At 41.0% G+C, this 106,544-nt stretch overlaps 2 protein-coding genes across 5 annotated transcripts; both read left to right on the forward strand.

Moving 5' to 3' along the window:
• Positions 1-438: 438 nt before the first annotated feature.
• On the forward strand, positions 439-73,319 carry PHACTR2 (phosphatase and actin regulator 2). 4 transcript variants are annotated; one of them, XM_059467578.1, is made up of 13 exons: positions 439-672; positions 27,842-28,009; positions 34,991-35,071; positions 37,914-38,072; positions 47,562-47,795; positions 51,144-51,690; positions 53,410-53,615; positions 56,098-56,254; positions 58,340-58,395; positions 64,625-64,686; positions 65,666-65,803; positions 68,101-68,177; positions 71,739-73,319. In XM_059467578.1, the coding sequence occupies exons 1-13, from the start codon at positions 630-632 to the stop codon at positions 71,752-71,754; spliced, it is 1,944 nt and encodes a 647-aa protein (XP_059323561.1). In that variant the 5' UTR covers positions 439-629; the 3' UTR covers positions 71,755-73,319. The 4 variants fall into 4 exon arrangements, with proteins under 4 accessions (XP_059323561.1, XP_059323564.1, XP_059323562.1 ...); XM_059467581.1 differs by lacking the exon at positions 47,562-47,795; XM_059467579.1 differs by lacking the exon at positions 34,991-35,071.
• An 8,504-nt stretch (positions 73,320-81,823) lies between these two features.
• Positions 81,824-90,417, forward strand: LTV1 (LTV1 ribosome biogenesis factor). Its single transcript, XM_059469485.1, has 11 exons — positions 81,824-81,913; positions 82,575-82,706; positions 83,186-83,374; positions 84,422-84,509; positions 85,411-85,531; positions 86,206-86,455; positions 87,137-87,264; positions 87,752-87,891; positions 88,098-88,150; positions 88,851-89,051; positions 89,658-90,417. Exons 1-11 carry the CDS (start codon positions 81,911-81,913, stop codon positions 89,769-89,771), a joined length of 1,419 nt encoding a protein of 472 aa, XP_059325468.1. The 5' UTR covers positions 81,824-81,910; the 3' UTR covers positions 89,772-90,417.
• The last annotated feature ends 16,127 nt before the right edge of the window (positions 90,418-106,544 follow it).

The following is a 106,544-nucleotide window of genomic DNA, read 5'->3' on the forward strand; positions in this document are numbered from 1 at the left end:
GCCCGGCCGCTCCTTTTCCACTCGTGGCGGCAGCGCAGCCTGGAAACTGCTCCCGACAGCGAAGCACCTCCAGCCAGGGCGATGGGATCGCTCCCTGAGGCTGTCTCAAGTTTCCCCTGTACCTTCAGAGGGGATGAGAAGGGGTGGGAATAACTCCGTGTCTGGACTAAGGCTTTGGAGCAGGGCGGGGGGAGGCAGGGACCGGGACGCCAGCGGCGCGGGAAGCCCCGCCGGTAGCGCTCCGTCCTTCCCAAACTCCGAGTGGCTAAAGGGGAAACTCCGTGTAGCTAAAGGGGGGTTTTCTGCCTTTGATATTTTTTATTTTTAATTTTTAAATATTTTTAATTTCTTTCTTAAAGACCCCCGCGACCGCGGCGCTGCTGCGGGCCGGGCGGGGCCGGGGCGGTGCCGGGGCGGTGCCGGGGCGGAGCGGGGCGGGTTTGAGGGCCCGGGGCGCGGCGGTGTCCGGGCGGCTCGGCGGGATGACAGGCGGCAGCCGCGGGCCCGCAGCCGGAGCAGCCGCCCCCCGCCAGCCGGCGGGGAGCGCGGGCCCGGCCAGCTCCGGGATGTGCCCTCGGCAGCAGCCGCGGCGGAGGCTGCGGGCGGCGTGAGCGCCTCCCGGCCGAGCCATGGGCCAGACCTCGGTCTCCACGCTGCCCGAGCCGGCCGGCGGTGAGTACCGGGGCGGCGGGGCGGGGGCTCCCGCCGGGGGTCCCTGCCGGTGGCGGCGGGGGAGCCGCGGTGGCGGGGCGGGCGGAGCGGTGCCCGCGGTCCCGGGCGGGCGGAGCGGTGCCCGTACCTTCGGAGCGCAGCGGAACGCGAGGCGCGGCCGCTCCCGGCGCTGCACTGCCCGGCTCCCCGGCGGGCCAGAGGCTCCGCCGTGCCTCGCAGCTTCCCCGGGGCTCGGGGCTCCTTCTTTTCCCGTTATTAAATAAATAAGAACGAAGGCTTCCCTTTCGTAGGGAAAGGGAAGGAGCTCTGGCACCTCGCCCAGGAGCGCGGCTAGTAACCCGCCCAGCTGGTTGCTTTTAGCTCCAGGACATTTTATGTGTAAGCAGACTGTTGAAAATAAATAAATAGCGTGTGAGTGGGACTGTTTCGGGTCCTTTTCCCCGCTACCTCCATCCCCCCACTCCCATCCTCCCAGTAAAGCAGTCCCGGCTGTTGGCAACTTTTTGAAGGTAGTTCGAGCTTCTTGGGAATGTTGTTAAAATAATCCGGTGTGTTTTAGTTACTGAAGAGTGGGTCTCTTCCCACAATAATAGGATGTAGAATCTGAATTAACTTGAGCGAGATTTGAAGTTTGCTGCGAAATTCCTGCATGCCTGTTTTTCCTCAACGCCTGTTTCCTTTAAATCCTCAAAACAAAACAAACAAACTGAAAACCAAGCAAAAAAACCCCCAACCAACAAAAATCCTGTTGGGGACTTTAATGCTGAAGACTGAACTTTATCCTTAATTTGCTTATTACTGTTAATGTGGGAATGTTTTGTCAAATGGGAGACAGTGCAACAAACTTTCTCTTTTCCTCTTTTATTTTTCCTTCATTGCTGTTCCAGAGAATAGTTTTAGTATTAGCACATAATTTTCAGACAAACTTGGTTATATTCCTAGTCACACCATCCCAGTCAAAATCTTGGATGGTTTTCTCACCTGTCAAACATTGCATGAAAGAAAAATTGGACCATTTCCAAGAAATGTTACCATCCTGTTGAAGGTTTCACCCGGCAGCTAGTGTGTTAGAATTGTTTCAAGGTAGTCATTGGAAAGCAGATGTAAGGAAACAGATGGACTGGTTAAAAATTTTTGTTAAACTTCCTGTACAAAAACAGTGACCAAACTCGAGTTCAGAAGTCTATTGTGAGAGCATTTTGCCTTGAGGGGGCCTGTACCTTGACCAAGGATAACTATGGTGCCTGTGTTTGCTTGGCTGGCTGATAATGGACAATAATTGCGCTGAATTTCTAGCTTTGCCTCAAAGAAAAAATAATCACTGTTGAATTCTTTCCTGATTGAAAAGAACATTTTCTATCAGGAGCAGTGAGAGACAGGTATCTGAAGATTAAAGTTCCAATGATGCTGCCTCAATATTGCCAAGTAAATTTTAGTTATCTTCATTTTAAGAGCATTGCAGTTTGTGATGAGACAGTGGCAGTGCCCCCAGGAGGTTTCTGGCAGAGTAACCCCACTGCACTTTTATTGCTGTTGAAATTGTTGGTAGGGTGTATCCTCAACAAGGAATGATAGGGGCAAGTGGGTTTCTGGGTGTCATGGATGGGGTGCACTCATTTGTTTTCTCTAGTCTTTTTTACTGACATGATCTGGATGCTTAATCCATTGTGAAGTTTGGGAGGCCCTATCCATGTGTAATCAGGGCAGGAGAATGACTTTCACTGGTTCCTGTTCCATGGGTTGCCCTTTAGGCAAGCAGGCCTAAAATCTTTGTTGATTTTGGTGTTCCAGGCAGCTCCAAGCCATTTAAGTCATTGACAGCTGCTAGAGATTAGAGTTGAAGGAGATATCTGTCCTGCACACGCAGGGGCTACAAATCTGTTTTAGTGCTAGGGAATCAATAGTGCATTCAGATCCCCAGTGAGCCACACAACAGCAGCTGTGAGGAGCTGCTTGCCTGTTTGCTCCCTTTTCCTCCTGCCATGCCAGCCTGCAGGGCTCAGACCCTGCCCCACGAGCCCTGCTGTGGCTCTGTGCAGGGGAGGCACCACTGATAAATCACCACGGGGCCTTCGGGTAGACTGCTCGAGTGAACATGGTTTGATGTAGCAAACTAAAGTAAAAGATTTTTCCTGAAAGTCACAGAGTGACTTAGAAGAGATAAAATAAATACATAACGCAGTGCTCAGGATGGACGTCAGCCAGTGTCCTGAAGGGCTGGGTTTTTAAGATTTGCTTTAAGTTAAAGGTTTTACTCTTGGAAATGTAAATATATGTTGAAGTATTTCAACAGATCAAGGTCCCAGTGTCACTTTCCTGATGGGTTAAGGGCAGGACTGAGGTCTAATCATAAAATTCAAAGTCCTTCTCTACTGGGCAGATGTAGACTCATACCAGATGGATTAGCATGCCTATAAAGAGAGGAAGAACTTTAGATTTTCATACTCCATTGGAACTTTCTTTAGCCATACTGTCGGGCTAGAGTTTGCCATCAGCTGCATGTGAGTGGGTGTTGAAGTGTTTTGGACAGGAGGATCTGGGCTTTAATCATCTCTCATAACTATGAGTGGTAGATGGGCAGTAAAGCAGGCCTTGGATTGCCTAGTTGGTGTCCATAAGCAGCTTTTGCTTCTTCTCCCAGATTACACCTTTCCAGCCACTTAGAAATTTTTTTAAAGCTTGTTTGTTATGTGCTTTTGGGGGTTATCAGCCATTGTGTGCAAAAGCTATGTCTTCTACTTTCTGATCTACAGCTTATCAAAGGGCAGTAGAGCTGTGCGCTTTTTTCTGTTTGGGTTTTTTTTTTTTCTCTTTTCTCTTTTAGATTTCTTCTTTGGTAGTTCAGTACCAACCATAGCACAGAGAAACAAACAGTGGAGACATGATCAGCATATTGGGAAGGTAGCAATTCAAAGCTGAACTAGTTAGGTGGGAAAAGATTTTTGTTGTTCCTTGAGTTGCGATGCCTTTTCAAGAATGAAATTTCCAGTAAAAACAGACCTTGTTAGTGTTCCTAGGAATAGGTCAGGCAGCTCAGCCTGGAATGTGGAGCACAAGCAGAGGGTAGGACAAGTTGCAAAGGGAAGGTCCCGGGAAACTCTTGCCCCCCTGGTCAGGGTGCTCACTGGGGTCAGAGCCCTGTGCTGACCTGCTGTGCCAAGGATGAGATCTGCAGGGCTGCTACTCAGCGCTGGGGGAGTTCCTCTCCTCGCATGCGTTTTGCAGAAACAGAGCACAAACTGTCTGGCTTGCATTTCGTCCTTTTACAGACACACAGTTTTGTTTTTTTCAAGGGCATGAAAATGTACTTCAACAGCACAGGAAAACCATTTCCCACCCAGCTCCCCCCATGAGATGAAAGCAGTCCCTGGTAGGATCCTGTTGTTTGTTGACCTTGGCACTCGGTGAAATGATTCTCATAGGTCAGCAGTGAACATGTTTCTCAGACTGCTGCTTTTCATCTCTCTTGGCTTTATGGGATTTCCTGTTCATGGACGAGGAAACAGCAACTTCACCTGTGTCTGTGCAGAGGAACTGTAATTGTGTAAACTGGGTGAGCTTGTCATAATCCTGAAATGAAATGGAAAATTAATATTTGCTTCAGCACTTCTAGGTGCTGCTAAAGAAACTAATTGGTTATCCATAGAGAAATTCCAAGACTTGTCTAGTGGAAGTTGTTACTCCAGTGGTGCTCTGCATTAGTAGCTGCTTGTGAGCCTTACTGAGGGCACGGTTGTGGAGCCAGCGCTCCTGTTCCTGAGGAGCTGGACATGGAGATGCTCAGCCAGAGACCTAAATTCTCATCCTGACTCAGTCCACTATGACTCTGAATGTGCAGAAAAGCCCTTAGAGTAATAATTCTTAAAGGGTTTAAAAAGGAAATTGTTTTTTCTCCTCTGGCTGTTTTTCCTTTCTAAAGTGGAAGAACTTTGAAACTCCTTGCACTTTACAGGAAGGCATTTCAAAGCACTTACAGGTGAAGTGAGCTACTCCCAGCACACCTGTCAGCTGGTCATTTCAGGATTTGCTGCACTTGAAAGAGTGGAAAGCAGAGCTATTGAGATGAAATGGTAAGTTTCATTTGATGTGAAGCCCTAAATGACTTGTCCACAGCCACAAAGGATGTTCTTAGCAAAGAGCCTCATATTCCTTATTTTTTTCCCTGAGATTTAAATTGCTTTGGGACTTCGAGGCTGAACTCTCGTAAGACTACTTTGGGAATCCTATTCATTTCTCCCTGTTTTTTAATGCTTTTGTAAGTTATGCAAGAGTTTTAAGTACAATGTAAAGGTGTACTGTTTTCATTTGGTGCTAAATTTCTATCCAAAGCTATTCAGCTATTTTTGGGAAACACGTCACCCTGCCAGTGTTGTCAGATGGGACTACAGTTGTGACAGCTTCAGAATTTGGGTTAATTAAGTATGTAATCTGCCTTAGACTTCAGGCTGATTGACCAGGCATCCAAAATACCCACTCAAAGGTACAAAAAGGCCAGGTTTTTGGACAGAATGGGTAGCCATGAAGTTGCCTGCTACTAATGAGAACTGCAAGAGCTCTTTTTAAAAGTTGATGCTTGTGTTTATTGAGCCGAAATATGAAAAGCAATGACAACTGCTGAAAGCGTGGGTCTCATCATGCTCCCAACACCATGATTCTGATTTGAGCTCTTGGTGAGGGTCTGAATGTAAGCGTGTGGAATGGATCACTATTTATAGAGAAAAAGTTGTGCACCCTTTGAGTGCAGCATGTGTATGGAATACAGAGTGCCCGTGCTGCCGCTCCCGCTGTGATCCGCCGGAGCAGGCGGAGCCCCCGCGGCCCCTCAGCTGCAGCAATCCCCCTCTGCAGAGGAGGCCGCAACCTGAGCCTGCACCCTGGGGCACAGCCAGAACACGGGTCTCATAGGGACACAGGGCACCAGCCACGCCACGGGGACCATGTGTGTGTGAAAGCAAAGGTGTAGTGCTCAACAGGTTGGCGTCTCACCTCCTCTCCCTCTGAGGCTGCCTCAGGCATGACCAGAATGTCTCCTCGTTTGGCTGCCATGGTACGTGACCTTTCACGTCAGGCATGCTGGCTGACATATCTTCATGTGCTGATGTTTGGTAGCCACTAATCACCTGTTCACAGCGTTAATCATCAGCTTCCTCCTCTGCCATGAGGAGAGCAGGGGCTCCCGGGCAGGGCAGAGCCTTTGCTGGCTGCCTGTGTTTGTGTGGGGGTTGTCTTCTCAGATGACCACCCCGACACTTCCCCCAGATGAAAAGATCTTGTTTCCTGCTGAGCCCCCTGTGCTAAGCCCCGCTGACAACTGATCCCATGCCGCTGGATCCCAGCCACTCCTTGGATCAGTTGTCCTTCCTTCCTAGATCCTCCTCCTTGGCTTTCTTACTCCTGAGGAATTTCTCCTGAGTCATATGGCCTCATCCTTAGCTGGTGTTTTCTGTTACAGATTTCAAAATGCTTTCCAGTCCTTTTTATTTAATTCCTTAGTTTAAATTAAAGGACACAGTCCTTTAAATGTATCCTTTAAAGAGAGGACAGTCTCAGGCTATGTCAGGGAAGGTATAGGTTGGATATTAGGAAGAAATTTTTCACCAAAAGAATGATAAAGTACTGGAATGATCTTCCCAGGGAGGTGATAGAATCACCATCTCTGGATGTGTTTAAAAAGAGACTGGACATGGCACTTGGTGCTATAGTCTAGTTGAGGTGTTAGGGCATAGGTTGGACTCAATGATCTTAGAGGTCTCTTCCAACCTCATTATTCTGTGATTCTGTGAATTATCAGAAGTAAGCAGGATAGCACCTAAGGTAGCCAGGATGAAACCAAAGAGCTTTCAAATCCTCATCAGTGTTTGCATCATATCAAATAGTCCAGCCTATTAAAAACAGAAAGGACTTACACATTTATATCTTTGTATGTTTTTTCCTTAAAGTTGTCCTTTATTCATTTTGGACACTGATGCTTTTTGCAGTTTAAAAAATGTAACATTGCAGAAAAATACTTCTGAATCGATGCTGGTAATTATTTGTTTTTCACTGAATTAATTGTTTTAAAACACAATGCTGAGTGCTCTTAGTGCCTTGGGTCAATCACTGATGGATTTTTAAAAATACTTCAGCAAGCAGCCTCCTCCCAGAACTTATTTCTACCTATTGTATTAAAATTGTAACAGTGGCTAGAAGTTTTTTTCTGATATGCAGAAATACTCCAGTTAGCTGCCATTAAGTCCCATGTGGAGAAGTAATTTCTGAGCTGTCCATGTGTTGTCTTCTCTAGCTGGCACAAGGCAGGTTCCTGATCCTGTTCTTTTTCTGATATGTAAGGATTGACTTTTGAGTCAGGTCAGTGCTAGGCTTAGGAAAATAGAAAGCAGGTAGTTAGCTGGTGATGACAAAATCACTCTAATAACAGGCACTGGTAGCTCTGGTCTGTTTTGCCCCCAGCAGATCCCAGAGAGTGAGGCTGGTTGCTGGTGCCCCTTCTGAGCCAGGAGAAACTGTGACTATGAGCCATGGGCGGGGAAAGAAGCCAGATAACAAGGAGTGCTTTTTGTTAGTTTTTCATGTCCCAAAGCCAAATCAAAGAGTGACACTGGAGTAATTTGTATCCCCCCCTGTACATGAACTCTACAAGCCCTGCACTGTCAAGTGTATTTTTGGGCAAGTATAAAATTACGGTGAGGTCTGGAGCATGCCATTTCCTGTAGTGTCTTATGAAATGGTTCAGTAGGAACTAGGTAGGAAGATCACCATGGACATCCAGGTGATGCAGGGTATGAAGATGGACTGTTTTTTCTTCTCACTCTGTTTGACCAGAATCACATGGGTAACAGGGATGAGATGTCCTCTCTTCTGGGTTTGGAGTTTTTTTCTGAGTTTAAATATTACAATACGTGAATCAATTTAACCTTGCCTCTTTGTAGTCCACATAGTGGTTTGGGCTAGCAATCAGCAGGGACCTTGAAATCACCTCTGTTAATCTTATCAAAGCTCATTATTGGGAAATTTGATTTAAGACTTTAGTTTCTTGCAAGGCATGATACAAGGTCACTGCAAAGGAACATGAATTTCTTCTGTCCCTGACTTGGTTTATGGACACTTGGAAATAAAGTCTCTGTCCAGAAGGAAAGTTTTATTTACCTTTTTGTTCTATTTCTGCTTTGTACAACTGTGATAATCAGTGTAAGTGGGAAAAAGGGAGAAATGAGGATCTATGGCTGCTCCATCATTCTGTGGAAATACAGGGTATGCTGTCAGGTTGCATGTCAGTAGAATGAGAATGACAGATCATCAGAGGGTTAATACCAAATCTGTGTCAATGATAGCTTTGTGAAAATGAAGTTTCATATGAAAAGATAAGGACTGTCTTGCCTTTTCCTTCTCTGATTTCTGCATTGATTTAATATGTATTAGAATGATGTTTTGCCTAGCAGAGTTAGGCTGTGATGCAGCTGTCCTAACATTTGAAACTGTATGAGCAAAGCCGGTTCTATCCCAAAGATCAGCCTCCATTCCTCACCCCTGAGAATGTCCTTTTTTTTATTAGTGTTTTAAGATGTCTTCACTCTGACCATCTGCCCAAACTGTTAGCAAATCCTCATCAGGTAGATGCATCATAGTCATTTCAGTGTTATTTAATCCTTTTTGTATTTTCTGAATCTGAATGTTTTAATGTGTTGTCCAGTAAAAGCCCAAGAATGGTGCAGAGGCCTTGGATGCTGGTTGGGCTTTAGAGCCTGGGCTACTGCATGATCTATGCAAACAGATCATGTAGTTTATGATCTAATTTGCAAAAAATACAGAAAATCTCTACTATTATTGATTTTAGCCAACTTAGTGATTTGCACAGTTAGAATAACTGTGATATATGATGAAACTTGGTGTTTTCATTGCTATTGTAATTTACACTTTCACCTTAAAACATTGCTGACAAGACTCAGAGACACACAGGGACTCTTTTTCAAGCCTAAGAGCTTTTCTTTATTCCTGGAAGCTTCAGCTCAGAAAGTGAACTCTTGACTGGGGATTTGTCACTGCTGGTTCTATTTCTGAGGCTTGCAACACTGTTGATGCATGCTTAAATGCTTGTTGTTGTTTCACTTGACCCTTTCTGCTGAGGAGGAAGACAGGGCTGGCTCTTTGTGCCCTCTGCCTGCATGGCTGTAGAGCAAGGCAACAGAAGGAAAGCAATTTGGATTCCAATTTCTCTTTGGTAGTCAGATCATCTAAATAAAATAACATTTGTTATGAGTGAAGTTTGGTTTGAATGCCCAGGAAAACTCAGCCTGACAGGGAAGAGGATGGTGTGTTGAAGAAACAAACTACCTCAATGGGAGCCTGGAAGCCAGGATGTGCAAGGTTCCCTGCCTGTGGCAGAGGGGTTTGGACTATATAATCTCTCAGGTCCCTTCCAGCCCCAAACATTCTTTTGATTCCAAGAGCCAGGCTTTGCATTCAGCTCAGCCTACTGCAGTCGGGTGCAGCAGTGATCTTCCCTCTCAAACCAAGGGCTGCGAAGCCAGCACGATGTGCCAGTGTCCATTTCTGCCTCCTCAGCCAGCTGCAGCCTCTGCTGGTGTACCCCAGTGTAAATACTGTTGGGAGGATGTCTGGAGCAACAGGAGCTCCTGGAAGAGCCCCAGCTGCAGTTCCTGCAGGGAGTGAGATGCCCAGGATACATGTTCCTAGGCAGTGTTTGCCCCTGAGCCCGTGGAAAGCCTCAGTGTGGCTTGTACATCTTTCACCTCTACTGTTGGGCACCAAACAAGTGAATTTCTCTCAGTAGCAGCATCCTGAGTTAAAAACTTGGTGGGAACTGGGCGGTAGGAGAGGATCCAGTTTGTGACTCCTCCCCCAATTGCTCGCCTTGCTTATAAACCCCAGAAATCAACTCACCTGAAGCATTTATGTCATAACAAGCAACATAAAGTCACCCAGGCTGAAAGCCAATCTCTGTGGGCTTCTTTTCCCTCCCTTTTTCCCCCCAAGATCCTGGATGAATCAGCAAAGAAATGACACTTCCATTGCATGCTTATGGAAGAGATTTAGTGGGATACAATCAAGTAATTTGAGTCACATTACAACCTAAAGTCCCCCTAAGCTGCTGGGAAATGATTCTTAGATGTTATCTGTCTTCATGAGAAGAAAAAAACCCAAACAGTTCATTGCCAAGAAATTAGATGTATTTAAATTATGCATTTATAATGTGTTATAATTTATTTCATTGTTAATAATTCAGAACCGGCTGTACATTTCCTACCCTGTAAATTCATTCAATGTGTCTGAAGATTACTGGTTTGTTTCTTGGAGTTTTATAGATTTATTGCATTTCTGAGGGGAAGGAAATGTTGGTTTTGGCACAGATGCTAAGAATATTCTTCTGAAAATGTGAAGCAGTGTTCTAGTGCACTGCAAATCTGGCCTCCTTTTTGTTGATACAGAGAAGGGTGTAGTGGTTTTCCTGCCTTACATGTTTCACCACCATGCACAACTCTCCTATTCTCATGAATTTTTGAAGTGATTGATAAAAAAAGGAGAATATTAATTAGAGCTAAAAATCCATACAAGGCTTAAAACAATTGCAGTAATTGCAGAGTAGTTCCTGTGCTTAAATTCCTGACGGAAAGTTTTGGAAGGCTGATCTGACTCTTATAAGAGTACACTAGATTTGATTTCTTTGAAAAACAATGTTGTTGTTTATTCCTCCTTGAATAGTGCTGCTTTTGACACACAGAAGTAGTGTATGGAAGAAATAAGTGAGATGTAGAAGAGGCTGTGTCTGTGCAAGGGAATGAACAGTTAAGTAGACAACTAAGACTGGGGATAAAGCCAGTTTCTGGAGAGCTGGACAAAGACCAAGCAGAAATAGTATATACTTTAGCTGGAGGAGAAAGTAATAAGAGAGTAGCAAAACATGAGCCAGCAAGAAAAAGAAAGAGATATTAACTACAAAGCATTGCAGAAATTACCTGACTGTCACTCTGCTTTAAAATCTTTTTGTTGGGCAGAATTGTCATGTAACTGTGTCATGTTACAGAGAAAACATGATTCTGAAAAGAGGAAGAAAGTTTGTGTTGGAAAAGCCTAGGGGAATTCTCAGAAACCTGAAACTGAAAAAAAAAAATCTTGGACACTTACAGCAACACCTCTCTCTTAACTCCCCCTGCACTTCTCCTCCAGCTGATTTAATTTTCCCGTTGCTACCGGAGGCAAGGGGATAGAAAAGGAGGCGAACATCTTTTAGCCAGATCCAGCAAGATGAACAGGGTGTTTCTGAAACGTTTAATGCACCTGGAAAGTGTAGCTTAGTTTGAAGTGCATAGCAAAAAATGTGTTGAAGGAAAAAAAGCATTTAATGTCACAATTGGATATCAAGGATGATGTATTTTTAAAGAGAAAAAGAGGAAGAAGAATGTACCTTTCTAGCTGAGACCCATGAATGATGAAAACACTTGAGAATACAAGTTCAGGCCACTAGAAAGTATACAAAAGCATTATTTTCAATACATTTTAAACCATTAACTAAAGGTAGGGACTATGCAGGTTTCTCTAGTTAGTAGGAGAAGCTGGACACAACATTTGATGTGTGTCATTGCACACTGTCTCTGTTGCACAGACCAGTTTTCACTTTGGCAATGGCTGCAGCTCAGCCCTGTTAAGGTACAAGCCTTTCCCGGCTGCCTCAGTGCAAAATCAGCAAGATCTGATAGCATGTGAGAATAAAGGCCACAGAAAATCACCCTGGCATCATCTGGAAGGGTTCATGTCACCCAGCTCTGAAATCTTCCATGAGTATTAATCAGTCCTGAAGATGGGTTTTGTGTGATAATTAAATGTTGTTTCCCCCTCCTCCCCACTTAGCTGCAGATGGATGATGTCAGACCTGACAGTCACAGACCATGGATGTAAGTGATTCAACAAATGGTTGAAGTCATGCCATGGATCTTGGTGGTTTTACCTTTCCACCAGCTGTCCTTAGGGATCTGCTCGTAGAGAAAACATGTCTCTCTCTTTCTGTAGCTCATCCTACATTGCACTCAGGGTTTCCTCAACCACAGAAGAGAAACACTGCAGGAGACACCAGCAGAAGGTGAGATGAACAAAACACCATTGCTATATGAAATCCTTTGTTAGGTGAGTTCACTGTGATGAAGGAATCAGCTGAAGACAGCTAGTGAATTATCCCACTGCTGTGGTTAATTCTTTATTCAGCTTTTGCAGGGGAGCACGCTCCTCAGCCCCTGCCTGCCTGTGGTTTAGCAGATAACATCATTACACCCTGACAGTCCCTGGGTGGGAATGCTACTGGTTAGCATATTTGGCAACCTGGTTTTTCCCCCGAGGGCCTGTATATATCAGCAGGGCAGAAGTGAGACCAGTGCCCTCACGTCAGCAGGGAGGTGTCTGGTGGCACAGACGAGTTTTTCTTAACCCCCTCAGAATTGATACATCCTCTGTCTATACAGGCCCAGAGGTTTCTTGCTTTCAGTTTAGATTTTTTCTTGTTTGTGCAGAAAATTCCACATAAGACTGAGTGAAGAGTAAAGGAAGAACAGATGCTGCTAATTAAATTAACCATTTCCTAAAAACAAATAGCAGGCACTTCAGTCGCATTAAAAAAAATATCAGCGTGAAGCCCATTCTTTCTGGTTTAAGTGATTACTTACATGGCAGATGCCAATTCAGGGAAAACTTGCAAATGTAGAGGTTTATTTTTTCTTACTGTGTGTATTTCCTTATAATTCAGTCTTTGCACCTACCATGTTTGGTGCCTTTTTTTAAAAATTTTTTAATGCATGGAGTGGTTGCAAAAGTTTTGAGACAAAAAATGTCCTTCTTGTGGGGTAAGAAAAGCAAGGACTGTGTTTGAGGTGAGAGAGAAGGGAGGGAAACTGGGATGATGCTGAGGTGGTGCAAGAGATGACACTTCAAGGAGATGGGTAGTGAAGTAGGAAGTCTTTTATGAGGGCTTCCAGTAGCCCTCTTTAGTCTGGCAGCAATTAGATGAGAAAGACAACCATTAGGTTATTTCAATGATATTGTTGGTACCATATTGATGGCTCTTCTTCTGACACATTGGCAGGAACATTTTTCTTCTAACCCAGGAATTATGAGTGAAGTCTCACTGAGTGGTGCACAGGTGTGGAGTCACATATACTCACTGAAGTTCTTAGCATCAGACTAAAAATATAACATCAGGATTGATGTTATATTTTGCTGTTAATGTCCATAGCACAGTTTTCAAGAGAACTGACAATTTTTCAAAATATTTGTCGTGTCCGTGAAAATAGAGAAGCCGGAGGTCTGGTGCTAGCAATTGTTTGTGGCTGTAGGAAGGGAACATGAGAGAACGTGAGAGATAGAGCAGTGCTCCCCAGAGCTCCCCAGTAGTAGAATAAGGCAGATTTAGGACATGTGGTAGGTTAGGAGTCCTTTTAATAGCAGGGATTTGCTCTGGGCCTCCCCAGTTCTGAGTAGGTGCCGCAAGAAGTAAATTGGATCCTTCAATTTTGTGGATCTAGCTCTGCATTTCCTTCACTGTGTCTGTATTTGCCTGGAAAAAGAGCACCTTGCATTAAACTGCATGTCAGTGAAATTAGTAATGAGAACTTTTCCTTGCACAAAAACCTACATGTTTTTTAGTTATAGTACTTGCAGTATTTTCATCAATTACTCAGCTCTTCCTACCAGCAGAGTTTTGTACTTATAAAAACAACATCCAGATGCAGCCCGGACAAGTACTATGACTTCATATAAAATTGAGATTACATTCAACAGCTTGACCAAAGCACATCAAGGGCAGTATTCTAGCACATTTAGCCCTGGCTTTACACTCTGGCTTGTTTTAGTTGTGAAATTGGTGGCTTTATTAAAATATTATATAAAGATACACAGTCAAAGGTCCTTTCTAAAAGCCAGCATGCAGGGCCATGGATTCCAGAGTATTTAGAAAAGAGGCACTTCCCTCTGTATGACTAACAAGAGTCACTTCAGATTTTGTGTTTGTGCTTTTCTGTGCTCAGTTGCCTCCCTGGGGAGCAGGTGCTGAGCCTGGAGTGCTGCCCCTGCTGGGCAAGGGAACTGTGCATCCCTGTGAGCGCCACACTCCAGCCAGGGGGCATTCCCAGCCTGTATGCTGCCCCTTTTATTGCATAAAAGTGTGCAGTATTTGTAGCACATGAGCAAATTGGGCAAATACAGTGTTTTGTCTTGCTGTGAGTGTGAAGAAAATGTGTGTGCTGTAGTAATCTTTCTAATTTTTTTTCTTGTCATTAATTTCTTTTTCCTCCTTAACTTTTCTCAAAGCTAAACTTCCCACAAAATTCAATTATTCTCTAAAAGTCTGTGTTGGCATGAAAGATAATTAAAAGTCCACTCAAACCTTTGATTCCCATGTGGTCTAGAAGACAGAAGTTTAAAGTTAGCAGAGAGGCTGACTGAAGTGGGAAGGCAATGTTGGTGATGGAGCTGTTTGGATTGGAAGCTTTGAGGACACATCTGAAGGTTTTTCATCCTCCTCAGAGCAGGTGTTACCTGAAAGAGGATCATGTTTTCCCTGGTATCTTGACACAATCCATGGACCTTGCCTTTAGCTGGCTGCTCCAGCGTTGCTGAGCTGATTTGGCGAGGGCTGATTTACATCCAGCACCAGCTGGATGCTTGGCCAGGCTGCTCCTCCTGTGCTGACATCTGGCCAAAAACTAAAGGCAGCCTTTGAAATGCAAGGCTGTGTGCAGCCCTGTTGTATGGGCCATGTACGTGTTCACAAACATGAAACTAAATTCTTCTGGTTTAAGTGAAACTTAAATATACTTTATTTATTTATGCACTGAATACTTATGGAACTGATTCTCAGTTACCACTATTCACAAATGCATGAAATGTCATAAAGTTTGTCAAAAAGCTTCTGAGTGGGACACTTCTTGCATTTCTGTGTTTTCCAGTTTAGCATGTTATTCATGATCCTATACAGGAATTTTAAAAAAATAGAAAAAAAGAGCCAGTTAACACTTGATTTAATTTAATTTCATTCCTTCTACAACAAGAAAATATTCAGTGACGGTCAGTGGTGCTTCTCTAGCACTTTTCTTCAACCTGATTGTGCTGCTGTGCTTACCTATGTTCCTTGTATTCTTCATTTGTATTGATATACAGAAAATTTCCTACTAGATAGAGAAAATTTCCTACTAGATACAGAAATCTTATGGTTTGCTTATCGTGGCTTATGTATGTTTCATCACAATTCCAGGTTTTTCTCTGATCTACCATAGCTCTTGTGAGCACAGCATGTGAAAGAAACGCTTGCCCACAGCAAGGAGTTGCATGGTGTAATGCACCAGTCACTTTTTGGGTCTCTCCTGGTGTTAAAATTACCACTCTCTCCCAAAGTTCAGCATCCAGCTAGGGTGAAAAGTGAGTACAGGTTCTAAAAATGTTGAATATGTGTGTGAATGTGTGCCAAGTACTTGAATGTTAGCAAGAGTGGGAGGGAGGTTTAAGGGAAATTGTAAACCTTTTTCAAGGCAAGCAAAATGACTGAACTCTTTATCATTTCTTTTCATTTCCAAAATGTCACAGCTTCTTGCTAAGCTCAATAGAGTTGCCATCATTTATTTGTAAGCTACTTGAAGGTGCTCTTTTAAAGAATAGTTATTAACCTTTCTATTTCAAAACCTGTTCTTATACAAAGCATTTTTCACTGGAGATGGAATTACAAGGCACTTTTTTTCAGTATGGCATAGAATTTTTCACGAGTTATTTCCTGAGGGAGGTAAATTTCCAGGGATTGCAGGAAGGCCCTCTGCTCCTTCAGTTGAGGCTGGAGCTCAACAGGTTCCAAATCACACAGTGCAAGTAACACTGGGGAGTGGCTGTGAAGACATTGTGCCTTGCAGAGGGGCTCAGGGACTGGATTTGACTCCTGCTTGCCATTCCAGTGTTCCCTCTGTGCTCCCTGGGCATGGGGAATAGATCATCCGTCACCTGTGGGATCTCTGCTTTCTTTTCCCTCCTTGGATCCCCACAGTGATGTTATTTTGGGTCTGGGAAGAGCAGAAACCCAAGCAAGCCCTGCCTGCCAGGATGGGCTGCTCACCTCTGGGCAATGCCTTAGAGAGAGACCCTGTGGAAGTGGAAGTACCACCGGTGGAAACAGTGATTGCTCCTTCCTTTGTGGGACACTTTGGCCATGTGTTGATTCATTGTTAACCAAGCTGATAATTAGCTCTTTCTCTTCCTTGCTGGGTGCATCAGTTGCTGGGTGAGTTGCAGAAAGCCCAGGATGAGAAACAGTAGGGTCAGGCAGAAACTGCAAGCAGGGATTTCTGAAGTATTCCTGTGGGCTTTCCTAAGAAACAGCTTGCTTTCCCAGGGACCGATGGAAACAGGCGAGCACTCTGGCACACGCTGTTCCCTCTCTAGGAAAACATTTGGTAGTAGTTTAAAAAATAAAGCTTTATAGAGCTCAAATAATGCCAAAGATGCATTTGGTGAAGACTGATGCTGTACATACTTTATTTGCAAGGATTTGGAATTTCCAGTGCTGCTTGGAGTTGCTGGCAATAGGTCCAGGGCTTGCCAGTCATATTCGGGTTTTTTTGCACGACCTCTTTTGTTTTAATCAAGTTCTTATTATGACACTCTTAAGCACATGGGTAAATAATAAAGCTTTTGTGCTCAATTCATCTGTATCAACAAGGTCATGGCACTCGTAATCATAAAACTAAAGAAACTTGATAATTGTGAGAACAGCTTCTGTTTCATTTGGGTTTTTAAGTAATTCATGTCAGTGTTTTGTATTCTGGCTTGTAAGTACTCAAGGGTAATGTAGCCTGGTTTACCTCTAAATAAATAAGGAATAATAAAAATATTTTTTAATGAAAGTTAAATTGTTTAAAGGTTTAAAGACAGTCTTAAAGAAAATACAAAATACAGTGAAGTGTGTCATTCTGTACAGTTTGGAGTGACCTTTGTCCACATTAATCTCACTAAAATAGGCTAAATTATTCTTCTTGTTTTTACTGAGTTTTGTACAAAGTAAAAAATTAATATATTATCTGATTCACAATCAGCCTGAATGCATCATAATGATAATTGGAAGGCTTAAAATGTTTCATTGGGCTACGATGACTGCTAATTCCTAATTCCACTTAGAAAAATGAAAGGTTTTCCTGCATGGCAATGTATTGATGCATGGTGGAGTAGCTGGGTGGGCTCAGGTGCCCCTGACAGACAAACAGGCATTTGCTCTGGTGCCCTTTGAAGCTCTGTATGCTGAAGCAAAGTACTGAATGAATATATTAGGCCATGGGGGAGTGTAGTGCTGGAAAGCACTGCTGGGGAGGAGGTGGGGTCTGGCATTTTTTCTGTTGGTGCTTGCTTTCTGGCTCAAGGGATGCTCATCCAACTCCAGCTCAAGCAGTTCAGTTCAAGCTGGCATATAAAAGTTGAAGTTGGCATTTTGTTTTAGTCTGCAGACAGCAAAGATGTATTTTATGATAGCTTAAAATGCCAGTGTCTGAATGAGAAAGTTAGAGAGGGACATGCTGGCAAACAAACTCATAGGGGCTTGTGGATAGCTAATTTTTTTGTCAAATGCAACAGCTGAGCAGGTGTCAATGAAAATCAGAAATCTGTTGTTCAAGCTATTGTCTCTCATTTTATACTTGGAGCTGAAACAAGAATGGTCTTTATGGTGTTTGTCCATACTGCTCTTTAAACAAAGAGGTTCTGATCTATGGCCAGCCCTCTTTAAGCACTGTGATAATGCAGTCATTCATTATTAACAGAGAGCAGAGAAGTGGAAGGCCCCAAATACATCAGGAAGAGCCAAGTGGGGAAATGAAGGTATCAATTATGTATCTGCCATGTTAACGATGCTCTTACAGAGCAGTTGTTTTCTCCTAAGGGAAGAATCCGCTGGGAAAGCAAAGCATGTTCTCAGTGCCTTCCCTGACAACAAGATGACACCTCCCCACCTGAAGCTTCAACAAGCCCCTTTCTTTAGCCCCTTTCCCTCCCAGGAGTGCTTGATGCTCTGCTTTGTCCTGGGCTGGTGCCTGGATCTAAAAGGAGAGCACTGCTGGCTCTCCCACAGGGAAGAGGGATCCTGTTTTCCAGCCCTGCCTCCACAAGTGAGAGGCACATGTACCCCAGGGTGAGCTGTGAGCAGGGCAGGCTCCAGCCCAGCATCCCAGTGCAATGAGCTGCAGGGCAGCAGCTTGCTCATTTGTAATTTGTTCCAGCTAAAGGTCTTTTTATTGCCAGCACCTCACTTCCATAAACACTGATTCCATGGAAAGACTGAAGTAAAAAAAATATGCATGAATACAGCCCCAAACCTTCATGAAGATGATACTACAATTCCACTGGGTTTTACTGCAGTGATTTACAGTGCCATCATCTTGCTTGATGGAATTACTGTTTCTTGATTGTGTAGGAAAGGGACCATAATGGTTTTTAAAGTAAAACTGAATCCCATCACAGTTGCACAGACTCATCCTGTGACAAGGACGTGAACATGCCCTGCTGAGAAGGGCAGCTGAGCTGACAAATATATCAGCTTGTGCCTGATTTTTCCCACCTTGGCCCTAGTAAAGAACAAGTTACAGGGAGTAAAACAGCTGTTTGCTGTGTGGCTGGGGATGAAGAGGGTAATGAAACATGATGCAGAATAAAAGTCAGCTGCAACTTGGCAACTCCCTTTTCCTCCTAGCAATGAAGATAACTTAGACTGTATTAAGATTTATGATATTATAGGTACCGAATGATTTTTATAGGCTGTGGTTTTAGAGTTGTCAAATTAGTATTTTGATTAAGAAGACTGTATTTAATCATTAACAGGTTGTTCTGAGTATTTTGGAGCTTCACTATTATTGTTTATTCAAGCTGGTGTCTAGCAACAAAGACGAGCATTTTAAAGGCAGCTAAAAACTGAACTTAAAAATAAACACAGTTCTACAAAGACAGCAGAGCTAAAAGCCTGTACAAATATTTGCAATGACAGCAACAATCAGAAATTTGTTGGTTGGGTTTAAAAGTGTTCTTGACCTCCCTGGCAGGTTCTGAGGCCAGCAAGGTCACATAAAGAGTCTATTTGCTTTGAGGTTGACTTGCACACATGTGGACAAATGCAGTATGCTGTTTCCTGTACTAGAAAAAAGGTGTTGAAATGGTGCCAGTATAGAAGAAAATTGTTCTCTTGAAAGGCAGCACAATGAGCTCTGGGCTGTCCTGTCCCAGGCATTTAATTACATGACTGATCAAATTGCTCCTAAGGTTTTGGGTGTGTTCATGTGCTGTTATTTGTAGATCAGGAACTCCTTGTCATAGGAGTGGGGAAGCATTGGGATGGGAGCCCACAGAACCAAACCTACTTTCAGATACATAAACATGTTAATTGTGAAAGATTTGATTAAAAGTAGTAATAATAGAGGGAAAACCACATGTAATATTTGTAGATAATTGTGCTTGGCAAGGGCACTGGCTGGTCTGGAACGAGTTGGAGTGGGTTCCTCACCTTTTTCATGCTGAAGAGGAAAACAGCTGATGATGTTATCTCTTCAGGTGGTCATTGCTTCAGCACTGGATGTGTTGAAGGCATTAGAGTATCTCTCACACCTGTTGGCAGTGAGCTCAGGTGATCACCTCCTGGCAGAAATCTTCCCTCTCTTCACAAACTTCTCTCTACTCCCATTCTGTTCCTGTCCCAGCTCAGTGGTACATTCTCTAGCTCAGAAGTAGGAGCTGACTCACTTTTAGAAGCCCAGACAAAAGGCTGTTTTGTCTCGGTGCAGTGGTAACATGTTGTCATCTTATTGCAGGGGTTCAATACTGATGTCTCCTTATCCAAGCACTGACTCTTTCTTCTTCACAGAGCAGCCAAGTGACTCCAGTTCCTTCTCAACCAGCCACCCCCCTCTTTTATAGCACTTTTCTTCTCTCTGGTTACAGCTGTGGCCTCTTAAAGTCAGGCCTGTTCCTACTCTTTGATAATCAGCTGCAACTCCTTAGGGGTGAGATTACTCTCTACACTATCTTTATTTTCTTATATTCTATCCCCCTACAATAACGTGCAGCCTTACAAATGGTCACCAGCGTAGCTGGTGGTTCATCCAGGGTTTCTGTTGTGCTGGTGCAGAAACACAGGCTGAGATGACTGGAAGGCCACTTGTGTGGGCAGCATCTCTGTGAAGCTGTACCTGCGTGCTGCCTCTGCCTGCAGGGGTGATGCTTCTGGGGACACAGCCAGAGGTCTGCAGGGAAATGCCTCTGAGTTTCCAAGTGCATCTGGCATGGCTGAAAGGCATCGAAGAGAGTTCAGCAGTGAGTCCTTTAGCCAGTGATGCAGAGTAGGGGGTTAGCAGAATAATCTCCTAACATCCTGCAGCTTCTCCTTTGGGATGGTGTATATCTGCAGAGGAGCCAGCCAGCTGAGGCCTGTGACAGTCTCAGGCTTGCTTAGGGAGAGGAGAGGAGGGATAAACAGCCCAGAGTAACTTTGGCTATGCTTTTACTCTTTTCCTAGGTTTTTGACCTGGCCTGTTTGGGGCAGATGGAGAGTAAATTGCTGCCATCTGGGGTGGTGGAAACCAGGGCCAAAGGCTTCTCTGTGACTCTCCTCACCCAGTTTTATCTCAGCATTGGTATAACACACCTATTAACTACTGCAAAGGTGGTTGCTTTTAATTCTTCTTTGTCACCACACTGAAGAGGGGCCACAGGTGTTTCGGTTTATTTTCACACTTCTAGCCAATATCTGCTGGGGAGATTTACCACTTGCCTGCAGCTAAAAAGATTCATTGTGAATTTATTGCAGCTATATTTCTCCCCCATAATAAGGCTATGCCAAGAAAAGTCAGTAAAGAGGTATTTCCAGTTTTGCAGTTCTGGTTTTCAGATGTGATGTTTTAAAATATCAATACAGAATTTAATAAGATGAGTACCTGCACCTTACTTTTAGGTGAAATTACAAAATCTTCCAAAAAATATTTGAACTGTAAATAGAAATATATACCATTGTAGTCCAAGGAGATTTATCCCTTAATGTTCAGACACAAGAAGCATTAATTTTCAATTAGCAGTTCCGTTGGTCAAAGTAGTTAGGTTGCTCTTTTATGTACAATGCTTTTAGCTGTTGTTTTTTCTTCCCCCCCCCCCCCCCCATCTCTGTTATTGTGCCTGGATTTTTTTCCCCCCTGTTTTTGTGGAGGAGTTGCTTTGACCTTTGATATGATGTTTCGTATATCTGGAAAATGTAACTGTCTGGAAACTTTCTATTTGCTGATTTTTTCCTCAAGTATTGGGGTTGAAAAAAAAAAAAAAAGAATAAGCAGCCTGCATTAAACCTATGACCCCTTTCCTTCTGGTTGGAGCCAGCTGTGTCCAGGGTGAGAGAGGAGGTAGCAAGAAGATTTTTGGCCAGATTGCTTTCAAACCTGTATAACAGGATGGCTGAGCATTTGCTTGTTCCTTCTTCAGGAAGCTGGAAGTGTGGAAGTTAAGCATTTTATTGAAGAGGAGGAAGAAGTTGTGTAGCTGTTCCAATAAGGACTGCATGTTGCCAAAATGTCAATAATTATTTCACAAACACATGTTTGTGGGCATATTGCAAACATAGGTCAGATTTTTTTTTTCCCCCAGACCTTAAGAGAATCCCTGATGTGTTTTGACATAAGAAACAATTGGGAAGAGAGGTGATGTGATTGTAGAGGTCTGACTGCAGTGCTCAAAGTGCTGTAGAGCACACCCAGCTCAGATGCCAGTGTAGATAGAGCAGATGAGCTCTGAACCATGAAGTTCCTGCATGGGAAGTGTAATTCAGTGAGGCTGGGCAGCCCTGACTGGCTGTGTTGCCTTTGATATTTTTTACAGAGTGTCCTACAATCATAACTTAGCTTTTTTTCTCTGTAGAATTAACCCCGTGGGAGTGAAAGCTATATTGCAAAGTAGTGCTGAAGCTGGAGGTTACAAGTGTGTTATCTGCATTTGGGATGCACTAGCAAGAGACAATTTGTGGTAATGACAGCCTGGAACCTGACAAACCAACCACCAGCACTTAAGCTGAGGTGGTTATTGTGACCAGGAAAAAGAAAAAGCAACATTTTTTGCACTTTACCCCAATGATGCAGCAGGCACATGTCAAACCCTAAAGCTAACCCTGTTTTAGGTCCTGTTTCCTGTGTAATTAGTGGGAAACCCAGGTCAGGTCTCCTGCTTGCTTGCTGGGATCATTGTCTCTTAGGACTAGGGCCTTCTACCTAAGAGAGAGATAACTAAATAAGCTTTTCAGCCAGTCAATCCCAGGTGTAGAGCTAAGAAAGTGAGAACTAAATAAATACATCATTGTTTGGAACTCTGGTCAAATTTCTTCTCTGCACACTGCAGAAGAGAACAAGTGTGGCTGAGCATCCCTCTGAGCCACATGGCTCTTTGAAACGTGGAGCCCTGAGTATCCATGCTATGAATTTCAGGGAAGCACAGGCTTCCCTCTTTTCCTTTGAAGTACCTGTGTAGCTGTACCTGTGCTTTTTGCAGAGCTTAGGTAGGGGCTCATCACAGGCAGAACAGATTGTGGTCTTTTGAGCTGAGCTTTCCACTCTTGCCAGGTTTGACTTTCTGCAGCAAGGTAACATTTTGCCCGTGGAAGCAGTGGGAGTTGCAAGGTTCAGACTTGAAACCCTTTCTGGGCTTTGGCACTGCTGATCCAAGTGTGATTCCAGCAACCCCAGAGGCATTTGTGTGTATTCAGGCCATCATCCCTGCTGTGGTTATCCTAGGAGGATTCCCTCTGGCTCTTCCAGGGCAGCAGCCAGCCTCCCTATCGAGTAGCCGCTACCCAGCCTGTTCAGCTGATTGCCAGCAGGAGGTCCAGTTAACATTTGGCAACATTGGCAGCTCCATATGGAAACTACCACTCTGCCGCCCACATTTGAACTTCAGCTTTTTCCTTTCATTTAATTAAAACACAATCAAGGCAATTAGCTCATGACAGAGTTTCTCCAAAGTTAAACTCCAGATGTATGGCAAGGCAAAAGCATGGAGATGCCAATTCATTGTGCTGCCTGGAGGTAGATTATATCTCTTCCATTTAGCAGTTTATCCACCATGGATTAGCTGTATTTTTCCCTTTCAAGTAGGTTAAGAAAAACCAACAACAACAAAAAACAAAACAAAACCACCCACAAAACAAAAATGTGAGAAAGAAAAAAAAATTCCATCTGGTTCAGGTCAGGAAAAATAATAATTTGAGATACTTATGGAAAATGACATTTATTGTGTCAGAATGACTTCTGATTTTCAATGACTACATCAAACCTTTTATCATGCAGTGTCTTGAAGTTTGCCAGTAAGCTTGAGGAATAAGCAGCTTATATTCTATAGTAAGTTGATGACTTACTGCTAATTGGGGATAATAGGCAGCTGCAAAAACATGTTGATTTTGCTGGCATAAAAACCATTATTTCCAACTCTCTGCCCTCTGGCAAGGTGGTATGGAAAATCATATTGTTGTCAGAAGAGGTTTTGAGGTCTCAATAAACCAAGAGGACTTTTGCAGCACATCCCTGCAAGGCAGCAGGGTGCAGTGGGAGGAAGAGAAAAAAAACTGTACTAGCTAACTGGTAGTTAATAAGCACAGAAATTGTATCCAAATCCACACGTAAGGTAAATCTGAACTGGGACCAAGGCACCTTCTGCTGCATTTCTCAATTCATTCATGGTTAGATGAGGCAATGCCCTGAGTCACCTGTGTTCTGACAGGATGAAAAGGTTTTCCTCACATGCTTCAAGAGTGATGTGGTGATCCCACAGCAGTACTGAAAGAGAGCTATTGCTAGTGAAAGTATTATGCTACCTCAGTGCCTTGGTATCAGTGGGGCACTTGATTCTGTGCCTTTTTCCCTCTTGGTTATGTTGTCCAGCTGTAGGAGGAGGACTTTTCCTTCATCTTGCCACTTTTAACGTTGCTGTATGACAGGGATCCAGAGCAGAGTTGCAGTGCAGGTGGATAAGCCTTGGTTGATGTGGGTGAGAGAAGGGATAGCAGCATGGTGGGGAAAGGAGAGAACTTGACATTCTGCTGGCACCTTCTTGTACTTAACAGCCCTGATGTGAGAAAGAATCCCTTAAATATATACCAGTACTGCAGCAGGATTGGGTTAGATCAGTTGTGTAGAAAGGTGCTGGTGAGGGGAGCGAAGGTTAGGTTCTTCTGCTGGCTTTTCATTTTCACTGCCAAGAGAAAAAATATACAGAAGCAAAAAATACAGAACATCCAAAGTCATAAATATAGTCCTCTTTTCTTTTGATAATAAATTTCTTTAATTCAAAGTTTTTAAAAAATAGTCTTGCTGCATTTTGATCACAAGGCCTGGAACCAGCAGAAACACACTGTTTAGTTTACAATAATTGATATTAGACTTGCTTGAAGTTATCTGGTGGGTCATTCTTCTGTTGCATTTTGCTCTTATAAAGTTAGCCGTAAGTTCTTATCTGAAAAAAGTGTTAGTGTGTGTCAGTGCTGACGTCTTAGTTTTGAAGTGTACCATGCCCTGGGAAAACTGTGATGGTTTCACACACCTGCCTCAGCCCCACAGCATCTCTGAAGATCATTCACAGCCCTGAAATGTTTCCTCAGCAGCTACAGAGATCAGCGCTGCTTATTGCAAGTAGCCTTCCTGGGATGAGACGTGTTCAGTCATCTCTAAGCATTTGTAGGAAAGTCAGGCTCATCCACAGGCTGATCTAATCTTCTCTGGCTGCCCACAAGCTTGAGGAGAGGCTGTCCTTTTTGTACATTTCATCTGATAACAGCCCATGTGGCAAGATTCAGCTTTGTAGTGTCCCTGCAAGCCTTGTTGGCCTTTGAGCAAGATCTCCTTGTTGTGAGACATTGATGTGCAGGGTTCATATCCTCACTTCTTGTCCTTCTTGCGCACCCAGCTGATCCTGCAGCTGGAAAATCTTCACCTAGGGCAAAGGACTGGAATATGGTCATGTAAACTATGCAGGTACTATAGCCAGAACTCCTAGTGTCAAACTTAATGTTTATTGAAGACAACAAAGTGACTCACTGGGTTTTTGAAGAAGGCAGGACTTCAAGAACTATATATGCAAATAATGGAGTAGTACAAGTCAGCAAGCTCCTCTAAACCTCAGAGAGCTAAGATGTTTCTTTTCCCCTCAGTGAATATGTATGTTTATAATGATTAATAAAAGGTAGATAAGTTCTCTGAGGTGAAAAACACACCACCTTATTCTTAAGTAGTACATGGCCTATAAAGCAAATAACGTGCATCTGAAGCATCAGTTTCCTGTGGAATGTTTCAAGCAAGAGGAGTAATAACTTTTGCAAAGATCTTTCTATAAATGTTCTGAAATATCTTTGCTGAAATTGTGGGGTTTTTTCTAAATAGCTTATTAATTGATAAAATGTGCTAGCTTGTGAATATATATGTATACACATAATATATGCAGTTTTGAATATAAATAAGTTTCTTTTTCTAAAGTTAGTCTGTGATATCGGCTATGCTTATTCCTTCTTTTCAAATACATATTTCAAATGAGGGAATTGGTGCAAGGTCCATGGATTAGTAAATTCCCAATTTTGAACACTTGTTGAACTCACTAGATAAATCAGCTCCTTGCCTTTTATTGTCTGAAGGAATTAATGTTGACATCTGTTTTCAAAAGTTTCAGTCTTCCTGAATAGAATTATTTTCCATGAATTTCATGTATTTGCTCAGTTTGAAGCAGACAGATTTCTGTAGCTAGGATGAATATGATTATTTTGTAGTTACCAGTTTTTCAGCAGAGGGCAGAACAGGGACCACTGCAAATCTATTTCTCTGTGAGGAGCTATTGGAGCCCTAATTCTCCTCCATTTCTGCTGCTGGGCAGAGGGTGAAAAAATCTGGATGAGGTTTTTGTGAAAGTGGTCTCCTGCAATGGGCTGTACTCCATGACTCAGGAGCAGTTGAAAAAGTCAGTGTTCCAGTGCTTACAAGCCCATGCTGTCTGTCAGCAGGATGCAGGCTCTTCACACCAGCAGCACAGCCTTTCTGAGCCACTGGAGAGAAGAGCATGGCTTTTGTCCTGCTGCCTCAAGGGTGAGTGTCCTCTCACTCCCCTGAGCTGATATCTCACTGCTTCTGCCAGTGAGATATTGCCTGGCTCCTGCCCCAGGACAGGACTCTGCAGCCAACAGATCCTGGTCTCTTTTCTTCATGGCTTCACTTCTGAGTATTTGGATTTACTGGTGCTGATTTCACAGAGAAACTGTATGTTTCTGCATCCCATAGCACCATGGGAATATTGACTGGGAGGGACTCAGGAGGTTACTTGGAGCAGGACTGTTCCTGACAGTGGGTGAGGTCAGCCCCAGAAGGAGCTTTGGTTCACATCCTCCTAGGACCTGATCCAGTGCTGCACTACCCAACTCCTGCTGGTGTTTTCCTTACCTCTTTTACCTGGCTTTTCCTGGCTGCAAACTGTGGCACTCATCCCTTCTTATGTCAGCTGGAATTGTAGAGATAAATTTTGCTCTCTTGTCTTTGTACATACACTCCAAATAACTGTAATTCTCCCTTAGATCCACAGTTTCCTGCAGAGGCTTCTGCATTCCACAGGGGATTGCAATCCCTGATTTCAGGCAAGGCACCTGTGCAGGGCTCCTTGTGCTGCCCTGTGCCTCTCTGCAAAACTGCCCACAGCCTTTGGTGATCTTGCCATCTCTCACCTGGCTTCTCAGGTGTGCTGGGTGAGCTGCTTTATTTTAAGGCAGTCTCATTTTAAATCTCTCTAAAGTTCACCTTGTTCTCCAGGGCACACAGGTGAGGAAGTTTATCACTACTTTTCATAGACTTCAATGAAATTATATAATGAATCTTTCTTGTCAGTACTTTATTTCAAAATATTGGAAATAAAGTTTTTTGGACTCTCTTTGCATTACATCTGCTTTCTCACAGAATTTTTTTTTTTAACATCCTGGATCAATCTTAAGCCTAGGACAAATATAGGATTCATTACATGTCATTTGTCTGAGAAACAGAATAATAAGATTGCACCATGATATTATGTGGCTGAATATGTATCTTTTTAGCAGTTAGGTCACAAGACCAGGATTCAGGAAGCTATTTGGCAAACATAAAATTAAACACTTAACAATTCTGTGCCTCATATTTTCCATCTGTGAAATGGGGACATTGGTATTTCTTTCTTTGAATAGCATTTCTGATTTAATGATCTATGATTATCATTGCTACTGTTAAGAGTGCATCAACTCTGTTCCGAATTGGTTATAATTAGAATTTTTAGATGAATGAAAGCAATTACAGAGCCTATATGCCAGAAACAGTTAAGCCCATGATTAATTTTGTTTCTCTAAGTAATGGCAGTTACTTCGTTGCTCATAGGAGTAAAATTCAGCACATTGGAATTGTTTGCAGGACTACAAATGGAAGGATAATTCTTCAATAGAAATAAATAATAGTAGATTTCTCAGGGTAGTTTAACTGTATGCTACAGGACATTGTGGGATGTGTCTTAATTGGTTCATGAAACTCAAAGTTTGCTAAGTATTGGCTTTCATATAATTCAATATGTTTTTGCAGTAAAGAAATCCTTCTATAAGTTTTGGCTCCAGTTCAAAAGCTTATTGTTAAATACGCTTTGTGAGTAAGAAGCCTGACTCATGGCAGGCTGTGCTGGGAAGGACTGATTACCAGGGATATCAAACAGACCTGGTCCCATTCCACTGCCAGAACAGTTATCTTTAGAGTTTGTTTAAGAAAGGATTAATTTTACCCAAAAGAAACAGTTTATGTTTTCACATTGCAAGGGTTTTGTTTTCTATGTGATGATAGCTAGTTATTCAACTCCACCATGGATTGGGAAAAACTCACCCAAACATAATTTGGAAGAAATTCTCCTGTAGTGATAGAAAACCACTGGACTGTGCAAATACACCAGATGAGCATCACGAGATGCAAGTTCTGCACAGCCTCAGTTGCAGAGAAGCACTGAAGCCCAGGGCTGCCTTCTGGAACAGGAAAAATCCATGTTGATGCACACACAGCTTGTTGCAGTCTGGTAGTGGTGCAGTTTAGCTGTTGGTACTATTTCATTTTCCATCCTTCAGTTATTTTTATTTCTTTTCTTTATACAGTTGATGGTTTGGACAAGGCTTCAATTGCTAACTCAGATGGACCAGCCCCAGGATCCCAAACTCCCCCCTTCAAGAGGAAGGGCAAACTCTCCAACATTGGCAAAATCTTTAAACCTTGGAAATGGCGGAAGAAGAAGACCAGTGACAAATTCAGAGAAACATCAGCAGGTATGTCTGTGGCCCTTTGGTAGCAAAGAGTAGAAAACACTGTGATGGTTTTGCAGGGTAGTATTTGAAAAGCTCTTTGAACTTGTTAGATGGCAAAGATTATTTAGGCATGGTATTTGACATACAGAAAAACAGTTTGATCCTTGGCAAGGAAAAACCATACCTGTTCAGCTTCTGTCTTGAACCTGTCCCCTAAAATACACAGCTGATTTTTTTACTATACATGTCCTCAAATATATTGGAAAATCTCTCTGTCCTCTGGGTAGTCAGTGACTTGAATTATGAAACAAACCTTGCCTTTGTGGGGACAGAAGTCTGGGGCAGAAGCAGATGTAGCCATGCCCAGCAGAAGAACGAGGATCAGCTCTGCAGCCCCTGCCTTCACAGAGGCTGCTCCGGCCCTTCACTTCCCCACTGACTGACAAGGTCTGAAATCAAATGCTGTGGTTGCATTATATTCTGTCTGAAAAGAGGGGTATTAAAGGCTGGAATTTAGTTAGCCAAACATAGTTGTTTGGGGCCACCTGAGATGCTCTGGGTGTCCTGGCTGCTCTCCCAGAAGGTTTGATATCATATTTGTCATCCTTCTGCAGACAGCTCCAAAACTCTGGGGCATCTGAAGTGGCTGTAGATATCCATGTTTAGAAAACTGAATTCCACCCTGCATATATATGTGTGTGTGTCTTTTTGTCACTGCTCTAGCCAAACTTTCTCTACAAAAATCCCAAAATTCTGGTTTGGGATTCAAACATTTGATGTTGTGGTTTCCTAAACTTGAATCTAATTAGAGTCCAGTGAGCTTCTGTGAGCTCTCTTTAGATTCATTGTCACTGTGCAAGCCCTCTGTCTACTGTCCTCCAAGGCTGTAGGCAATAAAGCCAGGTCTAGTGTCCTGAAGTGTTTTCAGTAGCTCCCCTGAACTCTTAGAGGTACACTGTTTGACATTTTAAACCCATACCAACCCCTGACAGTTACAGTAAGGAGCTCTATGGTTTGACAGCAAAACTTCTAAAACAAAATTTTTTTACACAAAAAGGAAAAATAAGCCATTTTCTCTGGTGTCTTCATCACTACTCCAGATGCCAGCTGAAGTTTTGAACAGATTTCTGAGATCTTCAAATCCTTCTTTCTCTCCTTTTTTTGGTTTTTTTTTTTTTTTTTTCGTTTTTCCACATCCCCTGCAACAACCCCCTCACAATTTCTTCTGTTACTGCAATTAAAAAAAAACCCCATCAGTCTGAAATCTCCTTAATGGCTTCCCGTTTCCTTCAGCTTTCCCAGTACTTTATCATGTTGCTAAAGCAAAGTTATTTCTAGTTAATGACTCCTGAATGTTCTGCAGCTTCTCCTGGACAGGTATGTGATTTTATATGCAACAAGTTCTTCAGAGTAATGACCATTCATAAGCTATGTATACAGAGATTCCCTAAACTTTCACAACCTATTAGCATGTGTGAAACTGTTATGCCATTAAATAATAACGCATGTATCATTTTTCAATTTTTAAAAAAAAAACCTAATATCTGGTAAGTTCATGTTAAAGGTTGTATTTCTTATGTTGTACTGTCTTTCTTCTGAGGGCCTGAATCCAGTCTTGCAAGCATGACACATCAATTCTTATAATACCAAGGCAGAGCAGGTGTTAGTATTTATTTTACAAAAGCAGGAAATCACGCACAAAGAAATTAACGTCAACATTTCCAAAAGTGCCTCCTTAGAAACTCCTTCTACTTAATTTGCTGGTCGTGTTCATGATGTTGTGGTCCCTCAAGACACTGATTTGCTTTTAAACTGTGCATGGGATCACTTGTGTTTGTGTATGTGCTTCATGTGAGGCTGGAACTTGAATCGAGAAGTAGTTTGAATTGTATTCATCCTGCCTTAGATGGTAATTTCAGGGATGAATAAAAATAGTATTCCCTGTATTTCTTGAGGAAATAGGCCCAGGACCAATGGAGACTGAGAAGAGGCATTGACGTGGCAAGCTGCCCCTTGTTGCTTGCTCAGTGACATGGCAGAAGAAACTTGCTTATCTAACTTGAGAAGGAAACGGGAAGACATCCATTCAAAATAAAAATCCTACAGGATATCCTCTTCCTCACAGTACTCAATCAGAGGTGTATATTCATGACCAAGTGGGGGCTGTCTGTGTGCCTGCCTCTTACATGCAGGAAGCCCATTTCCTGGCCTGGGACCATGGGAGAGAGCACCATGATCCTCATTTTTTGCCAGTCCCCTAACAGGGCTGCAGCATGGTAAATCCACATGCAGCTGAAGAAAGGGTTTCTTCTAAGACAGAATGTGGGCTATTGGAAGGAACTCTCACTACTTTCTCTGGGTTTTCAATTGGCTTTTTGAAATAGGTTCTTGCTATGGCCTTGCCAGGACATGTTCCATGGAGCACTTTTTGTCTTAGGAGCAACTGGAAGATGTTCATAAACAGCAAATACCACAAGCATCAAAAAAGGAGGGATGTTTAGATGTTAGATGTTAATATCTGTGCCAGTGTGGGAATCATGGTTGGAACTTTTCCCTTTAGCAATGTGTTTTCCACGCTCTATCTCAGAAAGTCTGTTCTTTGGGCACTGGCTGTATGCTTTTTGCCTGGAGGGCTTTCAGAATCAAGGAAAAACAAACATAAAATGCCATCATCTCAAAAGTTTCTCTCCTCTGCAATGTTTTGCTGCGAAGGAAAGGACAGCAGTTTGTGTCTTGGCACAAAGTAGATGCCACTTCAAAGCTTCACTGCAAAAGTATATACAGAGAGGGATCAGAAGGCAATTTTAGCTCTTACTAGGTCAGAAAAAAATTAATAATCTGAACGCTCTCAAGCTTCTCTTAGAAGAACAAAACCAAGTACTGGAGAGTATCCAGAATCCCACAGCACTCTTCAAGTCAAAGAATGGGTTTTAAGACTGCCTGAGGTTTGCAGCTGCTGACCATCACTAAGCAATCTTTTTTGTGGGGATGAGGAACGGAGGAGAGAGAGAGAGAAAATACTTTTTGAGGTAAATATTAGTGTTGTTATTATTTGTATTGGGCAAAACAGCAAATATTTGTGAAGGGCAGTAAGATTTACTGGAGTAAATGAGGGTTGCATACAATACAATAAATTTACATCCTTTCTGATGGCTGCATCTGAAGTCAGGGCAAGTTCTGCTGCTGACTGCAGCAGGGGAAGGATTTTTACCTGGAATTTTCTGATTCTTCTGGATCATGAGACTGGAGACTGCCTGCCTGCCTCACCTCAGCCTTCTTCAGTAGGCAAGGACTCATAACCAGTTACTCTCACAGTCAGGAGTGATCTCTTTGTAAAAAATCTCAATACATACATGTACACAGAGAAATTGTTCTTTACAGTTTATCATTGCCTAAAGTTAGAAAGAGTATGTTGGTGTTCATGTTGAAATTTTATATATTTTTGACACCTTTACATATACACATATATATCTACATCACATATATATGACAGACATGTTGAGATATACATATATATATATATATATATATATTCACATAGATAGATAAACATACATTCTTATATACACATATTGCAGAAAAGATTTGTGCTGATAGCATCAGCTGGTCACTGAGCCTAATTGCACAGTTTTAAGAATCTCAAACCAGTCTGCTGAGCTAATTACTTTTGACTATTGTTATGTTTCAGTAAGCTCTCCTAAAATGATAGAGTTACAAAGTCAAGCATTCAGAAGTCAGGAAATGTTTCAATGATGGTTCTGGGTGGCAGGATGGCACAAAATACTTTTGTATTTTAAATTACACAGTAAATGTGAAATATATTGCACAATCTAAAATAAACCAAATATATTGTATAATCTGCAATAAACTATAAATTATTATGATGAGTCCAGACTAACTAAATAATGCCCAGTATAAGTTCCTAAGTTGACAGGCTACTCATTCCTCTTATACAAGGGGACATTTTTTTGCCACTTTGATTCAAATTAAGATTCTGCCTTTTTCTTTGTATGAATTGGAATTATGGTACTAGTGGTGATCACTAGCTTGATTTTTTTATGTTTTTTCCATGGGGCCAATAATATTTAAAATAAATTAGCTTTTCAAGCTGAATTAATTGAGCTTAATCAGTTTAAATAAAACCACCAATCATGGCTAGCATTTTTGAAGATGGAGAACTGGGACTTAAGCTTCTTATCTGTTCACAAATTTTCTAATATGTGAAATGGAGATAGTTATGTCTCAGGGTTGTTATGAAACCTGTGTAATTTATGAAATGCTTTGAGGTTTTTTAGTTTAAGTGTAAGAGGTTCATACCTTTTAATGACAATTTTCATTTCCCATGATAATTAATTCAATACAGTTGTTAATTCAGTGTTGTAGAACTGAAAAAAATATATCATCCTGAAAACTAGAGAGACATTGATGGGGCAAGGTCTGATCCAATGTTCTTAACTTGATGGAAAAAGCATTGTTGTTTACGGTGGCATTGAATTGTCCCATAGATGTGTAAGAGATCGCCTTGTTTTACAGTCCCCAAGAAAAGAGATGTAAAAAGGAAGCAGAGAGGAAAAAAAAAGTGGGAAATAAATAATATTTTGTAATGCTGAAATACTAATAAAATAGTATTTAGAGTGCCAGCAACAAAACAAGTATAAAGTGCATGTGTAAGGTGCTCATCCTTCAGGGCTGTGTCAAAGGAGATTTCACCCTGCTTGTGAATGCACCTGCTCTCTAGAAAGACCAAGACACTCCATCCATGCCTGCCCACATGGTCCTCTGTTTCCATGACCCCTAATCTCTCTTAAAACAGTCCTTGTGGGACTGCTCCCCTACACAAAAAACTCTTTGCAAGCCTAGGGTGTGTTCCTGTGCAAGTGTGTGTGACAAGGCACATGCTTTAAAATATGCAGGGGAGAAACTGGAAGAGCTTGTGAGTAACTTATGTGTGGGACCCAAGGCAGCCTAACTTGATCAGAGTTCAGGCTACCACACTCTCCCCAAGGAGGCTGGCTGTACTGAGAGTCTGCAGCCACACTCATGGGTTCCTTTGTGCTGTCACATGTGAATGCTGCAGAGCTCTGACCTTTAATGGACAGATCCCTCAAAGTACCTGGGTGTATAGACACAGGCTTAATGCCAGCTTACATTCTTGAGCCAGTAATGCTTGCATTTGTGAGCTCTTGATCTCACAGGCATGGAGTAGCTGGAGCTGGACTGGTTAAAATGTTTACTCCCTCCAGCTCTTCTGCCAGGAGTTGGTGCTGTTTTGATGGGGAAATGCCTCCTGTGTTGAGGAGCTGATGAATCCCTGCACTTTGCAGTATGAGAGATAAACCTGGTACTGTAACTCCAGGGAGCGCGGAATCTGAGGGACTTCTTGCAAGAGTGTGTAACGATAGAATAAGAGGAAATGGCTTTAAACTGGAAGAGAGTGGGTTTAGATTAGATGTTAGGAAGAAATTCTTTACTTTGAGGGTGGTAAGGCAGTGAACAGGTGGCCCAGAGTTGTTGTGGATGCCCCATTGCTGTAGGCATTCAAGACCAGGTTGGATGGGTTTTTAAGCACCCTGGCTTAGTGGAAGGTGTCCCTGCCCATGGCAGAGGGGTTGGAATGAGATGGTTTAAGTTCCCTTCCAGCTGAAACCCAAATTCTGTCATTCTGTTCAACCATTCCCTTCAGTGGTGGAGAAGGGGAGTGGGGAGCTGTAAGCAGTGGTGCCTTCAGGCACCTGAGGTCAGCCAGTCTGGTTGTGCCAGCAGCTGAGCACCTGCTGCTGGGAAAGGTGTTTTGCTGGGCATGAAGGGCAGCTTTCTCCAAAGAGCCAAACTGCCTTTCTCCCTGCCTTCCCAGGAGCCTGTCGCTCCCCTGTATGGCTGAGCCACTCCAGCTGGGCTGGCACAAGTGAGATTAAACACTGCACAAGGTATTATCACTCTGCATACAGCAATTAGACTGACCCCAGAGAGTGTTTGAATTGGTTAATGAGACAAATAACCCTATCCCATAGCATGAATAGGATGAAGTCCAGCTCAGCTGGACTTCACCACTTGCCCTCAGCTTGAGGTCCAAATGTCACATGGATTTTGATGTCTGTATGATAACAGAATCGGGATGGGAAAGTGTGAGACTACCTTTTCCTAACAGGGGAGACAGGACTTTACAAGTGATGCTCACATTTTGTGAACATTATGCACCATCGTCCCGTGGATCATTGCAATAATCTCCCAGACCACTGCATCAGTTTGGGGATGGGATGCAATGTGGAACTATTCTATTCTAACATTTGTAAATGCTGTTCCCTATAAAACTGGTCAGCAATTTTCCCATGGGAAATAAACATAATAATTAGAATGCTTCATGCCACAGTCTTGGGGTTTTTGTGTATGAGGTTGTTTGGGTTTTTTTTACCTAAAAACAGGATGCTGTATTTTTTTTCCATGAAAGTCAACCAGCATCAATCGATGAGGGTGTTACTTCCTTTTAGAACACAACTTTCTGGCTTCTGTTAAGGGTTGTTTCTGTTTACGTGTCTTTTTTCCCTTTAAACAGCTTGCATGTCACAAGAGCTACTCTGTGAATTGCTTTCTCTGAGCAGGATTTGTGTCTCACCTCTCAAAACCTGTACAAAGCAGGTGAAGATATCTCCAACTGAGATACTCAGTCTAGTCGGTGGGAAAAATGTACTTTTACAAGTTAAATGCCTATGCTAGGATGAGTTCAATTTCACCCTGAAAGTACCTTTTTCCACTGACCATAAAAGAAGCCTCAAGGAGACTTGCTGAGCTGAAGATATGGGATCTTATGAGTCCCCACTTTCTGTGCCTGAAATTGCAGGGCAATATTTTTGGAGACTGTCCAAGAAAACCCAGACCACTTCTTCTGCAGAACCAGAGGAAACAAGTGTTCTCTTTCTATAAAATAAAAATAGTTCTCTACATTTTTTTCACAGTCATCAGCAGTAGAGAATAAATCTGTTCTTAACTGTGCTTTTTCTTTAGTGTTGGAAAGGAAGATTTCGACAAGACAAAGCAGAGAGGAGCTGATAAGAAGGGGAGTGCTGAAGGAAATGCCTGAGCAAGGTGATAACACATTGACTAGAATTTAGCTACAAAGCACTAAACATGTATAATAAAGACACTGTTGCATTGTTTCCTTGTAGTATAAATAGGTATGAGGAGACCAACTGAGAAGTGTGAGAGGTAATTTGGGCCAGCTGACAACTGAAGTTAAGTCAAGGAATTTGTGCTCTGTAACTACTTCTGCCACAGGAGCCCCAGCTGACCTCTGGTCATATCCTGAAATATTTTAATGCTCCCTGTAAATAATGTGACTTCTGTGGCTCCTGCCTGTTGTTTGCCAGAATTTTTTCAAATTAGTGATAGATCTATTTTTGAGTCAAGGTCTGCTATCTAAAGAGAAAATTTCTCATTTTTTACTCCACTAGAGTAAAAAATCAGAAATTTGGACTGAAAACTTAGGGGCTTTGGAACCCAGAAAAATCAATATAATGCATTTCAGGTAGCAAAAAGTACCAGTGCTGGGATCATATGGATCCAACTGCTATCACACAGGCCACAATCACAAATGGTACCAGCATTAAACAGTGGGCAAGAAATCACTTGTTTCAAAATGCTCTAAGGTTTAGTATCTGGCATTAGCCACAGTTTGCATTTTGAAAAGCATGAGTAAGCCTAGGTAGATACATCTATGCTACATCCTATTATGTTTCTAGTGGTATTCTCTCTAATATTCTTCATCTTTTATCAATACAGATCAAATAAAAGTCAAGCAAGTAAAATAATTTTCTGTAGCTTAAATTAAACCATTTGTCATTTTTTCACGGAGTCTAAGAACTCCACATTTTCCAAAAAATAATTCTCTCCTAGAAGTTGTGTTTTTCTGTGTGATCTGAAGAGTCAGTGAGGTATGAGTGTGTATGGCTTGTATCATACCCATAGATACTCAGCAGTAAAGGGTCTGTTTGTTGATGTGTGACATCCCCTGTCCATACAGAGTTTGGCTAATTGTCAGACTATGACATTCAGCATGGCTGGCTTCTGCACTTGTCTCTGCTACTGTCATTGTCTTAAAACAAGATTTGTAAACTCTCCATACATCAGTTTGTCCATCTGTTGCTTTGTTGTGGGTTTTGCCACGTGCTTTACTGGGGACCTGTGTGACCTTGTCCTTTGAAGGTTGTAAATTGTATTTACAGTGGGAACAGTTAATGAAATGTGGTAACTTCTCTGGTTGGTTACAGTCTGAACATAAATACTGTTATTTGTGGTAAAAGTATGAATGCTTGGGTCAGCAGTGTCCTTGACCCTCTCTTCCATTCTTAAAGGGAGTGGGACTTTGAGTTCCTTACAGGGATTGAGCAAAATGAGAAAAGGATACAAGTATAAACAATTTTTCTTCTTCCTCTCATATCAATCTGGTCTGTGTTATCTTCATCACATTGTACTTCATGTTTGATGAAAATCGTAATTTTTAAGGACATTTTGAAAGAATATGGGGTTAGTTTGAAGGTGCTAAAAATAGAGAGGTAGGAAAGACAGTTGAGGAGTGTGAAGGTAGTTAGAAGGAATGGCCATGAGGATGAAAGCTAAAAGAGGAAATTACATGGAGACTTGAGAAGTGAGAGGTAAGAAATGTGAAGAAGTGACAGTGTTTCACATGGAGTGAAGAAGAATGAAGTGGAAAGTGGCAAGTGCCACTCGGAGGCAGGAGGTGTTTGAGAAGCAAGCCGTGAATACGAGGTGGCAGTGTCATATGTGGAGGCGGAGAGGAAAGAGTGGATTTCAGAAACCCTGGAAGAGAGAAGCTGAAGAAACTGAATGTTGCAGTTAAGGTAAGTACAAGTGTCAGCTGTAGTAAATTAGACAAATTTAGGAAGGCAGAACTCATTTTTTACAAATCAAGTCGATGTTAGAGTGCAGAAGGTAATTAAATAATCACCTGAGTGGGGGCACCAACGTGGCAGGACAGAGGCTGCATAATTGTGTTGAAACCAGGGAAGTGCCAAACATCCAGGTCTGATAACACACAGCAAGGAAGAGAAGTGGAATTGCCACAGTTAGTGAAGAATCAATGGGAGGAATCAGAAGAGATACCATGTAGATTTGCTTACTTTCTGTATTGACAGCAAGAGAATCCTGCAGAAAGAAATTACCAGAGAAGAAAATCAGCAGCAACTTTAAAGTTCATGGAACAGAGAAAGCTGTAAGCCAGCAAGAATAGCACTTTTCAGCAATATAGAGACAAATAGGGAAATAATTTTTTTTCAGAATCAGAAAACCTCTGAAGCTGAGCTAGTCTGGGTAAGTGAGTAAAGAATCATCAAAGCTGAGAAAGAATTTGACTTGCAGAATTTAATTATGATATGATGTGTGATACAGGAAGACTTCACCTTGGTTCTTAAGACTGGATGATGTCTTTGTGGCATATTTTTATGAAGGAAATGGGCACATACATTCTGAGAAGTTCTGTCCAAATTCCTGGCTTATTTACATGCTGGGAATGCACCATAGTAGTTCTGCAACTCTGGCCCCCTTTGTCCACTTTTGGAACATGCTGGAATATGTTACAGCTTTGTTGTGGTCCATGCACACATTTCTTTGCTGTGTAAACCAAGCTGCAGGGATAAGAGAGCAGAACACTCATGAAAGACATGAAGGAGAAAACTAGCATGGACTTCCAAGCCTGTTGCTGCAGAAGTGCCTGCCCAAAGAACATGAAAGCCTGTAGAGTTTCTTTGCAGAGTTACTTTCCAGAGCAGATCTACAGCCTGATGTTTCACGTTTCAGTAAGTCTTTCTGCTTTTCTTCCACAGAAGCTTGAAAGCAGAGGGATGCTGTGTGTTGTAAGTAGGTGCTAAGTAAGTAGTTAAACTGGGCAATGACTCTTTAATTTTCATTTCAGATGGTGATGTAACAGTAAATTTTGAAACTTCAAATGGACACACTGTAGCCATTGGTGAAGAAACCATACAGGAGGAAAATCTGGTAAAAGCCAGTGGAAATAATGGCACTTTATCAGAGAAAGCATCAGCATCAGAAGGAAAAAAAGAAGATCAGAAAGGTAAATTAAAGTATTCTTCACAGGTTGTTTTTTGCATACTTTAAACATTAACGTGTTCTTCCACTAGCACCTATACATGCTGTGAGTTCTGTCCTGCCACAACGATGCCAGCAGAACCTGCTGAGAAGATAAGACTTGTGAAACACCAGTATTCCCTCACTGGTAGGCATGCCTTTTCCTGTGCATGTGGTAGGGCAGTAAAGAGAAGCATGATCTGAACATCACAGTGCATGCAGGGAGGTTCGGTTTCTCAATTCACTGTGGGCCTTTCCTTGTAGCCATGGCCAAACTTTGGTGTCAGGGTTTCCTCTTATGAAATAGCACACTGAGTGCATATGCATCACCTTGCAGCATCATTGTAGATGTGGCTCGGGGGTTGGATGTTCAAAAGTGTTTAAGTCACTTGGAAACCATCTATCATTTTGAAAGTAAGTTCAGCAACTCATTCCAGCTGGTTTTCATGGAATCTTAAACACTTGCAGTCCAGCACTTCACACACATTCAAGGGGCTGTGTCACTACTGCAATCAAAAACTAGGCCATTTTTGGAAAATAAAACCCCACTTTATAGGGTTTTCTATAGATGAATTGTAGTAAACACTGGTAACTATTTAGCAGTCCCAATGTCTATCTTAATTGTGCTACCTTTACTCAGATCTACCTGAGTTTGACTTGTAAAGGAAATGTAAAGATTATTGTGGTATCACAGGATTTGAACCAAATTTATTTTCTTTCTCTACCCTCTTGAATAATGCACCAGTTCTTTCCCCTGTCTAAAAGTGTTCTTAACCAGTATTTCATTTATTGGATTTTCCTAGCAGAAAGATACAAAAGATCAAGACCTTCATGGCTGGCTGAAGCCATGGAGGCAGGACAGAGCAGCCTTTCCAATATCTTCTATTAAACTCTACCTAGTGATGAATGATCCTCTGGAGGTTGAGAGGGTCAGTTCAGCTAACAGAAAAAATCTGAATTCTTCTCAGAGCTACGTAAATCACTTGACTATTTAAAAAGTGGATAGATATGCAAGGAGAATCTTATGAGATTTCTAGTACTTCCTGTCTCCCAACAAGGCAGAAATACAAGATTAGCCTTTGCCATGACATTTAAATATGTCTTTCTTTTGGTGCCAACTAGAACCAGATGTGTATTGGGTCAGGGGAAAAGAGTTATAAAAGCCATGGAAAACTCCTTTAAAATGGTTCAATTTAACTTTGGGGTTAGATCAGACCACTTATTATTTTGTGCATCACTAAATACAGCCTTTTAGAATTGTCAGGACTTGGAAGTTTTCCTAAGGTACAGTTTATTATTTTAGAAATACACATTTCTAACTGTGTTGAAATCCCCTCTAGCTGACTTTGCAGAATGTCAGAACTCCAGTGAAGCAGGAGAGGTCCAATATCTATTTCAACTTCTTATTAGACTCTGCACTCTCTATATATTTTTGACCTTATGGGGAGAAATTAAGAATGATTATTGTACAGAAGGAGGTTCAGTACAAAAGAAGTATAGCTATCACTCCAGTCCCTCTCAGAAAGTTAAGAATATATGGAGAAAAACAAAAAAATGAGCAAAACTGGTATTCTAGGCTTCATTGAATCTCAGTATGAGCATCCAGAAGATGCAAACCCCTTAAAGTATACTTTCCTCTTGCACCTAAACATTAAGTTCTGCTAGGAGTTAACATCTGGAGTCCCCTGAAACAAAAGGAGGTAGATTTATTGCAGAGAATACTCTCCCCACAAAAGTTGTTAAGGATCAATTCCACACATCAGAAAATGTTACAATGTGTAGACCCAGTACAGCCACCCCTGGTCATGGTGAGCACACTTCAGTTATTCTTTATTTATATATAGCACACTCGGCAAGAAGGTGAGCCAGCCTGCTGAACTCAGTGGAAGAGTAAGGCCCACAGCGTCTCACCTGACAGGTTAATCCTGGGTGATTTTTTTATGGCACATGCAGTAGGTTTGCATTACACCCACACCCACTGGCAGAGCAAGGAATTCACAGCTGCAGAGTGGAGATTTGCAAATGTTCACTGAGCACCCAAATCAGAGCTGAAGCATGAATACTCTTCTGCTAGGACCAAAAAATGTGCTGGTGCTTCAGATCACAGCCCTCCATCATGAGAACTGAGGTAGGTGGATTGAACACTACCTGACAGTCAGGAGTAATGGCTGCAAGTTCATCTTCAGCGAGGCTAATGTGAGGCTTCCAAAGTCATGAACTCAGGTGTAAATCTTGAGGGAAGATGTGTGCACCTGCCACGTTTGTAAGACCCAAAGACAGGATTAATTCCTCCTGCTTAGTAGCGCAATGTTGTGCTGCATTTCCAACTCCCAATGAATCAAAGTTTGCCAAAAAATGCATCTCAGCCTTGTGAAGTTATAAGGTTATTTTAAAATGCTCTTAAGAAATGGTAGTAGTCTTTATTTGCCCTCTTGTTCAACTGGGTCTTGAAAATGGCCTTCTCATATAAATGTGATGGCTGCAGGACCCAGAAGTTTAAAAAGAGCACATGTTACAGGCACATTGTGATAGTATGGTGAGAGCTGGCAGCAGCAGGTTGTAGAATGTGGAATATATTAGGAGTTAAAACAAGTTAAAGGAGGAAAGTTTTTTCAGCATGAGTTATGGAAATACAGTATCCACAAGGCAAACAATAGGCTCAGCCATGCATATAAAAATGAGTAAAGCAGAAGCAAGTGAAGAAGACAGCCCCTGAAAGCTGTTCCCCTTGCGGCCAGGCAGTTCCATAAGCTGTGTACCCATCTGCTGCCTATCAGCTCACAGGTGCCTTTTATATGTGGTGAAAAATTCTCTTGGGCAATTTAATAGTGTAACTGTTACTCTTTGTAGTAATAATGACAGTCATACAAGCAGGGTATTTAAAAGAAAATTTCTCCTTTATTGCAGAATGATTAGAAACAAGTGACAGTTTAACATAAAGTAGCTAATTGATGGATAAAGCCTTGCTATTGAAAAATCAGATGAATCTTTTCCTGAGATCATTTATTCATGTTGTGCTTGCACTGGGTTGACTTCTGAATTCTATTGTTTTGACTAAGAAAAGCCACTAGCATCTTTTGCAGAAAATAAGAGCTAAAGTATAGCTATTTTATCTGTGAGCCTGACAGCAGCAAGTGGACAGGCACCAATGTCAAAGGACACTCTGGGTGTCTGGGCAGCAGACTGAAATCTCCCACTGTGCCAGGGCTCCTGAGCCATTGCGCTGGGCTACAGGATCCCCAGCAATGCCCAGAGCTCCACATTCCAGGGGAGTCTGAGCACTGCAAGGGGGATCCAAGGAAGGGGATCTCTGCCTCCTGTCCCTCCTGTCCAGAAGCATAAGCTTCTGGAATGTTCCTGGGACATTTGTAGGAGATCAATCTTCTCAGGTTTCCTCATCTCTGAAGTAAACATGGGTAAAGGAAACAGTTTTTAGTCCTATTTCCAAATGAATTGTTGGGCTACATGTGCATATTTTTTCCCCAATAGGTTAAGTCTCATATGAGAGCTGGAAAAGAGGCCTTAGTATGTTGGGTTTACAGGTTCTTTCCTCTATATTTTGTCTGCTGTCCTTAAGTCTGCCGTTAAATTTAATATTCTCTTATGGGTAACCAAAGGAAAGAAGGTTGGAGGCACAAACTGTGGTCTTACAACCATGCATAGTTGCTCTCTAATGCTTTAGTTTGTCTACCAAGGAATGTTCTTCAAAGTCTAATTTTCTAGGTTCCTTTTCTCAGAGATCTTTTCTTTATTTCCTCAAAGCAGAACAGAAGCTGTTTGAATATAAAGTAGTAACCCTCATCTTCCAGGGTCTCAGACAAGAGCCTGCTTTGTCTCAGAAGATTAAACCTGCAAACCAGCCACTGTGAGAAACTGGGAAGACTTTCATCCCTCTTGTGTGCCTTGCTGGATTCCTGCACTCCTGAGCTCTGTAGATCATTGATATGAGCAGCAAACAGAAAAGGCCGTGGGCTTCTTTGCTTGACTCCCTAAGAATCTCTCACTCCAGCTGAGCTATTTGCTGGGCAAAACCAGTTCTTCTAAGAATAGTATATCTTCAATTCATCACCTGAACTATGTAAATGAGGCTGAATCCAAGTATTCTTAAAAGGAAAGCTAGATATAGCTGTGTTTGGCCAGAGCCTGTCCACTAGGTCAGCAGGGCTGGCTCATGCTGGTAGAGTGATGAGAGAGGCACAGGCTTTCACCAAAAAAATGATTGCCTAAAGAAAGCTCCTGACTTGTGAAGCTGTTTTGTTTGTTTCAGTTTTTTTCTTTTATAGGAAACATATCCTAGTGTGGCTCCAGAATTAAGATTATGTGGATTGTTTTTTTTTAGAAACTAACTATTCAATTATTTATGTCTATCTTTACAGAAAGTATGAGAGAATGTAGAAACCTCCATGCCTTCCACCTTCCAAGGTTCTCACAGATCAGCTGAATATGTCTTAGGCATTCTCTTTTTTTTAGCAGCTTACTTCTTACACAAAGATTGAGCAGTTAAAAATGTAGAATGATAGTCAGGTGGTTTTTTTTTTTTTTTGCCTTTTTTATTGTGAAACTAATGCAAAATACCTGAATGTGGTTGCTTCAGGTGAGATGTTACACCTGTCCCTTTCTCCCCTCTCCTGTTTTCTACGGTCTCTGTTATAAGGCCTCTTGCTCTTGGTGTTGTTGAAATTATGGAGTCAGTAAGATCTAGATGTCTGCAGATTTGCAGATCTGCTTATCCATCTTAATGAAAGATGAATTCAAAACTGCAGAGAGAGTGCAAACAGCATTGTGAGACAGCTGTCCTGGTTCAGTGTAGCAAAACACAGCCCGAGAGAGCCAGAGTGCATTAGATGAATGTTTCGAGTTGGTAAACAGCCAGGAGAGAGAGCATGGCTGAAGGACAATGCTGGCACAGGTAGAAAGGAATAAACAGTGCCTTGAAATAGAGTTAGAGTGGAAATTAAAGGAAGCTTTCTAACAATTAGAATGGGTCTTTTCTTGAACAGAATTTTTTTAGCAATAGCAGGAACAAAAAATGGAGCTGGTTAAATCTGAAGTTTATGAAAGGATTTGTATGAGTTGACCACCTGCATCAGCACAATCAATGAGTCCAAAAAAGTGACAAAAGACACCTTGTCTTGTCCTGTGTCCCATGTTCCTGACTGACAGCTTCCTGGATTTTGATTAATCAAAATGTAGTTCTCTGCATAGTCTGGAAAGGAAACTCACCATCTGCAAAACTCTTACACAGTTTCATTGTGCAGGGAGTCATCCTGCAGAAGACGGCAAACACTTTATTTCCAACTTTTATTTTACATAGTGTTTCTCCAATGTGTTTTGTTCATCCTCCAGGAGGAGGGTGCTTTGCAGTTGATGGAGATCATACACTGGTGCTGCAGCAGTGCTGCTTTTCTGTGGGGTAACTCCATGGCCCTGCTCGAACTGTACCAACAAAAATACCAGTGCTCTAGGACAAAATCCTCATGTTCCTTACAAGTTCACAGAAGTAAAGAAAAAATTGTTGTATTTTACAACCTATCCTCTGAAAGTATGCCTAGCATTTTCATAGGTTTATTTGGTCCAGAATTTGCAAAAGGTCCCACTTTTAGTTTGCAAAATAAGTAATTTGATTTTCTAGTGCATGTGGCACACTGGCATCTCTCTGAAAGTCTTTCAGATTTGAGTCCCCACAAGATCTGTTGTACACTGAGTAATTTGTAATTCTGACCATCATTTAGGTGTTTACATGAGAACAGAGTTTTGTTAAGAGTCTGGCCCCAATCACAATTTCTGGAAACAAGAAAATCTGGTCTGAAAGTGAGGTTTGTTCAAAATCTGGCCTTTGGAAAATTTATTCTAAACATAAACATATCATCGATCCAAATGCTTAATGAGATATTAACATTTGTTTTCCTGTTAAAGATGTAATTTATAAGCAAGTTGCTTCTACAGCAGATATTTCTACCAAGGCAGCAGTGGATAAAAGATATTCCTATCTGATATGTTTCAGAGACTTTTTATTAAAAGGTCAGTTCTTGATGAACAGATGTCTAAATTAAGAAAAACAACAGCAATAAAAGTGTGTTGCAGCTGGTACTGAGGTACCTGGGGGATTGGTTTGAACAAATAGATGGGTCTGAACTGATTCAGATGCCCCCTTGTTTTGGCAAAAGAAAGAGCAGGCATGAAGACCAAGGGTCCGTGTTCAAGCAGAATCATGTTAGGGAGGTACAATTACAACATAATTGTATCTGCAATCATTTACAGACATCAGACCATCTCTGTCACTGTTCAAGATCAGCCCCTGTTGCAGTTATTAGTTATTTGTATTACTACAGTGTTACTGTATATACCAGACATTTATTACAACATCTTACATAGATGCAGAAAACCACAAGAATTTTCCAATGGACTTGCAGTAAAAGAAAGAACACTATGATTAGGCACTGAAAAACAAGAGGACACCAGACCAGAGAAAAAAGCACAATAATGGCAGCCTAAATGTTGTCAGCTTTGGCACCGCTGCAGAGGGGAGTTTAAGGGAGGACAGTCAGTGAATATTCACAAAGCCTGAGGGTCAGCAGAGGAAAAGCAATGAAAAGCATCTGCTTCAAACTTGGCTTGTCACTGTTAAAAGCTGATATAATGGACTGGTCAGGTAGGAACTGGAAATCTCTGTCTCAAGTAAATGGGAAACTGTACCATGGGCAAAATCAGACTGACAGTGAGATAAAAAAATGGAGCTTACAAAGATAAAAGCAACAAAGCCAATAAGATGCCAGGAGGAACAATATGGTCAAAGACAATAATCTTCACCACAGATTTCCTCCTGGCTGTGAGTAAGAAGGTTTGCTGTAATCAAGGGGCAGTCAAGACTGGATGAGAGATGTAACTATCTGAGCAAGTAGGATGCAGCTGTGCAGGAGTCTGCCAGTCTTTGGAATGAGGTACATAACACTATGAAAAGAGCTGTCTTAGACAAATGTAGGGTTCCAGTAATGGCAAGGCATTTCTGTTAAAATAAATGCTATATAAACTGCCAGTTTTAATCACACATGAATTCTGCAAGCAAGAACTTTGGTGTGAATGAACTGCTATGGTTTTGGTTTTCATTTATAGTTTTTAGTTATTTGTCTACAGAAAAATTGAAAATTATAGGTTGTCACTAGGATGTGTTTATTTGCAACTAAATAAAGTTTTAGCCTTATATTTTATTTTGTACCTTTTTTCCTGATTCAAAAGATAAATTCTGATATACATTATTTAATCAGTTATATAGTTTAGTGTAGATTGACTGTATTACTTTAGAATATGGTGAATGCTGTATTAGTTTTTCTAGGTTGTCATTCTTTTTATTAACATTTTCTCTACTAATGAACTGAAACAAAACACAGTAATGGTATATAAGTAAACAAGTTTTAAATTCTTTCTTAATAGTACATAAAATTTTAGCATTATATCTTTAGCATTATATCTTTAGTTAATAGTTGTTAATAGTTGTTTACACTTATATTATTTCTGATCATCATGTCCTTCAGGATCTTCAAAATACAAAAGCATATCTTCTCTTGCCCTGTTTATTATTAATGGACTTCAAATTTTAAAATGTCCTGCTTTTTCAGAATTATATCACCATTTCAACTTTGAATGAAGGTAGGTAGAATTTCACAAGGAGCCCCTTTTGCTGTGAAAGGAGGTCAAAATGTAACAAATAAGGATGTTTCTTTCTCCATCCAAAGTCTTTCTATGGAAAACAAAGAGATGGTACAAGAATCTGTGCTCAAAAAAAAACCTGTTTGAAAGTTGTAAAATGTTTCTATGAGATGGTGCTTTCAAAGCTTTAGCAAAAGCATATTAGTTTATAATAGGCTGGAAATAAAGGAGGAATACACTGGACATTTGATTCCTTCAACTCATGAAGACACATGTGTGCATGTTGCTTACAATAACTGCAGGTGATGCATTAGGTTCATGTTAAAAAGCCTTAAGCTAGAGGTTGGGAAGGCTTTGTTTCTGAGAGGAAGAATGTCTTTGTTGTCTAGCACATTATTTGTTTTTTCATCTACTAATCTTAAAATTAAAATGTGTTGCTTACCTCTTGGGAATCATTAACATGGGAAAGAAGAGAGATGAGAAAGTCCATTTAATGTGTGTGAAGAGTGAGGCTCTAATAGGAACATAATGCAAGAAATGAAATGGTTTTCTCTTGAGTGATAGAAGAGACTGTTAAAAGTCTTTTCAGTATTAGCTTGTGTCCTTTCTTCCCCAGTCACAGTTTTCAGTAACATGCAAACAAAGTCTATATGATTCTGATGGAATGCTCTTGCTTCTATAATATCCCTTTTCAGAAAGGTTTGGGAAGGTTATCTTGAGACAAAATGGGCATAGAGTTGGTTTAGTTGAATGGATAAAGATTCCCCTCTGGGAACTTCAGCTCTTCCACCTGGGAGCACCAAGTTTTACAGCAGTAGTGATCATGTTGCAAAATTATACATTGGCTGTAAATGGCTCACCTACATTAACATTACAGCTGGCATTAGGCATGCACTTTTTAAATTAATTTCCTGGTCATCCCCACTTACCCTGCTTTGGTTTGCAGGCTACAAACAAACCAGGGGTGTTTTTGGAAGAAACTAAGCCAAAAGATGCATTCAGGAACTTGTACTCCCTCCAACACTAGTTCTTCTACAGAACTAGCCTGAAGAAAGTCCAAATCCTGAAATGCAGATTGTGGCTATTGGGTCCTCAGTGCTACCTCTTTCACTCTGCAGAGCCATTCCTATTGCAAAGCACAATTTAGATAAAGACCAAATTCCTGCTGACTAATGAACTCTAGACTCTTGAAAGTGCAGTTGTGTAACAAAGAACCTGCAGGAGGGGAGAGCCTTTCCATGCCAAATGATAACTTATCTTATTTAGCTTCATTTGTTTCTGAAGAGTAAAAGTACTCTGAGGGAGTTACCCAAAATAAAGCTGCTAAGAGCAAAAAATATGCAGCTCAGAAGAATTAATTGCTCCAGGGGAAAACTGGGAAAATTTCTGCTGCATAGCCATGTGCAAGCCTGTGGCTGGGAGAATGGCCCTGTTCACATTCAGGTTCACATGAATCTGAGTTTTACAAACTGTTGATCTTAGGGTGGTTAAGAAGCTGAGGAGATTTGTTAGAGAAGTAAATAGCATGCCCTCATTTAGTTTTAAGCCAGCACTTTAGTTTGGGATACTGAATGTAAAGGCAGATCTTGGAGGTCTAGAATAGATGAGTCTGAGCAGAGTTCAAGGTAAATATTTTCCATGAGAAGATCCTGGGTTGAGGTAAACAGTAACTTTCTTCTGAGGTAATACTGCCTTAAGAGGCAGATAAAGTCTCTCCTGATTCCCAAGAGCTCAAGCAGCAGAAGTAGTCACTGTTGTGAAGCTTGCTGTTGAATTTATGTGGTGTATGTCTATGTCAGTTGGCTTCTGTTCACTTTCTTACCCATAGAGAGCACTGGTCACTGCCCAGAAATTCCGACACCCCATGCTCCACCACTACCTAAGCCTAAGCCTAAACCTAAAAAAGCTCCGCTACCACCAAAAAATGCCACTGCCGCTTCCACCGCCAGCAGCCATAGGGGTAACGAAGCACCTCACACTAAAAAAAAGGGAAAGGCTCCTGCTAAGCAGCCTCCTCTCCCACCACCCAAGCCAACGGGTGCCAGTGCAAATCGAGAAGCTGGTGAGTACTGCCCAGCAGTGCAGCTGCCGTGGGTGCATGTGCATGGGGCTGCTTGGCTTGGTGACTCATGCCTTTGGACAGAGCAGTGTTACTGAGGAGCATGTGTGGGTGTTTGCAGAGAGCTTCCTGCTGGCCTCTGGTTCTGCTGGCCACAAACACCCCAGACAACACACAGACCCCCTACATGTTGTACCCGTGTACAACACCAAGCACAGCAGAGACAGCACTGAATTCCCAGTTCAAGTGTGAAAGCTGGCAAAAAAATGACCCAGAGAAACAGCTCAAGAATAAGCAGGATAGAAGGTGACTTCTGAAACCAAGCACAAGTTACCCCTAAGTGAAACTAATTTGATATTGCTGTAACTTTCTACTGGAAGTATCAACTGTTCCAATTAATTTGACAATATGACAAGATCACAAAGAAGTTAAGAATAAAACCATTGAAGCATCTTAAAAGATTGTTGAATAGCAGTTGGTTTAGCTGACCAAAAAAAATTACACCATTAGAAATGACCAGGCTTCCCTCAGGTGCTGTGATTCTAAGTACATACTGGAAATGGAAAATGTCACTCATCAGGCACAAAGCATGTGTTTATCACCACACTATTACATCAAAATTCAGCAGTGATGCAAGATTTAAGATTATAGGTGGGTGCTCTTAAGGTACTGATTGTGAGTTTGAATGGTTGCAGTGGAGACAATGACCATAATTAAAACATCCACACATACTTTGACCACAAGCAGTATTGTGATGAATGGGCTCCATATTGTATTGGCAAACTTATACAAGCCCTGTATTTTCATTCTCTGTCTTTCAAAGCCCTTCAGTCCCTCCAGTTTTCTCTGCAAGTATTTCTCTTCACAGCTTGTACATTTTGGCACATTTTGTATTTGAAGCATACAGAAGAGGACTGTTTGAAAACATTGCAAGACTTCTAGAATTACAATAATAACTTTGCCATAAAATATCCATTAACTTGGTATTAACTGTCCCTACTACATCAGACGACTACAAGAATAAACGTTTTGAAAATGCAGAATTTGCTGCTTGTATTTCACATGCAACTGGGAAACTCAACTCTTCCTAGGTGAAACCTTGTAACAGCAGACTTTTCAGAAATAAAGCAATCCATCACATAAAGAACTGTTTATACCAGTGGTTGGTAACAAGCTGTCAGGTATCTGACTTTTTAGACTAAAATACATTCCAGGTTCCAGATTTGTCTTCTATTAGCCTTGCTGCAATGTCAGCCAGTGCTTGCAGACCATACAGATGTAAAATATATCCACATCTATTCTTTATTCTAATGGTAATTTCTTCCAACATTAAAAATATATTGTGTTCATTCAAAACGGGGCAGTACTTAATAAGCAGAACTGGTTTGGAACAGTGTCAGTACAAGGGGTTTGTCAATCACCATGAAAGTGAGCACATGATGCAGCTAGTGATCAAGCCCCATGAAGGAGGAGAGGAATATGAGTAACAGTGGAGCCATGGCTCTCCTGCAAGTTTCCATACTGAAATAGTGGAACTGGGAGAATGGGACTTAAATGGAGGGGTGGATGTATGCCAAAAGGCAAACAACAGCCATTAAATTTTTCATTTAATCAGAATTCAAATCTTCTACTGAAAAAGAGGCATGACAGAAAATTGTCAGCCAGCCCAGTCAAAAACAACAGCAGCAATAGCACTTTTGACCCATGTGGACATGTAGGGGGGTTTTTTGTGGGAGAAATCTTTTAAGTTTCTGTATCTAATTGGAGGTTCTGAGAATAATGTAAGGATTTTTACAATGGAAACATGTTTTGACATTTTCTCAGCCATAACTGTGTGGCCATATATTTGTACTGTGCTGCAGTTCTTAAGTGCAAGCATGTAACTGGTTCTGTTGACCTCCAGCCTGCGCTGAAGGGCATCAGAACCAGAGCCTTTTCTTTCTACCATCCACCTACTCAGTGAGATTTCTGTTAAATAATATGCAGGTTGGAACCACCATCTATTTCTGCTGTAATTATGAACTTCTGCTGATGCATTTTTCTGCTTCATTTCGTTTTGCATGTAAATTGAGTGATTTTTACCTGATGTGAGAAGATGAGTACAATATCAGTTGATTCAGGACAGTGCCCTTTACTGTCACCTGGGAGCACAGAGAGGAACAGGGATTTGCCTGAAGTTTATATAAATTTTTTCAGATACACTGAAAGCTTCACAGTTCTCTAAATGTTTTTAAACCATAACAGCTAGAGAAGAGAACAGTAAAGTGTCTTGAATTAATTTCCATCTCCTTTGAGAACAGTCTAACTGTGAAAACTGTTTTTATATCATGAACTTATTATGGCCAGTATCTGCACTTTGATTCTCTCTCAGTCTCCTGGGGGGTTGTTTTTATTTAAATGCTTATAAGTAAAGTAGGGCCTTCAGCAGATTTCTATTACAGCTTTCTGTTTTATTCAGTAAGCTTAGCCAGAAGGCTGCTATTTAACTTTATAATGCTTTCATTTGTTCTCTGGAACTTAATGAATTTTTAGAATTACATCAGAAGTATTTGAGTTGGATGCATTTTGATGAAAAGGACTGAACCATTAGATGGTTGTCATTTTTATTGCTTTTTAAATGAAAGTCAGAAGTTTGAAGCTCCCATCTCAGGTGATGACACAGCATGACATTGACACAGCAATTGGAAATGTGGCTGGAATGCACATGGAAATGTGGGCTAGCTGAAATATTTAGTGAGATTCTTTATATGCTTCAGTATGATGAGCATCACAGGATTAAACAGCCAGCTTAGCCAGTTTGTACAGCTGCTGTCAAAACCTTGTTTCACTTCATTTTCAAGACTGCCCAAGTTGGTCACTGGTAAGATGGAGGCCTCCAGTACATATAGGAGGCCTCCAGTGCCTGCTCCCTTCTGAAGGTCATTTGTGCACAGTGGCAGGAGTGGTTTCTGCCCCTCTGCTGTTTGTCATTACATAGGAGGACACCAGTTGCAGTAAAATTTTTTTTAGCTAAGTCACTACACATATTTTTAGAATAAGTTGTGGACTTCTTAGAAGATGTCCAGGCCAGGTGTAACAGGCCAATTCAGAATGCTCAAAACAAACTCCTATCCATTTGTAAGGTTGGTCCTCTCTGCTGTTCTTGGTCAAGTATTCATCATTTCAGTGTCTCCCACACAAAGGTGAAATTGGAACTGCAAAATTTAATCACCTCAAGCATTTACATGAATGTATTGTAGAAGTATCAAATGTATTTTTTTAAGACCAGCACCAGTCAATTCATGCAGAAAATACAGTGCAAAAATCATATAATTGCAAGACTGTAAAATGCCTTTTATTTTCTTGTTTTAGCTGGTTCCTCTCACGCAAAAAAACTACCAGTCTCCAAGTCTTCTTCATCACCATCTCCTTCGTCCACATCATCTCATCCCAAAGCCTCTAAGGAGACTTCCAGCAAATCTGGCACATCAGGGACTCCCAGGGGCAAGAAAAAACCTGGGAAGCAGTCAGCCCCACGAACAGCACCAGACGGGGCTGCTTCCTCCCCCTCAGGTGCGACAGCCGACAGTGTGGCAGCGAAGGCAGAAAAACCCAAGGCTGAGCAAACTCCCGCAGTCACCTTTGACACGGACAACACGGACCAGCCCAGCAAGCTTGTTGTGCCCCCTCCTCCCACCGCTGCCCCTCCTCCACCTCCACTTCCACCTCCTTTTCCTGCTGCAGCTCCTCAGCAGCCTGCTGGCTCCTCAGATGGGCAGGATGTGTCAGACAGCCCTGTGGCAGGGCCGCCAGGCTCGGACACGAAGGCTCTGCTCCCAACCGAGCGTGGCACAGACCCGAGTCCGAGCAGTGCGGCCCCGGGCAGCGCTCCAGGTGCCAGAGGAGACCGCACGGAAAGGTGAGACAGTATGGCTGTCCTGGGGGAGCAGTGAGAGCACAGCCAAGGAAGCCACATTTGTTTGCACTGTAGGCACGTGGGAATCTCTTCTGCTGCTTCTGCTGACTGGGAACTAATCTCAACTCCCTGCTGGGCTGATTTGCTCCCAAGCAGGCAGCACGGGCCGGATAGCTCAGTCCTTCACGGGGGCAGAGCGTCCGAGTACCCAGGCCGCTCTCAGCTGATGGCTACCTTAGCAAGCTTAGTGGATATCAGCTCTTTAGTGATTATCAGCTCTCTTAGGATTTCAGCTCGAGCTTGCTAAGGTGTCCAGGCTAGGCGGGAAGCAGACGTGAGTGAGGAGAAGAAAATGTCCTGGTGTTCCACAGTGATGGTTTTATTGAGGGGTCTGTGAAGGGTTCTAGCAACGGCTTTTCTAACCAGAATGGGCTAAAACAGCCCCTTTTTATAGGGTATAAGGAGATCCAAACTTGTCCAATAGTAGGGGCTAAGGGAAAGTGACCTATGGGGTTACAGAGATAAGCTGGGGTCCAAAAGGCAGAAGACAGGAGCTTCTTTTGCTATTTCACCATGACTTAGCAATTCCTATGGTTAAGCCTCGGCCCTCCATGGGGCCCTAGCCAGCTCGGAGCCTGCTACAGGGAACAGTTTGTGTGGCCCCCAGCACAGTTTGTTCCTTCCCAGCGCCTTCGAGCCTTTCACCTGCAGCACCTCATGTTTCCCCAGAAGGTCGTCGCTCATGACCTGCCTCTTACTTCATTGTGTGGCTGGCACTGGGGTCAGCAGTTCAGCTCAAAGCTGGTGACACTTTTATTTATCTCTCATAAAGGCAAACAAGAAATAATGCCGAATTATAAAGGGGTTCTTTTCTGTAGATGTCTTTTTTTTTCTGTAGATGTCATTAAATATCTCACGGCTAAAGTTCTCGATTCAATAGCTGAATTTGCTTGAACACTTGAAAATGAGGGTTCTTTCAGGCTTCAGTTAGTAGGTGTTTGGTTTTTTACTGCCTAATAACTTGTGTAAATCTCAGGTATTGTAGAAACTGGTCAAGAGAAGAGTCATAATTACCTTTTTTAAGGAAAACAGTTGGCAGAAAAATGAAACTAGCTTATTAATTTGTCTTTTCCCTGTCACAAAAATCAGCATCTTTTATATAAATCCAAGAGGGTTTAGTCTAAATGCCAGTAGCCTAGAGACCTTCCTTTAAATTCTTGCTGGTACATCTGTTGCCAGCTCTACATTCTAGTGCAGCATCTCCCCCTGCTCTACCCTTCCTTTACGTAAAGATTTTCCCAAGGCAAAGGGCAACCTGCTGTTGATCCCCAAATTCATTAGTAATGAGCATGAACATTTTGAACTCAACTGCAATGAGACTGTATCTACAATAAATAGGGTTAGGCTTCCAGAACAGGAAACTTTGCCATCCCATCTGCTCTCCAACTTGGTCCTCTCATCCCCAGCTTTGTGAACTGTTCTTAATGCAGTCTTCACAGCACATAATTCTGGATTGTTTGTATCCTTTTTCCTAACACACATACATAGATACATTTACATATCTGCATATGTTAAAGATGTCTTATATATGTATGTTTTTTAGAAAGGAATTACTTTGATTAACAGAACTTTTATTTTCATCCTTGCTTTTTCAATTGCTTCTCATTGGTGTTTTGTTCTGCTTGCATTGATGTGTCGCCCTACCTGCTCATGAATAAACAGCTTGGCTCCCAAAGAAGACCAGGAAGGGGAGGCTCCAGATGAAGCATTCTCTGAGCTACTGGAGGAGGCTTCTGACGCTGCAGCCCCTCCTGAGAGTGAAAGCAGCAGAGACAGCCACGGCAGTGACTCGGACTCAGACGGGCCGATCCTGTACACAGATGATGACGATGATGATGATGATGATGATGAGAATGCAAGTACTGAAAGTAAGTATCCTGCTCAAAATGCTCCAGGCTGCTGTTCACAGATTGCGTTTTATGAGCGTGCCTGATCCATGCCAGTGTGAGGCAGAGAGAGGAATGGCTGCAGGGAATGCTTTTAAGGGGATTTAGTATTTTGTCACTACTGAGAAATGAGTGCCCTGCTTCTCCCAGGCAATGACAGTCAGAAACCTGCTGAGGCCTGTGCATGGGTGAGAGCATGTCGGGACCCAGGACATTCCTCTGGCTGCCCTGGGTAATTCGAGACCCTGGCAGGGGGCTCAGAGACCTTGGCACGGAGTCAAAAACATCTGTGCCTTCAATTTTATTCCACGGAAAAAATTACCAACTTTGTTTGAAGATTTACAACCCACAAGAGTTTGAGTAGAATAATAGTTAATTTGTCACAGGGTGAAAAAGCAGAATTTTTGGGTTTTCAAATGAGGGTTCAAGAAGCAAGATGGAGGAATCTGGGTGTGTGCTGTCCTTCTTCCCCTTCTTCTTGTCCTCCATCTTCTGCTGGGATGGTGACACTTTTTGATTGGTTTAGAGTAGAAACAGACTGACATAGATGGTAGATATTGGAAAATTATTGTAAATAAAGTACACGTAGATTGTAGTATAAAATGTTAAGACCACCCCAAGGCCAGGTGCTGTGCCACAGCCCAACCTGCTGGACAGATCTCAGCAGGTCAGAGAAAGAATGTAATAGATAAGAAAAAAATAAACAACCTTGAAAAGCAGAACCGACAATACTCGACTTCTTCAGTCACGAGGCTGGGAAATACTTTCTAATACTTCAGGGTCATCTCAACCACAGAAACCTGAGAAGAGCAGATCAATCATTGCAGGGAGGAGAGCAGAGGTGGGAGGAACAGGCTCAGGAGGATGTCAGGGAGGGACAAGGTGGAGACCTTAGGGCATCACAAGCCATTCATTTGGCTTGCCCACACCATGAGTTCCTTGTGGGAGCTACAGGTGTGGTGCATGACAGAGGAGGCCCATCAGTCAGCAGCTTCACTGTCTGAAAGTCACTAGTTCCTCTTTGATCAGGATGTTTTAAGCATTGGAGCAACCTTAGCAGGCAGAGCAGATCACAGTAGATTACGTCTAAGTTTTACAGCTTTGAAATTTCTGGGGTCATGACTCTTATCATCACCTTAACTGGGCAGAAGCCATGCAGTGCTGAAGGGGTTGTCTTGCCCCCATTCTGCCTAATCCTTTCTCCCAGCTGTTTTTCCTTAGGGTAGAGTTCATGTTTATTATTGTAGGAGCAGCTGTCATCGAGCTGATTTTCAACAGAATCTGTGGTTCCCTGATCCAGCTCACACAAAGGCTTCTCCTTTGCTTGGGCAAAGAAGGTGGGAGCAGCAGGCTGTCAGGAGCACAAAGGAGGGCAGACCTCCCTCTGCCTCTCGGGGGTGGCTTTATGTCAGTATGAAATCACCATCAAGCCATGGTTTGAGAGCCTTGCTCACAGCTTTTTTGGAGGAGGTGCCTCACTGTGCTCAACAAGGAAGGTTTGAACGCCACGGTCCAGTGTACCAAAGTGGCATGAGGCAAAATGAACATGTTTTTTGGTTGTTTTTTTTCCTTAGCCACTGGTGCAGGAGAAGGTGAAGTGCTAGGTAGGTCAAGAGGCTGAAGTCTCCTATAGTTCTTTGTTGGGTTTGAATACAACCCAAAGTTATAGAAACCAAAAGTTATTGTGTTCACACCGCAGCACAGTGTCTTATGAAAAGTGAGCTGGGAGCCTGTGGCCTTACCAAACTGCCTTACACAGGGAAAATCTGCCACCTAAGTCATTTGTAGCCCACCTTGGTCAGAATGTCAAGACACGAGGGAAATACTATAAAGGCTGTGAAAAATGTTCCACAGCTGCCTGAAGCTAATGCTGGCCAAGCTGCAAAGCCCTTGTCCCTAGAGTGTTGGTTTTATGCAGAACAGATTGCTGCAGTGTCTGGGGGTTCCTGCCTAGGTTATTTTGCAGGCACTCAGAGCACTTTTCTAAGCTGTATTTTTTGGTTTAGTTTACAAATAACTTAGAGATGGAAAACACTATAAAAGAACTAAGTGGTAATTGATTGAAAAAAAGTTGAAAGAATGAGGGAAATGATGATGGAATGAGACTAAGCCATTTAAGGCTGAAGAAAACGAGCAGCAGGTTGCTAAATATACTAAGCAGATAAATAAGCCAACCTGTAATGTATTAGACTTCAAAGACATTTTAGTGTAGATTTGTCATTTTTATCCTGTCACTTCACAGATGACAAGTGATGTTTGTACCAATTTGGCTTTTCCCTCCAAGCCTTTTAGCTTTTTATTTTCATGAACTGAGCTAAAATTTTTCTTTTGATGTTAATTAAAATTCCTCTCCTGCATGTGGGAACAAGGTTGCTTTGGGGAGGTATTAAAGTTCTCACTGGGAGTTTGTGTCTGTAACCTGAGCATGAATGAACTAAATCTACCCTACTCCTCCTTTCCTCAGGCTCTTTGGCAAGTAAAATTCGTCGTAGGGATACTCTTGCTATCAAACTTGGCAACAGACCATCTAAGAAAGAGTTAGAAGACAAAAACATCTTGCAGCGTACATCCGAAGAGGAGAGGCAGGAAATCAGACATCAGATTGGAACAAAGCTTGTGAGGTATCAGTCACAGGGTCAATGTGGTTTCACTGGGTGGAGATGGAGGAAGAGAATTGAGAACACTGGGTTCATGTTTTAAATGCAGCCCAATGTGCACTGCAGGATCTTTGTGGTACAACTGTCTGGAAAACGGTGGTTTTATTTCTCACAAAACTTTAAATTGTCAATAATAGATTTTCTGTTCTGCAAGAAACAAAACTGGAGAGCTTTTGGAGTTTTGGGTACTTTGGTTAAAAAGGGAAAGAAGAGGAAGAGGGTAAGAATGAGTCCACAACAGTCAATGCTGTGGTTCTGGTTCTTTCTCAGATTTGTTAGCAGAACTTCCACTTGTATACCCATCTCAGGCAGAGCATTAGTTCCTGACCCACAGAGCATGCCTGTGCATGTTGTCTATTCTGACCCTTCTCCTCTTCCTCTGGCTCTCCAAGTCCTCCAATCATGTGCTGATTCCAGCAAAAGAAGTTGAGCTGGTCAGTGTTTAGTGTTTTACTGTACCCAGTGCTGAGACACGTCTTCTCAAACTGTTAAACTGCTGTGGGATGTATATTACTTTCTCCTTCTGGAATTGAGAACATTGCATTAAAAATTCACTTGCCTTTTACAGGTTTTTTTAAAAAAAAAAACTTCGTGTTTATTTTGGCTTTTGTGGTCTCTTAGAATAGACTACAACATGCCTGTATTTTGCTAGACCTGTCCCTGTTTCTGTTTGCCTCAGGAATGTTGTCCAGATTTGGAGGATGTCCTGTGTTTTTTGGAGATTCCCAGATACAGGGTAGTCCTGTTGGTACTGCTCCAGTACAGAGTACACAGCCCTGCATCAACACCCAGAAGCTGAGCTGAATTGCTCTGTGAACTGGGTGTCTGGCCAAGGCAGCTATTTCATTACTGAACTGTAAGAGTGGTACATCTACTGTGCAGAGCCCAAGGGTCATTTTTCTCCTGCCAATAAAGAGGTGTGGTTGTTATCATCACTTTCCTGAACAAATCCCAGCTCTGGTGATCACATCCTGCTTGTCCGTCCTCCCTTAGGGGCTGCAACTGCAGAAGCTGCTTTGGGGTTCTGCTGGAGAGCTGAAAGGCAATGCACACAGCTCTGCTTTGGTGGCAGGAGAAAGATCTGTGTACATCAGGGCTGTGCTCATACCCAAAATCACATCCATGTTTGATGCCAGTTTCTTAAAAATTCCTGGCCTGGTGGTCAGCACCTGGCAGCATCGAGGTCTGGTGGAAAATCTGTTCCCACAGCTCAAGTCAGGGTTGAGTCAGGTCCCCACCTGGGACTTCCTACAGCTGGGACTGGTCACCTGTGGTAAACCTGCCAGTCCCCAGGGACAAATCTGTAAGTCCAAGAGGGATTTGAATTGGATGAGTGTCATGAGGCTAAAGACAGCTTGTAGTGAACTGTGTGAGTGTTGATGAATAGACACCTGTCTTGAACACACATGCAAAATAAGTTTTACTGCTGAAATTTTTCTTGCTCCTTTCCTCAAGTGAACAAGTGGACTTGTTTAGTAAACACAGAGACAATATCAACCATGTACAAATCAGAAAATTATTATCTCAGTTTGGGGTTTTTGTAATGGCAGTTGTTATATTTAGGTAACTAAATAAAATTAGGTTTCAGGTGAAGCTCTTAATTGTATTGTACATACAAATTAATGAGGAATGAACAGCTTATGGATTTTGTTGGTTTTGTTTTTTTAAAAAAACTTTAGTAAGACTTCAAAATATCAAAAATATCAAAATTCATTCAAAATACCTGAGAATAATCTAACAATTGCGCAACTGATTATAGTGATGGTTCTTGGGAACAAAAAAGGTATATGAATTTATTAATAAAATTATGCCTGTGAGGACTATAAATTTGCTAGTACAAATTCTGTAATATTATTCAAGTATCAGTTATTCATGTGTTCAAATGACAACACTACATCTTTTAAAACAAATGGCCAATCTGGTTACATAAGCAGTTGTTATAACTGCCTGGAAATTACTTCCAGAAATTACATTTTTTAAGCTGTATTACAAATCCTAATGTGTCATTTAGATCTGGTTTTAAATCAGTCATTTACTTTGTTCTCACAGGAGGCTTAGCCAGAGGCCCACAACTGAAGAGCTGGAGCAAAGAAATATCCTGAAGCGTAAGTATTTCATTCAGGTTTCATACAGTATTTGCTTAGAAAGGGAGCAGGTGTTGGATTCATATGGAAGTCCATCATTGTTGCTCCAGTATTAGAACCATAACTAGAGAGAAATGATGTTCTAGAAAATAATGTCTCAACACTTGATTTATACACTAACCTGTAATTGTAGCTTTGAAAATTCCATTTATTGAATATGCCAAATTTTACTTGTCACAATCTCACTTCTTGAAGCTGGTCCCAAAGACCAAGAATGACTTGGATACCTTTTAGAAATAGTTCTAGGCTAGTTAACCTTCCCCCTGATTTTTAGGAGGAGGAGGAGAAAGGAATATGAGTTGGAGGTGCAGGTGGGATGGAAGGGCAGAGGTTGAAAGGACGAGTAGAAAGAAGAAAGGCAAAGTGTTCAGCAGAAAGTCAATAGGTATATGTCAGCTACTTCAGCATGCTGGCTTCATATTCACTTCTGACATAAATGTCTTCTGTACTGAAACATGCATGAGAATCTCACTGAATATCTTCCCATTAATTAAATCAATCCTTTTATCTATGCTGAAAAAAAGTCTGTAATTCAAATAGTCAAGGGTGGAGGAAGTACACTAGATATTTACTATTTATACCTATTCTGCCATTTACTTATGTTGCTTCTGTTCTTTGGCTGGCAAACTCTTCAGAACAAGCATTGTTTTGTCCTCCTTTATGAATCTTTCCACAATGAAGCTGTTACCTAAACACACAGTGCCATGCCCAACTCCACCTAGTCCTGTGTTCATCCTGCAGAGGTGGCTAGTACTTGATGGTTAAGTAGAAGAAATAAATGAAGAAAAGACACTTCATAGCAATAAATCAAAAATCACACAAATAGCAAACAAAAAAACTCTTAAGGCATGAGAACTTCTCACACCTGATCAAAGAGTTGGTATGATGCTGTTACGGTATTTCCAGCAATTGTTCAGTAAAGTTGGAGCTCATCCATGCAGGTCTGGTGTCAGCTCTGATGTGTAGCATGCTAATGGAAGGGAAGAAAAGAAAATGGGATGTTTACCTGACAGCATCCATGGACTGATGACTCTGTCACTTGCTCAGCCTAGCAAATCAGGGAGAGGGCAATTATTGGCTTTCAGGCAAACCATCCCGACAATAAAATGCTAATAAAATCTTTGTGCTGTTGTTTGAGTTCTCAAATGCCAAATAGTGCCATATCTTACTGAAAATGGAAGCTACAGTTCATGCTTGCACAGGAGAGGGATCAGGGAACTCCTGTCCAGCACATAATGTGATTAGACTTTCTAAAACTGTAATTTCCAAACCTCTAAATTTCAAAGATAAATAAAAATAAAATTGGAAATAAGAACTTTTTTTATATATGACAAACTGCTTATGCTGGACTGTGTGAGAAGCATAAATCCAAAGCATCTTTGGTGGGCCAGGATACAGCCACTGGGCTGGGAGCACCAGCTGGGCTCCCTTATTGCCCTTTCTCGCTTATCTCGAGGTGACCAAGCCAGCAGCAAACCTGTGATGTATTTAATATCCCCTTTTGCCAGTGTTTATTCCATTCACTGCTCTTGCAATAAGTAGCTCAAAACTGGAAAGCAGTTAATAGATTTCCTCTCCTGTTTCAGCTTGTTTACTTTAAGCTTTTGGCAGCGCACCAGGCTTTGCACTCAGTGCCTCCTGCCATCCTCCCCTGCTGCTGCTGGGGGGTGTCTTAAAGAGGCCAGGGAGAGCGAAAAATGAAGGCTGGGAAGCAGAATTGTAAATCACAAAAAAATCACAGAGGCCCTTGTGAGCACATGAAGGAACTGCTTTTTGCTCATCACTGAGATATAAAATATTTCAAGTTGAAAGTGATCTATTAAAACTAAAGCAAACCAAAACCAAGACAGGGTTTGTGATGAGTCTGACTCAGAGTCCTTTCAGGGTGCAAGTTCTCTCTAAACCATAAGGCACTTATATTTTACATCAAAATTTTTGCCATTCCTTACTGTGGATCATTTGAAAATGTTGGCACGTCTTAAATGCCTTTCTTGGTGTAGTGAGCTTTTGTGAGTAAGTTGGGATTTCTTTCATAAAGTTTCCTTCCTCATATTTTTTAAGCAGTGGATGAGGAGAAAGAGTTATATTATTGTGTGTATGTAAACTGCAGCTAAGGGGATGTATTGTTTTGAGTCATATTTATCAGACTTTGAGGTTACATTAAGTGGTAAAGGTCCTAATGTTTACTTCAGAATAAAGTTCAGCCCAAATCTTCTAAGAGGTTCAGAAAAAAAATCCCTACTTTTTTTCTTTTTTTGTATTTCCAGTTAGTGAGCAAGTTTTTTTTGCAAGAAGCTTTGTTTTGATAATATTTCCAGATACACGAGTTACTGAAAATCCTGTTTCCAAGTACCATCTCAAGACATTGCAGGCGGATTTGTTTAAAAATTGTTTGGATAAAACTATCCAGACTTTTGAGACTTCCCACACTAAAACAAAGTTACGACAACTTAAGAGTCCACTTGAAGGAATACATAAAGCCCTGTGTTTTTTATCAAGGCAGGCTTCTTGTACACTGGCTTTGAACCAACAGTATTTATAGTATTGCATTATGGCAAAGAAACTTTTTAGTCTTCCAAGAATTTCAGATTAAGATAACTGTAATTTTTCCCTGTATTTGTAAGGGACAGTGAATTTCTTGTACAATGCACCTGCACGCCTGCCAGTAATGGCTTTGTAGAAAATGGGGTTTAGCTCTCAAAGCTTGTTAAGGAATATTAATGGTTATCTTTGCTTGTAAGACCAGGAAAGAGAAACAGCTTTGTGCATTTCAGAGCACTGCAAGAAGCAAGTGCTTTATTTGTCTTTTCTTTCTCTTTCCTTAGCAAGCCCACAGAGAACTCTAAACATAGCTAATCCCATAGGGACACAATGGAAAGTTCGGTTTTATGCTCCAGGAGTACTTTTTGGTCAAGAATGGAGCAGTCCTCAGGCAGGAAAATTTGTCTTTTTTCTTCTCCCCTTCTGCTACAAAACAGATGTCCCACAGAAGGTGACCAGATGTAATGTGGTAAAAGTGCAGGAGCAATAATGTATGGTTGACTGGGAAGCTGCTTGTTTGGCTTTGACTGGTGGATTATTTAACTTGACAGCCACAATAACTGATGCTAAACAAAATTGTTTCAATTAGGAGTCAAATCCCAGTTTGACCTCCTAGGAATTGCAGGGAGGGAAGGAGGGAAGCCATAGTTTTGCTGGGATCTAATCAGAGACTTCTTCAAGCACAGGGTGCTTGCTGGGCTGGTTCTTTGCCAGTAGGGCAGCAGCAGGACATCTGAGGAGGGGACTTGCAGCTGAGAATGCTGTGTTTATATTTTCTCTCTCCACATCACACAGATTAGATCTGCTTTTAAGGTGGAAAGCAGTGATAAGTGTGTTCCTGTGCATTAATGTGTTCCTGTTTGGCCAAGTGAGTCACTTCATACCTGCAGCCAAATCTTGGCCCTCTGGCTGGAATTTTCCACAACACCTACAGGAACCAGGAGCACCAGACCCATTATTTTTAGCACCACACATCTTCTTAACTCCCTACAGCAACTTTCAAAACTTTTACCTTAAAAGACCAAAAACACACTGTAGTTTTTACTGTTTGTAGGTATTTGTATCCAGGCAGCGTTTCTGTAGCACCAGGCTTAAAGCAAGACTCTGCCCAGCACGCTGGAGGTGGGAAATTGGTGCTTTAGGTACAAGTCAGTGGAGAGACAGGGGCCTGTGTGCTAAACAGCAGATTCAGTATAATACTAGCAGCCACAAGATTTCAGTCCATTTCCTTTAGCTCTTGACTTTTATTCCTAGAAGTAAACCAGTTTGAATGTATAAAATCCTGTCCCTGACCTCTCATGCAGAAGACTGTCTATTCCCCATGGGTTTGATCCTCTCCTGCTTTTCCCAGGATTTAAGGAAGCTCATGTTGGAATTGGCCTCCAGAAGATGGCCTGTTCCAAGGGGTACCAACACCCTCTGCCCAGTCACTAAGATGCTTGCCCTTTTTGGGGGGTTTTCCCTTGTCTCCCATCTTGCTGTGCAGTCATCTGCTCTCCAAAGGGATCTGGCTTCACAGCTTGGAATAGGCAGCTAACCTTCAACCTTCCTAAATGTCTAGAGAAAGATTTTTAAGGTGTTTTATCCTCCCCCAAAATACAGAGAAACACTATTTCAGGTGCCGTGCTGTTGGTAGTTCTTCCTTAAGGCATACATTAAGCAGTGTGAGCCCTTGTTTCTTACATGAAGCATCTTAGGAAACACTGTAGTTTAGATAGAAAAGAAAGGCCAAGATAATGCACAGCATATTTTACAAACTAAAGTAAGGAAAGGGCAGTACAGTGATGTGTACTTTCAATTGTCTTTTTTTCCTGTTACTGGAGATTGTCTGAGGTAGGACTTAAGCAATTCCATTCATAAGGGGACAAAATTTCTTTATGTCACATGATTCCCAAGTGAACGGAACCCCAAAGTAATAGTTTGTGTTTAATTACCTCAGCTGCTGTGTCTATTGATTGCAAAGACAGGATGTTTAAACAAAAGCCTACAGATTATTTATCTGTCTCAAAACAGCTAGAGACCTTTTGACTTTTTTAGATGAGGATATTACGGGATTAGTTATCCTTTAAAGTTATAATTCCTTAAATAATACCCAACTTATTTATTGATAGATACATAATTAAAAAAATTAAAATGTAGATTAATCTATAACTCTCCAGTTACAGTTATTCTTCAGTTTGAGTCCATTTACAGTTCCTCTATGGAAACAGGCTATCCATTTCTTTTCCATTTAACAGGAAAGCAATTAATAAGCCATAAATTACATCCATATTTCAGTCTCTCAGTAACATCACCATCAACCTGAAATCCAACCTAATCCTGGCAGCAAGCCTGTGCGATTGCACCTTGCTCTTGGAAACCTGATGTTGGTGTTGGAATCTTCTCACAGAGAAGATCTTGGGCAAGCATTGCCTTTTTCCTATTTTTTACCTTCTTACTTTTTTATTTTTATAATTTGTCCTCTCCTCCTTTCCCTGATATTCTTATTAAATGAAAGCATTTGAGTAAGCAAAGGATATCTGCAAGTACCACGAGATGTCCTGTCGTAGCATTTTCTCCACTGTGAAAGTCATTACACAGAAATTCTCCTCAGGCCAGGTCACCTCTACTAAGACAGCAGGCTGGCCATAGGAAACAGGGCAGATACAACTATACCAGGTTTTAAAACTCCCTTTTCATCTATACAAGTTGGCTGTATCCAGAACAAATGAATTTCTTTAAATTTAAAGTTAGCCTTGAACTGTAAAGCAGAGTCTGTAATCCCCAACCATGAATAAAACAGGATCAGAATTTTATGTATTTCTCTAGGTGGGATATTTCAGCCACAAAACTTAGCATTTAACCATCAGAGTTGGACTGAAAGGGCAAATACTGTCCTTCGAACCATACATCAATTTAAAAATATGCTGAGCACACACAAACATGTCTTTCTAAGTGTGCTTTTCACTGGCAGTTGAAAAATCAAGTTTGGTTAGAACAGAAGTTTGTTAAAAGGAAATTGTTTTATTCGTGTGCCCAAATACATCCTAAAAATGGACATAATTTTCTGCTGTACTGGTTCATCTGGTCCAGCCAGTGGCCTTTAACCAAGAGGGCTTGAGTGTTGGATCATATGCCCCTATTGTAAAACCAGAAAAAAATTTATATAATAAAACCAATTTGCTGACAAATGACAGTGAAACAAATGTCATTGATTCGTGTCTGTAGCAGTAGAAGGAACTTGGGTAATTCAAATACTCAGAGTAAAATTTTCACTTGGCATTTATAAATTAGACTCTTATTCTAAAGTCAATGTTGGAAGTAAAAGCAACAGTGATTGTAATGCTAAAATAAGTTATTGAAACATCAGGCAACTCTTTCAGGGTACTTGCTTGCTGGTACACAGAAAGGAAATGACAGGCACCTTCTCTTTGCTGTGCTCATGACCCACAGTTGACTTGAGATGTCTACAGAATCAGGGGAAATGCGGATAGGGAAAAGAATGAGAGCAGACAAAATCCAAAAAGCAGACAACACAGGCGGCATCATCCAGAAATATGAGGAAACATGAGCCAGGACTTGGAGTTCTGAAGCATTCAACCAAGAGAAATACAGTATGTGCAGTTATAATACTTAAATATTCACTCCTTTTTATCTCTTCTGAAAACAGAGAAGAATGAAGAAGAGGAACAGGAAGCCAAAAGAGAAATAAAACGTAGACTCAGTAGAAAGGTGATGATGTGCTTTTTTGTATTGTGTCTTTTTGTACATAGAATTATGTTTCATAAGAATCTGAAAATCAGTGTGTAGACATTGCTGCAAATGTCCAGTCATTTTCCCCAGATTAGAAATCTGCTTGAAAAGCAGTACAAGCCAAGCCCTTGTTGGGGGAACCCCCATGCTGTCCAGCTCCCCACACCTGGAGAAGCATACTGAGTCTGGCCATATTGCTGTTTCTCAGCAGGGGACATAAGTGACAGATTTCCTCTGTAGCAAGACCACCCCGTCACATATGATCAGGGGCAGCCACACCTGCAGATCCCCTCTTCCCTAGAGCAGTGGAGAGGGCAGCAAAACAATGTGACCCCTATGACATCCCTTCAGTGCTTTTCTAACCACATCAGTGGTCTTAGCTTCTGCAGGTGGGATCATGCTCATTGTCCCTGGAAATGGAGCAGTTACAGGTCTGTTCTGGGAGAGGATGGGGGGAGTTTTCATAAGTATCCCTGGTCTGCCTGTCTCTGCAAAAATACAGTTTCCTTAATATGATCATCCTTAGTTAATTAAAATGAATATTGTTTGAGGTGATTGAAACAATTTGGCATTATAATGACCACTAGATGGTCAAAACCAGGGCAGATACTTCCAAATGTCACGTATTTTTGATATTACAGTTTTAACACGGTATAACTGTTCATGCAGATGGCCTAGTGGGGTAGTGCCAGTTGCAAAGTCACAATTAACATTGCAGGGATAACTGTCATGATTCTCTGTGACCTGCCCGACAAAGACTATTTTTATAATTGAAGAAATCAGGTTAGGCTGCCTCCCCATTCCTGCACAGCACTCCCAGGGTGGTGCCTTTTTTTAGACACCTGAAAGTCACCCTATTTAGAAATACCATCAAAGTTCTCTTGAGATTACATCATACCCTCCTCTTTTATTTCATTTCATCTTATTAAGCATACTATTTTCTGCCTCCTGCTTACAGCTCAGTCTGAGGCCTACAGTGGCTGAACTTCAAGCGAGAAGAATCCTTCGATTTAACGAGTACGTGGAGGTCACGGAATCTCCAGATTACGACCGTCGTGCTGACAAGCCTTGGGCCAGGCTAACTCCTGCAGACAAGGCAAGGCACAAATCCAGATTATAAGAAAATGCTTTCATCTGTCACTTTTGGGGAGCTTTCCTCTGGTTTACATTCTCTTGATTGTCAGCATCACAAATGACATCTGCTGGTGACAGCAAGATTGTCATGGCGCTACTGTGCGTCTACTGCTTGCAGCTAAGAAAACCCACTCAGGTGCCTATTATGAGCATATTTTACACCTCCATTATGACAGTTGGAGCCAGAATTTCTAATTTTTGTTTTCTATTTTTTAAAACCTTGCTAAGACAGATAAAAGTTTACCAAAGGTGGCCCTGATCTGTGGGAATTCATGCAGGGATTTGCAGGCAGGAGTCTGCATCACTGCTACCAGGAGTTGCTTTTGCCACGCATTTGAGTGAAAAACAGGTAGAAGTTTCTCCATCCTCCTCAAGGTTCTTGGCCATGACCACCAGTGCAGGGAATGACCATGTGCATGCAGCAGAGCTTCTTGGGAAGACTGCCCCTAACATCCTACAGTTAATAAAGCTCTGCTGCCTGACTACAAAGGATGAGATAAATGATCCTGTGATTCTCATTTTTAAAAAATATCAGTCAAAGGTTACCATAAGGTACTCTTCCATTTCCCTCCTACATTACTTAATGAAAGGAGAGCTGTAAGATTCAGGTAGCCCAGAGTGCTGGGTCTTAAAGCACTGGTCTGAACCAAGACCTGTGGACTTAATAGAACTCCTGTGAGATGTGCTTGATATGAAAAGTGGTGTGTGCAAGAGCCCACTCTATTTTAGCTAAGGGTAGTGAAGCACTAATTTTATTTCAGCTAGTATTTTAAAGTTTAATATTTAAAAATTGCCAGTTCATCTGACAGTTGTCTCAGGCCAAGGTGAAATAGTTAAAAATGTAGTCAGAAGAGTTTGTAGATGTTGGTTATGGGAGATGCTGAGCACTGTCTAGTCCTCCCATAGTTTGTGGGAGGTTAGAGGACCCAGCACCTCCACTTGGACAGAGGTCCAACCAGGGTAAACTGCACTAGAAAAAAACAATGGAGTTGCCTACCTACTTCAGGGTAGCAGGTTTTAGTCTCAATTCATTTTGTAATTAACAGCTGCCCAAGGCTGATCCTCTCAGCCCCAAGTTTATTGGCCTTAGCAGAAAAGCAGACTTGCGGTTGCCTGAAAACTCCCTTGTCCTTTTTTTTCCAAGAGAAATCATTCTTCTAATTCCAGTAGGAGCAGAAAATTGTGCTGCAGGTCTGTTACAGAACTGGAGCTCTGCTGTCTTTGTTGCTGATTTGGTGCTCAGAAGTCACTGTCTCTTCACTAGCTCTACAGCAGCCTCATGTAAGCATGCTGTTGTGCCTAAACACGACCACCCCTGCTTAAAGCAAAGTTTATAAGACTGCAGCCTGTTGATGCTATAATTTTATCATGCTGCTTGTCTGCTCTGCACTGAAAGGCATGCACACTAGTTGACGTTTCTTTAGGGATTAATGAAATGATATTGTCTTTATTTAAACTGATGAAAGAATGAGTAAGAATAAACTGTCATTTCCTTTAACAGTGAAGGTAGAAAGGTGTGTGGCATAGAACAAAACCTCTTGTAATATATATTAGAATATTTCAGAAACTGTATTTACTTGATGAGGTAAATTGCTATCAGTCTCTTAACATAAGCAACAAGGCATTTACAAACTGTACTGGATTTCTGCTGTTCTTTAGTATCTGCCAACTAAAAATCCAAGCCTGAAATGTCCAAATATTAATGTCATTTTAAATAAAACTAATCAAACCAAGTGATTAATTCCACTTGAAAAATAAAATGCTTTTCATCCTGCACTCCTGAAGTCCTGTCTCCAGAGGGGAGATACAAGGACCCTGCTGTGCACACAGTGCCTGTGCTGGCAGAGTAACTCACCAGCTCCTCAGGGCTGTGTCTGGAGATAGAATCCCCTCCTGTCTGCCTACTCAGCAAGTGATTGTCAGGGTAACCCAACCCCTTGCCCATTTTTGTCAGTAGAAGTGCTCTGTTTCAGTGTGGGCTTTGTTCACCCATTGCAGTTGATTTGGTGTTTCTTGGTTTACTTTTGGTGCTTGATGCTTTTCATTTCTTTGTTGTGGATGAGTACTTTGAACAGCTCTAATTGAAAAGTCATTCATGTTGGTGATCAGAAATGTGTGAGAGCTGTGGATTATAGTAAGGAAAAATTGAAATGGGAACTGTAAGGCACGTGTAATGGTAGGGCCACGTTTCTTTCAGAGTCTTTGTTTTCCTGAAAATTCATATTTCTTACGGTTGCATATATCATTATTGCTTCTTAGGCAGCAATACGGAAAGAACTGAATGAATTCAAAAGCACAGAAATGGAAGTACACGAGGAAAGTCGGCAATTTACCAGGTGGGTGAATCCCCCTTCTTGTGAAAGTGTGAGAAACGACAGCAACCCTCTGCTTTCCTGCAAGTTCTCTGCAGTTGTGTCATGATTTGTGTGGATTCCTATCATGAGTCCCCTTGAATCCCACCACTGATTCTGTTGGAATTCCCACTATTGCTGATGCCATCTCTATACAGCAGTGCAGGTGACTGCAATGGATTGGTCACTATGTAGAAAAAGATTGGGGAATCTAAAAAATAATCTTATGCAAGAACCCATCAGTTCTTACAGATGAAGTTAGTGATCTTCAAGCACACAAAATAAAAGGGGTTTCCTTCTCTGGCAGCACTCCCTTGCTCATTAAAATATACATTTGTGTAGATGCATTTGTAAGTGAAAATTAGATGATGCTTTGAACTTCAGAAAAGCTCACCAGTGTCTTGGCAAGCTTTCTAAGGGTCACTTAGGCTCCTGGCAGCAGTTTCTGGGGAACAAGATAGATTCCCTTGTTGCCACTTCTAATGTGTTCATGTGGATTTGTTTTGTTCTTTGCTTCGGATAACACCAAGATGTTGTCTGAAGCATTGTTATTTGAAGAAGCTCTGAAGTGTCCACAGTATTTTAGCAGGGTTTCAAATTTGGCAGAATTATTCCTAGGGGGAGGGACACACTTTCTGAAATCTCCATGGCTGTGTTCATTTTTCTTGGAAGTTGCAAAGCCTGAAAATTGCCACCAGCAATCAAAACTTGATGTTAGATTGGCCAATATTGTGTCCATAGTATTAATGTCTTTGCTTCTGCTGAAAATTGTCAGACAGAACCAATTATCTAAGATTGGGTCCCTTCTGTTTCCTGCTACTGTTTCAACCAAACTCAGGATCTGAGCTAGTGAGTGTGAATCACCAAATTAAAAAATGCATCACAAGGAAAATTCATGATGGGTGTTTCATGTATCTGCTACTTCACTGTTTGATTTCACAACTTCAGTGATTTCTTTCTCACCAAAACATGGAGTTTTTAAAAAGAATAACTTATCACTTCTGTGTAGATACAACATAAACAAATTCATTTTTAAAAATCCAAACCGGCTTCACAGACAGCAAACCTAAGCCAGAAGATGAACCAGGATGCAGGGTTTTAATGTAGTGTTGCATTCTGACCACTAGAAAATGTATTTTTCAAACATGGAGATGGATCTTTTGATTTGGCTTCTGATGTCATTTTCTCTTTAGGTAGCACATAGTATATCTTTTTCAGAATGTATAAAAATACTACTTTTAAAAAAAGAGCATCCCAAGGGAGAGAATAAAAATAGGTATAGAAACCAAACCCCTGCTTATATTGTTGTGTTTCTTGAGTTGCTTTGCAATACTGAAGCTTAAGTACAGACAGGCATGATTCATACAAAAAGAATTGGATATTTTTTCATGAGCTTTGAGAACAGTTGAGGCTGATTACAACTGGATTCTTGAAAGCTGAACCAGGAATCTCGTGGAGTGACAAACCAGTAAAAAAGGGAATTATTTTCTTCAAGGAGGGCCTTTGAAAATGGAGTTAAAAATAGGAACAGCCAAATTGTGATCAATGCAGGCAATGATTCTATAGGTTGTTGAAAGAATTTCAACCTGAGGGAAGTCAGTTTTTTTCTGTTCTTTATCCCTGCTCTTTTGTTTCACTGGTCATGTTGTGGAGTTACTACACAGAAGTTAGAAGAGTAACACTAGAAAAAAATAATTAAGAGCAGAATAACATGCAAATGTTTTAAGTCAATTGCAATTTTGAAAATAAAGAGATCTAATTTTCCCTGGGACGTCTCACTAAAAATTATGTTTTCTCCTACGTAATATTGGATTGATACAACAAAAGTGATTTAATGAAACCATATACAGAATTCTCTAGCCAGAGAATTGATTTCTCATACATTAATTATTTTCAAGATCACTGAGATTATGCAGACCAAAAGACACTTGCATTGGCACCTGATTAGCAAAGGCTATTCTGTGATAGACTGAGAAAACAAGGAAGCTGCTTAATAAACAAAAGTAGTTTCTAGTATATGGTTTCCTATATTATTGCAGATTAAATATAGATGATTTAATATTATAATCAGTATTTACAATATATTTGAAATGCTAAAAATTTATATCAAACTTGAAAAAGAAAGAACAATGGGTTTCATTGTTCATCATTTACTGTAATGACTGTTACTTGACTGGTTTTCTAGTCCTAGTAAATTAGACTGATTCTTTCTGTTATTTCATAACAAAATCCAAGAAAATTAGTTTCTAAAAATAAAGAAATCAATACAAGTTTGGGAGGAGCATATTAGCAGGTGTTGATGAAGAGTTTCTAAGGAAAATGCTATATATAGTCCAGTATATTGTTTTTCCACAAAATACAAAACCCCTGTGTCTTTTTAGCAATCCTCTGTACCATCATTTAGCAGATCAGCTGCATAGTTGTGAATGTCAGGCTTTGTGCACATCTTCATTTGAGAAATCCATCCCTGTATTGGATTGAATCAACTTACAGGGATAATGTGTGGAACTATTAAGAGAAAATGTGTCAAACAAAAACTCAGGTAAATCTGTTGTGTAGATGTATCGTTATCTATGCCTTTTTCAGGCTGATGCATCTTTTACTACTTCATGGACAGATAAATTTTTAAAGCCATTTAAACAGAGATATATGTCTATACACCGAGAACCTGATACTGGTGCCCTCCTTACCCTTTTGCTTGGATTCATTACATTTAACATGATTTAGAATTTCAATTGCTGTAGGTTCCTAACTTATTATAGAAAGGGTTGGTGACACCTTTGGTGCAACCCACTTCTCTAGCCATCATACAGGCAATCTGGAGTGATGTACATGCCCTACCTAAAAGCCTAAAAAAGTGAGGTATATTTGGGTCTCCATGTACCTCAGTTCGCTGCTGTTAATAAGAAGAAAGCATCTGAAATGCTATAAAATTTGCTGCTAACTTAAAAGAAAATACAACATTTTTGTTAGCCTCATTTTGCACAAGGATTAAAAACCCAGAATTTTAATTTTTATGGTTTAGCAAAGCTTTTCTGATAATACTTACTGACAGTATCTGCAAATAATGGATGCAGTTGTAGCTAAATCTGTATTGGCAAACAGACTGGACACTCTTCTCTGGCCCTGAGGCCAGCAAGCTTGGCACAGCTTGAATCCATGCAGTTAACCTGTTCCACTCACCTCAAAACAGGGTGATGTTCCCCCTTCCCAGCCTGCCTGCTGTCCTGTGCTAACCCCAGCCATGCCCAGGCAGTACCTGAAAGCACTGGCTGACCCAAGGAAAACTCTGCCAGGGACCACACTGGCAGGCTAATGGCACAGACAGACAGTGCTTGAGCCACACCAAATCTCTGTTTGGTTTACTAAGCAGAGAGAGATGGACAGCAGGAAATAACAGGTCTGACTCTAAACCAATACAGATCAGGAAAATCAGGAATAACTGGCCGACAAAAGGAAACAGCTGTGAGAATGGGATGAGGATCAGTGTCATTGTCAGTTGAAATATAATACACATAATTCTAAGATTTTAATTTATCTTTTCAGGTTTCATCGTCCATAACTGTTTGACCGCATCCCATATTTCAAGTAACAATTTTCTTTGGGGAAATCATTGCGTCCTGAAGACCTGAAATTGCACTGGAACTTGATTATGAGTGTGTGCTACAGCTTACCCTGAGGCTAATGAAGAAAGCGGCCCTTGTCTTTGTCAATGGACAAATGATCAGTCTAGGAGGAGAACCCAGAGGAAGCGTTTGTCCATGTCCAGACAAACCACGGTTCTGTGGCCAGCCCACACGGACAAGCCAGTGGGCTCCTTTGTGAGAGCTCCACGAGTCAGGAAGTGCTGAGGACAATCGCTGGAGAGCCTGCTGCCAGGATCTCATCCGCCTTCATGGGGCTGGGACTGAGGGGAACAAAGGGGGAGCTGGGGTCACAAAAGAACTGAGAGCTGGGGGAAAAGAGACTTTGTCTGTCAGTCCACAGAGCTAAGTGGAATCGATGGGACTGCTCAACAATGCATTTGGCCAGTGGGAAGAATTATTTTTTAAAGAAAGACTGTAAGCAACTGTGCATGTAGGTTTTTTTCAGTGGATGCAGCCTGTCTTAAAAAGATAGCAAGCCATAAGTCCTTGTGTCATCAGTACTTTAGGAAGAACTGTCATTTTCTTTGGTGCCAGTAAATACAGTTGCCAGAAATTAGTCCTAGTATAACTCAACTGTCTTTTTTTAAAATCCCAGTGCACATGCTTCAGGAAAACACATGGAACATTGATACAGAACAAGTAATATATTTTTTGGCTTTTTAATGTTGACATACTCTGGATCCTCAGAGATACATAAACAGGATTTGAAAGACAAATCATGTGACACTATGAATGCAATGAAATGCTTTGTGTTTAGAAACACTCCTTGCTGTCTGTCACTTGCCATTCAAACCAGAGGGATCATTATCTTTGTCATCCATGGCAGGCAGTAGTGACAACTTTGACATCATGCTAGTGTGAATCCAAAGTCAGAATTGAAATTAGGCACAGAAGACTTTATTAGTAGGCCTGAGCAGTGACTACTAATGTAACTTTTTACATTTAAGGACTCTTGCACTGCTTTGAGGAAGAACTCCCAAACAAATCAGCGTGTCTTCAGCTAGTGGTCCTTTAAAAGTGAAAGAAAAATCCTTGGAGTGTCTCCAGCCTGTTTTTGTTGAGTGTGAAGAATGCGTCTTAGATTCCTAACTTTTTATACTATCTTGAAATTGTACATGTGAATAGAATACTATTAAAATTAAGTGGTATGGAGTGTGAAAGGCAATACATGGTTTTTCTAAATTGGCCCAAAGGCCTATTAAAAAGCCTGTGGCATTGTTTACACTAAGAAATTCTCTGTCCTATATTAGCACTTATTTATCCTTTGAATTAGTGTACACAACTGTGGGGGGGGGGGGGGGGGTCCTGGAATTCACATATGCATACATTTAATGCAGTATTACAATATATTTGCTATTTATCCTTTCTAATGTGTGTACATATTACAATTTATTTTTGTCTTTTATGTGTCCTGTTCAGTTTTTAATTATGAAGTGTAAGTATTTCTTTTTCTGGCAATAAAAGATCTGTGTAGATGTGATTTTTACTTCAGATCCTCTGATAGATTCTTGTGGAATATGTTTAGTTTATAAAATTGAAGGTTGTTGTTAGAGATGTCAGCCTGAAGGCAGGAAGGCAATTTGGAGGCTAAAATTAGATATCCCTCTTTAGAGCTATTTACAACAAGACCAGGTTTGCATAAATGAGGTGGATTATTTTAATGAAGAACACTTCTAGTAACAGAAGAGTGCTTTCCAACAGCTGCCACTCTCTGTCACTCTATTATTTTTAAAGACATTGGAAAAGCTTTTTTAAAAAAGGTAAAATTTAAATGACTTTTAGGATCCATTACACTTTGGTAAAAATCTAATGATGTACAAGCTACAAAATATCAATAACCAAATTAAAAAATCCATCTACATGCTTGTAGGAAAGAAAAGGAAGCAGAACCTTCCTTTTTTAATGGAATCAATAAGAGCCATTAGGATTCCATTTGCAGACAATAAGCTTCTGGAAAGCCCATCATTTTATAAATATAGAAACACCACTCTGACATCAAGGAAGCAGTGAAAATGTATTCTTTGGCACTAAATCATACAGGAATTAGCAGGGCATTAGGTTTGTCAGCAATTCTGGTAGAATGCTAATTTTTATTTTTAGAATTTGAAGAGTAAACTCAAAAGTTACACTAGAATAGTTCTGCCTAAACTTTTTTTTTTTTTGCTGATGTTGCCAATGTGTGATGTAAGAATGTGTGTCCAAAATCATATAAAGGTCTACTATATTGACTTTGAAGTATAAAACACAGTATTTCACTTCAAAGGAAATGAGAGGAGCAATGAAATAGATCTCAGTGTTGCATTAATCCCATTGAAACATTTGAAAGCAGCCAAGATACTGAAGGCAGAAAGGCAGCTGTTACACAGGCAGAATAACTCGGACAAAGGTAAGGTCAGACTATAAATATTTTATATCAGACAGGAGCTCCACCACCATGCCAAGGTGGTGCTTACACAAGCAAACTAAAACTTGTTAAACTCTTAGGATGAAGTGAAAAAATTGACTTTGCAAGAAGACATTCCTCTATACTAGGCCTAGACCATGGATGGAAAGTCACGTCCCAACCTTATTGTTTTAAGAGTAATAACACAAAGATGAGGATACAACTTCTGGCTCAGACTTCTTCAAGCTGAAGTTATGTCATAAAAAATAAGGATGTGTAGGTGAGGTATCACTTAGGCTTTTCCTATCTTCCTTCTGGGGTTGGAGGGGTTTTTTTAAAGTATTCCCTCCAAGCCATTTCTAGTTGCAGGACTCTAGCCTTGGTAGAGATGCTGAAATAATTTTTAATTTCTTACTATTTTGTTAATAATCAGATGCATAGTGTGGCCCACAGTTCAGTGAACTAATTAAACACATTTATGTAACTGGACAAAAAGAGTTACCTTTATGGGAACTTATGTAAAATCTTATATAGTATACTACATAACATTATTATAAGATGTAGCAGAATTAGAACTTCAAACTATCCATAGTGTATTTTAGCTACACAGAGACACAGAATTGTATATACTATTTTTGTATTCTAAATACAAAATTTAGAACTTAGAATTTAGAATTTTGAAATTAAATTTTAAAATTGAAAAATTGAATTTAGAAATTTAGAATTTTGTGGCAGAATTTTTTGGCAGAAAAACAATAGCTGTAAAGCGTTGTCCATGCAATAAAAAGTAATGAGAATTTGGTATGTCACCATGTGCAGTGAAGCAAGTTTGCTTCAAGAAGCCTGAAGCAATTTCTGCTGCCTCTCCTAGTTGTCTGTATTGATAAGTTCAAATGTTTTCCAGTTGCATCAACAACCCATTGGAAATATTACACCATATACCTGCTTTGGTGCTGCATGCCTTCTACAAGTGTAAGTCCTGAGAAATTAATGAGTTAATAATCCTAGAGTTAAAAATAAAAAGATGTTAAACAGGCAAAGAAAAAATAGCACTTTTCATGCAAAGTATAGTAGAGCCCAGTTGGCTAAGAGGGATCAGTATGATAATTTTTATCAAGTTGGATGAATCATTTAAATGTCATGCACAAGACATGACAAACCTTACACACAGGATACCTGTGTTCCCACAGAGTCAGGTATGTCTACATCCACAGAAAGAGAAAATGAGCAGCTTGAAGTGGCTTCTGAAATTATCTCACATATAATATTTATCAGTATAATCACACATCATAGTATGTTGCTGTGGGTGCAAAAGAATGGGTACTTAATCAAATCCTTATTTCTTCTTCACATAAAAAATTGAAATGGTTCTAGAGTGTCTCATCTCTCTCCTCTTTCAGGTAACACATATTAGTCTTTGTAACTCAGATACAGTCTATCTGGATTTTTTTTTAATTGTGCTATATATGTTGACTCAACAAGTATCAAAAAAAAAAAAAAAAGCTAATGATTATTTAAGCTAATACCATTTCAACTGGTGATTTGAAACATGTTAGGACCAGAAGATAGATCTCTTCAAAGTCACTGAAAATATTCTTGGCCATTTGTAGTTCTACAGACTGCATTTATTTGTTGGGTTTATCATTTACCTACAGTTGTGCATTCCACCACCCTTACTGTGGTGGACTTCACACCACCATCTGCTTTGGCCAACCTGAGCACCTCTTAGAGAAGCACCACAGCCTCAGTGCTGACATGGAAAAACCACATCAGATAAGCACCCATGTTTTAACTAGAAAACCAAATGAAAGCTTTGAAACAAAGGGATTAAGTATCCCTGATATTATAGAAATTAGACCCCTCCTTCCAGGTGAAGTGAGTGCTTGGTTTCCTGCAGAGATGCTTCAAACTCAGAACTGTAATTAATAATATGAGAGAGTTTGTTTCAAATTAACAGTTGCTTAACCTGAGTATAAACTCAGTCTGACCCCCGATTTTGTATCATCACAAAGTGCAAAAAGATCCAGCCAGCAACAGGCTAAAAACATCTAGTCCAGTCTGGCAGCCTGGGAATCAAGCAAAACTCCCTGACTGTCTGCAGCTGGCAGGGCTTGGAATCAGGGTAGGGAGAGCCACTCTGTCACCTGGGTACCTGGCAGCACAGGCCTGTGTGAGCACTGCTGACATCCTAAACAGAGACCAGAATATTGGCCCATGTCTTCATGTCTGTTTAATGCTTCAATGACAAAACCAAGCTGAACGCCTACATTTGCATGAGACTGACAGGTGCACATGAACCATGTGTTTAACACTTTCATGTCCTCTGGTTTTAATGATCTTCAGGAGTTAAGACCTGCACCATTGTAAACTAAACTGAAAATATACTCAGGGTGAAAAAGCAAGTATGGATAAACTTGCCTCCTGCCTTTAGGATCTTCCACATTTAGTTCCGCTATTGTTGCTAGCTGTAGTCTTATTATACCAAGATCAGTGCAATATTCACTGATGGGGCATAGATTATGATGAAAAGAAAAAAATATATATTCTGAAAGATTTTATAAGGATGATACAAAAATATTTTGAAGGTCAAATTAAAAAAAAAAAAAAAAAAAAAGCAGCCCCCAGTATAGCTTAAAACTTCTATTTAACAGAAATCTGAAAAATAACCCCACCAAAACTTATGGAACTGTATCTATACAAAGAAAGGGAAAGGGAGAAATTAAGTGAAATTAACATATATTTGCTGTAATGTTCAAACAGGTTTATATTTATAAACTCTAATAACTAATAAGGTCTTGTTTTACTTTGTGTTCCCATTTCAAGATTTTAATGGAAATAAAGCTCATATGAACTAGATACAGCATTTCACCAATATTTTATAGAAGCTACATATTGCACTGGATAGAAACAAAGAAAGCAATGGTATTATCTGTATCTTCTTGTTCAAGCATAAATTCTTTATATTAAAAAAAACTTGCAATACTATGTCAAATTTAACAATATTTGAACATTGCTATGATATAGTAAAATGTTAAAACATTGCTAAACATATCTTCCATTCACTACTTTGTGTGGTGGTATATACTGATTTGTAAACTTGTACAAATTTTGGAATTAAAGGAATACTGTGTTTCAGATAATTATTATTTTAGCTGGTGTGATTTGAAACAAAAATATCAATGGCTTGTTTGAACGGGCATTCGACTGCATGGGCAGCGGGGGAAGGGTGTGAAGATGGCACATGCTTAATTGCCTGCAAGTGTTCAGATAGCTCTTAAGTTTTGGGGGGAAGAGGGGCTTTCCTTAAAAAAAAAAAATAAAAAAAAACAAAAACAAAAAAGAAACCCAAAAAAACCCCAAAAAACAAAACAAAACAAAAAAACCCAACAAAAAAACCCAAAAACCAGAATTCCATTAACAACCGAACTGCAAATCTGGGAGAGGCACAAGAAGATTGCAGAGCACAGACACTGTTGTGCACACAGGAGCTGACAAAGCTGGTAGGTTTTTGTCCCTTCCCAGTGTTCTGCGGCACAATAGCTCAAACAGTAAATCATGGCAAGGTCTGTGTGCTCTGCTTTGGCCCCAGCTGCACCTTAAACGCTGGGAGATCACAAAGCTGTGTTTCTCTGGCAGAGCTGCAGTGCACCAGGACAGGCTCAGCAGTAGGAATCACTGCACTGCTGCCTCTTCCAAGCAAACCCTCATGGATGTGACCCCAGTAAGGAGGGCTTGATCAAACATCCACAGCAGTGCAGGCTGCTGAGCTCCAGGATGGTCTTCCAAGGGTCCAGTGCAGCCACAGATTGTTACTTGCTGAATAGACTCTAAGGCAGCCACAGTCACCTGCATGGGAATTGTCACGTCAATTCATTGCAAATAAAATTTTGCATACAGAGTGTCACCCATTCATACACACTGGGCCAGTTCTTAGACTTTATTTTTTCTATTACTTCGGTGAAAAACAGTGAAAAATTATTCTGTAACTTCCTTTGATTTTTGATTAAATGTTCCCATTTTCAAGTCAAGTAAGGCAAAAAAATTTCAAACCTTGGTTCCCCATTGCTCAATAGTTACTGGTAACTAAATAGTTACTGGTAACTACAAAATATGTATCTGAAACATTATCAGCTTAGAATTGCTGTCCGTCTAAAATGTACTTTCCACATGTTTCATTACTTTCAAAAGATGGAAGGCTGTGGAGAATCAACACCGACAACTTTTCAGCTTACGCAGAGTGGATTTTTTGTTACAATTTTAAAATTAATGCTACTTGGTTCAGTGTGATTGAATATGGTAACTCTGAAGAAGTGGCAGATCTGATACTGCATTTTATACAGGTCTGTGATACCTGTGAATGCCAGTAACTGTTACAAATTAACGATAGCTACTTCTTGAGGTTTTATCTGTAATTAATATATATACATATATATATATATATATATATATATATACACACACACACAAATATAGTCCAGTATCATCACCTGAAAAACATAAAGAATGTATTGGGGGGTATATACAGTACATATGCTTGTTTTATGGTGTTTGTATTAAACAAGGAAACTGAGAATGTGCTGCCTAGTTGTACAGTACTGTAGGATACTCTGCTGTGCACAGTTCCAAGCACTTTAGACAATTGTTTAGCTCTTTGAATTATAGATATATATGAATGAATATATAGAAATAGAAAAATTTAAAAATCACCTCTAGAAAATTGTTCAGAAAATCTTTACTGAAAATAATTTCTTCTTGAATCTCTAGCATGTACATGGGCACACATAGTAGAGTTAAATTCAGAGAGCCTCCAGAAGCCAAATTAAATTTCCTCCTTGTGGAAGTGAAATGAAAGAATTTTCCTGAAACCTTCCTTTGTTTTCTGGCAGTCCTTCAAACACATGTGGTAAATTCCCTGTGTGTGGTGTATTCGTGGAGAGGTGTGTTGAAAGACGTGATACTTGGTTTAAAAATACAAAGTTAGGGTTGTAGCTCAATGGTTTGGAGACCTAACCTGTGCTTCCAGTTTCCCCTTTTTTATCAGCAAGCAGTGTTTCTAAGCAGTTTCACTGACAGCAAATTTACAGTGGAAATACACCTGCTGCAGAGGAACAAAACTGATTTGCACAGCTGAGGGTTTAGCCTAGACAACAGTGCATCTGCCTATCTTTTAACTTTCAAAGTGACTGACAATAACTTTTGGTTTTAATTACTTTGAAATAATTTCTTCTTTGCAAGAACTAAGAGAACAAAAATGAACATAAATTTCGTCACACAGAAGGCAAGTTGATGATTATGTTAAGGAGGTGCTTCCAGCATATTATCTTTTAAGTGGCTGCCTTGACAGTGAGACTGTTTCAATACCGACCATTTTTCTTCTGCAAGCATAAAAGGAGTAGTTAGTGACCAGAGCACTTACCCCCTCAGTCTCTGTAGATGCTCTTTGCTGAGCTCTGTTAGCAGTCTCTGCAAAGAATCTGAGAGTGAGAGAGTGCAGTGGGATGGATGGCCTTGTAAGGCTTGGCTGAAATAGAAGCTTCAGCAGAGTCTCCGAGACACTCTCTCATACACAGTTATACACATGTAATACTAAATATTGAACTTTGATATAAATCAGGAGATGACTCACCCTCAGGTATCAACAAAGGAGGCAATGTGGTGCCTATTGTTGCTAATCCATGATTCAAACTCATCCCCAGATGTATTACTGAAGTATAGAGATATATTACTGTTAGTATACATTAGCAATCTTCTGTGATATGGGGAGGAACCTGTCTTAATCTCTCTGTGAACAAATAATACATATCCTTCCCCCTAAATACCTGGAATCTAACCAGGAAATTCAGGGGAAGGATGTAAATTAAAGAAAAACAGAAAACAGAGACTTAACAGGCAAACTTATACGTAGGAAACAGCTGAGAGTAAAAGTTAATGTTTCCCAAATCCAAACTGACACAATACTCCTATACCAGATTTGGGGTGTGTGGAATGACAGTACTGCCAGCACCAGATATGGAGGTGCCAAGTTCAGGGGATTGTGAAGTGTAATCCTGTCACCAAGTCTATGTACATGCACTTCTGTGGATGCCAGAGAGGCATGCCAGGAACTTGGAAGCAATAAGGAGTAATCTAATCTACATCATTACCCCACAAACAAATGCTAAGTACTGTGTTTTCAACAGCTGAGTGACTCTGTTCTTAATTACCCTGCGAAAATCCAGCTCTGCTATTCCAGCTGTCGCTGGGTTGGCAGTACAGACCTGCTGCAAGGCAGAGGAAAGTCCAGCCTTTGCACAGAGATAATCTGAATCCTCCGAGTACGGGAGTTATTTCAGCTGATGGACTGGATCAAATCAGATTGTCTTCTGCAAGAGTGGTGTGATGAAAGTGGGTAAAGATTCAAGACTCCAGAAAACAGCCAGAAGAGTGAAAATCTGGGTTCTTTCGGAGCTCTAGTGACACCTACTGAAAACCAGTGAAATCCACCCAAATATGAGTAAAGCTAATACTTTAAGGTAAAAGAATGCACATATATTTAGCTGTATCCATATACACATAGTGTGGACAACTTTTCTGAATTTTCAGTGAAAACCTCTTCTTAGCTTGTTACTGTTTTAGTCGCCTGTAAACACATGGGAAAAAAACTGCTCCTCTCTGTTTTATACTTTCCTTTGAAAAGTAACAAAGCAGGTTTTAAAATACCCAGCATACTTCTCTTTTTCTCAGCAAGGAGCCTGTACGTGAGTGCCCACGTTTCTGCCCAGCCCCGCTACATGGTGTAGGTAACATTTATACAGCTACAGTGTCATACTGCAGAATGGTTCAGGTTGGAAAGGACCACAGTGGAACATCTGCTCCAACCTACCTGCCCACGCAGTGCTACCCCAAGGCACATGGCACTCCACTGCGTCCGGGCGGCTCTTGGGTATTTCCAGTGAGGGAGACTCCACAGCCTCTCTGGACAATCTATTCCACTGCGTGATCACCCGCACAGTAAAGAGATTCGTCCTTATGCTCAGGTAAAACTTCCCGTGCATCAGTTTCTGTCTGTCTCCTCTCGTCCTGCTGCTGGGCACTATCAAGCAGAGCCTGGCTCCAAACTTTTGACACCCTCCCTTCAGACACTTATGGACATTGATGACGTCCCCCACTTTGGTCGTCTCTTCTCTGAACAGGCCCAGTTCCCCCAGCCATTTCTCGTCCGAAATAATAACTCAAACATGGCAAAACACTGTTAATACCAACACGTGTTATTTACCACCGGTCCTTCAGACTCAGCCCCCACAGCCCGCCCGTCACCACAACCGGCCCGCCCCGGCTGCTGCGCACGCGCGCTGCCCCACGGCCGCCTGCGCCGCGCTCTGCCATTGGGAGCGCTGGTGGCTCGAACCATTCTCACAATTTTGAGGGGAGAACTGGGAAAATGTGTCTCGAACGAACATCCACTGAGCCTCTCTTTTATCAAAATACTATTTCCGTCTGAGAAAAGTCTCGTTGTTTTGTTGTTTTTTTTTTTTTTTTAACTGGGAAACAAAATCTTACAAACCTGGCCGGACTGGCGGCTTATCTGGTTCCCCCCGTTGGTCACTGGTGTTTCCCAAGATGGAGGGCACAGCCCGGGAGCGCTGACGCCTGGCCCGCGTGGGAGCGAGCGGGGTTCGGTTCAGCGGGAGCGGCCGGGGGACAGCGCCATGGTGAGTGTGCCGTGCTCTGTACGCGCAATTGCCTGGGGAACAAGGTTAGACCGATAGAGCCGCCCCCGGGTATCCTATATCGGCTGTAGCGCGGTTTGTTAGGTGAGTAAAGCCGGAAGCCTTGCTGGAAGTGTTTTTCCAGGTCAGGTGTGGTAACTCGCAGGAAAGGCGTTCAGCCGCTCGGAATACTGGATGGGTTTGTTGATCCAGCCCGCCGGTGTGGGCCGATATTGGAGCTGTGCCTGGCTAGGGGTGCTGCCGATGGCCCTCATGGCTGGAGTGGGACTGCTGCTCTAGGCGCAGCTATCCAAAGCACGAAACAAGATGTGTCTAGATGAGTCTCCTTATCAGTTTCCCGTGTTTCTTGGATGAAGTGCGTTGCAGAATTCTTTTCTAGGGCTGTATGTTAAACTGTGTGTGCTGTTGTCAGATATGTACTGTTCCATGCATTGCCATTTTGCAGCTGAATAAGCTGTGTTTGCTGTTAGAACATACGAAATATTTGTTGTGCATGTGGGGAGGTAAGTTAAGCTCCCGCCGGTCTTCAAGCATTTGTTAGTAAGGCATTGCCTTAAAACTAATACAGCACACTACAAGTTCTCTTAAGGTGCATTTAATATTTAATATTTTGTTAACAGTTAACCAAATTTCCTTTTTTCAGCCTCACAAGAAGAAAAAGCCCTTCATAGAGAAGAAGAAAGCAGTAACATTTCACTTGGTGCACCGAAGTCAGAGGGATCCTCTTGCTGCTGATGATACTGCACCCCAGAGAGTTCTGCTGCCCACACAGAAAGTAAATACTCGCTTTTAATACTGAGGTTCATTCAGATAAGAAACACCTTGGAGAAAAAAAGTTGGTATGCAATTATACAGTTCAAAAACAGCCTGAGAGAAGGTAGTATTTAGTTCAGCTTATTGAAAAAGGGATGTTGTAGGGAATTTCATAGTTATGAGTTACTACCTGATCGTTGAAGAATGACTTAACTGGCATTTGAGGTGTAAATGTATTAAAGAAGCAACAAGGAAACTTGCCTGACTCACTGTGATAAAACAGGCATTGTTGGAAAGGTCTTGCTCAGACAGCACCCAGACATGGAACCAGCTGATTACAATATTCTAATTGGCTGTGTATTAGGGTAAGGAGTGGAGAGAGGACTACACAGTCAGACACTCAGTAGATGTGTTGCATTTGTTTTTGCTAGTAAGTTTTACGTGGACTTAAGTAACTAAATGTATTCTTTTTGATTATTTTCTTCTCCACCCTCTTCCTAGGGGCATGAGGAGCAGAGAAGAGAAGAGCAGCGCAAGTATGGTGTCTTCTTTGATGATGACTATGACTATTTGCAGCACCTCAAAGAAGCATCTGGTCCCTCTGAGCTTGTCCCATCTGTGCGGGGACAGCAAAGCAGAATTGTCATCACAAGTGAGGGGCACATAGAGGATGAAATTCAGAGAATTTCAGTACGTAGTGTTTTTGCTGATGGTAACGCTGTGCTTTGGAGCATTAACATTTTCTAGACACTTTCATTGTGTGTGTGTATATATATTTATATTTATGTGTAAGGATCCTTTTGATCCATAACCAACTTGACTTTCCTACAAACCAACTCAGAAGCTGACAAGCTGGCATTTACTGATGAACATTGTTTTGCTAGGACAGTGTTAAAACACTTCAGGTACCCACAAAAAACATTTTTTCTACAGAGATGGCTTGCAAAGGTGTTTGTTTGAACAAGTTGTGTGTTTTTCTGGGATGGACATTTGTTTTTAAGGTTTTTAAGAACTTCTGAATGCTCTGGGAGTTATGAATATGCCAGGTTGTATTATCAGCACACCATGTTTTTAAAGGGAAATGTAAGAGAAGCCAGACGGAATAAAAGCAAACTTTTCAATTGCTGGCATAACTTGCAGAAGTTCACAATGCTGGATCACATTGGAGTGGAAAAACAGTAAATGCTTTAAAGCAGTGAAGCATGCCATTGCCAGTCACTTATAGCTGAGGGTGTTTGATTTAATCAAATATTGTCATTTTAGTCAAAACGAATAGTCTTAGTCAGAGGTACCTTTCAGGTACAGCTTGGTGAGACTACATAAGGTTTAAAGTTAGGATAGATGTGCATGTTGTGAAGCTTTTAACAAGACTTTCAATAAAGAGGTGAATTCAAATCTGTGCTAGTGTTCTCCAAAACAAGCCAAAAACATTTTACAATTTCCATGTGACTGCTGTACAACTATTCTCTAAAAAGTTTTAGAGATGCAAAAAATACTGTTCCTGTACCTGGAGAATACTGACAATATGAGAATTGATGCTGCTAGCAGTTTATGCAGCTATCATTGTATAGCTCTGGAAATTTGGTGTAGATAATGTAGCACTTGTAACATTTAAGTGGCACTAACAGAGTTTCTTTTGGTCACAGGAGTGTCTGCATGATTTTTGTTAATGTGAGCTCAAATAAGAAGCTGAGAACAAATACATTATGATCCTGTTTTTCTGTTTCTTTTTCTAAGGCTCCATCCATTAAGTTGCCTTCCTCAGTATTTGCCACAGAGTTTGAAGAGGATGTGGGCTTGCTAAATAAAGCTGCTCCTGTTTCAGGTATTTTTCACCTTTTTGTGATGTGAGTTGCCATCTAGGAAATAGATGGTAATTAGGGCTTCTATTGTGATGTCATTTTTATTTTGGCTCAGAACAGGCTCAGCAGCAGACATGAGGAATGATCTTTCAGAGACCCATGTTTCAATTTGAGACTTACTTCTGTGATTGACTAATGAGAGTTCTTTAGCTTTGCTTGGAGAGGGTGAATCCATGATCTCTTACTATGGCATAGCAAATACAAACTAAAAACAGGGGGAAACTGTAGATAATACTATTAATTTATTATTCTGTATTTTTGAATCCGAGTCTGGAACTGGATTTTCACTCAGATTCTCTTCAAATGCTGAGTAGTGTTTACACCCCTTCATTAGTGTTATTTCAGTGTTACATGCTGTGAGGTAGGTTTTTGTTATGTATCCACATTTGCACTGGACATTGACTCCACAGCTATCTCCATATTTCTTAACAGTAAGCAATTGTAGCAGTTCTCTCTGTCCTGACAGAAGGATGCTAAAGACAATTCTGTTAATTGCAGCAGAGAATCATTTTTTAACCTTTTGTAATATAGGGAATTTTAGGGTTGGAGCTAGTGCTGGTAGCTGATCATGTGGTGTTTTGATCTGGATATTTTTTTCTTTTACATTATTCTATATTAAAATGCGTTTATGGAAGACCTCTAGGAAATGTTTTTTTTCCGAGTGATAAAAATTGACAAGAGATTGGTGGCATGCCCTGGCTTCTATCAGATCTACAAATATTCTTGAGGAGTTTTGTGTTTCTTTAGTTTAAGCTTTCCTTACTGCAAATTAACAGTCCAGCTGGGTTGGTTTTTATCCAGGAGAGTAGCTTTGTAATGTCAGAGAAATGTAAATATTTACATTTCATTTTTTCAACTTTCTAGGACCACGGCTAGATTTTGACCCCGATATTGTTGCAGCTCTTGATGATGATTTTGACTTTGACAATCCTGAAAATATCCTGGAAGATGATTTTGTTCTGCAAGCAAATAAACCACAGAAGCGGTAGATAGAGCTTTGTTGAAATATTTGTTATGTAAATAGGAGAGATGCTATTTGCTACTGGATGTGGTGGTGTAGGAAGCCACAGTGGTTTCAGATTTCAACTTGAATACTTTGGTGTGTTGAAAAAAGTATTACCTTGTGTTGCTTGGATGGCAGCTTGCAAAATGAAATTTATTACATTATCCAAGAAGTGGGATTCATTTGTTACTTTGAGCTTATGGATTATATGCAGTATTTGGAATAATAGTGTTCTTGAACTGTTTAAATCATTGTCATCTATTACATGTAAAATACATCAGTAATAGTGTTGATGAAGGCTAATGGGTGTTTCTGAACCCTTTACAAATGCTTTATATGATACCCCACTGCATTTTATCTGCTTAGGTGTGGTATCATTCTCATAATTTCATGAACAGTAAGAATTTTTGCTTGTTTTAATAGTCAAGAATGCAGCTGATATTTTTCTGCTTTGACATGTACAGATGAATATAAAAATAACTTCAGTCTCAGTGCACAGATGCATGGTCCAGCTAGCAATGCTTTCAGCTCTCAGACAAGTGTCTCACTCAAGATTTAAATCTGTTTTTGCCAATTTGTTTCAGATAACCCAGCATGGGCCAGAGCTATGTAAAGGTCCATGTGTTATTCTAAAACTATTTTGTGCTTCTGTTCAGGGGACCAGATGCTGAGGATGAAGATGAATGGGAAGATATGGAAGATGATAGTGATGAGAAGGATAGCTGCAGTACTGATAAAGACTATGATTCAGAAGGTCCTTTGTCAGATGGTGAGGTTAATGGACAGGCTAAAGAATTCCTTTTTATGCAAGAAGAAACCAGGAGTCGTTTCACAGAATATTCTATGACATCTTCTGTGATAAGACGGAATGAGCAGTTAACCCTGTTGGATGACAGATTTGAGAAGGTGAGGCTGCTCAAGAGTGTAACTGTGAAGAGTGATAAATGCTTCTTTGTATGTTGATTTTTTTCATCACACAGTGTCCTGTGTACCTGTGCAGATTTTACTGCTTTTAGCAGTCAGGGCATCAAGCTACTGCTCTCTGCATGTATTCTGCATTTAATCCTGGGTGCATTTAGAGGCTTGTGTCACCTAGGCTGTAGTGTTAATTGCTATTGCAAGGCCTAGCACTGATGGGAAGTAAACAAAATTACTCCAATGACTGTATGAGCATTCATAATTAGTGTTACACTTTTGTCTGAGAGGCTCAATTCAACACAGCAAGCCATTTACAAGTCCCTGGTGAAGTATACATTCACGAACCGAGCATGGAAATAGGGTGTAACTTTTGTCCTGAGCAGTAACAGGCTTCTTAAGGCATAGATTGAAATAATGCATCAGAATAAAAAATGTTTTCTAGAAGCTGGTTTTTATATTATTATAAGATAACTTTGTGGAGTTCTGTGTGGAAAGAGCACTGACAGTAAGAAGGAAATCCTACTGCAGATGTGTTTGGCAGTTGTTCAGCAAATGCAAGGGGAGAGGAAAAAGAGGCAAATAAAAAGAAATGTGAGGTTCTTCTTTAAGCTGTCAAGAAGTTGCATGACAAATGTGGTCTAATTACAGATATCCACTTCTTTATTTTAGTTTTATGAACAATTTGATGAAGATGAGATTGGAGCCTTAGATAACGTGGAGTTAGAAGGCTACATTAACACAGACAATGCTCGGCTGCAGGAAGTCCTGGATGATTACTACAGAGAGAAAGCAAAGAAGTATGTGTTCTCAGAAGTACTGCTTCACATAAGTAGTTCTGTAATCCTCTGTTTACATGGAGGTTTTGGATGTGTTGTTTCAAGTTCATGTACTCAAAAGATTGCATCCCACAATAAAAGCAGCTGCTTTTGCATGCATTTTATCATGCATCCATTTGCATGATAAAATTAAGTGGAGGAATTTTGTTGGTTTGAGTAGGTTATGCTCCTTTTATATAGTTGTGTTGAACTTAATGTAAGCAGTATCTTAGAGGCATTCATCCTCTTGAAAAGCAGAAATACTTCTTTTGTTGACTGTGTCTTTGTCCTAATGTTTTTAGTTTATTTTGAGGAGACTTACTTATGGAAACTTCATTTTTGCTGCAAATTTCATTGGAAGTAGCTTTATTGGGTCTGGGGCTTGACTTAAGGGAGTCTGGGCTTAAATAATTATACATTTTCAATAAGAGATAAAACATATTTTTTTGTTTTCTGAACTTTGAAAAAGTTGTGTGAAACTGGATGCTCTTGAACCTGATGAAGATTTGGACTCTCTTGTCAATGAAGAAAGTGAGGAGGAAAAGGAAGAAATAGTAACTGTAGTTATAGAGGAGCCAAAAGAAAAGTGGGATTGTGAATCCATTTTGAGTAAGTATTTTAGAGTTTGCTTATTTGTTCTTAGGATTTCAAGGTAAATGATAGGTGATTTCAGAACTTCCCTGGCAGTGCTTCAGGTAAAATGGTTTATTCTCTGAGCACAACAGGAGAAATTCCCAAAACCTAAGTAGCAGTACAATTCATAATTGCTATTTGCAAGCCTTTCTTAACTACTTTCTTTTTCCTTTGCGACTTAGGTACCTATTCAAACCTATATAATCACCCAACACTTATTAAGGAGCCATCAAAGGTAAAATTGTTAAACTTACTCTGATTAATAACACTGAAAAAACTTGAGATAAATGTGTTTGTTTTTTCAATGGGTATCTGTTTTAAAAGACAGGGAGCAGAAATGAGGGTTGGGGAGGGCTCTGGCATTATGTCTTCACTAAAGAGGAATTTGGATATATTTTTTCTTATTCTAAGGAAAACTGAGTCAGTTAAAAGTTTCTGTAATAGCTAGGCAGAAACAGTGAGGAATTTCCTTTATTATCTGTGAGATTTGTGTAATCTGTGTCTCACAGCCACATACTTGCTCAGGTTTATTTTCCTATGGTCTGGAACAGTTTATTCTAATTCTTTGGTCTTCCATATGTTCCCCATCATTAGAGCATAGCTTGGTATCCCCAAATTTGAAATTAAATCTTTTTTTGCAAGCCTATAAAGGAATATTAAGTGACTGCTTGAGTTCTTTATTTTTTCAGTAATATTTAAATAGAAGGGGGAAATGTTTTTCTTATTCTGGAAGGCCAGATTTTGTCACAGATGTTTTTATTTCTTACTTTGGGATTAATATGTGTTTTTGTGGGGGAGTTAAATAGTATGAGGATGCTTAACATTTATTACTGTTAAATCTGGATTTGAAGTTTTTACACTGATAAGGCAGTGCCATGTGCACTTCCTGGAGAGAGAGCTAGGGGCCACTAATTCCTATGCACTCTCTATTTCAGCCCAAACCAATCAAAATTTCTCAGAAGACTGGAATTCCCCTACACGTCCTGCCTCAGAAAGGTCTCACTGCTAGGCAGGTGGAGCGCATGCAAATGATAAATGGCAGTGACCTGCCAAAAGCATCAACACAGCCCCGTTCCAAAGCTGAGAGCAGAGAGGATCGCAAAGCCAGGAAACAGGCAATCAAGGAGGAGAGAAAGGTACACCTGACTGCAAATAAAACTATGCAGAGCTTTCTGTGTTACCTGAATTCTGTCTTAAAAACTTTGTTTAAAACTCACTTGTCGTGTCTGAAGGTAATGGGAGAATCTTGATGGTTCAAAGGACTAGTTATTGCTTCTTAATTTTCTTTCCAGTAGATTTTTTTTTTAACATCACACTTTTGTCTTTCTGATTTCCAGTATCAAAACTTTAGGTCTGTGGCCACTACTGCAGATACAACTGCTGGAGGAACATCAGATTTCCTTACAGTCTAGAGTAGCAAAGAAAATAGTTACCTTTCACTTTGTGTGATCTGAAACATCATATCTGAAAAAAATGTGGAAAATCCTCATTGGTCACAGTGAAGTCCTAGCTGTCTTATGTAGGAACAGAAATTGCCATTAGAAGCATATTAGAAGCTTCAGCTAACTAAAGATGTTTATCCTGGTTGTACATGTATTAATTTGACTACCAATAATTAGTGCCATAAATAATACTGTTGTCCAGATTGCTCTTATTTTCATGATCTAGGAGAGTCAATTGGAATAGTTTGATTTTGCATGTTAATTCCTATTTTGTAAATTTCTCATTATTCCTATGTACAGGAACGCCGAATGGAGAAGAAAGCCAACAAGCTGGCCTTCAAACAGGAGAAAACGAGACAAGAGAAAGAGTTGCTCAATCTGAAACAAAATGTGCAAGGTCTGAAGCTGTCCTGATGAAACTGAGAAACTTATTGTGGAAATATCCCTATTTTTTCATTTGTGTTGAGAAGGGAGCTGCTAACTCACACCTTTGCCAGTCCTGCTCAAAGGGGGTTGTTCAAATCTCACTATAACAAGATCCAGTAATTTGTCATTTTTTCTGAAGTGAAATTCTATATAAAATAATGTAGTGGTGATATCTGTTCTGTAATGAGTGACATTGCAATAGCTGCAAAGTTTCATTACAGTAGAAATGTATTAAAATTACGAATATTTTTCTTACAAGTTATCACTGAACAGAGTTATATATATTTGTTGAATGTATTCAACAAATCAGCAGAATCCTACAGATTTGATCTGATTAGATTCTTCTATTAAATTATTTCAGTTTACAAAATAGTATTTTCATTTATGTCTTTTCTCTTATACTGATGGTTGAATATAGTAGCTTGATATGATACAGTTTTATAAGTCAAGGAGTTTACACCCACTCCTCCGTGGTTCTTTTTTTTTGGGTGGATTATTTATTGTTTTGGTACTATGATGGGTCCCTATTGTAAACAAAGGTGTCTGAAAAGCTGTTCTGCAGTTAGACATCACTGTTACCTAACCTGAGTTTTGCATTTCCTGGCAAATAAAATCTGTCCCAAGGAGTGTTGCAGTTACAGTAGTCAGTGACCCTTAATGTTGCCATTGGAATTGGCTTTGCTGGAATTACTCAGTCTGAGTAGGATGGCAAACATGCAGCAGATGCTTGGATAAAAAGTGTGTGGCAGATAGTCACCATCTTGGTGTTTCTAGAATACCCTTCCTCAGGTCTTGTATTTAACTTGGTTTAATTGGAATACAAACTTAATACCCACTACAATTGTAAAAATTCTAAAGATGAACTGAGGGCCAAAATCTGTAGGTTTGGTGTGAACTTGAATGTTTGTACTGTGAACATGAATTATTTTGATAGTGACTGGTTCATAATGTGAGTGAAATCAATAGGATTAGTAGTCAGTCCTGAATCTTTCTGTATTTATAAAAACCCCCTCAGGTTTATGTCTGTATGTTACAGACAATCTTCTACCTCTATGTGAGAAGTTAACCTTTTTACTGGAAGGGAATGGTCAGCAGTACATCAGTGCAGTGGCCTGACTACTGGTGCATTCAAAGCATCTTCAATATTCCTTCCATAGGTGTGTGAATACTAGATGGAGACAAGCTAACAGGGACTGATAAAGACTTTTAATGTACAGAAAATTCAAAATACTTGGTTTTATTGGAAGAAAGCTCTTATATTTTGATTATGGAGAAGGGAATAAAGAGGCATCTGAATCTGCAAGTCTTGATCACTGCTCAGAAAGCTAAAGTGTCATGTACAGTATACACATCTAGATTAAGCCTTCATTTTCTAGAATTGTCTGTTAACAGAATCAATAGAAATAATCTGTAAGATTAGAAAAAGTTTCAGCATTTTCCATTAACTGATGCCTGTACTAGTTTTCATGTGTTTGACAAGCTTAAGTGGGATCTGCCTGTGTCTTAATTGCTAATTGTGTAATCACTGACTGTGGTAACTGGAACACTGACCACCCAGTACTCATGACTTCTGACAGCAAAACAGAAAAGGAAATCTGAGAAGCAAGTCTGTTGAGGTGAGTCAGATACCAGGAAATAAGTTCAATGGAACAAGTAAGTAACATGCTGTTCAGTGCTTTGGGGTGGAATGTGATTTTGTGGTTTACCAAAAAGGACAGTCTGACTAAACCAGTGCACACGTTCTGTGCTAGATTTCTCATCACTGATTCAGTGGTACTGTGCTTATACCTAAAGTCCTTTAAAATAAAAACAAAAGGGAAAACAAACAAACATCTAGAGGGAATGAGAACAGAATAAAGAGGTGGGGGAGGCAGAGGAAGGCACTTGAAACGAAGAGTGGAGTCTGGATTAAGGACAGACACAGCTGTGACTTGGAAACAAAAGAGGAAAGACATTTAAACAGAGGCAATAGGAAAGGAGTCAAACAGATTTCAGAATTGCTTTGTTCCTCTTCACTTGTAATCAGTGAAACACTGCAGTAACCTTAACAGTGATTTGGAGTGTGGTAAAATCCCAAGGAAAAGGTAAAAAACAAAAGAAGTCACTCATCTGCTTAGCAAGACAAGGATTTCTTTTGTTTTAGCAAGAGGAGGTAAAGAACACTTCCATGAGAAGTTCTTACAGAAGTTAATTTAATGAAGTACCTCTGTAGGTTGCAAGTCAAATGAAAAGGACTTTTTCCTGAAGTTTTTCTAAGGCTGTTTTTGTTTTGTAGAAGTCATGTCCCTGCTCTGAAATGAGTGATTGTCTTTGGAGTTAGAAGGGCCTGAAACTACTTTCCATGTAACTTTAACACTTACTTTTTAAAAAAAAAAAAAAGTGATTTAAATGCAAATCTCAACAAATTTAACATCTACAAAATAAGATCATCTTGGAATGCTGTTTAGCATATCATGAAAGCATTCCACCTTAGTAATGAAGATCATGCCACACTTTGCATGGCACTTTCTACCTGAGCCATTACTGGGTATCCACTAGCTGACATCCAAACCATAAATCAGCTCACCTGCCCTGAATTTAGGCAGTGATGAACGTAAGTATTGTTCCACCATCTCCTCAGCCAACTGTGATGTCATTGTGAAAGCACATACCTGAGCAGTCATGTGGAAAACAGAATGCTGCCTGTCATAGCAAAGGAGAGCTTGTGCTTTGTTGGAGCTGGATACATGAGGAGGGAGTTCTGCAAAAGGGAACCCTGGTATGCAACAGGAGAGTTGGATTTGATAGTTCTTGGGTCCTTTCCAGTTCAGGATATTCTGTAATCCTGTGGAGATGCCCCTTTCTGACAATGAAGTGCTGTTCCAGCAAGAGCCCTGTCCAAGTGCCGACTCTGCCACGGTCATGACATCCTGTGCTGTCTAACTGAGGCTCTTGCATGCTTTGCATTTTGCACAGCTGCCTGAAGTTAAGGTCTGGCTCCTTCTAGAACCCATGGAAAACACTTTGCATAGTTTGTGGTAAAAACTCCTCCTTTTTAATGGGAATTTCAATGCATTTAGCTGAAATGGGTAATGAGCACTGAGGAAGGAGGAGGTGACTGCTGGTAGAGAAGTGACTTGAACAAATTGAAACAGCAAATTATCTAGTAACTGCTTCCATTAGTGAACTTGATTAGAGGATTTATTGTGCACAGACACACTGTGAATTCATCTTCAGTCTTGCACTGTCTTAATTTACCTGCTTGTCCAAAACCATGTTTACTGTACACTGAATTTAAAAGAATGTATTTTCTCTTGGTGAGGCATAAATTACTAACCTACAGCTTCCTTTTTTGTTCCAGGGTTTTAGGCTGAATTTGTTCTTTCAGTCTTCTTGGAAAAAATAGACTAATAAACCATCTGATAACTAGTCCCTTTGACAGCATAGTGTGGGTACCAGGCTCTGTTCCAAAGCCTGCTGAAGTGAATGAAAAGATTCCCCTTGACCTCCCTGATCCCTGGATTACAAACTGAATGCGTGACTGCACAGTTTGCCTGGCACAACCCAAATGCAGGGGTTTTCTGCAAGGGGTGGGGCTCTGCACATACCCCTCCGTTCTTCAGTTTTTGTCACTGATCCTGTGTCTCTGTGGTAGATCAGATCAGCCCTACAATAGGGCTAAAACCTGATCTGGCAAGGAAAAACCCCAAACAAAACAAAACAAAAAATACACTGAAATCCGAGTGACTGCAAGAACCAAGACAAAGGTGCAATAACTTTGCCTTAGTCCCATGTTTGGTATCTCAAGATTTGTGGAGAGCATAATGGTTTTATCTAGCAAAATAGTTTGAAAAGAAAGAGCTGTGTGTTATGAGAGAGGTGATAAGTTTTGTGTCACCATGGCTGGTGTGAGATCCAACTCCTGCAGTGGCTCTCCGTGCCCTGGTGATGCAGGACTGATTTGCTCCTCAGTGAGCAGGGCACAGGTGTCTGCTGCACTTCCAGTACTGCAGAGGAATATTCCTCTCAAGTTTGCTGTCAAAAATGTCTAGAAACAGAAGGTAAGGACCTGAGTCATAGGAGTAGAAGGTTCAAAGGGAAATGAGGATTTGGAAGTGTGTGCTTTTGTAGAATGAGGGGTGTTCTAGTCCAGCTGAGCTGTAACCAAAATGCCTTGCTTGAGTATCCACTTAATTACTATGGAAAAAGAGTGGACAGCATAGAGAAATTATTAAGAAGATCAAGAGAATAACTGAGAACAAGAAAGGGTGAGTAAGCAAAATAAGATACAAACAGGGCCTTTAATTTACCAGCTGTGGATGGACTCATGCAATTCACAGTACAGGAAAGAGGCTTTAGTTTGGTCCTTGCTTCCATGGTGTTCCTTACAAAGGGCATTGCCCGTCCTGTTGCAGAAGAGTGAGAGTGATGCTAAAATCCGAGACATGTCTGAACCTTACAACCTCATTTGTTGTGAGGCATGGCCCTTATACAAATTTGGCAGTGGATATAATATCTACCTAAAATTTCCAGTGCTTCCAGCTGCAGGTGCTATCCCTAGCTTTCCTTCTGTTTTGTCAGGTGGTACAGGTGCTGGTAAGAAGCTGCTCCCATTCTGCAGCGATGACTGGCCGGAGACCCTGTGACCTGGCTAGCTGAGAAGGTGGCCAACAGTCCCACTGCAGCAGGGGGTGTCAGCCCCGGTGGCAAGGCCCCAGGGCTGGCAGCTTCAAGCACCCCTCGGCAGTAATAGCCTTGGGCTGTGCCTGCAGGACGAGGTCTCGGGGTAGAGCTGCTGAATAGGGCGGAGCAGAAAAGAGCCGGACACTCTCTGGGGTCAAACGAGTTTAATGTCCCGGGGGGCGACCAGCAGGGAGTGACCGCGCGAGAAAAAAAAGTTGGGCATGGGATTATAAAGGGAGGTGGTAACTGGAGGTGGGATTTACAAAAAACCAATCAGGGGAAGTCAGGGGACGTGCTTAACATAATAGACTGTAAGGGAGAACTAATCGATACATTATAAAGGAGGGGCCCCGGGACCTCAGCCAATCACTACTCCCACTGAGAGGAACATTCTGGAAGACTGGGAGTGGTGGGGAGTGATTGACTGGGCCCAGGGAGGAGGGAAAATAATACATATTAGGAGATACAGGGTGGGGAAATTACATGACATGGGGGCAACCATAGCAACTAAGTAATAGACAGAAACTAGGGTGGGGAAAACTGGGAGGACAGAACCATCGTAACAAAGGGGGGGAAGAAACAGAACATACCAACACACCACAACACCATTCAGCCTGGGGCTGTGGCTCTCTCAGTGGTGTTGGTGGGATGGGCACCACTGCTGTTTGTCAGGGGACACCCCACTCTGGAATACATCTAAACTCAGAGAACTAATTATGTAAATATTGGCCCTTTGAACAGGATCTGACTGGTCTCCACCTTAATTAAGAAAGAAAGAAAAACAGGTGTGTGTGGGGAGAGTCCAATAGGACAGCTCCTGTTCACAGACCCAATCTGTTCTTGTCTGCACGTCAACATTTGGACTGCTCTCCAGTCTGTTCCTGAGCAGAATAAACTGGAAATGGCCTTTATTTCTTATTTGTGTTGAACCACAGCTTTACTTGGACAGCTTTTGAAAGTTTTGATGAAATCCTTCAGGAGTTAAACTGAACCCAAAACAAATACTGCTGCAGCTCCCTGCTCCTGGATAGAAGTTATTTTAAAGCCTGGGTAAGAAAGTATCATTAACAAAGCATCACTTCAACCCATAAGCAAAAGTTTTTCTTTGCATCCCAGCTGATCCAGTGTTCCAAGGAAGCCTTCAACAGGAAGTGCCAGCCCTTCAGCATTTTGAGACAGAGAGTATAGGAAAGAGAAATCACCACTGTGAAGAAGCAGCCCCTGCAAAGGGTATAGTTAAAACTGTAGTGTGTTTGTGTGTTATCTCCATATGAAGTCTTTCATCCAGTAACATTATTGTTTCCTCCAAGGACAAAGCCTGGATGTTGTGGATGAGTGTCACATATGTGCTTGACTAGGTGCCAAATTCTTTCCTCCCCCTCCCTGTGCTGTTAGTGTTTGACAATATGAAGAGCCAAATCAGTAGATATCATGTCTGCCCTGGGCACATAAGTGTCTCTGCTCTTCGAGTAAATGTTCAAATATATATTTTTAAAGATAATGTGAATCTCTAATAGATTTCTCTTCACCTAAATCTGAAAGAGAGTATGATTCAATGATGCATGAATGCCCAAGGTTGAATCTGAGAGCTGCCCTTTCAGAGATGAAGTTGCAGAGATTCACTGCCATTTTACTGAAGGATTAAAAATGTGTTTGAGCTGAACTTATTTACCAGAGATGGAGGGAAAGGATGCTTAAGCTCTTACTGGAACAAGTAATTTTGCAAGGGAGGAGGTGAATACACATGGACATGCATAGATATTATTTTATCCAGAGATGCCAATTCACTACTGATTTGGTCGACTGCTATTGTAAAATGTCCTTTAAAATCATTTGTGGCAGGAAAGAGAAATGCACAAAGGTTTAAAGTTAAAAGAATGTGACAAAGGGAGAAGGGAAGGTGTCTTTTCTAATAATGTCTTTTCTGGTTCTTCCTAAGTGCTCTTAGGTCTGCCATGACCATGGAATTTTGTTGGAGTGCATTGGTTTATTTTGTCCTTCTTCTGGTGTTGTCAATAGACAGTGAAGGGCTGAACCAGCTTCCCTACGCCTTTCAAAAAATGAAAATTTCTTTTGTTTCTAATGTTTTCTCTTTCCCTCAGAAAAAAAAATATAAAAGAACTCTTGCTCTAAGATATTTCTGTCCCTTGCAAGAGGGAAGTGTAGTTTGTGCCTTCTCCTGTTTCTATTGCAGAAACAGCCAGGGAAGAAATCTAACTGGAAGCAGCCTTATGAGTATTTCTTAATACTATTCAATCAGCCAAGCAGGTCACACAAACTGTGAAGGAGGCCACCTTCCACCTTCTCCCCCACCAAGCACCAATCCAGATTTGTGGTCTGCTTTCTTATTGTGGTTCTTGTACTGATCTTTGATAAGGCAGTGACATCTTATTAACCACAGACAGGATTCAGCTTTGCACCCTTGGCACAATATTAATTCTCTCCATAAACTCTGATTTTCAGCTCTATTTTTTGGCTTGAATTGAGTAAGGATGCAAGGCAGAGGTAATGGAAGACAATACTAACCATACATTTTGAATTTAAAGGCAGCAAATGTCTGATATTAACACTTCAGGAGGAGAGTCAGGATAGCTGTACTATCCTATAACAGAGGGTGAAATAAATCCTTTCTCAAATCAAAATAAGTAGTGTACACAGGCTTCCCCACTCTCACAGGGTGCCTTTTCCACTGTCCCTTTCTCCAACCAGCTTTGCAGGCAGGGAAAGGCTTTTAGAAAAGGACAGGTCTGGTTTACTACTTAATATCAAGTTCAGCCTCTGCCCAGAGCTCCCTGTGTTAAAAGTCACAGCTCCAAAAAGATGCACACATGGACAATATCTCATGATAGTGTGACTTATAAAATGTAGGAGCAATCTTGAGAAGGGTGTCAGTGGAGTCCTGCCTGCCTTAGGAAGGCAGAGGGCAGAAGGGAGAAGGGGGGCTCTTTGGGCTCCCCTCTGGAGCAGGAATTCATTACTGATAGCAAAAGCAGCTGCCATGATTCCAGCCTCTCTCCTCTCCTAGATGACAGCAATGCAATATAAGCAGCAGGACACGTCTTCCTTCCTTGATTAGGGTCAAGCTCCTCTCTGAATTTCCACTGCTGCTTTAATGACTCTGTTATTTCTGTCTTACTTTACCAACTCTAAGAGCAGACCCTCCCTTTCCTTCTCCCTCTTGGAGGAAACCAAGCTGTGCAAGAGCAGCGGTAGTTGTGGAGAAAGAAATTGGAGAATTGCTTTTTAGGAAGGACAAATTGCTGAGAGTTCTAGTGGGGGTGTATATCCTATACTACAGGACTGGTGAGAAAGTACATGGATTGTGGGAAGGAGAGGAAGACTTAGTTTTTATCTGATCCTCCTCCAGATAGAGCCCAAAACTGCCCATTCTTCCCTGAAGTTCCAGGCATCCCCACTGCACCCCTGAATCTGCCCTGTCTCATCATCCCCTCCCCTGTGCTCAGAACCATTTTGCCCATGCTACTGGTTTGGAGCAGGTTTTTGGTGGCTGCTTGGGCCATATTTTCAGTATTGTTACTGAGAGAAATAATTTATAAACACACTGTATCTTTAGTATTAAGGTAAGGACACTTGAGTTGCTTTTGTGAAAGGCACTGGACACAGAGGAAGGGTCTGAGAGCATCAAGGGCAGGGTGATGGCTGAATGTGATTGCAGTGACCCTGAGCACTGATTGTTCATTGCAATGAGTTGGATTGTACCTGCCATAACAGCTGCTGAAGAGCTTTTAGCAGAATCAGGACAGCAAAACTGTCAAAAGAGATTTTAGAAAGCACCACTTCATGTTCTTCACAATGCTGCTTCACACCCAGAAACCTGGCTCTTGGATGTGCCTCGGCTGATGGGACAAAACTGCTGCAGCAGTGTTTTGCTAAATCACAGGATCAATTACACTGGAAAAAACCTCTGAGTTCATAGATTCCAACCTATGACCGAATGTCCTTGTCACTGCCCACCTGGACAGTCACTGGTGTGTAGTAATCTGTGTGCTGACTTAGTCCAGAGAGCCTCCAAGTAATATCCCTTACCCAGGCTCTAGCAAGGAGCAGATTTCCCCATGGTATAAGTCTGGTTGACATACAGGGCACTCAGCTCCCCTCAGGAGCAAGGCACCCACAACATCCACCCTTCTTTTGTTCCCTGTAGTTGTTATCTGGCTGTCTGTTCCTCTGTTTGACTGCTCGGATCTGGGACACCCCCAGACAGAGCTGCTTCTCCACTGCCGTCTGCCTGACCCTCGGGATCCAAGGCTTCACACCTCTTCTGTAAGGGCCCCATGGAAGGCAAGGGAAGCCAACAGGGAATTCTTCTGCCTCCCTGGGCAGGGACCTGTTTCCATTTCCCTGCTTTTAAGTCTTCTCCTTCAGCTTGATAGCAAGAGAGGCAGAGCTCCTCAGACTCCTGCTGATCTTCCATCCACTGCATTTCTCTCAGGGATGGAAGGGTGCAATCCTGAGTCTACATCTTTTTTTGCACTCTCTGATACTTCTCAGCCTCCCCACCTCCTCTTTAAGCTCTGCCACAGGCTGAGCAGGTCTCTGTGCATGCAGGTGTCTTCCCCACTGTCCTGCAGCACCCGACACTGGGCTCAGAGGCCTGGATATTCACACACTTCTTGAGGAGCTCTGCTCAGACTAGTTAATTGTGAGGCTGGGAAGGGGTAGGACTAGGACAAAGATAATAAAACCTGCTTTTATTAATCCCCAGGATTTATTCCTGAAAGCAATTACTGTTTGCAGGGTTGATACCATAAGCATTCATTTTACTGTCTCAAGTGTTTTTCTAGAGGAAGGTTTTGTAGTTCTGCTAAGTTTGTACTTTGGAAGCTGGTGGGAATTCATCATGGGCACCTGCTGGTGGGACCAGGTGTTGAACTGCATCTTGAGTGTTCCAGAAAAGCAGGGGAATTCCTCTCCTGTAGTGTATAAACTGTGACACAAGCTGTTCCTGTCTTTCTGTCAGTCTATATATTCAATATCTATTATGCTCTCAAAGGTTTGCTGAGGCTCCCCGACAGAGGGACATGGAGTTTTTTGGGAAGCAAGCTGTTGGCTATGCTGCAATCTCCATCAGACAAGCTTTGGTAAGCAAACACAGTCACACTTGTCTTGTCCTGGAAGCAGATTTGCTAAACTGTAATTTGTGGGCCAGTAAAGGCCTATATTAATATAAGAATTGAAATTCCAGAGAAGTTGATAAATTCTTAGAACACGTGCTGAATATCGTCTGGGAGTTGCCCATAACTGAAGCTCTTTTTCTGATAAAAAAGTGACAGAATATGACAGTACAAAAAACTTGGGACAACAACTTCTTCAGACTCTTCTGCAGTTGTATTCCAGGGTAACAGCTGGAATACTAGAGAATGAGATACCTGGCAGCTTTTGCAGTGCTTTGAGAAAGCTCTTACTGTTCTTTAGGGCTCCCTGCTGTTGGAAGGTTTGCTATTCCCTAGTCACTAGACACAAGACCAAAGGGCAGAGCCCCTTGGGGGAATCAGAAAAGTAGAGCTAGCCATCAGTGTCTTGAAGTGAGATCCTGTTTTGTTATAGATAAGAGAATAATATAAGCAGTTCCTTTAGGAGAGTACTGCTGGTTAGGGGGGTTTGGATTATTTTTTTAAATATGTTGAAAAATCTTGTTACTCTTTCACCTATTCAGAGCAGGAAAAATGGCTTGCAAATGTGAGACGGTGGGCCTTTGGCCTGTTCCTTCCTAGCACTGCATCAACAGCAATTTGGAGAGTTTTCACTAGGGTCCATAACCTCGGTGCTAGAGTTAAGTGATGACTGTGCATCTTGTTTTACTAGGACAAGCAACGATTGATGGAGAGAAAAACTCCAACATTAACACCTGCTGTGTTAGCACTTCTGGAGAGAATACAAAAAGAGAAACGTAAGCCAGGCAAAGAGTTCATTTAGTCATATTTATGTGTTTCTTATAACAAACCCTGAGGTATTTGAGGTGGGGGAGGCATTTTTTAAAGCAGATCCTAGGCTTTGGAATCCTGTTTTCTGATAGAAAAATGTAGAATTATAAAGTTTGACTTTTTTTGCTGGGCTTTTTTTTTTGCAAGTCTTGACATGAAATCCTGAACTTATTTCTGCACAACACTTGCTATAACTGAGAAAAGACAAAGATTCCAAGGGGATGTTGTTGGTAGTGAATGGCTTTCCTGGTCATTATCTTGATCCCTTGTGTGGACTGTATGCACAGAGATTTTCATTTGGCTCCTCAAGAGGGACCTCAGGAGTTAGAGGCCCTCAAGCAGAAGTATCTATATAGACCTAAAATACAGAGTCTGGCTTTGAAGTTCTTTTTGCCCATAAAGAACTCCATAACATTTGCTCTTCAACTTTGAGATTTATTCCATCCTTTTTACCTTAAGTCCATTTGGATGAGATACAAAGCTTTGTGTATGGTTTTTTTTCCAAATGCCCTTGAAGATTTAGCTTTAAAATTAACATCACCACTTCCTAAAATAGTTCCCTCTAAGCAGGATACTGCATAATATGTTTTATAGGAACCATTGCTACTGGTAATCATGACCTGTATCAGTCTATGTTTAGAAGAGTTTTTTAAAAGTTATTTTAAAGGTTATTTGTAGTATAACCTGTGAATTATAATACACACTGCTCCTTGTATCAGTATCTTTGATCCCTATATTTCTAAGGTTTGAGAATTTATGTAGATTATCATGTTTTATGGCAAGTAAATTTCAAAAATAATGATCTGCAGAGGCCTCTTCAGAAACACTGAAGAAAACAAAAAAATCTAGGAGTGTATCTGCTGGGAGAAGATCCTCAGGAAAGACTGGGTAAGAAATTATTATTACTTTTTATTTCAATATTGTAATGCAAAAAGAACTTGTTTGCTTTGGTTATATAGAATATCCTGTTGCAGTGTTTGCAGTATGAGCTCCTTTGTATTAATTGAAGTAATCAATTTCACTGAAACCTGTAGCAGAGCTCCTCAGGGCCCCAGCGTAGGCTGCTGAGAATACTAATTTTGGTGTTGAATGTTCTTTGATTTGGAACAGCCCCATCCCAAGTAGGCAGTGACTGTGCTCTGCTCGAGAGGATTTGCCTCTCGATAGTGCAAACCTCTCCAGCAGATCTTGTGCACGTGCAATGTTCTCCCATTGTCCACGTGTGGAAGGTGCAAGCATTCATTTCAGTAACAGCTATGTCAGGATGACAGTGTGGATGTTCTTCCTTCTCCTTAATGCTTTGTTTCCCAGACCATGATGTTTGGTGCTCCTGCTCCTCAGACCATGCAGTCACTGGGGTTCCCAACGGGGTTGCCAAGCCATGTCAGAGCAGGAAGAAGCCCTTCCGGCCCATGCTCAAGTGGTTGTGGTGCAGTTGCTCAAGAGGATGGCTCAGATGGTCAGCATCTCGCACCCCTCTGAAATATATACAGCTGCAGAACATGAGTCCTTAGCAGGAAATATAGCCAAGAATGATTCCCTGTAGCTGGCAAGATATTTTGAGCCTGGGAGAGACGCTTGTGAGAGTCCTTGGAGCATGGGATGAAAGGAATGTGCACAGAACAGTCAGTTGCAGAGACTCACAGTCAGAGCTGTTGCAGGTTCCTCTGTGTGCAGTTTTACTGTCCTTGGTTGCTGCTGGTCAGTGGCTGGATCCCTCAGCTGTGGGGGAGACTGCAATGGGCAGGGGAGTGTCCAGCCCACAGTGCCAATGTCAGCTCTACCCACCTCCTGACACCACAGGAAAACTGCTCTCAGTACCCTGTGGTGTCACCTGGGACCATGTTAACAGCATAGGAACTCCTCTGGTTATCACACAGGGTCTTGCACCCACCAGCAGGGATTTATTGATACCATCACCATTCTCAAGGTTTAGTCACTGAATTCTGAAACCTGGGGCTTGACACCTCCTTTCCCCGGGGATACTGGCTAGTCCAGGTATCACTGGGGTTGTAGTTGCAGAGGTCTGGGACAGCCACTGCCCCCAGTGTGTCCCAGGGACAGACATCCACACTCACATCTGAAATAGAGGGCAGTGGAACTGTGAAAAAGACTGGTCTAGGTGAGCTTGCAGGTGCTGGGTGTTGGCAACTGCTGCTGCATTTCCTGTAGCACTTGAGCAGGTGAGAAATCAGTTTCAGAGCTACCCACGAGCCTTTTTTAGCTGAGAAAGGAGATGTGAGAAACTGGCTGTGAGTGGTGCAAATGAATGGTCTCATCCCTAATGTGCCTGGAAATGGTTTCCTGGATGAGCTGCTCCATCACCTTCCCACGAATACAGGTTTAATCTTCTTGGAGAAAATAGAGTAAAATATAAAAGCTCTTTCTGTAACAAGAAATAGCAAGTATATGGCTTGTTGCTGCTTCTAGACCATAAGCGGACAACAGAAGATGAGAGTGACGGGTCGGCAAGGTTGTGTTAAGGCTTTCTGCTGGAAAGCAGAAGATCTTATGCAACCCCAGATTTTCAGCACCACTTCCCCCTGAAATGCTACAGTTACCAATAAAATTACCAAACTCCAATTCATTGGCTCAGGTTTGATTGGAGCTTTTTCTCTCTAGGCTACAAATCTTATTATGCTATCCTGTTTAAAGTTGTGAGATTATTTGCATCCACTGCCAAGATTTAATTAAATGATTGCCTAGAGGGGTGGACATTACCAGCAGTTCATTCAATGGTTTTAACAAAATGCAGGAAGATGAAGTACCATGTGATTTTGTTTTTCTTTGCCCTAATGCTTTGATATATTGAACAAGACAAGTGGACATTGTGGAACTTCATGTGAATATTTAATACAGTCTTCCAGTAAACAATAAATGACAGTGATTGATACATGAGAAATGGCCATGTATGCTGTGCATCTCTTCAAAGCACTTTGATTTCAGACTAAAACCAAATCTCATTCTTGCATTAAGCACTTCAATTGCTTTTTAAAAATCTTCAACAAGACAGAAATGTTGTAGAGGTATATCCCTTCTTATTTTTTTGGTTACTTGATCCACTGTCAGCCTTGGATCACCTTCCATAAAGTTTCAGTGATGCAACAAGTAGGGGCTTTTTTAGCCCAGTAATTTTCAGTAAGGCTTTCAATTAAAATCCATAAGGAATTTTCTTACCTATTAAATGCTCATTAAGTAAATTAAGATGAAAAGTAGTTGGACATAGCAGTAATAAATACCATATTTTAAACAGTTTAATTGAACTACTTAGACTCTAGCTAATAATGATTAGATGGATACAGAAAGGATGACACTGAAGCAACTGCAACTCCTAGAGCTAGAAAAGGCAGACATGACAGTAGCCCCAATATATTAAAGCAGTGCTGCTTAGCCTTTCTTTCAGTCCAGGAAGAAGAGGGGAAAAAACCCCAAACCCATTCCAAACTATACTGTGCAATGTTACCACAGTTGCTTTCTTTAACAACCAGATAAATGAATCTTCAAATTTAGAGCAAGTTTTACTGTATTTGCTGCTGTGTGTGTGTCCCCATTATTTTCTGTCTGTTTACAGAAGTGTAGGATTTCATAGCTTTGTTTCCAGTGTCTTACAAAAATATATATATATATTTATGTATAAGGACAGGAATGGTGTATTGAGGAAAAGCATTTTAAACATTCCACTAGAAATGAACCAATTAATATATGGAATGTACCACCCCAGTTCAGACTGGCTATGAAAAATTTTCTGAAACTAACAGCAAACATTGACTAAGGAAATGGAAAGTTCTAACAGGAAAAGTTCATAAATAAAACTGAAGGAAAAAGAAATGAACTTGGTTTCTGATAGAGGATGGGAACTTAGCAATGGATCAACTTGGGATTACATAGAGGATGCAGTCTTTTGTTCCATGTAGTATAATTTTAGCTTCTTGACATTATTTCAGCAGGTTCCGGTCTTTTTTCTTCTTTCATAAAAAGAATACTCTTTTTATGAGACCAAATGTTTACTAAATTTTGTTCTTTTACAGTATGATTTGATTATAGTAATTCTGTTCTTTATTCATCACATACTGCTCTGCTTCTACAGGTTTTCAAGCAGAGCTCAGATAAAAGAGTATTTTTATCTCTATTTGAATGTGAGGTAAAATATCCTAAGATCTCCCAGACCCCTTACCTGCTGTGCCATGGCCATGGCAGCTCTCTGCTCTTACATGCCCTTCTCACCTTTGGAGGAGGACTGGTCCGTGCTGGGGCTGCTGCCTTCCCCCACCGTACCCACAGAGGATGTGGGGCTGCTCTCCCCACACTGGAGCTGTCACAGCCCTGCATGAGCCAAAGGCAGCGCCACCAGAGGTGTCCTGCAGCCCGAGCCTCAGCCACTGATGGCCTCTGAGAAATGTTTACAGAGGTCTCCCTAACAAACACATTCAGAAGGTCCAGTCCTGCTTACAGTATTAGATGACTCGGGGGTATCTCACGTCTCTTGAGTTGCAAGAATTTTAAAACAAAACTATTTTTTGACAACATAACTTTTTGAAACTTTTTGCCTTTCTTTGTCATGGGACATCATCAGCTTCTGCTACATCTATGATGCCAAGAATCCGGAAAAAGAAAATTGAATGGGCTGATGGGTTTAAGCAGCATTGCACATTTAAGGTTTGCTTCTGTGCTTTACTTGCAGACACCGTGGCTGTGTGCTTTTAAAGTATTTTAAAATGCATCAAAAGTGGTTATTTTCTTTTTATTTGAATGAGACGGTCTTTAATCTGTAGTTACAGATGCATTGGTAAGGAATGCTTATCATCTTTCCATATTTTGGAAGAGGCTGAAATCAAGCAGCAGCACCTCTGTTGGCAGCCCAGAGCTCAGGTACCATGCTCCAGGGCTGAAAGATCAACTGGAAGAACGTGCTCAGTGTCTGCATAATGTTTGCTTCTAAACATTACATTTAAATTCAAGGACAAGTATTTAGGTAATTACTGACAACCCTTATGAAAGCACAAACCAAAATGACAAAATGTGTATGATCAGGCAGTGCTACAATTTTTTTTTTTTGTAGCAAAGAATTTTTTGTTGTAATTTAGTTTTTTTGTGTTTTTTTTACAAGTACATAAGCTTGCTTGAAGCCAAGTGAATACAATTTGCACAAACAAGGAAAAAAATACAGTTAAGTGAATACAAACACACACCTCTTTCCGAGTCCAGATGAAAATACAAGCCTAGCTGTAGAATGTGCATGTAACACTGTTTGCAACCTTTTCCCTATTCTGGAACTCATCATTTAAATAACAACTCACTGGACATGACTATGAAGTACCTGTTTTCCTCCTGCTGTTGTCATTACAGGAAGGACCTTAAAATTCCTTTTGGTTTGTCTTATGCCAAAAATTTTCATGACAAAAAATCCCCTCAGCACTGCATCTGCAGAACATATTCTTTCATGAGCTGCAATAAGACAATGCTTAATCCAAGTACCGATCAGCTTGTAAGAATATTCAATGACATTGTACAACTACAATGATCTGTAGCTCAGTAACAGCAAAACATCAATAATTTAAGAATTATTTTTTATTTGAAGCTCTCTGGAAATATTCCTGCAATTAATGAGGGAGAGGAGAACATGCTTTCTCCATGTTATATTAGTAATGGCCATTGGTACTATGAACTCTCTTTGGATTTAACAGAACAGTAGTTCTTGGGGTTTGAGAATTTACTCAGATTCAGAAATTCCGTGTCTGTTTCAGATGAAACAGAATCCATTAGTAACTGAGCCATCCACTAAAACCATTATTATTTTTTTTGTAACTAGTTTGTTAGGCAACAAACTAAATTGTGAAGTTTGTTACTTTGTTCAATAATGTCACTACTGAAAAATGTGATCTTTACAATTTCTGCTTGTTCATGCATCAGGTACTGTCACACCATGCATGCACAGGACTGTCACACCAACCCACTGTCCACAGGAACTGTTCATGGACAATTTACCCCAGGAAACAACCAGAATTCCCCATGGCTCTGGTCTGCAATAAACAAAGGCTGGAGTCCAGCTGCAGCAGTCCCGATGTTTCTGAGCAGAACCCCCATGAGTAAAATGGCTTCAACCATTATCATGCCTACTAATTTCAGCTGACACTCATCAGGCAGGTTCAGAACC

Source organism: Ammospiza nelsoni, chromosome 3 (genome assembly GCF_027579445.1).
Source record: "Ammospiza nelsoni isolate bAmmNel1 chromosome 3, bAmmNel1.pri, whole genome shotgun sequence".
Taxonomy (NCBI): domain Eukaryota; kingdom Metazoa; phylum Chordata; class Aves; order Passeriformes; family Passerellidae; genus Ammospiza; species Ammospiza nelsoni.

What these genes read in the sequence shown, in the direction of transcription:
- PHACTR2 (XM_059467578.1), top strand. Translation starts at nt 630, where the DNA reads ATGGGCCAGACCTCGGTCTCCACGCTGCCCGAGCCGGCCGGCG. An exon ending in AAAAAAAGAAGATCAGAAAG is followed by an intron (nt 38,073 to 47,561) that starts GTAAATTAAAGT and finishes TCTTACCCATAG; the next exon opens with AGAGCACTGGTCACTGCCCA. An exon ending in GGCTAACTCCTGCAGACAAG is followed by an intron (nt 65,804 to 68,100) that starts GCAAGGCACAAA and finishes ATTGCTTCTTAG; the next exon opens with GCAGCAATACGGAAAGAACT.
- LTV1 (XM_059469485.1), top strand. An exon ending in ATGAAATTCAGAGAATTTCA is followed by an intron (nt 83,375 to 84,421) that starts GTACGTAGTGTT and finishes TCTTTTTCTAAG; the next exon opens with GCTCCATCCATTAAGTTGCC. An exon ending in TAAAGCTGCTCCTGTTTCAG is followed by an intron (nt 84,510 to 85,410) that starts GTATTTTTCACC and finishes TCAACTTTCTAG; the next exon opens with GACCACGGCTAGATTTTGAC.